General features: G+C 57.2%; 1 protein-coding gene across 3 annotated transcripts; it reads left to right on the top strand.

Moving 5' to 3' along the window:
- Positions 1-11,558: 11,558 nt before the first annotated feature.
- Positions 11,559-88,833, top strand: LMX1B (LIM homeobox transcription factor 1 beta; the record flags this gene model as incomplete). 3 transcript variants are annotated; one of them, XM_079791449.1, is made up of 8 exons in its annotated part: positions 11,559-11,697; positions 12,531-12,717; positions 85,038-85,270; positions 85,881-86,062; positions 86,209-86,286; positions 86,429-86,495; positions 87,973-88,116; positions 88,423-88,833. In XM_079791449.1, the coding sequence occupies 8 exons, from the start codon at positions 11,559-11,561 to the stop codon at positions 88,578-88,580; spliced, it is 1,188 nt and encodes a 395-aa protein (XP_079647575.1). In that variant the 3' UTR covers positions 88,581-88,833. The 3 variants fall into 3 exon arrangements, with proteins under 3 accessions (XP_079647575.1, XP_079647574.1, XP_079647573.1); XM_079791448.1 differs by having other exon boundaries at positions 87,973-88,137; XM_079791447.1 differs by having other exon boundaries at positions 86,429-86,528.
- Positions 88,834-131,397: the final 42,564 nt, after the last annotated feature.

Raw genomic sequence — 131,397 nt, 5'->3', positions numbered from 1 at the left:
GAGGCGGCTGACCGATGTTTCTAACTCTCTATCCCTCTCCCTTCCTCTCTGTAAAAAATCAATAAAATATATTTTTTTTTAAAAAAAAAGAAAAGAATCCCCAGAGAAGTGTCTACGTAGGTCCTTTGCCCATTTTTGAAATTGGATTGTTTGGGGGGGGTTTTTGGTGTTGAGTGGTTTGAGTTCTTTATCAATTTTGGATATTAACCCCTTATCAGATGTATCATTGGCAAATACGTTCTCCCATTCGGTGGGTCGTCTTTCCGTTTTGTTGATGGTTCCCTTTGCTGTGCAAAAACTTTTCAGTTTGAGTTAGTCCCATTTGTCTGTTTGTTTTTTCGTTTCCCTTGCCGGAGGAGATCTATCAGACCTGAAACTAATACAAAATAATATTGAATATAAGCTGCATTTGAAAAAAAAATTTTAATTTGTAAAAATAAAATAACATTTCTGGGGGGAAAAGTCTCCAGAGATCAGCCTCTCCTTTCCTCACCCACTCCCATCCCCACCCTTAAGCCTCAGAGCTCCTCTCCATCCCCAAGACCCAGCTGCCTCAGTTTCCCCAGACCGTGCCACCCTCCCTGAGAACCAGGCAGGCCTGTCCTCATGTGCATCTTCTCTGCCCAGTGCTCCTGGGAGGAGGAGGAGGAGGAGGAGGAGGAGGAGGAGGAGGAGGAGGAGGAGGAGGAGGAGGAGGAGGAGGAAAGGGGTGGCCACTCAGGACAGCATCAGACTCATCTCAGGGGAGAAGTCACGTCTTGCCTGAGTCTTCAGCTGGTCTCCGTGGGAGAGGTGGACCCCACACACACACACTGAGCCAGCACGCTGCGGGCCATGTTATATTCCAAGGGCACTGTCCCCTCCCCAACTTACAGAGCCCCTTCCATTGCCTTGACACTGAAGGCACTCTCCGCATCACTTCTTCCTGCTCCTTCCCGGGCTTTGCCCCGAGACTGCAGGAGGAAGAGGGAGGGGTGGGAAGAAAGATAATCCCATCTCCTGGGAGGCAGAAACACTCCTGGCTGAAAACATGGAAGAGGTGAACCTCAGCTGACCTGGGAGGTAAAGGAAGGCTTCTGGGAGGTGGTGACATTTACCTGGAGACAGAAAGGATGAGGAGGAGAAAGCCAGGAAAAGGGAGTGGGGGGAGCCGTCCAGGCAAAGGACACAGCCTGTTCAGAGGCTGCAGGCAAGAGAGGGTACGAGCTGCTTGAGGAGCTGGAATAAGGCCAACGTGCCGGGCGAGTCGCACAGAGAGCAAAGGCGAAGGCAGTGGAGGCGAGGCCAGGGATGGACACAGGCCCGGAGGCCTTAGAGGCCATTGGGAGAATTCTAGACTTGGAGCTTTTTCCCACGTTCGGAAAAGCCTGAATTACCAGCTCTCTCTGGGAGAATAACTCTGCTGGGCAGGCTGAGGTGCAGGTGGGAGCCAGGGTTCAGGGATGCGGGCTGAGGTGCAGGTGGGAGCCAGGGTGCAGGGATGCAGGCTGAGGTGCAGGTGGGAGCCAGGGTGCAGGGATGCGGGCTGAGGTGCAGGTGGGAGCCAGGGTGCAGGGATGCGGGCTGAGGTGTAGGAGGGAGCCAGGGTGCAGGGATGCGGGCTGAGGTGTAGGTGGGAGTCAGGGTGCAGGGATGCAGGCTGAGGTATAGGAGGGAGCCAGGGTGCAGGGATGCAGGCTGAGGTGTAGGTGGGAGACAGGGTGCAGGGATGCAGGCTGAGGTGCAGGTGGGAGCCAGAGTGCAGGGATGCAGGCTGAGGTGTAGGAGGGAGCCAGGGTGCAGGGATGAAGGCTGAGGTGCAGGTGGGAGCCAGGGTGCAGGGATGAAGGCTGAGGTGCAGGTGGGAGCCAGGGTGCAGGGATGCGGTCTGAGGTGCAGGTGGGAGCCAGGGTGCAGGGATGTGGGCTGAGTTGTAGGTGGGAACCAGGGTGCAGGGATGCAGACTGAGGTTCAGGTGGGAGCCAGGGTGCAGTGATGAGGGCTGAGGTGTAGGTGGGAGCCAGGGTGCGGGGATGCGGGCTGAGGTGCAGGTGGGAGCCAGGGTGCAGGGATGCGGGCTGAGGTGCAGGTGGGAGCCAGGGTGCAGGGATGCGGGCTGAGGTGCAGGTGGGAGCCAGGGTGCAGGGATGCGGGCTGAGGTGCAGGTGGGAGCCAGGGTGCAGGGATGGAATTTTCTGGCTTTTCTGTGCACCGGGAACAGTTGATCCCACAGAGCTCCAACACGCCAGCTCACCGCCCCTTGAAGGCCGCCTCGCACCCACGGGTGGTGGTGCGAGGCGGTGGCTACGGGCCTGGTCTGACACTCAGGAACTCAGAGCGAGCGCGGCACTCCCCCCGCTCGGAGCCTCACTTTCCTCATCTGCGCCACAGGAGCCCACGCAGCAGCGACTTCACAGGCTGGTTTGGGGATTCCCGGAGATCACAGATGTTGGAGGCTTTACAAAGGGCCTGGCAGAGTAAGTCGTCAATAAAGGTTAATTATTAGCATCATTACTATTATTGCTGTTATTGATGTTTGCAGCCTGCCCCGCCTCTTCAGTGCTGCTCCATCTGCGGGTTGCTGGGCGGTTTCGGGGACAGACCCTGCCGAGCCCCAGGGCTGGGATGCTCCGCTTTCGGGCATAAATGTGCATCTCACATTCAGAGGAGCCCCTCCTTCCAAGGAGAGACCAGTGGGGTTGCTCGGGGGACACATTCCAGAAAGAATAACTCTGTGTAACATGAAACCCTGAATCTGGAAACACAACCTCTCTGGGAAATTGGAGGGTAAGGTCTGCTCCCAGGACCGCCCAACCCCTTTCCATACAAAAGGGATATTGAAACCCAGTGGCCTCATCACTTGGCCTCCTGCTCTGGTCTCGCCCCTCGCCACAGCCAGAGAGATGTTCCTAAAAAACTAACTTGACTGTGGCACTACACTGTTTAAATGCTCCCGTGGCCCCCCACTGCCCTCGGGTTCAAGTCCACGCCCCTTATCCAGTCCCACAATGCCCTGTGGTCAGACTCCTTCTCACACCTGTGGCCATGCCCTTGCTCTGACCCAGCCATACATGCCTCAGGACCTTTGCATATCCAGTGACCCTCGCACCCCCTCTAATCGGTCACTACCAATTTCAGCTTCAAAAGCCCACAGACCTAGTTGAACCCCCACGTAGTAATGGAAAGTAGTAATATCATCCCCATATTCCAGATGAAGAAACTGAGACCCTGAGAACCACCCTGTGGCTTCTGAAACTAAGCCACAAGCCAGACTCCAGAATCTCTCAGCACCCAAGCGGAAGCCCCTGGCTGCACCGCTGTCACAGCAGGAGGGTGCCGGTGGCTCAGACAAAAGGGCAAACCCAGGGAAGAAAGGGGCCACTGTGGCACAGAGCACAGGCTCTGGAGTCACACTGAGTGTATTCAAAGCCCAGCATGGCCACTCAGACCCTGGTGGGCTCAGGCGATACATTTGGCCTATCGGAACCTCGGTTTTCTCATCTGTAAAGTGGAGCTCGGTCATAATGCCTCCTTCAAAGGCGCATTGGGAGCATTCAGGAATACCCCATAGGAGCAGCTGCACATGTGGTGCAGACTCAGTGAATGGCATATGCCACCCTCCCCCGGTGCATCTGGGAGGTCACACCAGCCCAGACCAGCGCATCCCAGACTAGACTTGCAACACCCTAGGTTAGGCTTTGGGGCCTCGGAGCCATCCCTGCCCTGTCTTCTGTTTTGGGTTTTGTCTCCCAGCCTTTGCTTTGGAAAAAGTCCAGCTTCCTCCCTGCTGGAAGAAGGCGTTGTGTGTGTGTGGGGGGGGGGCGGGGATTGTTCATGCCTTGGCCTGGTTGCCTGGAGAAGCCATGTGGGGAGGAGCCTGGGGTTTGGAGTCTGGCTGATCTAGGTTTGAACTCGGGATCTGACACATGCTGCTGTGTGACCCTGGGTGAGTGGCTTCACCTCTCTGAGGTACTGATTTCCTCGCCTGTTAAAAAGTCTCAGGATTTGGTTACCCGAGGCAGATGGAGGGACCGGGATGAGAGAAGATTCTGGATGTGCTTCCCCAGGACCTACAGTGATTCCTCTTGGGGAGGGACTGAGGCGGGGGAGAGGCGCAGGTTTACAACAGGAGTTACCAACACAAACAGCCCCTGGCAAGTTGAAGAGGGCAAGTGCCTGGTCTGGGGTGGGGGCATGGGGGTAAATTGGGGGTGGGGGGGAGAGGGCACAATTTAGCCCGAGATTATCAACACCCTGCTTGACGAGGGTCTAAGAATATCAGGCCTATAATTTTTCAGGAGAAAAAAGCCATATTTTCATGCAAAATCTCATGAATAACTTATGGTAAGGAGTATATACTGCACGACTCCACTGATATAAAATTCAAAACCAGGCAAAACTCCTGGCGGGCGACAGAAACCAGGTCCGTGGTTTCCTGGAGGAAGGCTGGGCAGTTAGTGCCGGGAGAGCAGGAGGAGAGACTCTGGGAGCCAGAAACATGCTCTCTCTCTTTTTTAAAAAAAAAAAATATTTTATTATTGATTTCAGAGAGTAAGGGAGAGGGAGAGAGAGAGAGAGAAACATCAATGATGAGAGAGAATCATGGATCGGCTGCCTCCTGCACGCCCCACAATGGGGATCAAGCCTGCAACCCAGGCACGTGCCCTGACCAGGAATCGAACCATGACCTCCTGGTTCATAGGTCAACACTCAACCACTGAGCCATACCAGCCGGGCAAACATGATCTCTTTTGATCCAGGTGTGGGGGGCATGAGAGTAACTATGCTTTGTGCACTTCTCTCTATATATATTATACTTCAATAAAAATGCTAAGATAATTTTAGGATAAACAAATCGAGACTGCAGTGCTAGGGGAAGAGACGGCGAGCATGCGCCAAACCAAACCGTCCTGCAGGCAGCGGCCCAGGCACAGGAGGGTACCTGAGACAGGGGCGGGGCGCTCCCGGCCCGACACCCTGGACCGGCTCTTCACCCTGACAGAGCACCCCTGCTTCCCAGACCACACAGAAGGAACACCCTTCCCGCCCACCCCGCGGCCCTGTTGGAGAGGGTTGGGAGCCACATCTCTGGCACCCATCTCCCAGCCAGCTACTTCTGAGCTCCAATTCGAGAGAAGCAGGCACACCCTGCCACTTACATGATGGAGTGATGCCCCCAAACCTCACCCTTACCAATTATTCCTTTCACTTCACCAAGAATGCCCAGAGGACAGCAATCAAAGGCAGCAGAGTTCTGGCCCTCGCTGGTTTGGCTCAGTGGATAGAGCGTCAGTTTGTGGACTGAAGGGTCCCAGGTTCGATTCCAGTCAAGGGCACATGCCTGGGTTTGTGGACTCCATCCTCAGCAGGGGGCGTGCAGGAGGCAGCCTATCAATGATTCTCTCTCATCATGGATGTTTCTCCCCACCTCCCTTCTTCTCTGAAATCAATAAAAATATATATTTTTTTTAAAGGCAGAAGGGTTTTGTTTCCAAAAAGCCTTCCTAGAACCTGGAATTCACTGAGCCCGCCTCCCAGCCCACAATTCCACGCAGCAAACTTCAAGGCTGCAAACCCAACAGGCACCGTCAGAGGGCTGGTGGTCCGAAGTGGAACGGCCCGGCTCTGCCCGTCTGCCGGGTCCCGATAGCGTGGTTTTATTTTTATTTTCACTCTCACCCTTTCCTTTCTGAGGGCCAACACACGGCACGCACGCCTCCTATGGAAAGCGGCACCAGCCAAAACAAACGCACATCGAATGCATTTATTTGCGCAGACACTCATAAAACCTTTACTAGACACCAAATAATTACAGGAAGGGGCGAACCCCAACTCCGCTGGAACCCAGCGTTTTGAAGTGGATTGAAGATAAAGATCAAATAGGATGGGGGCTGGGCCCGCATCACACCCAGGCCCCTCCCGCCCATCCCAGCCTGGACCCTTCCCAATGAACTTTCCTGCGTTTGTGAATTTGTGTCCAAGTCATAGAAAATGTCTTGCTGTAAGTTATTCTTCGTGTCCTAATGGGGCTTTTTTTTTTTTTTTTGGTTCCAAATACTGTCCTCGGTCGTCTCTTTGTTCTGGCTCAAGTCCTCCCCCAGGGAAGCCCCTGGTGTTAGATGGGCTGCTGAAATAACCCAGCCCGTCCATTTGGTAAGAAATGCAACGACTCTTGAGGAAAGTGCCTTTGAAAAAATAAATAGTAACAGCACCTGGAGAGTCCCAATGCAATGGCTGACCCCTTCCGGCTTGGGTAGCCCTGGCCCTGGGCTCCACCGCTGTCCATGCTGGAAGTCTGGGCACTGCCTGGGAGAGGGGTGCCCAGCCCACAGATGCCAGGATCTGAGTCTCAACTGCCCTAAGGAGAGAGATGGCTAAGCTCCGTGTGGTCTGCTCTCCCTGGGCTCTGGTTGGAGGAGGCACTGTGAGTTCCCCAGTCCTGGGGACTCTCTTTCATCCAATAACTTACCAAATGCTTATACACCCCACTCTGTGCCAGGCACTTTGGAGAGCACTCACATTCTGTCCTCTCCACAGCCTTCTAGGATAATAGGATAAATGCTGTCCTTACGCCCATTTTACAGATGAGGAAGCTGAGGCGCACAGAGAGAGAGCAGGCCTTTCCTGAGGTCCCACAGCCAGGTCCGGAACCAGATCTGGGTGACGCCTAGCGGCCTGCTCTTGACCACTCCTAACCCCTGCTAGGCCCGTGGGAGACCTCAGCCCTGAGCCACCTGGCCAGGGCCCTGTCGCTCCCTAAGCACCAGTCCGGGGCTGCCAGACCCTTTCGAGCTAAGGGAGCCTGGTCTCCTGACCCACCAGGGAGGGGAACCTCCTGGCTCATGACCCAGACCTTGTGCTGCAAAGTCATGGTCTGTGGCCAGAGACCCCACCCGCTGGCTGGGGGTGGGGCTGAGCTGCAGGGAGCAGAGGGACTTGGCTGGGGCTGGACAGTCCGCCACACTGCACAGAGCCGCAGTCACAGGACACACAGTCGCACACACTGCCCCGCACCAGCAAACTCCACCTAACCTCCTACCCCCGCCCCCACCTCTGCCATCAGCCTAGTGAACCCCAGGAGGGAGAGAACCTGCTCCCAGCCCTGAGTCAGAGGGCCCGCAGCTTGGGCCTCCCCCAGTCACCCCTCTCTTTGGACCTCCACCCAACTCAGTGCCCGCGTTCTCCTCAAGCAGGAGACTGTAGACACTTTCCTCTGGGCTGCGGGAGGTGACGGTTCCTTACCACACACATCCCTCTCTCTGCTGGCTGAGGAGGAGGCTGAGCCTCTGACCCACCTGTCCTGGGCTGAGCACCCTTGGGTCTGGGGAGGGGAGCATGGGGACCTTTGTCGGTGCCATCAGCTCAACTTGCAGAGTTCCCAGGTCTCCTGCCTCCAGGGGCTGCCTCCCGGAATAGCAACTCCCCACCAGCCCCTGGCTGGGGGCGGCTCAGGTCCAGTCTGGCTGACTCCCAGGGATCCGAGTGGCTCCCCAGCAGGGTAGAACCCTGCATCGTGTAGCTCCTCCTCCGCACTTTCATGCCTCTAGGCCCCGGCCCTGCCCAGGATCCTGCCTCCAGCTGGGGTTGTAAACTGGGAGGGTGCCCAGCGGTCAGTCAGCTCGGGGGAGAGGGGGTAGGGGGCGGGGGAGGGGATGCACCGGGCTGTAGCTCTGCCTCGGGCCGGAGGGGGCGGGCAGTGCGGGGCCCTGAGGAGAGGAGCCATGGGGATGGGGAGGGCTCAGTGAGGACGGGGCATCCACAGGCTTTGGGAAGCCCGGACACCCAACCTAGAGCTTCCCTCTCCGGTTTTGCTTCTCCCCACAGCCAACAGGTGTTTCCTTAGGTGGAGAAAACGAAGCTTTTGCTGCTGCTGCGTCCGAGCCAGTGAGAATCCCGGATCCACCAGAGCGCCCGCGTCGAGGGCCCAGGATCGCGCGGGCCAATCCGCGGCACCGGATCACCGGGCTGCTGTCGGGCAGAACAAGGCACCGGCTCGCTGCCCACCGGCTGGGCTGTGTCCGACTTGGGCCCAGGCCCCGTTCTACCGTCCGGTCAGTCACTTCAGCGGGGCGAGGGGTTTGGAAGTGCAGGAGTTGCAATTGTGCATGAAAGCGACCGGGGCCTCCGCGCGTCTGCGTGCGAAGGATCCGGGACCGCAGACTCGGCTGGGGGGATGCGTGACGCGGTGCAGGGACAAAGGGCAGGAACAGCACCTATAGGGTGACCGGGGAAGAGAGGCAGACGAGTGGGCAGTGTGCAGGGAGGACGTAGAGCGGGGACTCAGGTTTCGGGGTGCACTACGCAGCCCTCACCCAAGTCGCACCGCCGAGCCCCCGCCCTTGGCCCTCCCAGTGTCTGCTCTGGTGGAGTGGGCTGTGATGCGGGCAAAGGCACGGGGACCTGCCAAAAATCTGTGCGCCTCAGGACAGACCAGCCACCGGCACCCAATCGGGGCAGCCCAAGCCAACTGGTGCCCTGGGATTGTGGCGGTGGACACAGCTGGCAGCCCCCACCCAGCGCTGGACGCATGGCCCCGAGGGTCAGCGAAGTCTAAGAGGCCTGGCCACAGGGGCCCCCCATTCTGCAGAAAGAGAGAAATGTGGAGAGGAAGAGGCCGGGCACAGGGAAGGGGGAATGGGAGACAGGTGGAGGAAGATGGAACGCTGCCCCCGATGCTGGGGTCTGGGGTGGTCACCAGGGCCTGTGACGGGAAAGGATGCCCACGTGCGCTCTGAAGAAGGTAAGGTTCTGGGCCTGGAACCGGACCCCCATTCCCCCCACCACCACCCGCCTCGGCAACCGACAGCAGGTGCAGGGACGCGGCGCTGCCAGCAGAGGGCAGAGTATGCCCGATCGGTCCGCGAGCCCTGCGCCCGGCTGTGCGCCGCCCGGCCGCCCGCTCCTCCCGGCAGCGGCCGCCCCCGCCCCAAACGCCCGGAGAAGGCAGACACGGCCCAAGCTCCGGAGCCCAAGGTCTGGGGTTTTCTGTTTCAAGGGCCGAGGATCAAGGGCGTGTGAGCAAAACTCTGCATCCACCCACCCACCGTCTTGGGTACAGACACACACAAAAAGGAGAACCCCACCGAGACAGAGAGCCATACACACACACCCCAAACTCTGGGACACGGAGCCCACAGAATCACTCAGGAACTCGGAGACACGCAGAGACACACGACGGTGACACGACGACCCTCATACCGAAAAGGCCCCCAGACACAATGCTGAGGCTGAGAGGACACACAAAGACATACGTGCCCGCACAGCGACACAGACACAGGCACACACGACGACCCACCAAACCACGGATGGTACGAGGCACGGAAGGGCCCGAAGACACACACACACACACACACACACACACACGGGAGTCGGACACACATTCACAGAATCACACTCTCGAGGCCCACTAAGTCGCAGGAGCACAGAAACACGGTGCACACGTACGCCAGAGCCTCCGAGGCGGGAGCATGGACACACACACACACACACACACACATGCCCACCGACACACACGCAGGTACCGGGGTGGGGCTGGAGGCCCTAATCCCACAAAGCCGGGCCCCTCCGCGGGGCCCCACGGCACAGGGGGCCACTTCTGACCAAGCCTCCCCTGAGCTCCAAAGCCGATCCGCCCTCTCGCCTCCAGCGGGGTCAGGGGACCCGCCCCCCGTGCCCTCCGCCTTCACCCCGCTCCGCGCCGCTGCTCCGCTCCGGGAGGGGCCGGGGCCGGCCCGCCCCAGCTCGCGGGGTCAGCCCGCGCCCGCCCCGGGGCCGCATCGCCCCCAACCCCCGCCCCCGCGCGAGCCGCGCCTCCGTGGGGACCCGGGGGCCGAAGACGCAGCGGGGCCCGGCGCGGCGCCCTGAGCCCGAGCAGCGGCCTGCGCACCTCGCGCGGTGCAGGTCCTGCGGGGCCAGGCCGCCCGGGCGCCGGACGGAGTGGGCCGCTCGGTCTCGGAGCCTTTCGCTCCCGGGGCCGCGGTCCACTTTCCCCGGCCCCTCCACGCGCCGTCCCTGCCGCGCGCGGCCTACGGACTCCCGCCGGGTGCCTCGCCGCCAAAGGTCGCCTCGCCCAGCGCCAGTCGGGTTTCCTCCCCGCGGCGACATGCACACCGCGTCGGACTTTCAGTCCCCGACCTGGGGCCACCACCCCCACCCTGCTCCTCACTCCAGATCCTGCGAGGCCAGGTTCTCATCCATTGCCCCCCTCACCTACCTGGGGACCCCCTTTCCCAGACCGAATCGTCCTCTAAACTTTCCGTCGCCTGAACCCCGGCCTCGCCTTCCTCGCCTGTCCAATGTCCCCCATTCTTGATCCTGGGGCCCCTCCGCGATCTTCGCTCACCCCTCCGCCCGATCTCTGCCACGTCGGAAGGCTCCCCGGACCCTCATCCCAGATTCGGGGCCCACCCTGGGCCAGGGTCCCCTTTCCTCCCGCCGGTCCCCTCCCTCAATCCCGGCAGCCAGCCCTCTCTGCGGATCAAACCGGCCCCGGGAAGGCGCCGCCGCCTGGGGACGCGAACTCAGCCCGGTGCGACCTACCTCGGCCGGCAGTCGGGGGCCCCGGACGGCGCCGTCCCCTGGAGCTGCAGCGCTCCCCGCCGTCCGCGCAGTCTGGCCTCGTTCGGGGCCACTCCTCTTAGCGCTGGAGCTTTACAAAATATTAATAATGAAGAAGGCATGGAAGAAAGAGAAAGCCTTCCTTCCCCAACTCCCAAATCAATTTTTCAAGGGGGTGGGGCAGAAGGATTTGTTTCCAGGACAAGCCAAACTTCTGAGAGGGACCCACGGGGCGTTTGGCCGGGCCAGGGCCCCCGAGCCCGCGCTCGGGGCCGGGCGCCACGCGGGGCGCAAGCTGGGGGCGCGGGGAGCCCTCCCGCAGGGGGCGGGGGAGCGGCGGCGGCACTATTTGACGTGGAGTCGCCGGCTCATCCCGGCGCAGGGATACGAGGCGCGCCAATGAGTTCAAATGTCAGGAAGTTTGAGGAGGGGTGAGGCGGCTCCCGGCCGGAATATCCCTCCGCCGCCAGCCCCAGCTCTAAACCGAGCGGCTCCTCGGGCGCACCATGGCACTGGAGTAGTGCGGGGAGCGCGCCGGGAGCCCCGCGGCCCGCTGCGCCCCGCCCGGGACCCCGCTGCGCAGCCCGCGCGCGCCCCCCCCCCCCGCCCGCGGGGCCGCCCCTACGCCCCCGCCCCCTCCCCCGCCCGCCGCCGCCACCGCCGCCGCCGCCGCCGCCTCCTCCCCGCGGCTCCGTCTGCAGCCGCGGCCGCAGCCCAGCTCCGGGGCTGACAAGCAGGTGACAGAAGAGCCGGCGCGCGTGGCTGCGAGTGCCCGGGAGAGCGCGGCGCGGACTGCAGCCGCCCCGGCCCGCCAGCACGACGCCGGGGCCCGGGGCCAGCGCGTCGCCGCTGCACGCTCGCCGGGGGCAACCGGCGGCCCCAGCCGCAGCCCCAACCCCGCGGGAGCCGCGCCTCCCCGGCTCCGGGGACGCGGCGGCGGCGGCGGCGGCGGCGGCGAGCGGGCGGGCGGGCGGGCGGGCGAGCACCCTGGCCGGCGGGGCCCGCAGCGCGCCCTGCGTCCCATGGATATAGCAACAGGTCCCGAGTCGCTGGAAAGGTGCTTCCCCCGCGGGCAGACGGACTGCGCCAAGATGTTGGACGGCATCAAGATGGAGGAGCACGCCCTGCGCCCGGGACCCGCCACTCTGGGGGTGCTGCTGGGTGAGTGCGGGGTCGGGACGCCCCAGTGGTCACGGCAGGAGACAGGGGCCTCGTCCCGAGGTGGAAGCAGGCGTCTAGGCCAACTGCTAAAGGCGATGGTTTGCAGGACGTGGGAGTGTGGGGGACACAGGACACTCCTGAGTGGTACTAGAGGGGCCGCAGGCTAGACAGGCGTCCTGCGGGGACAGGGATGCAGGGACATCACCTGGGAGGAGGGCGGGCAGGCAGCTCCAGCCCCCACCCACCCCACCTCCATCTTCTTCGGGCCTCGAATCTGGAGATGCCACTCTGGACGGGAGGTAGGAGGTGGGTGGCAGGGGTGATGGAGGACACAAGTAGTCGCCTTGGCAAGCTCGAAAGTAGTGCCAGGTCATTTGGGGAGCGGAGCTTCTCTAGGAACAGTGTCTCCCGAGCCCCCCAAATCTTGTGATTTGGGGAAAATTGGGGACAGAAGACCACGAATGCCACTGTAGGGCGTATAAGCCAGCGAGCCCCCAGCCTCACGTCGCCCGTGCGGGTCCCACCCGGCTACCCCGCGCCGCGCTCGTTCTCGTACGTGTTAATCCCAAGCGCTGGATCTCCGGAGAAGGGTAGAGCGCAGCGCCCGGCCGAGCCTCGAGGCCTGCGGACACCCCGCGCCCGAGTCTGCGGATCGGGAGGAATAGCTGAGGCTGCCGCCGGCCCTTGCGCGGCGGCCCGGGGAGCGCGGGCGGCGGGCGGCGCTCCGGGGCTGCGCTCGCCCTTGGCGCCGGGGCTGCGGGGACCCAGCGGCCGGGACGCCGGGGTCGGGCTGGCCGGCGCTGACGGCCCGGCTCTCGTCCTGTGCGCTGCAGGCTCCGACTGCCCGCATCCCGCCGTCTGCGAGGGCTGCCAGCGGCCCATCTCCGACCGCTTCCTGATGCGAGTCAACGAGTCGTCCTGGCACGAGGAGTGTTTGCAGTGCGCGGCGTGTCAGCAAGCCCTCACCACCAGCTGCTACTTCCGGGATCGGAAACTGTACTGCAAACAAGACTACCAACAGTAAGCGCCTCTCGTCCTCCTCCTTCCCCGCCGCCCGGCACCCGAGCCCGGCCGCCCCCACCGCCAGGCCGGGCCCGCTTCCCCCCTGCCGCCGGCTGGGCTCTGTGCGCCGCTGGGCCCATCAACTCCGAGGGCTCCGCGGGCTGCGCGTCTCCCGCAGGGGCGAACCATCCCAGCCGGGCCAACAATGGTGGGGTGGCCCGGAGCCTCAGGCAGCCTCCCGGCAACTCCTAGTTGCCCGTCCTTTGTCCGGAAAACCAGCGCTGGACCGCTGAGTTGGGGTGCAGGACAAGGCCCTGGGCCGACTGGGGGATCGATGCCACAGTCCTGGGAGGCCTGAGGTGGGGACCAAGAACTGATTTCTAAACGAAAGCAGTGCTTTAGGGAGGGAGGCCCGAGTGGTGTGCTTCTCCAGCTCACAGGCAGGGTGTGTGGAGGTTTGGGACTCCTGGAGCAAGGAGGTGGGGTGCAGGGGTGCTGAGCTGCCTGAGCAGCCCCCCCATACCCGCTTCCTGCCATGAGCCCTGCTGCATTTTTAGTCCCCGGTGGAGAGAAAAGGATGTGCACCGTCCCCAGAACCGTTCCATGGGGGAATTTTGCACTTATAATTTTTTGTTGGTTGGAGAAGGTGTCTAGGAAGAGGACCTCAAGAGGTGGCAAACCGCAATCTGGGGCTCCCCATGGGGGTGGGGAACGGCCCGAATCAGCCTGCTCTGCCCTGGTGTAGCTCCAGGGGTTGAGGCCAGAGGCTGAGGGTTGAGCTCTACCTGCTGACTTTTGTTTTTAGCTGAGACTGTGGATCTGTCTGGCATGGGGCTTGGGGCAGATAAGAGACGTGGCTTTTCCCCCGCTTCCCTTTGGGTTTTGTGCCTGGCAGTATGATTGAGAGGGAGGCAGAGAGGCGCAACAGCCAAAAGAGGGGTGTGGGGATCCCCAGGGCAGCATTGCAGAGGCAAGTGGGTGCCTGCGACAACTTTCTAGTGAGGCCTGGAAAACTCTTTCCAATGGGGCTGCAGGGTGGGCAGGCTGCTCGGGTGGTGTGGGGCTCAGAGGGGCTGCTGGGGCTGCAGGGTGGGCAGGCTGCTCGGGTGGTGTGGGGCTCAGAGGGGCTGCTGGGGCTGCAGGGTGGGCAGGCTGCTCGGGTGGTGTGGGGCTCAGAGGGGCTGCTGGGGCTGCAGGGTGGGCAGGCTGCTCGGGTGGTGTGGGGCTCAGAGGGGCTGCTGGGGCTGCAGGGTGGGCAGGCTGCTCGGGTGGTGTGGCGCTCAGAGGGGCTGCGTGTGCTCTGGGAAACACCTACCTGCTCTGCCCAGAGACTGTCTCTAAACCCAGGCCCTGATGAACCCCCGAGCGGCTGGCCTGCTCCTCCAACTACTTGGCTGAAGTCAAAGCCCTCCAGAGGGCATCGGCTTCGACTCTGAAAGGCTCTGGCTGAGCCCCATCCTAGGGCCTGCTCTGGCTCTGCTCCCCGGGTCTGGGGGCCTAGCAAGAGCTGGCTTTTGTGCCCTGCTCTTCTTGTGGGCTGGGGGCTCTCGGGCAGGAGCTGGAGCCAGATTCAGAGAGCCAGCTCTCCCCAGAGCCCAGCCGAGGCCTCCCCCTCTGTCTGGAACACCCCCCGATGAGGCACAATGCCGAGGACCCCTTTTGCGCCGTGCCCTGGACTGATGGGATTCTAGCCCCAGCAGAAGGTGAGGCCGCCAGGCAGCTCAGCCACAGGCAGGCATAGGGCAGCACAAATAAAACGGGGAAAGTGGTTTGGGGTAAATGCGGTTGGCGGCTTTGGGCCGGCCTGGGAGCAGCCCCTCGGCGAGGCTCGCCCGTCTCCAGCCCACCCACGGGCCTGCCTCCCTGCAGCCCTCCCTTGGTCTGCCTGCCCAACCCCAGCTAGACTCGGGCAGTGCCACTTCCCACTCAGCTCCGCCACCGGCCTGGACCACTCCACACCTGGGGGCAGGAGGCTCGCGAAGCTGCAAATGGGCCTCCGAGGCATTTGAGCAGGTTTTTGAAAATTTTTTATATATTGGAACATGTGTAAAACCTCTCCAACCTCTCGTGCAAAGCTGCTCATTCTACCCCCACTCTTACCCTCCTCCTCCCCACCCCCCCCCCCATCGTTTAGGGAGCTGCTTCTTAAAACAAGGAGAGGGTACCCCTCGTTCTTCAGAGCACGGGACTGTAAAGTCACAAAATCTCTGATCTGGATGCTCCCCCTTCGAGCGGAGTGACCCACCCCCTCGTTTTACAAAACAATTGAACATTTGCGCCGGCTTTGTCAAACGTGTATTTGTCTTAAAAAGGAAAGGGGCGCCTGAGAGCTTTCTTCTCCGGTGCCGTCGGGGTGTGTTTGCAAGTCCGTTTTGGAATGGGGCGAATCTCAGTCTGGGTTCAGCAGGGCAGCAGCCTCCAGGTGGGCACCACCCATCCCCTCCAGGTGCCCCCTCCTCTCTCGCCCCCTCTTTCTTCCAGCACCGCCGATTAGGTATCCGCTCCAGGTGGGCTGTTTGGGGGCTGAGCAAGGCTTGTTAGCAAGACACTCCTGGGGACGGATTCCCGGGCGCCGGTCTCGCTTCGGCGTTTCTCAGGAGAGAGCCAGCGCAGCCAGGCAAGCAGGGGCTCACTGGGAAGCAATGTTCTTTTCACAATAAAAACACATTTCACGATTTACTTATTTTTTTTCTTTGAGGATCGCAGAGGCATATTTATTGCATCTGTGCGTAAATGCTTTCAGACACGAGAATCCGGGCAAGTGGGCACACAAACGTGCCTTCCCGGGTTTGTCTGGTCTGTGCGTCAGCGGCGTTGGGAAATGAGCAACCCCCCACCACTGCAACTTCAGGGAAACGTGCGGGGCTCGGTGCTTGGAATGAAGTGGCTATTTTTTCTTAAGCTCTTTCCCTCCACTCGACTTGTCTTCAAAGCTCCTGCACGCCCAGAAGAGCAGCATTATTTTACGCACCACGGGGGTAATTGATCGACACTCGGGCGAATTTAATAGCATTTGATAAAAATCCGCCGGCACGCCCAGCGCGGGCAGAAAGAGCGGGGCCCCGCGGCATTTGGCATTTTCATGCATAACTCGAAAGTCTCCTTTTTCTCCTGTGTGTGTTTTTTTGGGGGGGAGAGGTCCTGCTTATTTAAGGGAAAAAACAAAAGCATCGGATTGTTCTCCTGTGCCTGAGGCTCTGGCCGCTGGGCAGCCCGAGCCCTGCGGACAGAAAATCCAGCTAGAAACCGGGAGGAGATGTGCCTCCAAACCCCAAATCAGGAACCCCCTCTCCTTCCTCCACCCGAGGACACATGAGAAAGTGACAGCATAGCGCCCCCCCCCCCATTTTTTTCCTTGGCGGCTTGGCCACACAGAATTATGTAACTCTTTTCTTGCCTTCTGTCGCTCGTCTGGAAAGGGTTTCTATCCTGAGGAGGTGGCGAATTCCTGGAGGAGGCCCCGGGACGGGGGAGGGTTGGCGGGAGAGTCCAAAAATCTGTCACAAAATGGAGTCTAATCGCTTGTAAGACAGCTCCCAGGTCTGGGGACCCCGAGATCCGTCGGTGCCAGCGGGAGCCTGCGTGCGCAGAAAGACGCGGGGCTCCCGCCCGCCGCGCGCCCACCGCGGCCTCCGGGGCTGGGCGCCCTTCCGCCAGCGGGGCCTGCCCGGGCGCCCTCGCCTCCCCGCCGCAGTTACGGGGCCCTGCTGAGCCGGGGCGGGTCCCTTCGGGCTCGCTGGCCCAGGTAGGATGCGCCAACCTCGGCAGGAGGGGGGCAGCGAGGTTTTGATTGAGTTTCACAAAAGCCGTCCGAGTCCCGGGGTGATTTTTTTTTTAAATTTACCCCAGCTGGCTGCGTGAAGCTCCCGCGGCCCAGCCCCACTCTTCCCAGCACATTCCTTTCCTGGGAAGTGTTTACACCGGGCAGGGCCTTCCTGGGAGCTCACCTCCCCTCGGAGCCCCGGCCGCGACCGAGCCGGGTGCGGTGCAGGGGAGAGCAGAGCCGGCCCGGTCCTTTCTGGCTGCTGCTGCGTCTCCCAGCGTGCAAGGCCTCCCGCAGGCCCTCCTGCAGGGTGCCAGTTCCCAGCAGGACCCCTCCGCCGGTGGGCACTCCCGCTGGCAGAGTCCCCCACTCATTCGGGGCTGCAGACACCCTGCCCCCAGCCGGGGGCGAGGGCCTGTCCTGGAAATGGATCTCCTTGGAAGGAAGGCCAGCGCTTTGCCTTATAAAACGGCCTCCGTAGTGCTCTCCTTGGGGATCTGAGGGCTGCAGGGCTCGCCCCGCCAGCCCAAAGCCTGGGGACCGGCCCCTGTGGCCCCTGGGAGGGCACCTCTCCATTTAACCCCAGCACCTTGGCTGCAGGCGGAAAGGGAGGCTGCAGTCGTCTGCTGCTGAACGGAGGCATTATTCACAGCTGACTCCTGGCTCACCCTGTATTCCCCAGGCTCTGGGCCCGCGGAGCCTAATTTGTTTGCCGCTTTTTTTTTCTCTCTCTCTTCTCGAGTGGGGGAAGCGGGCTGTGAGGCTCTCCTCTGGGGTATGTGATTGGTGACCCTCTGCTCCCTCTCTCCCTCCCGCCCTGCCCACTAGAGCCAGGCTAAGGGCCACACTGCCCTGGCACCTCCCTGAGCCTCCTCTGTAAAATGGGGACATGCCCACCTGGGGGAAAGGATTCTTATAAGGATTCGAGATAATGTGCCCCAGAGGACCTGGCATCTTGTTGCCTGGAAATTATTGTTGTTACTATTCCCACCATCAGCGTGGCGGGGGGAATGCCTCGTCTTCAAGGACACACACCGGACTGCCCACGGGAAAAAGTCAGCTGGAATCCGAGGCTTGCAGGGAAGATTGGGGTGCGGGGGGGGGGGGGTACCGCTGGGGGAACCGGTCCCTTTGCCTGGGACAGTGTGGGGTTCTGATGAAAAGAGCTGTACACTCTGAGGCAGACCTGGCTTCACCCCCAGCCCCAGCTCTCGGTGGCAGCTGTGTGATCTGAGCCAGGGGGCTGCCCACCTCTGAGCCCTGGGTTCTGCACCCGCAAACTAGGGGTGATGATGTCATTTCCTAGGGAGGTGTGAGGGTTACACAGGGCACCTGGGGGGGGGGGCTTCAGTGATTGCTCTGTATTTCATGGGATCCTGTATCCGCTCCCGCACCTCCAGGGCGACAGCAAAACTTCTGATAGTCTCAGAGTGAGAACAGATGCCAACTGGGCACCATCAGGAAGGGCAGGCAGCAGGGTGGGGCTGGCTGGCGTGCTGGCCAGTTTCTTCCTGGGCGCTGTGGTGGGTGGACGCTGGACCAGAGCAAAGCCCTTTCCACTGGGGGACAATGGGAATCTCCAGGGTCTAGCTTGGAAAAGCAGATTCATTATTACCTCCTATTTAGAAAAAAATGGTCATGCTTGCTGTTTTTGTGATTCACGTGACAGAAAATAAAGCTCAACCAACATTTCTGAGGCTGGGGGGTGGGATTCAGAAGAGGGGGTGTACGGAGGAGAGATCCAGGGGTCTGTGCGATCTTCAGAAAGAAGAGGGGGTTTAAAAGGTGAGACGCCAGGCCAGGGAGGTTTTGTGGTCCATGATGGGAAGGCAGTACCTCCGAAGAGACCTTCCTCCCTCCTGTGGCTGTGAGGTTTTTTAAAACAAGAAGGGGGAGGGGGAGAGCCACCAGGTCCTACTTTGGCATTCGTTAGGCCGAGGACTGGAGGATCCTCTCAACGACATGAGTTATAACTCCCAATTTGTTGGACACCACAGTCAGGCTTCAGCTTCGGGGGAGGGAGGGAGAGAGGGATGGCGGAGCCTGGGCGAGCTGTCAGTCAACGGGGGGTGCAGGAGGACCCGAGGCCCTTGGCTCTCTAACTGACCCAGCCCTCTCCAACCCCTAGATTCTGTGCTGATGGCAGCTAAGAGCAGAACCAAAATTATATGTATTTATTGCCCCCGCAGCCAGGGTGAGGAGGCGGTGGCAGCGAGCGGAGGGCCAGGCTGAAAACCATATTTGAAAAAGTTGATTCACAAGGCAGAGGAAGCAAAGTGGCAGACGTTTGCCATTTCATCGGCCGGCTGGTGTTCTCCATTCATGTCATAAAATGTCTCCTGTCATTTGAAGCCAAAAGCAACATGATTTGGTTCCCCGGTGGCCTATAGGGTTTTTCTCCTTTTTTTTTTTTTTTGCAGTAAATGTTTATTTGTTAATAATATACTTTAAACAGCCTAGCCTTGACCTCAAGTCTCCTGAAGCATCCATCTTCTCTCCAAAAAATCTTTCAAAGTTTGTGTAATTTTGGGGGGAAGGTGTAACTGACGGGGCAGTGAAGTGCCTGTGTTTGCTTTAACTACTGCTGCGTGGTGGAGTGGTGGGTATAAGGGGCCACTGTGCTCGGAATGGCAACTTTCTTGGGTTTCAGGCCTGGCTGACAGCACTCCCTCACTGCCCTGTGCCTCTGCGTCTCCTGACCAGTACAAATAAATGTCTCCCCGGCCCTTCCTTTGTTACTCCCGGGGCGGGCGGGATTCTATCCGTCTCTGTTCAGCTTCTTGACTGGCAGCTGCTGGACCTGCCCGGGGGACCCTGGGGCCCTGAAGGGGGTCCGGGGCAGTGTGGGGTCCGGAGGAGGATGTGTGAGTGCAGGGGGGGCTTTGTCTCCATCGGGAGCCGGGCTCAGACAGGCCTGGACCCGGAGTGCTGGCTGATGGCAGAGCACCTGGCTGGCCCCCGCGCGCTCGGTGAACTGGGGGAAGTGTCGCTGGAGGAAAAACCCGGTTCCTGGAGTCCAGTTCCAGGAGAAACAAAGACGTTGGCTTCCTGGCCGGCCTGTGCTGTAGGAGGTTTCCCTGGGAACTGCGGGGCGGGTCGCCAGCCAGGGAGGGTTTTGAGGGCTTCCCAGAGCAACAGAGGTGCCCCCCCCCAGGGCTGGTGGAAGTGGGGAGCACACAGAGCTGCGGGGTAGATGCAGAAAGCCGAGCGAGCACGCAAGCAAGGACACAGCGCAGCCAGCCGCCTCCCCGCCCCCAGGTGCCTCTGCCCCGCTGCAGCGGCAGCGATGGGAGAGGAGGAGCGGCACTGGGCCGGGCAAGCTGGAGCGGGTGTGACTGCAGCTCCCCTGCTCCTGCCTCCTACTTTCCTCGGGGACTCGGCGACCTGTCATGTGACTCCTGAATTGCCATAGTTACGGGGCTGTCAGGGTGTGGGAGCCCGCCCCGGCCTGGAGCTGCCGGAGCCTGCGGGGATGGAGAGGACTACAGTGCCCTGCGGACACCTCCTGGGAATGGAGGTCCCCCTCCGCGGGGCACACTTTTCTCAAAGGAAAGAGCAAGATCGCAGTGACAGGTCGGGGATGGAGACGCGCGCTGGCCCCAGGGACACGGTCCAGTGGCCTTTAGGGAAGGGCAGACGGCTATCCTGGAGCCTCAGTTTTCTCCTCTGTGAAACAGGGGTGACCGTGTCCATCTCACAGGATCAAGTGAGCACGTCTCTGCGGATAAAGTGAAACGCAAAGGTGCCAGCCTGCATTGGGCATTCAGTCAATGTATGTTTCCTTCCTGCCCGGCCGGCCTGCCTGCCAGGGAAGTGAGCCGGAGACGCCCTGCCTGGCAGGAATGCATTGTCTACCTTGCGTGGGAGGCCTAGCGAGTGGGGCCTCCAAGACAGGCTGCCCCGCGGGACCTCGCCCACCCTCCTGCTCCCCAGCCAGGCCTGGGGCCTGTGTTGTGAAAGGTTCCTTTGGAAAGGGAATGGGGAGAGGCTGGCGGTCACAAACTGGTCCTTGGAGGCAGGCAGTGCGTGGACTGCCCTCCAGGACGACGGAGGCACCGTAGGTCTCGTTTTTTCTCCAACAGACTCTTGAACGCGGCCAGTGTAGATGTGACCCCGGGGAGGGGAGCGGAGCCTTCCTGGCCCCCACAGGAGCAGCCCTCAGCAGTGCGACCCGAAGGAAAAGGACCTGGCCTTTGTTGAGTGCCTGTGATGCGTATTGGCCTTTATCGCTCTAGCTCCACGTGGAGGAGAGGAAACCGAGGCTAAGGAGTTAATGACTCCCCCCAGGTCCACAGTTACTCTGTAGCAGATCCCTCCCCCCCCCCCCCCAGGAAAGTCCAACTCTCAGAGCTGGTCGCACCCCTAAATCCTCCTGTCCTGGCCTTCCCCAAGCAAGGCCCAGATTTCCGCTCTGGACGGTTGGGATGCTCCCTAGAGTGCCCAACCCGGAGGGTGTGGGGGCATAGCTGTCCGAGGGCTGGGAGGGTTGGGGTAGGGGTCACCGCCCTCTTTGCGCCAGAATGCCCTGTAGGGGTAGCCTTTGCGAGAGTAGGGAAAAGGTTAGAATAACTGCCTTTCTCCCGGCGGGAGAGCTTCCTTCCAGGCCCTGGCGTGCGTGCGGGCAGAGGCGGCTCCCAGCGGTCTCCACCCGTGCCCTCCTCCAGGCCCACCTCTCCGAGGGGTCCTGCCCCCTGGTCTCCTTCCCCCCACCCCCACCCCAGGGGACAGTGTGGTGCAAGGGCTCCGAGGCTCCCGGGCCCCTCCGCCAAGCCGCGGGCGCCTGCGGCGGTTGATGAATTTGGGTGTCACCAGGGGTTTAGCCCGGATTTGGGAACCGCGCGCTCTAATACGCGCACACGGTCCTGCCCTTTCTAAAGCGCAGCCCTTTCACCCAGCCGCTGATTTATGAAGGAACCCGATCCCGGGACGGGACGGGCTGGGCTGGGCTGGAGCCGGGGTCCGGGGCCCCGCGGCAGCCTTCGTGCTCCTCCGCGTTGCGGGGGCCCTTGGCGGCTCCGGGGGGTTCCCCTGGGCTGGACTTGGGGCGTCCTGCGGGCGGGGCCTCCCACGGCGCAGGAGGAGCGGGTCCCCTCGGAGCCACTTACACCCCCTGAGCGGGAGTGAGGCCGGCGGAAGGGGTTCGAGCTTTCGTTGGGAATGGAGCAAAGCCGTCGCCCCTCCCCAAGCCCTCCCGCCGACCCCCTCGGGCAGGCCCAAAAGCGGGCGAGTTCGGGAGGTTTGTTTATTGAGGGAACAGAAAATTGAAAAAAAAAAAAAAAAAGAGTCTAAGACCTTTTTCCCCGCCTGAGAAATGTGCAAAGTCCCCCGGCTCCCGGAGGCGGCCAAGCGGCCGGAAAGCCGAGTTCTCGGGGCGGAGGCTCGCGCCCCCGGCCCCCACCCCCTGCGCCCCGGCCGAGCCCCGGCCCCCGGCGCGGGCGGCGGGGAGGGCGGAATTTTTCCAGCTTTGGTTTGCAGGGGGAGAACGTGGTTGTATCAATCCACAAATATTTACTCTTAACAGACTTGTATCTGTGGAGATTTCGAACAAAGACAGTTTAGGGGGATTACAAAAACCTAAACCCCGTTTTTTTTCCTCCCGGACTTGGCGCTTTAAATGCCAATTACAGGCCAGCCATATCCAACAGCAACGGGGGGGAAGGCGGGCAGGGTCGGGGTGGGGTGGGGGGCGAGTCCGGCCATTAAATGTAACTTTTCATTATGAAAGGGATTGCACCGGTTTTATCTTCTAATAAGATTATGTCACGAACACAAGTACCTAGGAGGGTGCTGAGTGACAGGGCTCTGTCGTTTAATCAGAGGCTGCGCCGCTCCAACCGCGGGGCCTTTGTCCCGCCGAGCGAGCGACGGAAACTTGCCGTCCTAATCCCCTTATTCATGTCAAGCAGAGAAAAGAAGGCGAGCACCTTACAACCGTGTCCCCTCCACCCCTTCCGAGGGCAGGGGGAGGGGGCCCCGGCCCTTGCGCCCCGGCGCAGGGGTCTCCCGAGCCGGTCAAGCATGGCAGCAGGGGTGGGAGAAGGGGTTGCTCTGCGGGGGCCTCAATGGTCAGCTTCTGGGAAATGGGGGCAACGGCCCCACCAACAGAGGATTCTGATTGGGGGGGGGGGATTTATTTTAATGGATTAATGCATTTAAATGTTGCGTCCAGTGAGGGAGAGCACAGCCTGCTCTGTTCCCTCTTCCCAGGAAAGGAAGGACTTGGGGGTGCACACCCCCAATCCCATCCCCTTTGGAGCGGGATTGACAGAAATCAAGAGGCTCCCTGGAGATGCCCGGCTGGGGTCGTCCGCGGGGCAGATGTTGCTGGGTCGCCGGGACCAAGGTTCCTACGCGGGTGCTCCTGCGAGTCTGGGAGGCTGACCCGTCCGCTGCTCGCTCGGCCCGTTTCTTCTGAGGGCGAATTCCTTTGTTCCACCCCCACCCCCACCCCCACCCCCAGGAAACCCGCTTCTCCGCTGGCGGCCGGGGCGCCTTTATTCTCGCCACCGCCACCGCCTTCGCTACCCCGGTCCCACCGAGTCAGACCTTCCCTGCTGCGCCCAGGCCGCGCGGACCCAGCCGGTGCGCTGCCCGGCCCCTCGACGTGGCCGCCCGGCCCGAGCCTCCAGGCAGCGGAGCGGGCGCTGCGGGCGCGGGCTTCAGCCGCGGGCGTCCGCCTCCAGGCGCAGCGGGGAACCCGGGGCTTCGGAGAAGCCGCCGCGCGCGGTTCCGGGTCGCTGCGCCCTGCGCCGGCCGAAAGAACCAAAAGCAAAACCAGCAGTCCGCAAAGGCCTCCCCGCACCTCCGCCGTGCGCCCCTCCGAAGGGCCGGGCTGGCCACGTCGGGGCTGGCTCCGAGGGTCTTGGGCGGAAGGCCCGGAATGAGCGGGGCCGGAGCGGGTACGTCTGGGGAATTCGCCTCGGATACACCCGGCTCCTGGGCCGGCTGGGAAAGCTCTTGGGCTCGGGGCTGTGCTGGGGGCAGCCGCCGGGGACCCCGGGGCGCCCGGGGAGTGCCCTGGAGACGCCTGGCTGCGCGCAGTCTCCTCCCTCCCGAGCCCCAGCCCCAGCGCGGGGAGAATCGGGCCGAGAGCTGGGTGTCACCTCGTAAAAGCGACAGGCAAGGGCTGTTTTATGGGGAGGGAGAAGGGGCCGGAAGTGATGCTTCCATCTCTGGCCGCGCCGGGACCCAGAGCCCCTGCGGAGAGAGCCCGTCTGGGGCGGAGGACAGCTCGGGGGAAAGGGTAGAGTCCGGGACCCTGGGCAGGGACAGGCCGGCGCTGGGAAGGGGCCGGCCCAGGGGCCGGATCTGGAGCTCACCTCCCGCCCGTCCTGTCCTCTCCTCTCCCGGAGCCCCCTCTGCCATCCCGGGCTCGGCCCACAGCCCCGGCCCTGCCTCCCAGGCCAGGGGCGGGGGAGAGACTTTCTCCCTCGAAACACTTGATACCAACTTTGTTTTTTGGGGCAAGAAAAATAAGCCTTGTTTGGAAAGGGGTGGGGGTGGGGGGGCAGTGAGCAAGGGAAGGGGCGAGCCTGCGGCGGAGCAAACTTTGCGGATTAGGTTTCAGCGCCTCCGCCCCACCCCCAGCCCCGCGGCGGTGATTTGTGTGCGGGGGTCTGTGACCCTGCGAGGCATCAAACGGCCCGCGGGAACCGGCCGAGTTCAGAGGGACAGTGGGCAGAGGGGCGGCCTAAGACAACGCAGATGGTTCATATCAGCCCTGCCGGCCAGGGCTCGCAGCGTCTGCCCGCCAGCCCGGGCTCCTGGGCAGGGAGAGAGCTGGGGTCTTCAGGGGAGACCGAGGCCTGAGTAGCAGGGGCCGGGCCGCAGCAGTCCATGCCCAGTGGGCCGCAGCTGAAGGGGGAGGCCAGGAGGCCAGGCACCGAGTTCCTCCACTGAGGTCTGCGCCCCTCCAGCTCAGGAGGAGCCTGACCCTCTGGTCTGCCCTGGCCAGGAGCCCGACTGGTGGGCCGGAGACCCTCCAGCCCCTGCCAAGTGGCCTTGTGTTCCCCACCCCTGCCCAGGAGGCAGCTGGGCTCATCCTGGTCATAGCGCCCCTCCCCCAGGGGCCCTCCATAGCCTTGTTCTTCTCAGGAGGCTCCAGCCTTCAGCCTGCCTGCTCTGCTGGGTTAGGGGAGCCCCCATGCCCTCTCACATTCATTCATTCATTCATTCATTCATTCATTCTACCACTTGGTGGGAGCCTTCCCCTCCCTGCCTACCGGAGCCCTGCTGCCTGGCCTGGGCTAACTGAGGGGCTCTTCTCCTTTCTTGCTCCTCGCCCGAGGGAATGATAAGCAGGAGGCTCACTCGTACCTTTGGCCTCGATGCCTGCACTGGCCTCTGAGCCCGCTGCCCCCTCTTCCTAGAGCTGGAGCCTGCTGGCTGCTGATACCAACAGGCCCAGGCCTCTCGGGCCTCATCCTCAGGTCCCGGCTTTCTCCATGGCGCCCAGGAACCCCCTTCAGGGACCCCAGCGAGGGGCCAGCAGGGCCGCACCCGCCAGCGCACCAGCCGCTGCTTTAGAATGGCCCAGCTGAAGGCTCCTCAAGATCCTTGTCGAAATGGGAAAACGAGGCCCAGGTACGGCCAGGACTTGCCCCAAAGCACAGCAGCAGAATGGAGGCAGGAAGCCCAGTCTGCCCACTGCCCGATGAGGGGTTTTCTCTCTGGCAACTCCACAATTCTTTCTCGAACCCTCTGCCACTCTGGCCTATTCTGTCCTCCCTGGACTGAGGTCACGGAGAAGAGAATTCTTGGTCCTTCGATTGTGGTTCCTGAGAGGGGGTAATAGGTAAGCCTCCATGATGAAATATTTCGGGAGCTTTTCTGATGGGACATGCGGGTTTGGGAATTTTCTCTTCTAAATTAGGACACTGAGGGACAACAGCCAGGTGAGCACAGGGCCACATCCCATCATCCCTTCATCCTTCTGATGTCTGACTGACTCCCAAGCACCCTGGGCTTGGACCTTCCTCTCTGCAGCGAGAGGGGGTGAGGGGGCCGTGGGTGGGGGGGACCTCTTGGGGCTCCACCTTCCAGAGTCGTCCCTACCTCGGGGGAGCAGCCGGCTGGGTCATCTGTACATGGAAGACACATCTGTCCTCCACATGTTGGAGGCCAAGCTGAGGACATGTGGTTTGGGATGTGTTATCTTAATCATATTTATTAGCCAATCCTGAAATTAAAAAAAAAAGTTTGATAGTGTTACGATTTGGAAAAGATCCCCCAAGTCTACAGCTGCCCGCAGCGGCCAGGTTCCTTTCAGCCCGGATCAGGCCGCGGCTTGGGAAGTTCTTGGGTCGTTCTGTGCGGCGGAATCCCTACGCTGTGAAACAACACTTGCCGCTTTCATTTTCTCAAGCAGAGATCTGAAGCAGAATTAATTACCTTGCCTTGACTGATAGTTGTTCTGTTGGAGTATGGTTCTAATCCTTATTAACATTCTCTAAAGTCAGGCATGAAATATGACTTTTACAACACACTCCTTGGCATATGTTTTTCTTTCCCGGGATATTTTTCAGGCTATCTCCCGAGCGCACTGCTGTTCATTATTTTTGCCACGGGTCTAAAGTCGCCAACCCCAAAGCCGATCCCGCGCACGGAGCACAGCCAAGGGGGTGGAGGGTGGGAATGACACATCTCTGCTCACGACGCAAATTGCTTCTGATTATTGCGCTTTGAATGTTTTCCTCCATCATGTTTTTATTAAAAACTCCAGCAGCACATTTACCCTTGATGGTGTCTTCATTTAGGTTTTTTAAAAAAAAAGGGAGCAGGGACTTCCCTTTTCTGTAGCAGTATGTAAAGAAAATAATTCTGACGACCGCAGAATTACCGTCCGAACCTGGTTCTAGTCAAGCTGGCCCGGCTTTGACAAGCCCAGCAGGCTGGGAGCTTTCTTCCAAGGGCTCCAGCTGCTGGGGAAACAGCCCGGGAGGGAGCCCACAGGAGCCTCTGTTCTGCAGGGAACTCGGGGTGCCTCTCAGGAGCTGACACTTCCCAAGTTTGTGAGCTGCAGAAGGGGGCCTGGCTGCAGGGGGCTTGCTGACAGGCAGGCCCGGCCCGGCCCGGAGAGCACAGGACTGCAGCAGCGAAGATAACCATCCCTGCCAGTGCTCAGTGAGTGCACGTGGTTGTCACGCCTGCTGCTCCCAGCGCTGCCGCCCTTTACCTGTGCCGTGACCTTGGTGCCATTGTTGTTTTCACTTTCGGAGAAGACAGCTGAGGCACAGAGAAGTTGAGTGATTTGCCCAAGGTCACACAGCTAGGACGCGGAACTGGGATTGGAGGACAGGCGTTCTGTTCGGAGAAAACTTTCAGCGGTTCTGGCCCCGTGCTGAGTTCCGTGCCCCGGTGGAGGCTGGGCACCGGAGCCCAATGTTATCTGTGGAATGAATGCCTCCTAATTTATGGCCAGTATTCCCTGCTTGCTGCCTGTGGTTAAGGTTTGATGGGACTAGCTCCCTGGTCGGCAAACGGCGGCTCGCGAGCCACATGCGGCTCTTTGGCCCCTTGAGTGTGGCTCTTCCACAAAATACCACGGCCTGGGCAAGTCCGTTTTGAAGAAGTGGCGTTAGAAGAAGTTTAAGTTTAAAAATTTTGGCTCTCAAAAGAAATTTCAATCGTTGTACCGTTGATATTTGGCTCTGTTGACTAATGAGTTTGCCGACCACTGGACTAGCTCATTGAATCTTCTCACTGTCGCGGGGCAGGCATGATCATTATTTCCCATGTTGCCTACCCTGAAGTTTGGCCTGAGAGGTGCACTTATTTCCCCGAGGTGACGCCGCTTCAGAGGGCACTGGTAAGAGTTACCGCCGACTGGGCACTTGTTACGTCTATCCTGGGCCCTCCAGATCTTGAATAGGGTTCCTAAAAGCTCTGTCCTTGACCCCGGTTCCCAGGCGGCAGAACTGGGGCTCAGAGAGGCGAAGCCACACACCCAGAGCCACACAGCCCATTGGGAGCTGCACCATCATGGAGCCAGCAGCCCCAGGTGCCAAGCCTTGTCCTCGGCCCTCCTCGGCCTTGAGGGGCTGGGCTTAGGGGAGCGCTGGGACCACGCCTTCTTGGTGGGCCTCACTTGGGCGGAACAAGTACCCTGGCATTGGACAGGGCAGATTTCGACATCGAGGGGGGGAGTGTGCCCGGGACCTACCTCAGCATCCCACCGTAGCCTCCCTTTACAGAGGGGGAACCAGGGCCCAGAGAACTTAAGTGACTTGCCCTGGGTCACCCAGCCAAGAGAAGCTGATGGGAATCACACTCAGGTGCTCTGGCTTTGGGGTGGTATTTCTCAGAGAGGGACTCATCACCAGCATTGTCGCCATCAGCATGACCATTGCTGGGCGCCTTCTGAGTGCTTTGCAAATACTCCACGACAGCAGGAAGGTTCGGAGAGGGGAGGGGACTTTCCCAGGATTGCACTGCAGCGTATAGTCGGCCTGCTCTGGGCAGGCGACAAGGGACAGGGGAGCAGGCCCAGCCCTCGGATGCGAGCCGGCCAGCCCTCACTGGGCTGCCTTTACTCCTGTCTTGCCTTGGGGGCTCAGGGCAGGCGCTGTCTGCCCTTTGAAGGGATAGCCGCCTGAGTGTGTCACTTTGAACTGCAAAGGGGCCTGTGGTGAGGGCTCGGCCCCCTCCCACGTGCCCCTCCGCCCACCCTCCAGGTCTGGTTCCAGTTGGCAGGCCTGGAGCCAGAAGGGCAGGCAGGGCAGCGGCCCCCTGTGGGATGTCAGCTTGATAAGTGAGCAGCGCAGACCCCTGGGGGCGGCTGGAGCTGGCCGCCCACTGGTCCAACCAGCCACAGGCGGGAGTTCAGGCCAGTCACCCAGGTGCCATCCTCCCACAGACATGCCCTTGTCTGCAGAGACACAGCTCCCTGGATGTCAAAGATTTAAATTAAACTAACAGTGATAATAGTGCTAATAGTACTAACTGGTCAAAAGAATACTACTAACTGGCGAGTGCTCATGGCCGGAGGTCAGGCGGCCGGGTATCAGGTAAGAGGCTGCTGTGGAGTCTGCGCAGCAAATCACCAGGAACCCAGCCTGGGGCCTTCAGTGGCTCAGCCAGGTCCTGGCTCAGCTGCCCTCAGAGAGCTCCCAGGTGAAGCTGGTATGGTGAGCGGGTCGGGGCAGAAATCTTGCCAGCACAGCCCCTGTGCCTGGAAATGTTGGCCTCTTCTGTGACTTTGTGACCCCAGAGCTGATTCCTTGGGAGGCCGAAACCTAACCAGATTCTTAGCCATGTAGACAGAGGAAAGATACCAGCGCTTTGGAGCCTCAGGGTTCAGAGTTTCATCTAGGCGCTGCCACTTACTAGCTGTGTGACTGTACGTTAGATGCTTGACCTCTCTGTGCCTCAGTTCCCTCAAAAGTCTGTTGAGGACCAAACACCTGCCTTCGGGCAATGATGAGCTTTGAAGGAGAAAGCAGTGCAGTGTCCTCATGTTAGGTGTGTGGTTCTTGCTGATACTGTTATTGGTGCTCCCATAATCCTTTGGGTTGGGCCTGAGCAGGCACCTGACTTGGGTTGTATGTGTCAGGCAGTCTCCTTGCTAGAGTTCTCTGTGTGCACCATGCCTTGGCTGGAACAGGGCATGATGCATAGTAGGTGCTCAGTTAGTATAAGCTTGGGGGCTAGACTGGCTGGGCTGATCTCCAGGCTCAGCCTCTTTCTACCCGTGTGACCCTTGGCAAGTTCCTTACCCTCTCCGAGCCTCTGTCCCCTTGTTGGTAACATGGGGATAATCAAAGACCCCAACTTCTAGGGTTGTTGTGGGTATTAAATGAGGTGATGAATGCAAAGAACTGTATCAGTAAACGTGAGTTATTTTTGTTTGTGGGAAGGCCCAGGCCAGGGCTCTGGTTATAACACAGCCAGAGTCTGGGTTCCCCTGGGCAGCTGCCTGTGATAGGGGAGGCTGGAACTGAGGAGGATTTGGGGAGGGCAGTGCACGTAGGGGCACTGGCAGCCAGAATACTGAGGGTTAAACTGGTGGCCTGCGAAAAGTGGGCTGGGACCGTGGGTCTGGCTGGAGGGGCTGCTGGGACATGGGCTGCAGAAGGGAGGGGGGATGGTAGCTATGCAACAGGGTTTGGATTTTATCCTGTGGGCAGGAGGGAGCCATCGAAGGTTATTGGACAGGGGGTGACAGGACTGGAGCGGCACTTTATGGAGATGACATTGGCAGCGGGCGCATGGGCTTGGAGACCGGAGACTGTCGCTTTGGAGGTGAGGGCAGTAGCGCGGACTGGAAAGGGGACAGATTCAAGCCAAACCTAGGAGGCACTTGGAGGACTGAGGGGAAGGGACGGGGCAGAGGGAGAGTGAAAGAGGCCTAGGGCTTGCCGCGGGGGTGATGGCACCCCAGGTCCTGAGCACTCTGGGCTGGTCCCAGCAAGGGTGACCTACTTGGCTGCACCCTTGCCGGGTCCTGCTTCAGGGGCATGTGATCTGTGCAGCCACACAGGCCCCGCACTCAGGACTCGGCTCGGCTTAATGCTCTGCGGTCGCCCTCTTGCAATTCTTAATACTTTCCAAACGCGTTCTCCGGGTTTTCCTTTCACACCGGGCCCTGCAAACTAGGTACCTGGTCCTAGTTCCCTGAGTCTCAGGCTCTGGCCTCTAGAAATGGAGGCCCGAGTGGCCCCAGCTGGCACCAGGCCCGTAGGAATAGAGCTCCTCCTGCTCCCTGGGCCTGAGCCTTGCTCTCCAAGGGCTTCTTCCTCCTGGCTATCAGCTTGGCCTTCCAGGCCTTCCTCAGTCAGGCCCCACCCCCTCTCATCCTCTGTGCTCAGCCACGAGCTCACCTTCTGTTCCCCACACATCTCTGACACTTGTCCACATCTATGTCTTGCTCAGGCTATCGTGGTTGTGCAGTATGTCCCCTCGCCTCCATCATCTTACCTGCTTCTGGAAAAGCCCTCCTCCTCTGAAAGCGCGGCACCAGTTTCAAGAAGTCTCCCTGGCCTCATACTCCACCCCCTTCCCCAAGGCTTGGGTCTGTCCTGCAGGGCTTGTTCAAGACGCAGGTGCCTCGGTCTGTGGACGGGCATGAACTGTTGGGGTAAAGCCTAGGAATCTGCACCCTTAGCAGGCCCTGGGGGTGCCTGTGTACATTGAGGCCTGAGAACCTCTGCCCAGGGTATCCGCAAGCCTGGCCCAGAGCGGTGGTAGTCTCCCTGTGGCCAGGCACATTGCCTGGCATGGCGTGGCATTGGTGGGTAGGTGGCTCTGGATGGACGGGTGGGATGGCAGCAAGCGTGGATCTGAGGATGGTTGGGAGGACACCTGGCCCGTCCTGGAGACTCTAGCTGGACCAAGGTCCTTCCCCTCTCCCTGAAACCCATGTGGTGGCCAGGCCGCCCACAGTGGGAGCCAGGATGGGGCATGGGAGAACAAAACCAGGCCCTCTCGGAGGCAGGAAGTGAGCAAAGGTCCTGGGGGTCCACTGGCGTCCTCTGCCCAGCACTCCACCTCCTCCCATGGCCACATCACAGCCGGTCTGACTCCAGCCCCTGCGTCTCCCTGGCCCACCCCCACTCTCCTCTTCCAGACACATGCTTGGCATCCACTTGCTCATTGCCCACGCACCCTCGTCACACAGGGAGCAGACAGAACACCCTGGGGCTCTCTCAAAGGCACAGGGGGTGGACTTTAGGGATTGGGGAGACCTGGGACATGTCCACGGGGGAAGTAGATGTCAGAAGTTTTTGAAAAACCATTTGCAGTCGAAGGAGAGGCTGTGGCAGGGGCACTCCAGGCTGAGGGCACTGCTTGGGCAAAGGCATAGCGGCTACAAGCCCAGACCATACTCATATCCCCCATGCATACCCAATGCCACCACACAGTCATCCGTGACCTTGCACATTCAAAGGAAAAATGTGCATTTCAGAGCCTGGTGGTTCTGGTCTTGGTTCCATCACTCTGTGCCATTCAACCCGGTTTATTCACCCATAAATTGGGCAGTCCAAACACCCACATCAAGATTTCCCACAAGTGAAGAAATGGCCGTTGCTGTTTGTCATCATCGTTGCTGTCATCTCACAACTGGCAGCTGAGGAAACTGGAGCCCAGAGCGGTTAAGCGGCTGCTCCGGGGTCACCCAGCTGGGAAGTGGGTGGTTTGCACTCAGGCCTGACTGCTAATAACGCCAAGGGGGGGCACTTTCTGGTGTCAAGGGTGCTGCCTCCGTAGGAAAGGAGGTGAGAGCCTGAGACCTGATTTGAAGCCAGGCAGTCCGAGCCAGAGCCTGCCCTGTGGGCGGCCGGCCCTGCAGGGGTGGCCAGTGGGAGGCTTCCACTCCCACGGCCCAGGAGGGGGTACGGGGGACGACGAGGGACAGAGCAGCAGCTGCTTCTTGCGGAAGGGCAGCCCGACAGCCCCCGGGGTTCTCCGCATCCTTCATGCCAGCACCCTCCTGCGATGACCCTTCTGCAGACCTCGGTCTCGCACAGGAGCTAGGACCCCACTGAGTTCTCTTCCTGGTGCTTACAGGGAGGCCACTGTGTGCCTCGTCCCAGGGACTGAGGACACAAGGCAGACACGGCCCTGTCCCTAAAGAGCCGTCCGGAGCGGGGAGAGGCACGTCCCTGGCAGCTGCTTGCTAAAGACTCTGATGGAGGAAGCCTGGGGCACTGAGGGCTCTGGGGACCGGGCTCTTCTCCCTGACTGGGGGGTGTGAAGGAGGGCTTCCCGGAGGAAGAGCTGTCCACGCTGATGGCAGAGGGATGATCTAGGTAAAGGAGAAGGGAGCCCCTTGGGGGCAGAGGGCACAGCATGTGTAAGGTCCTGGAAGTGGGCTGTGCGGGGCGGGTGCAGGGAGAGGTCAGATCACACAAGGTCTTGAAGGCTGTGCTGGGGAGTCTGGCCTTCACTCCAGGGGCTACTGGAAGCCATAGAGGGGTTCTCAGTAGGGGAGGGGCATGGTCGGATGTGAGCATGAAATTCACTCTGACTACTGAGTGGATTGCAGGGCGAGCAGGGCAAGGCAGGGAGGCAGCGTCAAGGTGGGGAAGGTACATGGCACAGCATTGCTCAGCGTGCCCATGGCTCTGGTTCAGGTGGGCACGCGCGTCTCTGCAGGTGTCCACCAACCTGGGCTTCGCGAGGGCCTGGCCTGTGGTGGATGCTCCGTGAATGTGCGTGGGACACGTCAGTGGGCACCGGGCATCTATCCAGGCCTGTGTGTGCATGCATCTGGGCACAGGTCTGTGTAAGCTGTCCTCCCGTGTTAACCAGGGTTCGTTAGTGCGTGTTAACACGGGTATTGGTGTATGTGTGCACGTGGCAGGTTGGGAGATGGCAGCCTCTCTCCAGCCGTGCTGCCCGGGAGCAGCCCAGGGAGCCCTGAGCAGGAGGGCAGAGCACCGCTGGCCTCAGGTGGACCCCCCAGACCCAGGGTAGCTACCCGCGGGTCTCCATACCCTGTCCCCAGCCGGAAGCTTCCAGCCCCACCTCTGCTCAGCTTTGGTGTCATGCTGTCTGTAAGGGGTTATCACCGCTGCAAATCGTCCCAAAGTGTTTAGTCCCTACAGTACCTGCCTGCTTACTGCGGCTGAGCTGCCGGGTGGCGGGCGGTGGGCCTGGGCACCGCGAGCTGGCACAGGCGCACTGGGGAGGCAGCATCCGAAGAGGCGGCTCAGAGCCATCGCCAGACCCAAGGCTTATTCTCCCAGACGCTCAGGGCCAGCCGGCGGGGGGGCTGGGGGCAGAGGGCGGGACAGTGCCTGTGTCAGTGTGTGTGTAGCCCTGCATGTGCTCCTGTGCCTGGACGTGCTGCTGTGCGGTGCGTCCGTGTGCCCGTGACAGTGTGCACGCATCGCGTGGGTCGCCTGTGCCTGTGCCTGTGTCAGCAGGGAGGGCGTGCTGCCTGTACCTCAGCGTGTACGCGGACACGGGCAGTTCCATGGTGTGTGACGTGTGTGTGTCTGTCTTGGGGAGGCTGTGTGTGCGAAGGTCCCGGCCATGTGGGTTGAGATGGCAGGGCATGGGGAGGGTGCACACACGTGTGTCCGAGAGGCACCATGTGTGTGTGTTTGGACACAGGAGCAGCGGACGGCCCCTCCCGGCCTGTGACGTCTGAGGCGGGCTCCCGGGTTTAGGCTGGAATTTCCTCTCGCCTTCATCACCGTCAGAGGGTGGAGGGTGGGGTGTGATGATGGATGACAGAGGCAGCAGTAGGATGTGGGTGCCCTCTTCACTCCCGCTCCGAGGTGGGAGCAGTCAGCAGCTCCTCCCCTTCTCCCCCTCCCTCCCTCCTCCTCCTCCTCCTCCTCCTCCTCCTCCTCCTCCTCCTCCTCCTCTCTCTTCTCAGGCCCTGGGTCCAGGCTTAGCTTCAGAGCCAAAGGTGTAGATACCCAGGAAGCCTCCGCAGGGGGAGCCCAGACCCTGGGAGGGGACACACGGCCCCCCTTTTCTTCCATGGCCTCGGCTAGGGGATCTGCTTTGGGCCTGTCGTCAGTCCCAGGCTGAGGTCTCAGGGCCGGGCAGTGAGGAGGGGTCAGGCGGCACAGGGCCAGGCAGGGAAGGTTCCTGGAGCCCAAGGAGCCCCCGGCCCAGGTGAGCCCCTGCTGGAGCCCCTGGCAGGTGGGTCCTGACAGGTGTGCTCCAGTGGTTGGCCCCAGCTGGTAAGTCCTCACAGGTGTGCCCCAGCCCATGGCCCCCAACAGGTGTGCCCTGACAGGTGTACACTCCCGAGTGTCTCTGGGCAGAGGGGTGGAGCCCACCTGCTGGCCTCTGCAGCCACCCCCCCCCCCCCCCCCGCCCCGCAGCCTGGAGGCCACTGCCGCTGCCACCACCACTGCCTGGCCCCCGGCCCTGCCCCCCTGGGGAGCTGACCCTGACCCCACCAAGCCCCCATGTCCCAGCTCAGGGGCTCACAAAGGGAGAGGAGGGAAGAGGAAAATCGCAGAGATTTGTCTTGTCTGTGGCTGACAGCGGAGCGAGTGATTGCCAGGCCCGCTTGGCAGTTTTTAATCATTTTATCTCTGTTCTCGGCTCTCCGGGGAGACAGCCAGTGCTTAGCAGTCTGCTCAGAAAGACCTCGGGGCGCGTGGCGCAGCGGCGGCTCCGAGCTCCCATTATTAGCTGTGCTCTTCGGAGCGCGCTCCGATCTCTCCCGGGGGAGCCGGTGAAAAATTAACACGGGCCGGCAGCGCGGGCGCCCGATGTAACTGTAATTACTCCATTGATATTCCTCACACAATAGCGCTGTCATCAGTCATTTACATAAACTTTCTCTCCTCAAAGGCGGGCGGAGGTGCCTAATCCTATTGGGTGCTTCCACTGCATGCATTATACATGGCAGAGGGCTCCTAGGTGAGGCGGGAGGGGCCGGGAGGGCGGGAGCGAGGGGCGGGGAGGGGAGGGGAAAGAGAGTTAAGAGAAGGAAGGAGTGAGGAGAGGAAGGAACTGGGGGAGGCAGGGAGGAGAGGAGGGGAGGAGTGAGAATAACTGGAAGAGAAATGGAGAGAAGAGCTGGGGGAGGGGCGATGGCAGAGCCTCAGCCACCCCAAGGAGGGTCGGGTCCCCGGGGGCTGGAGCCCAGTGGGGCTGGGGTCCTGCTTTGCCTGATGAGGGTCCCATTGAATCCGGGGCCAGCCCTCCAGGGTGGGGTGAGGATGGTCCCTGGCCAGCCCGCCCCTCAGCATCTGTCTACTGTCCGGGGCCCGCAAACCTGATCCTCTAGGGACCGGCAACAAAGCCCGGCCCCTCTCCCAGGACCATCCCGCTGGACCCACGGGGGGGGGGGGGCGGGGGGGACCAGGCCTAACGCCCCCTGGGCCTCTGGACTCTGCCTGGAGACTCTTCAGCTGCTAAGGAGTTAAAACCTCCCTGGAAATGATCCCGTAATGACCTAATTAAAGACTTGGGGGCCACCTACTCCAGGGTGAAAGCTAATAACACCACCCAACAATAATAATCTCGATGGAGCCCCCCTGTTATTGCTGCAGCCTGCCCCTCCTTTCCCCCATCCCCCTCACCTGCCCCCTGGCCTGGTCCTGCCTGTGCAAGCTGCTGGGGACTGGGGAGAAGGCCCCCGGACTGAACCCTCCAGCTGGGCAGGGAAGGGCTCAGGAGGGGAGCAGCCCAGGATAGTCAAATTTCTGTTGCTGAATATTTAATGAAGCTTGTGTGGTTTATTTGGTTGGCCTGTCGATTTTTATTCTTCTGTCAATAGCTTCTCATATGTGGGGCTGTGATGATCTTTAGCAGGGCCTCTCCAGGGACGGCTGCCACTAAATGCAATTATGGATTTTATACCTCAATGTGTTTGATATTTCCACTGATCTAATTTGCAGCCTGGTAGTTTATTGTTTGGCATTTTAATGGCGTTCAAATGCTATGGGAAATTTGATTTCTTTTTATAATTCCTCCTTAACGCAGTTAATGCGGGTGGCGGGATGGCCCAGATTTTAGAGCCCAATGTATAGAAAGAAGGGGGAAGAGAAGAACACACCCTTGTATGTATTTAAGGAGGAGTTCATTGAAGGGAGAGCTCCCTTTGCACGGGGGGGGGGGGGGGGGGGGGCGGGGGGCGGGGAGGAGGAGAAGGGGGGCAGGTGCCTGCCTCCTCTGGGTTGGGGCGCTCTGCTGGCTGCCTAGGAGCTGGAGCTGAGGAGTGCGGGCTGATGGCAGCACCCAGAGCTCGGGCCGAGGGGCCACCAGGCAGCCCTTGACTCCCCGTGTCCTGAGCTCCATGGTCTGTCGGCCTTGTCACGGGACCTCTCCGAGCGGCTTTTAGGTTTCTGCCCTGTCTAGGTTTTTGGGTTTTTTTTTTTTTTTTTTTGCTGTTTTTTATTTTTACTTTTGGTTTGTTTTTCGATCCTCACCCGAGGATATTTTTCATTAATTTTTAGAGAGTGGAAGGGAGGAGGAGAGACAGAGAGAAACATCAATGTGAGAGAGACTCATCAATTGGTTGCCTCCTGCACCAACCCTGACCAGGGCTGGGGATCGAGCCTGCAGTCGAGGTACATGCCCTTGACTGGTAATTGAACCTGAGACCCTTCAGTCCTCGGGCTGATGCTCTGTCCATTGAGCCAAACCGGCTAGGGCAGTGGTCGGCAAACTCATTAGTCAACAGAGCCAAATATCAACAGTACAACGATTGAAATTTCTTTTGAGAGCCAAATTTTTTAAACTTAAACTTCTTCTAACGCCACTTCTTCAACATAGACTCGCCCAGGCCGTGGCATTTTGTGGAAGAGCCACACTCAAGGGGCCAAAGAGCCGCAGGTGGCTCACGAGCCGCAGTTTGCCGACCACGGGGCTAGGGCATGCCCTGTCTAGTTTTGAGCAGCTGTGGAGTCAGGGGGGCGAACCCTCTGTTGCCACCAGTTTTTGTGAGCTGTATCTCAGGGCAGGGGCTACCCCAGTCCTAGGCCTCTGAGACTGGGGGTGACTTTGCGACATGCCTGTCATCTCTAACGAGTCCTGTGGGGCTCAGCCACACTCACCCAATGTGTCCACTCCCAAGTCCCAGGTCAGGGACGTTTCCGCTTTTGCCTCTCCTTCCCTTCCTGGCCTCCTTGGGAAGGCGTGGCCAGACCTGGGTTCCGAGAGGCTGTGTGGGCCTCTTCGAGGCTGGACTAGAGCAGAGAGGACGCTCAAGTCCACAGAGCAAGTGGGGGTCCCTGCCTCCTTGGGGCAGCTCCCCGAGCTGAGCCTCCTTCCTTCCTGACAGTGAGTCCTCAGGCTGGGCAGGTGGCCAGGAATGACCGTCTGCCCTTGGTTAGCAGGGTGGGGCCGTGGAGGACACTCGGGGGTCTACTCCCAGGAGCTGCCTGCCATGGCGGGCTGCGTGGGCCGGACTCGCGGCCGTTGTCCTGGATTTTCTAAAACGTCTTCTCGGGAAAGAGACTCTGGGAAGGCTCAGGGGCCTCCGCCCAGTTGCCTGCCTGGGAGTGAGCAGGGAAGTGGGATAAGCCGGGTGGACGAGGCTTGTTGTCCTGGTTTCCAGGACTCCCTTGGGCAGGCCGGGCAGCTGCACGGGCCGATGAGGGAGCTCACCCTGAGGCCTTCCGGGGAGTGTCTGTCCAGGCTCCCTGTGGCCTGCGGACCCCAAGTTCTGGTTTGGGAGGTCCCCTCTCCTGGAGCACAATGGAGCCTGGATTCCAGGACTCAGGGGATGCAGAGATCACTCAAGTGCCCTTCCTGGACACTCCCATTCTCCCTCAGGAAGTGTAGGTACCATATTGTCCCCATTTCACAGAGGCACAGACTGAGGCTCTGAGAGTTTTACAACACCTGCCTGAGGCATAGCTAATCAGGCCCAGGGTGTAAACCCAGGGGAGTGTATCTTTAGAGGCTCTTCTCTTAGCCACGGCCTGTTCAGGGAGACAGTCACCCCCCAGCCTGTCGATTTTTAGTCTTCTGTCCTTTCCTTCCCTGTTCTTCCTCCTCCTCCCCCTTCGCCGCCTTTCCCTTCTCTCCACATCACTGGCCCTGAGCCAATCTCCCCCATAATCCACCGGGCTGCTGCTCGGCCACAGCAGGTAGGTTCTGTATTTGGGGCAATGTTGTAGCTTTTGCAAAGGAATGGCCGTCCTCTCCATCCTTCTGGGGGATCCAACCTTGCCCTTTGCCCCAGGTCTCTGCTCTGTCTACTCCATCTCCCACACGGCTGCTGTCCATAGCGTCCGCTTGAACAGCTCACGCTCACAGAGCCCCTGCTCCAGGCCAGGCCCTGGGCTGAGCGCTTCTCATACATTCTCTCACAACTCCACGAGGTAGGGACCGTGATCATCCCCATTTACAGATGCGGAAACTGAGGCTCAGAGAGGACGTTCCTGCTCGGGTCCTATGAGACTCAAAGCTGCACCCCAGCCGGAACAGTTGTATTACCCAACAGCTTTCTTGTGTGTCTCCTGCCACCTAATGTCACGGCGATTGTGTTCATGCGTGTGTCCTCAGCCAGCCTGGGACGCCTAGTAGGGCAGCGGCTGCGTTTGCCCTACTCGTCGTCTGTCTGCTGCCGCAGAAGGCCCAGCACACCCCAGGTTCCAGAGAGACGGTTGAGCAAATGGATGGATAAACAAGCGAAGCCCCAAAGCCCGTGCTCTTGCCCTGTCCTTCCAGCTCTTCTAAGACCTCCCGGAACCTTCCGGAGAAACTCCAGTCTGGACCCAGGTGCCAACGTTGTACACTGTTGTCCTTCCACACACACCCCTCAGGTCCCGTCGCCAGCCCCTCAGCCCCACCCCAGATGCCCAGTTCTCACCCCCGATTCTCACTCTCTCTGGACACTCAACCCGCTTTCGTGCCTCTGTTTGCCTGCCCACACCGTCTCCTCCCCCAAGAATAGCATTCCCTTCCCTTCTCCCGGCGCCTCCTGGAGGACCCCCACCCACTGCACTGCCCCCACAGCGCCCTGCAGGGCTGGCCCTGCCTCCTCTGGGCGCCCCAGCCTCAGCGCATGGCTTTGCCATTGTCCCCGCTGCCCTGGCATTACCTGGCGGGGAGGCTGTGCCATTCGAGCACAGACACTGAATGAATGGGAGCGTGAGAGAAGGAAACGGGGAAGAAACGCGGCTGTTGTCCCCTCAGAGGACGCCCTGCCCATCAGGAGGGCGGAGACAGCACTCAGAAACCCCCACCCTGGGCGGGAAGGGAAATGGATTGGAACTTTGTCGATCCCAAGTGTGGACAGGACACTGTCAGCGGGCGATGGGCGAGCAGTCCCCTGGTGGCCTCTCCCGCCCGTCCAGAGCGCTGTTGGTGTAAAGTGGCCTCCCACTCTCCTTCCCCCGGTCAGCAGTGAAATCAGACCGGAGCAATCTGATGTTCCACTTAGGAAAGAAAACAGAATTCCCGCCTGGGAGGAGGCTGGGGCTCCGTGGGCAGGGAGGGACAGCTGCTCGCACCAGCCTCAGCCGTCAGGGCCGATAAGATCTTCACAGCTTGTTGTCCTGGGTGTGTGTCATCCTGGGTCGGCTGGGCTGCTGGGCTGCGTGTGTGGTGCACGGCTGGGGCAGCTCCAGGTAGCTGGGTCTGTGCTGGGTGACCTGCCTGTGGAGGGGTGAGGGCTGTGTGTGCATATGGAGACGGCTGCGGGGGAACTGGGGTCCCAAGGTCTCTGTCTGCCCCCCAGAGCCCCCACTTTCGATCCTTGACTGCGATGGCACTCAGGAGAAGGATGAAGTGGGCGGTGCAGTGGGTGGGGCCGGCTCAGTGTGGGCCTAGCTCAGCCACCTCCCAGCCGCGTGCCCTTGGGCAAGTCACCTGCCCTCAGTTGCCTCCTGTAACTGCCCCTGCTACTCCTGGCTTGTTGACAAGATTTCATGACATCCGGTTTGTCCCTGACACAGTTGAGTCGCTCAGCACATTAGGAAACCATGTCGTTCCTGTTGTCCAATCCCAGACACTTTCAGAGTGAACAGGGAGGGTCTTACTACCTTGCTGGGACCACAGGTATAAGCTAGGACTATCCCAGGTCACCTATGGGATAAGGACAGGGCAGAGGCAGGTATGTCAGGGAGTGCTGGGTGCTCCCTCGTCTTTCCCCAGAGCTTGTTGGCAGGCAAGGTCTGCGAAAGGGATACGCTAAAACTATACTCGGTAACATTTATAGGACACTTACCCCATGCCAGGGACTGTGTTTCCTTATGGAATGGTCACAGTAACCCTGTGAGCTAGATACCATTTTTATGCCCACTTCACAGATGAGGAAACCGAGGCTCAGAGATTTGCGAAGGTCTCACAGACAGGAAGGGGCAGAAAGCAGATCTGATCGACTCCCAAGCAGGAGACACTTCACTGGACGGCACGCCCACTTCCCCACCAGGGCAGGCCAGCCCTCTGCCCCAGCCGCAGAGAGGAGAGGGGCCAGGCTGATAAAGGGCCATCTGGAGGCCAGGTGGGAGCCATCTCATCCTGCCAGGTAACGGCCGCACAAGCCTCCTGGGCCCCCACAAGGCTCCGGGGCCCTCTGGGTCCTCACCCCACCAGCGGGGCATCCGCAGAATTGGTTTCCCAGGCCGGAGGGTCCCCCGTCGGCTCAGCAGCTGTCAGCAATAAGAACGAGATGAGGAAAGAAATCCATAAACTGCGGTTTTGAAAAACCTGTTTGTTGGGTGAGCTATTGATTGACTGGAAGGCTCCTCCCAAGTCAGCATTTAAGCTTAATGGGGACAGAGGATGGTGGGTCAGGCACAGAAATGGGAGAGGGAAATGTTAACTCAACCCCCACTCCCACCCCAGCCCCCACCCCTGGGGGGTCTGCCCCTGCAGTCGCAGCACAGTTACCCCTGGGGATGGTTCGCTGCATCCAGAGCTGCCAGTGCCCGCCCCTTCGGTGCAGGGTTGTGGTGTGAAATGCGCAGAGCAGCCCCCATGGAGCCGGGCAGGGGAGAGTGGCTTTGCCTGCAGATGAGCTGACAGAATCCTGCCCTGCACTTCCTAGCCCCTCCCTGAGCCTCAGCTTCCTTTTCTGTAAAATGGGACCACTACCCCCTTTCAGGGCGCCAGGAGACTCCGACGCACACCCAGCCGGGCTCCAGGTGGGCGCAGAGGGAAGCTCCTGGTACACGCACCTTCCTGAGTCAGGCGCTGGTGGACATGCATGTTCCACTTGGGATTCTCCGGAGCGAGACAGGCCCTTTCAGCAATTATGTTGAGTTTCTCAGAATCCCTGCCAAGAGCTGACAGGGATGGGGCCTGGGGGCTTCTCCTGCCCTCCCAGCCCACCTGCTGTCTGTCTTCCCCCAGAGAGGCGTTCTGCTCCCTCCCCCCCCCCCCACCCCCGACCTGGCTGTAGTCTGCTGCGTTCTTCCAGCTCACTCCTGACCTGTGCTCAATGGCTGGGTCGCCCTGACCCTGGTGGAGGCCCCTGGTGGAGAGCCTCCCTCAGACCAGGGAGCCCACCTCCCAAAGAGACCCCCTCCCACACACCTAGGGGGCGCCTTTCTCCAGAACTCGGCACTTAGCCCTCGGCGGACCCTCACCAGCACCTCCTGTTGGCCCCATCTGCCCTGGGGAGGGCCCAGGGCGGACTCAGACCTGGACCCGTCCTCTGGGAGCACCCGGTCTGATAAGGGAGACAGATCTGGACTCCCTGGTGATACCAAACCGTGCTTGAGGGGTGTCCCAGGGCCTGGCAGGGTTCGGCCTCCCCACAGGGCACGTGGCTTGGCCAGCTGAGCATGGACTGAATTTACCCATCCAGCCACCCATCTGTCCATCCACCCGTGCATCCAGCGGTCACTGAGGGCCCACTCCATACCGGGCCTCCTGTTGGCCAGATGAAGACCCAGCAGCGGAACCTGCAGGTATAGGTTTCACTACAGCCCAGCAGGGGAGACCGACGAGCGACAGGCCCCTGGGCCCCGGGTCCTATTTCGGGGGGCTGAGCAGACTTCAGCTCTTAGTGACAGTGGGCCCCAGATCAAACTCCCTTTGAGGGGGCACACTTCCTTAGAGGTGGGATATTCCTCCAGACCTTTTTCTGCACATTTACCTTCCGTTCTACACGCTGCTGCCGTCGGGACAAAATGGAGCCGTGCCGCGCGCACAGTGTGGCAGCCTGCATTTCTCACTCGGGAGGCAGGTCCCTTCGTGCAGATGCCTTCAGCTCGTCCTCGCTGTCCGCCGGCCCAGCGCTCCCTTCGCCAGCCCCAACCACGGCCAGGGGTCTGCACTCCATGTTCCCCGTTACATGTAATGCTGCGGTGAACGTTCTTGCCCAGGAGCTTTGTGCAGGTGCACAAGAACTGGGGTCGCTGTGCGTTGGGCACGGAGAGTCGGGGGCCACCAGGTGGGCCTGGGGAAGGGCGCTGTGGCAGGTGGAAAACGCACGCAAACACCCAGAGACGCGGAGCAGCTCTGGCTCGTCTGGAAATGGCCCGTGGCTCCCGGGGCTGAGGTGTTGGGTGCGTGAGGGGGGAGCGCAGCCTGGAGGATCCCTTCCGGGAGCCACCCTGGAGGAGGCTCGGAGCTGGTAGCTGCCCAGGGCTCTGCAGCTCTGGCCTGTGCGTGGGGGTGCCAGCCCGTCCCAGAAACCCAGAAGTCTTCGCACAGCCCCAGGCCCAGCTCCACGGGCCAGCCTGTGTCCTTGAGGGCAATGCCCCTTAGGAGCAGGCAGCCCAGGGTGGTCCCGGGCGTGGACTGGGAGAGTCCATGGGGACACAGACTTCTCTCCCCGGAGAGCTGATGTCTGCCCCCAGCCCTCTGTCCTGCCTCTCCGGGGAGCTGCCAGATCTGCCCTCCCCCTGCCCTCCTGACCCTGGTGGCTCCTTGGGCGACCGAAGGGCAGCTTTCCCGCACGTGGCCTGACTCTGTGCGGTATGCATTTTTATTTCTTCAGCACGTTGTGAAATTCATAACACCCGGTAATGACTTCCTCACTGGACTGGGTAAAGGGAGGGAAAGGGGGGGAAAAAAGGCCCTTGAAGAAAAATGAACCGTGGCAGGCGTGGACTCCATTTGTAACAATATGGAAATTGATTGTTGAGTCGGAGGAATATTTTGTAGTTTGCTTAGCTGTGCCCGGCACTAATCGCCGGGAACATTAGTGAACCCAGGGAGTGAGTAATGGGCACATTAAGGAGGCCCCGAGGCTCCCGGGCCTCCCTCACAGGCAGGTCCCAGCCCCCCGGGTCTGCCCGCTGTAGGCACCGGCTCCTTCCCACCCTGGGCGAACCAGGCCTGCCTGGGGCTCTGCAGCCACAGGAAAACACAGGTGCCATCCTGGTGGAGGGCGGGGGCCGGACGTGGGTTCAAATCTCAGCTGCTCTCAGTTGTTCGCTGTGCTCCCTGAGGCGGTGACCTGGCCTCGCAGGCTTAGTTTTCTGATCTGTCATCTGTAAAAAGGTGCTCTTCCCCCCCTCGCTCAGGGCGTGTCGGAGTGCCGGGGAAATCATGACGGTACAGCTGGGAGACAGGCCTGGGCAGGGAGCCGCATGGGTCGATGGCTGGGCGGACGAATGGGTGGATGACCCTCCCGCTGAAGATGGTGGCTGGAGGCAGGCGGACAGGTGCTGGGCTGCCAGTTGGAGGCACGAGAGTGAGTGACGGGACCGCCCAGGACCATGCAGCTTCTGGACGCCGGACACCGAGGAGGCTGCAATGCAGGGACTGCAAGTGGGTGGAGGGAGGCAGTGACTCCCAGCCTCCTCTGCCCCCCAACCACTTCCAGGCCCCAAGCCCCACCAGGATGGGGCACCGCTGACGTTTGACTTGTTCATGTGAGGCCTCTGCAGGGCCCGGAGACCCCCTGGTCTGAAGTCCTGGTCCCCACCCCCACTCATCCAGAGCACTGCTTCCCGTCTCAGCGAGAGCCCCCCCACCCTGCACCCCCCACCTCCGTCATCTTCAAAGTGCTTACTAGCTTACTAGTAGGTCAGATTCCTTGATGCCGCCCCTCACTCTCACCTCCTGCATCCTGGCTGTTGGACCCCTTGACTGTCACTCAGCTCTGTCGTCTTGTCCCTGTCCCCTTGGCCACCCCCCAATCCAGGCCTCCCCATCCTTCCCCTGAACAACTACACGGGTGTCTTCCTGGCCTTCCTACCTGGCCTCCCTCCTGCCCTCTCTTCATGTCCCCATTGGACCTCCCTACCCAGAACCACGTCCCTCCACCCTGAGTCAGTGTACTTGAAAAATGTCCATCCGAACTTGATTCCCTTGCTCCCAAGCCTTCCGCGCTCTCCATCCAGTACGCTTCCAGGAAGTCAGGACCTCCTGGAACCGGCCGAGGCTGCTCTCTGCTGTCCTCCCAGCCCCTCCTGTAAGCACTGGCACCAGGGTTCTCAAACCTGAGCTGCCCTCAGAAGCCCCCAGAGGGCTGGGACATTGCAAGCTGTCGTTCGTACACACTACAGATTAGTTTGTCCAACTGAACACTTTCCAGTTTCTGATTCCGTACCCGTGGGCCTGAGAATGTGCATTTCTCATACGATTCCAGGCGACACAGAAGCCTCTGCTCTGGGGAACCTCACTTTGAGGACCACTGTTTCAGGTGCATGACATGTTTTACTGTTCAGTTTCACTCTTTAAAAAAAAAAAAAGTTCTTTATTGTTGAAAGTATTGCATATGTCTCCTTTTTCTCCCGTTGACCTCTCCCCGTCCACCCCCCCCCCCAACCCCGCCCCGGCACATGTCCCTGCCCCGCTACTGTCTGTGTCCTTTGGTTATGCTTATAGGCATGTATACAAGTCCTTTGGTTGATCCTTACCCCCCACCCTCCCACCCACACACACACACACACACCCTCCCCTGCCTTCCCTCTGAGGCTCGACTGGTCTGTTCAATGCTTCTCTGTCTCTGGATCTATTTTTGTTCATCAGTTTATGTTGTTCATTACTAGTGTATTCCACGGATGAGTGAGATCATATGATATTTATCTTTCTCCGACTGGCTTATTTCGCTTAGCATATTGCTCTCCAGCTCCATCCATGCTGTTGCAGATGGTAAGAGTTCTTTCTTTTTTACAGCAGCGTAGTGTTCCATTGTGTAGATGTACCACAGTTTTTTAATCCGCTCATCTGATGGGCACTTAGGCTGTTTCCAAATCTTAGCTATTGTAAATTGTGCTGCTATGAACATAGGGGTGCATGTATCCTTTCTGATTGGTGTTTCTGATTTCTTGGGATATATTCCTAGAAGTGGGATTACTGGGTCAAATGGGAGTTGCATTTTTAATTTTTTGAGGAAACTCCATACTGTTTTCCACAGTGGCTGCACCAGTCTGCACTCCCACCAGCAGTGTACAGCGTTCCTTTTTCTTTTTCTTTAAAAAAAGAAAATGTTTTTTTAATTGATTTCAGAGAGGAAGGAAGAGGGAGAGAGAGATAGAAACATCAATGATGACTGCGAATCATTCATTGGCTGCCTCCTGCACACCCCCTACCGGGGATCGAGCCCTCAACTGGGGCATGTGCCCTTGACCGGAATCGAACCCGGGGCCCTTCAGTCTGCAGGCCGATGCTCTAGCCACTGAGCCAGACCAGCTGGGGCGAGGGTACCTTTTTCTCCGCATCCTCGCCAGCACTTGTCATTTGTTCATTTGTTGATGATAGCCATTCTGACAGGTGTGAGATGGTACCTCATTGTCATTTTGATTTGCAACTCTCGGATGATTAGTGACTTTGAGCATGTTTTCATATATGTCTTTTGACCTTCTGTATGTCCACTTTCGAAAAGTGTTTATTTAAGTTCTTTGCCCATTTTTTTAATGGATTGTTTATCAGTTTCACTCTTGCCACCAAAGCTTTGTGCCTGCCGATAAGAATGTTCTTTCTTCCTCTCCCCTCCTCTCCCTAAGCAGAGACTAACCCAGAGCCCCTCTGTTGCAGCCCCTCGCCCTGCTGGTCCACACAGCTGGGAACGCTTGTCTGACCACTGAGTCTCCATGGGGGCAGGCACAGGAGGCCTCAGATAAAGGGTGTCGGGGCCCCGTGTGTTGGCATTTCAAACACGGGATCCAGTTGCCGGGGGTCTGGACGGACCATTCGTGAGGACAGACCAGGCCAGCCCTCCTGGAGGCCAGAGGGAGCAGAGGCCTCTGGGACGACAAGCCCAGAGCTGCGTCTCTGACCGGTCAGCTGAAGGGCGGGCAGGGCGGCCCGGTGTTTTGTTTTAATCACGAGTGAGATGCTGACGTGGGCCTCCCCGGGGGCAGCGAGGGGGAGACCAGCCCCAAGGGTGGTGGAGGCGCTTCTGCAAACAGTGAAGAAAACCCCAGTCAGCAGCCGCGGGGGAGAGCGGGCCGGCGGGCCTGGAGAGAGGACGTTATTACCCGGGAGGGTGGCAAGACGGCCCCTCCGTGCCCTGCGGCCTGCTCGCTGGCTGCTTGGCCTGCCCCTCGCCCTGCGCATCCCGAGGACAGCGCGGCCCGGCCCCAGCGCGGCCCCTCTAGGAGCCGCCGTGCAGCTGGAAGTTGTCGGCCACAGCAAAACTTCCAGCGCATCCTCTTCGTGGGTGCCCTGGGCGGCCCTCCACGGCCGGGAAACTGCTCGCCATACCTATTTTAAACACCAGTGTAATAGTTTATGGCCCATAGAGGGATAATTACGGAGTGCAGAACCCGGCTTTTATGGCCCCTCCTCCCCAGGGTGCACTTAGAGAACAGTATGTGTCATGTAGCCAATTTAGATAATGATTCTGATAAAGATAAACGGAATTGTTTATTATAAGTAATTGGGTCTGCTACGGCCCAGATGAGGCGGCGATGGGGCAGGATGCAGTGGATGTGGGGATGTGGGGACAGGGGCCTGGATGGGGCTCCGGGGTGAGACAGGCTTGTTTCCTGCTCTCTCTCTCTCTCTCTCTCTCTCTCTCTTTCTTTCTCTCTCCCCCCCCTTTCTCCCTCCCTCCCTCCTCTCTCCCTTCCCTCTTCCCATCTCCCTCTTCTCTCCGGGTTGAATGGATCCTCCTCCATCTGCATCCTGGGCAGTGGCTGCTCCTGGGCATAAATAAATCATGGGGTTTTCTGTTGAGTCAGCTGAGCGGGGGAGGCACCTGGAAGGAGGGCCTGGAGGAGTAGGAGGGTTCGGACCATCCTGAGCTCCAGGGCAGCCTGGCCTGTGGGCCGTGGACCCCAAGCAGGTCCCCGGAGCCCCTGAGGGCTGCTGTCCTCCTGGCAGCTGCTGGCAGGTGTGTGTGTGTGTGTGTGTGTGTGGGAGGGAGGGGGATGCGGGGAATTAGGGGCAGCCGGAGCTGAGACACAGAGCTGTCTCAAGGGGGCTGGTGGCCCCCTGTTGGGGGGTCTTTGTGAAGGATAAACAAAGTGAAGGGCCTTTGAGCCCACCCCCCCCCCCCCCACAACACACACACCTGAGACCTCTAATTACGCCGCAGCCCCAGGCAGGGCCGTGGGAAGGCTGCCCCTGTAACCTGCCCGCCTGACCCCATCCCCCAACGCTCTCCTAAGGTCTCCTGGGTGTCAGCGCCTGGAGAGCCGGGCTCTGAAATGCGGGGGTGCTCAGAGAGCAGAACCCACGCCCCCAGCATCTCTGAGGCGGGGATCCCCAGAAGCCAGGCCCTGAGCTGGGGGTTCGACGAGCCAGCGTCTACGGAAGGGTCCTGCAGAGCTGCACCCTTGCAGGGGACCTGGGGGCCTACAAGTCAGGCGCTTAGATGCGGGATCCCGCAATCTAGCTTGAATAGGAGACCCCACAAGCCAAGATTTGGGGGATCCACAAAATGAGGGAATCCTGTAAGTCGGGGTCCTTGAGGTGGGGACCCTGAGCCATCGAGACAAAAAACAAAAGCGCACACCAGAGCGCCTGGGCAGGAGGCTGGGCCCTTCGGTGGGATGCCTCCTGAGCTTGGGGGTCCCAGGGTCCCCATAACAGAGGCCCCATTGGCCCCTCAGACCCAGGTGGAGGGGCCCCAGCTTGTCTGCCCGAGGCTGCAGCTCCCCCGGATTGAAATCCAAACCGGAGGAGCCGGCTGTCACGGTGCCTGTGATCCGCGGCGTGATTGAGAGGGGCTTGGCGGGGAGGGGGGCTCCAGGCCTCCGGGCAGCCCCTCTGCGGAGCGGCAGCGCAGCGGGAGTCTGAGCAGCAGAAAAGGCAGGGATTTTCTCTTTCTTCTCTGCCCGCTTATCTGATCACAGCGAGGGCAGGGCCCTGTTCAAAGGCGGAGTCCTTATCAGCTGCGGTTTGTTTGGGGCGTGATAGCTGCACCTGGCCGGGAAGCCGGCCTGCAGGTGGAGGGCGGGTCTGGCTGCCGGGTGCGTGCGGCGTCCCGGGTCTGAGCACACACACATCTTGAGAGCACCCATGGTCTCCGTGCACCGGTCTGTGTGCTGCGTGTGTCTGTCCGAGTGTGCACGTCCCTCACCTGTGCATCACTGTGTGCATGTGGTGGACGCAGGACAGACGTGCTCTGGGCGGGGGACAAAGGAAGGGGCTCAGATCTCGGCCTGGGACTGAGCCGCCCTGGTGATGCTGTCACTGCCGCCCGGTACCTTCTGCGGGGTAAAGGCGACGGGCACACCGGGGACACGGGGAGGAGGAGGAGGAACACGATGCTGAGGCTGTGGATGGGATGTTGGTGGAGAAGAAAGGACCTTTAGGAGAGGCCCAGTCCCATGAGGGGGCTGGCCCAAGAGTGCCTGGGGCCTGGGACGTTTTGTGCCAGGCGTTGACTTAGCTTGAGACCCAACCCCTCTCCCCTGTCTCCCCCCCCCCCCCACACACACACACCCCCACACACACAAGTACATGTTTTTTAATTAAACTTTTTATTTTGAGATAATTGTAGATTCCAGGGCAATTGTAAGAAATAATACAGAGAGATTCCCACTCCCCTTCCCCCGCTTTCTCTCAATATAATTAACATCTTGCACAATGAAAGTACATCACAACTAGGATATGGACATCAATACAATGCACCCGTCTTACTCAGATTTCTCCAGTGCCCCATGCATGTGTGTGTGTGTGTGTGTGTGTGCGCGCGCGCGCATGTACGTGATGCAGTTCTATGCAGTTCTATAACGTGTCAGTTCCATGTCCACCACTGCAGGGAAGATGGGGAGCAGTTCCATCACAGGGGTCCCTCCTGTTGCCCATTTATAGCCACACCCACCCCCCTGGGAGCCCCATCCCTAAGCCCCTGGGGTTTGGGGTTTTGGGTTTTGTTTAGTAAAGGGCACCTCTACCTACCAGGCTCCCACGCTGGAACTCCCGGCATTGACGTGGTACCTCTCATCTCGCTCCCCACCCCATGCATCCAGTCATCCAAGCCTGGGTATTCACCTAATCCTAATCATTTCCGGAACTGTCCCCTCTCTCTGCCCCCCCCCACCCCCCATTGCCCTGGCTCATCCCTCCATTGTACCTAGGCTCTCCCCCTACCCTGCTAACCTCCCTCTGGGCTGTAGCCCGCCCTCCTCAGAGGCCACACCTCTGCCTACAGACCTCCCGCAGCTGCACTCTTAGATCCGAACACAGAACCCGCAGCCAGTTCTGCCCTGCCCCTCTGCAGCCTCTGCTCCCTCTCGCTCTGCATTCCAGCCTCTCGGAGCTACTTGCAGCCCGCCCCCCTCGGATGCCACGCTACCAAACCATCCGCTCTGCTTGCCCTCTTGGGTAACCCCTGCGCCTCTTTCAGCTGCAGTGCACTAGCCAGGGTGCCTTCCCAAATTCCTGTCGGTTTGCTGCCCCTCCCCAGGGCCCCCCAAGCCCACTCTGCTCCCCCCCCCCCCCGCCCAGACCCATCCGTGTATTGTCACGGTCTGTTTACTCGCCAGGCTTCCCCCAGAGACAGCAAATAACTCGAAGGCAGAGACTGTGTCTGGTTCAGCGCTGTGAGCCTGGTATCTGTGTGGTGGGAGCAGATGCCCAAGTCTGGTTGGCGTGGACAGTGAACGATGGGCGGGCAGGTGGTGGGCACCCAAGTTGGCCTGGTGTCCCCGCTCCAGGTGGGGACAGACAGCCAGGGGCTGGAGCCGATGGAGGGAGACTATTTGCGTCGCTCTTCCTGACCTGGAGCCACACGTCCCGGAACAGGGCCTCCCCCTGTGACCTCTGCCTTCTTCCCTGTGACCCAGTAGCCAAGGCCCGCGCAGCTGGCTCTGGGGAAGAGAACAGAGGAACAGCTATTGAGTGCCCTCTGGATGCCAGGCTCGGAGCCTGCCACAGGGAACAGAGTGGGCCCGGGCAAGGGGGCGGGGGGGGAGTAGGAAGCGGGGAGAGTGGTGACAGAAACCCTGGGTCTAGTTTTACCCTGTGTGGCCTTGGGCAAGTCCCTTCACCCTGGGAAATGGGGGTGATGATAATATCTTCCGAATGCACTTCCTAGGAGGAGCCAGGGGAGCAGGGGGTATGAGGGTGATAACACTGGGTGTTCATTGTGGGCTAATTAACTTTCTGGAAGCCCCCGAAAGTGCCCTGGCCCGGAGCTGGAGCTAAGAGGATGTCCCCATCGCCCTGCCCTTTAGCCCTCCTGCGGTGGCCCCCTTAGGTAGCGCGATCTAAGTGTCTTCGCTGCCCCGGCCCCCAGCTGGTTGTCTGGAAGGGAAAAGCAAGATGGGGGCAGGGGGCGGGGGGGGGGGGGGGGGGGGGAGGCACGGGAGCTGGCCAGGGTGCTAGAAGTTGGGGGCTGCCTGCCCAGCACAGGGGAATTCTGTCCTAAGCGGACGGACAGACAGGCAGGCGGGAAGGGGAGCCCCGGATGACCAGATGGCCATCATCATGGCTGGAATCCTGGCTTTGGCGTCCACCTGCTGAGAAGCGCTCGGGAGCAGCCGCCTGGAGGGAGGGGCTTTTGCTGCTCGGCTCACCAGCGCATCCCTAGCGCCCAGAACAGTGCTTGGTGCCTAGCAGCTGCTCCAAGAATATGGGTGGAATGAGTGAATCCACCTTGGGCAAGTCACTTCACTTCTCTGAGCCTCAGATAAAAATGGGAATATAATGCTGCCGGGCCTTTTTGTTGCAGCTGTATTTCACATAACGTGAAATCTCACGTAACGTAAAAGTCACCGTCTCCGAGTTTTTGGTGACTTTGCAAGGTCAAAGGCTGCTGTTTTGGTCACTGAAAGCGATCGCATGGGGCGCGTGGCCCGCCGCGTGCTGGCTCGCCCTGTCCGCTGGATGGTGGTGAGTTCCCAGCTCAGGGTCCACACCCGCTAGTTCCCAAGAGTGCGTGAGGCGGCTGCCACGCTTCCCAAAGTAAAGCGGTGAGTCAAACCCTTGCAAGCATGTCAAACTCGCGACCGGCGGGCCGCACGCCTCGTTTACCTAGTTTGACATGCTTGCTAGAGGTTTGCAGGGGAAGTAAATGGAGCACCTGACCAGTATCTCACCAAGATGAGGATTCAGTTGAGCTCTGAGCATCCTAGCAGCCAAGACAGAGGGGAAATAGGACGGAGGAGAGCATTCCCATGGTCTGGATCACAGGAGACTGACGAGCTCATCAGCAAAGACCTTTTCCCCGTTACCGAATCCATTCTTTCGCAGTTGTCTTATATGAAGGGTGAAATACAGGCGGGTGTCCAAGCCCAGCCGTTGAGGAAGTGAAATAGTAAGTGAGGTCTTCCGCAGAGGCTATCTCACGCCGCTCCTGGCTTCAAACAGACAACGCAGGCCTCAGGAGCCACGCGGAGAAGGCATCTCCGGGGGTCGCACCCGAGGGAGGAGGGGGTGTGATGCTCCAGGGAACTAGAGGGACACGGGGACAGTGGGCCCCAGGATCCCAGGAGGGCGGTGGCATGGTGCTCCTGTCCACCCTCGGCCTTCGTGGCCGTGGTGGGTAGAGCTGAGCGCTGACCCGCGTCGAAACCGCAGCTGGACCTGCAGCGCTCTCCACCCCGGCTCCATTGACATGTGGGCGGGATCCTTCTCTGTCGTGGGGCGCTGTCCTGTGCCTGGGAGGATGGTCAGAGACACCACCTCCACCCCCACAGTGCCACTAGCACCATGCCCCCGTCAACAATGCCTCTGGCCCTAGCCGGTTTGGCTCAGTGGATAGAGCGTCAGCTTACGGACTGAAGGGTCCCAGGTTCAATTCTGGCCAATTCACATGCCTAGGTTGCGAGCTCGATCCCCAGTGTGGGGCGTGCAGGAGGCAGCCCATCAATGATTCTCTCTCATCATTGATGTTTCTATCTCTCTCTCCCTCTCCCTTCCTCTCTAAAAATCAATAAAATATATATTTTTTTAAATAATGCCTCCGGGCGCTGCTGGAGTCCCCTGGCCCTGCTGGGGACGCCTGAGCTGGAGAGACCCAGGCGGTCTGACCTCACACTTGGGTGTGGCCACGTTGCAGACGTCATGCGCCGATGCCCCAAACTGTCCTCCGTCCCGGCTTTTGCGCGTCACCTGATGCACACACTCTTCTGACATAGCACCGGTCACCCCCAGCCACTCACCTGGCCCCGTTGCCACCTTTTTAAGCAACACGTGTGTGCATTTTTTGAATATTTCATTACATCGTGTCCTGAGCGTTTACAACAACAGAACAAGTGGGAAATAAACGCACTCCCCCTGGTAGGAAGAGAGTGCTCCCCACAGACGTGGACCCCGCCAGCTGACACAGGGGGCACCAGCCTGTCTGACTGTGAAGGGAAATGGCAAAGCTAAAGAACACGGCACGGTCGTGCGTGGAGACGCCGGAGAGCGTTTCTGAGGACTGAGCCGGTGGTGACCTGACGGATGCCTGCGCAGAGCAGGCACAGCGCACGTGGGCATCTGGCCGAGCTGTTCCCTGCAGACAGGACTCTGTGTAAGTCTGCTCCCCAAGGTGCCGCATTTCCGGGACCACCTTAGGCGTAGAATCGTGTGGGGGGGGGGGGCGTCTAGGAGTGGGAGAGATGCGTGGGCTTTGGACCCCAGAAGCCTCAGGAGGGAGGCTGGCAGGGCATCCTGATGGCAGAGCCCTGGCCACTTCCACAGGGTCCCGATCCCCTGGCCCCGCAGCTCCTGGGCCAGAGCTTGGGGAGCTCAGGCAGGCAGCCAGCAGGCAACTAGTGAGGACGCGCTGCGTGCCAGCCACCGTGTTAGGCATGAAACATCCAAAAACAAGTGCGAGAACCCCGGGGGGCTCCCCTATTGTGAGAGCCCCCACGGCTGTCCGGGAGCTGGTGTGCAGGTTGTTCGTTGCACAAGCGAAGGGAGGGAACAGGAGACTGAAATCCCTTTGCACGTTGTCCACCCGGCACGGGGCTGTGTCTGGCCAGAGGGAGGGGTGCCGCCTTCATTTAGCATCAAGGTCCCGTGTCGGGGATGACAAGGGGCCTCAGGGCCTTCGTGGGTTGGGAGACATCTTCTCAGAAAAGGGGCTTAAAGGACCCAGTAGCGGGGTTAGGATTCCTAGGGGGCAGAGAGGGAGTTCTCAGCGGGGGGCATGAATACATTCTGTGTTTGGGGAGAGGGATGGCCGGCTTGTAAGTGTTGGGCGAAGGGCGAGAGAGGAGGCCAAGGGGGCAGAAAGGGTGAGCCTGCAAAGGGCACCAAATGCCCGGTGTGGAGTTTGGGGGGAAGGGAGTCAGGAGGCGTCTAAGCCAGGGAGGAACTTGTCCGCTCTGGGTCCCTTTGGCCGGGGCACAGGGAGTGGGTGGGAAGCAAGGCAGCCTCCATTTCGGCCTGCCCCTCCTCCAGGCCTCCAAGGACCCGGGGGCACCCTGCCCGCTGACCCTCTGCCCTCCCTGCCGCCTGCCAGCCCCCTCCCTCCGGTCCAAATTCCCACCTCCTGATTCGATTTGGGAAGGACTAATTAGATATAATTCATTATCCTCAAAAATGAGATCAGAAATCAGGAGCTCTCCTCAGAAGAAGGTGGCCTCGCCCCTCATCCATCATGCCTCTAAGTAACCAATTTAAAGTCAGGCGGACGCACGCGGCAGCGTTATTACCTTGTCATAAATAGTTAGGGGAAGGCCCCCGAACGAGGCAGCTTTATAAATGGTTTTTATCACATTAGTTTGCAGTTATTTGTCATCCACTTTGCTTAAGATAAATGCCAAACAAATAATCAAATTATCAAGCCAAAACCTTGGAAAATCATTTGCATTAATTGCAGCAGGAGAGGCCCGGCGTCCCGACCCAGAGAGGCCCTGCCCCTCCCGGCCTCTTCGGTGAGTGGGAAGGGAGGTCCTAGAAGGGCAGGGAGTCCTCACTGGGGCCAGAGGCACCCAGAGGCCCCACCAGGGGACAGGGGGGGCCAGACCCGGGCTGGGATGCAGGATGGGGAAGGCCTGCAGGGGGCTGGGGTGGGGCGTTTGAGAGTATGTATGCTGGGCCCCCTCTCCCTCATATACACGCAGATCTACTCAGACATGCACAGAGATACACAGGCTCAGAGACACACAGACACACGCACAGAGATGCACAGAGACATGCACAGAGATACACAGGCTCAGAGACATGCAGACACACAGACACACGCACAGATGCATGTGAACATGTCCGCTCACACACGCACGCACACAGGCACACTCACTCTGTCTTGCTGGGAGCTGGTGCCTTTTGTCTGCGCCCAGAAGGGCCCTGTCACAGGCCTGAATGGACCCCCTGCCCCGACAGAGCATGACAGCTTCAGGCAAATCATGCCCCAGGCCTGTCTGGTTCCTGTCCTGGCCACCAGTGCTGGGCAGGTGGTGAGGAGGGTCCCGGCCTGGGCAGAGCATGTCCCGGGGCGCCTGCCGACGCCCTCCCAGCTGGGCCCGGAAGGCTCCCTGCCCCTCAGTAGAGAATGGCGATTTCACGCTGCTGCCCCAGGAGGCAGGCCCTCCTGTGCCCCAGCTGGGCCAGGGATGGGCCAGGCCTGCAGGCACCCACCCCCCCTCACCCCAGCAGGACCCACCCTTGCCCATCCATCCCTTCCACGTGCAGGCAGGGCAGGGACCCTGTTAGATCTGACTGTGTGTGGGGGGAGGCTGTCTACCCTGACCTCAGAGGGTGGTCTACACTTGGAGGCGGTCCTGGTGAGGCCAAGGCAATATGAGCTCTGGTGTCAGGGAAGACCCTCTCGGAGCTGCCCAAGACCGGACTTCAGAAGCCAGAGTCATGGTGTAGCGATCAGCGCCCAGTGGCCTGGGTGAAACCCAGCTCAGCCACTCTGAGACTTCGGGCGAGTTACCTACCTCTCTGTGCCTCCGCTTTCTCAGCTGAAACCGGGGTGGTAACATACCCGCCTCCAGCTCGCTGTGAGGGTTCACTGAGTTAACGTTTGCCAAGTGCGTGCACGAGAGCCTGGAACACAGTGAGTGCGGGAGCAGCCTCCACGTACTGTGGCTCCGGGGGATGGCGAGGCTCGTGTGCACGCTGGGCCGTCTTCCTCAGCTCTCTGTGCGTCCCTGCCTCCTTCCCCGAACACACGAGCACCGGGGGAGGCCAGGGCTGCACTGGAGCCCAGCCCGCGGTGATCCAGGCCCACCCGCGGCGGCTCTTGGCTTGCACTGGGGGCAAAAATGACAACAGGCAGTGCTGGGGTCTACGGTAGCCGTCGCAGTGAAGGACAGGAGCGCTTAACCGGCCGGGGACCCCATGGAAAACATCCCCGAAGTAGCAAGGACTAAGATCTGGGATGGGAAAGAGAGAGCCTGTGGAAGAATTTCCCCACGTAGGACAACCTCTGTGGCCAGTGTAGGTCCCACACTGCGGCCAGTGGGGACGCCCGGATGCAGGGTGATTCTGAGGTCCTGTTGCTTCTCTCCAGGAGCGCCCGCAGGCCGGGTGGGTCCTGAGCAGGCCCGGATGGGCAGCCCAGGATGGAGCAGGCAGCCGTCTCCGGGGCAGCTGCTCCGGGTGGTGGGCGGAGGGCTGGCGCGTGGGGGACACTGAAGCTGAGCCGCAGCACATGGTTGCTGTCTGTTTATTGGGCAGCAAGCAGGTTTAATGGGCCAGCCCGAGGCCATGGAGAGGCGGCCCTCCGAGGAGCTGTAGAGGGGTGGGGGGTGGTTGGGGCCCTCCCTCCTGCCCCAACTGCTCCAGCTCAGCTGGGCCCCGGAGCCTGAGGCTCTGTGGGGCCCAGTGGGGTCCCTGCCCGCCCCCTCCCCGCCCACTAGCCTGCGGTGGGGCTGAGGCCTGAGGCCCGCATTGAGCAGGCACCTGGAAATGCCAGGCCCTGGTGGGAGGGGCTGGGCCTGCCCCTTACTGTCCTCAGAGCCCCAGGGCTCCCTGCAAGGTGTGGCCAGAGCGGAGGGAGAGAGGACACCTGGCCAGGCATGACCTTTGCCCCAGCCGGGCAGGCTGCAGCCCCCAGCCCAGTGGCCCCCCCAAAGCCCCCAGCCACCTCAATCACTCATTTCCCCACCCTCCGAACAGCTGGTGCTTCCAGGGAAATTACCTAATGAATCAACAATGCCGGGATTGTGGAGGCGGAATGGCCCAGAACGGGACTTTCTCCCAGCGCGGCCCACCAGGCACGGGGGCACCTGTGGGGCAGCAGAGCGCTCGGCACCCCTCCCCATCCACCCCAGCACCCTGGAGATCTGGAGTCAGACGGACCTGGTGCCTTTGCCAATCCCTGCTTTGCCTCTTGCCATCGGTGCCCTCACACAAGTGACTACCTCCCAGCGTTCGTTTTCCTCCCCTGTGCAAATGGGGCTAATACCGTACCTTGTGCTCAGAGGCCGTGCTGATTGAGAGACGGTCACGTGCGGGGCTTGGCATAGGAGCCTAAGAATAATTATCATTACTTTGCCTGCCCAGGAAGTTCCCTTAAGCCTCAGTTTCCCTGTCTGTAAAGTGGGGCCAGGACCCTCTTTGCGTCAGGGCGGTGGCGGGGACTGAAGTGTCACCGCCCGTGGGAGGCCTCCAGCCTGGTTTCTGCCCCCGAGACCTCCTGGCTCCCAGCCTGGGAGCACAGCCCTGGGAATTCTGCAGAACCTGTTCCCTGGTCTGGCCACGTGGGACTCCCACGCCCTGCCCCAGGGGGAGGACGCCTGCTCCCAGGGTGGGCACGGGGTCTGGGGAGGAACAGCGGAAGTGTGTGGAGCTGGGGCTGGGCTGGGAGCCGGTGGGCAGCCTGTTGAAGCTGGCCCCGCGCTGGGCACAGAGGGCCCATTGTTGGTGGGTCCAGCCAGGCCGGGCCCTCCAGAGCCACCATCCCTGCGGAGTTTCGAGAAGTGTCTAGACAGGGCAGCCCCAGGCCCTGGCCTGGCCTTCCTGGGGGTGGGGTTGTGCCACAGACACAGGCAGGGAGGCTGGTACCCTGGGTTCAGACAGGGGAGGCTGGGGTGGGGGCAGGGCTGCCGAGCAGGAAGAACAAACAGGCGCAACCCAGACACTGCTGGCGAGGACAGCATCGGCCATGATGACTCACGCGGGACCTGGGGAGGGCCCTGGACCCGGGAGTCAGAAAACCCCGGGGTTGCAATCTTGACTCTGTTGCTGCTGTGTGACCTGGGGCAGGTGGCTGCCCCTCTCTGAGCCTCAGTGGCTTCCATGGAACAACCTACCGTTTGAGAACTCTGGGGTCAGAGAGACAGGTTCAACTCCCAGCTCTTCCTGCAGCTGTGTGGCTTTGGCAAGGGACCTCTGTGAGCCTTCGTTTCCTCATCTATAAAGTGGGGTTAATAATAACCCTCTCCTCCTTTCTAAAACGAGATGAGACTTAAGATGCGTAGAATGGTGCCTGGCAGATAATGAGTGTGCCGTGAGCCTTAACGACTATAGCCATTGTTACTGTCATCCCGATTTGTTTTGGATGAAACCAGACCTGCCTGGCACAGAGCGGTGATCATACCTGAAAGTGCCTTTTCGGAGAGCGTGTGCTAGGGCTCCTCCCCTGTCTCAGCCTCAGTTGCCCTGCCAGGGAAATGGACTCGTCCCAGACCAGGCCACCCACGAGGCAGGGCAGCAGGCCAGGCTGTCAGTGGGGAACCCCCCTCCCCAGCCTCTGCCACCCAGCACCAGCTATTTTTAGCAGCGTGAGTAGGAGTAGTTGCTCTTATCTCCGCCTGGTATTTTTGGCACGTCCTGACTGACAGGGTTCTCTGCCCTCCTGTGCCAGCAGCGCCCACGGGGCCTGGCCTGCTGCCTGTGCCAGGGTCTCCAGGTGGAAGGGACACCTGTCCGGCCACCCCTCCTTTGCCTCCAGTGGCTTCCAGGCCACCCACAGGCGGCCCCAGGTCTGAGGCTGTGGGGGTCTTACATCTGCAAAGGGGAGCAGGGCAGCAGCCTCCCCTCCCCCCACACTCTGTGTGGTTTCCATGGCAATGAGCACAAATCCCCCAGCCCTTCACAGAGGAGCCTTGTTTGTTTTGCCCACAGAGCTCTGGAGACCAAGTCACAGGCCTAGCACCCCCCCCCCCCAATATCCCCTACTCAGCCCTTCCTACTCCCCAGCCTGATCAGATGGACAGGCCCAGGGTGACCTGCTGAGCAGCTGTCAACAGGGAGCCCGGGGGTGTCACCTCCCTGGCCCTGCCCACTTGGAGCCTCACTTGCCTGGTTCGGAGAATGGGGCCGTGTCAGGAGACAGAACGTGTACTAGGTGCTTACTAAATGCACAAGCTGTGCAGTCTTTCCTGGTCCTGCCCAAAGTAATTCAGCTTCCTGAGCCTCGGTTTCCTCCCCTGCGAAATGGGAAGACAGGTCTCGGCGTCATTAGAGGGGGTGAAGCATTAAATCAAATGATGCGTATACAGTACTCAGCGCAGTGCTCGGCCCCCAGCAAGTGCCGCTCCGTGGGGATGGTTTCTTCTTCCCGACAGTGTTTCTGTTGATGTGATCACGCCCAGGTCGGGGTAGGGTGTTCCCACCATGCCCTCCTGCCTCTCTGCTTTCCTCCAGCTCCGGGAGCTGCTGCTGAGCCCAGTTCCCCTCCGGGTCCCCCACCCCATGGTAACCTGATTTGGGGGGAGGGGCAGCTCAGCCTGGCACGGCCCATTGTTTGCCCCCCCCCCCCTTCAGCCCGGCCAGGAGGCAGGGGGCGGGGCTACCAGCTGTGCGGTGACATTCCGCAGCCCTGCTAACCGCTGCTCCTGACTCTGGTGGCTAAATTGAGTCTCGGTTTCCTTAAAATGACTATTTATTGCTTTAATGCAGTACTGAGTATTTACTGAGTGTTGGCAAAAAGGCTGGCCCAGCGCGGGCTCCACAGGGCTGCTCGCCAGCACGGCTGCTCTGCTCGGGGAGGGCTGGTCTGGGCGAGGGGGGGGGCGGCCCCTCTTTTCCAGGGGAACAAAGGCCCCTCGGGTGCCCCCGGTGCTGGGCTGCAGGGGCGGGGCACAAAGTCTCTGATCTGGACCACCCCCTCCCCTGGGTAGCGTGTGCTCCAGAGGACAGGGCTGGCCTGACCCCCCCACCTGCCCCTCGCCAGCCGTGGAGAATCGCTGGCCTTTGAACAGAGCAGGCGGCAGCTGCCCCCCACCAGCCCCCGGGTGGCCCACCTCTTCTTTGGGGCCGGCCCATGCCAGCCCGGGGCATCTCAGCTGTGTCTCCCTGCACAGAGGACCCGCTGCCACCACACACAGCCAGCAAGGGGCGGGGGAGGGGGGCGCGAGCACCATTGTCTCCAGGGTTGATGCAAACACCAACCAAAAGCCAGAGGAAACAGCGCAGTGCGGGGTGAAGGCGAGGCGCCATTTCATCATAGCCAGAGTGTGTCGGGGCCTCTGCTCCGGGGCCAGGCCGCGGGACCCAGTAATCCTCGTAACCTGGGAGGAGGGAACGACGATGTTTGCCCTATTTTACAGATGGGAAAACGGAGATTTGGGAGACTTGACCTGAACCCAGGTCTGGCTGCTTGCCTCCCCACCTTCCAGGAGCCCGGGGTGATTTGGGGGGCCCGCCAGAGGAGGTGGGGCTCAGGCAGGCTCCCTGGAGGAAGCGCCCGTTGATTCTAGCCCTGAAAGATGGAAAGCCTTCCACCCACAGCCTGGAGGGGCAGGGGCAGGCCAGGAGGAGGGACGGACGCTGGGAGCAGAGGAGCAGAGTGGGCCAGCGAGGACTCCTGAGCGCAGAGCCGCTGAGGGAGGCCGACCAGTGAGCGGGGCCAGAGCAGGGAGAGCTGGCCTTTGTGTGGCTGGGACCCCACAGCCATTTCCAGAAAGAGGACCAGTTCCTCTAGCAAGAGGGCCAGGGGGGTTGAGGGTAGAGAAGGAAAGGGCAAAAGGAAGAAGGGAGTGGGACAGAAGTGGGTAAGAGCCGGCTGCTGACAATGGCAGCTCACGTGTGCGGCCTTCCATGTGCTGGCACCGCTCCGCGTGCTCCGCTCGTATGAAACATGTGGGCGCGATCGCGGCGGCCGGGGACTTGGGGCCCCACGAAGAAGCAGGGGCCGCTCCGTCCCCTTGCTGAGGGGAGGGACTCGGGAGACTTCTGAGCAGGCGACAGTTTGACTTTCGCTCCCAGAGAGTCAGGAGGCAGCCGAGGGGCCAGGAGGCCACGTCCCGCCTGGCGGGGGGGGGGGGGGAGGGGGTACAGGGACGAGGGTCCGCAGAGGTGCCACCTGGCAGGAGCGGAGCGGGCCCTGGGCGAACGGCGGTGTCACCTCCAGAGGGGCTGGTCAGAGGAGCTGAGCTTCGGAGGAAATGACAAACGGGCATTTTCTTTCCTTTTTCTGTTGTAAAAGTCATTCCCGCTTGTTGAAAAATGAATCCAGACAAAGCAGAGGAAAGTCAGAATGGGACCGTCCTCCCCTCACCCCGCCCCCTTCCCAGAGGCAGTCGGTTGACTGACAGGTAACATTCCAGGCCTTTCCTACGTGTGTGTGTGTGTGTGTGTGTGTGTGTGTGTGTGTGAGAGAGAGAGAGAGAGAGAGAGAGAGAGAGAGAGGGAGAGAAAGCATGTTCTGTACACGTGCAGTTGCTATTCCTTCCTGCGGGACTGCGTTTGCTCTGCACTTGCCCACTTGCCCACTCCACTGAGCAACATGCTAAGGACATGGCAGTGCACGTGGACTTACCTGTCTTTGCAGCACGGCATAGCAGTCCAGGGAATGAGCAGAGCGGTGATTTATGAACCCATTTCCCCTCTGACAGCCCTTTGGGCCGCGGCCAGCGCCTCGTTGTCACACACACAATACATCAGCAGTGTCCTGGTCCATACATCTTCCCGCACATGTGCCCCACGGCGGGGAACGGGTGTAAACATCGGCCGTGCTGCCCGGGGGCTCCTGAGCGGCCCAGGAAGCAGGCGGGTGAAGGGGTTGGGGCCCGGGGGAGGAGGGGCTGGAAGGAGGGGCTATAGAACAAGCAGTGGTGGCTCCAGGGCTTTGGCACAGAAGTGACAGTTGAGGCCACGAGAGGAGGAGCCCCGGGTGGGGTGCTGGCCTGTAAGAGCAGGTGGAGAACCAGGAACCAGCAAGGACGTGGAGAGAGACCAAGACCGCGTGCTGTCTGCTCCCAGAGAAAGGGGTGGCTAATGCAGCCAATGGCGGAGGAGGGCGTGGGCTTAGCTGTCCAGCCCTTTGCGCGTCCTGGCACATAGTAGCTGCTCGGCAAACACTGGCTGATGGATGAATGAATGAATGAATGAATGAATGAATGAATGAGGCCCTTGGGTCTGTGGGGGGGAGGTGTTCAGCGGAATGGTAGCTTTGGGAAAGGGGAAGAAGCTGAGACCAGTGGGCCGGGAAGGAAGCCCAGGTGAAGGCGTGGTAGCGGCCCGTGGACAGACGCTCCCCGCGCGGAGCTGGCGGCCAGGGAAGGGGTGAGGTGGGCAGGTTGAGGCGTGTCCTGCCAGGTTAAGAGGGAGGACGAGGAAGAGACCCTGAGCGAAGCACTTTGGAGTTTGGGGCTCAGGGTTAGAGACTGATTGGGGCCAAGGACCTGCAGGGACCTCGGGATGGTGGGATGGTCACCATCTCATCGCACCTTCGCCAGAGCCACAAAGGCAGGTCCCAGCCTCCCATTCCACACGCGAGGAAACTGAGGCTCTGGGGTGAGTCTTGGGCCCAAGGTCAGCCCACATCTTCCAGACTCGAAGAAGCCTGCACCCCTCCCCTCCACCCCTCCCCTCCACCCTTCCAACCCTCCACCTCTACCCTTCACCCCTCTACCCCTCCCCTCCACCTCTACCCCTCCCCTCCACCCCTCCCCCCTCCCCCCTCCACCCCTCTACCTTTCCCCTTCACCCCTCTACCTCTCCCCTCCACCCCTTCCCCTCCACCCTTCACCCCTCCACCTCTCCCTTCCACCTCTCCCCTCTACCCCTCTCCCCTCCCCTCTACCCCTCCATCCTCCTCTCTACCCCTCCACTCTCCCCTCCACCCCTCCCCTCCATTTCACCCTTCCACCTCCACCCCTCCACCTCCACCCCTCCCCTCCACCTCACCCCTCCACCCCTCCACCCCTCCCCTCCACTTCACCCCTCCACCTCCACCTCCACCTCTTCCTTCCACCTCTCCCCTCTACCCCTCTCCCCTCCCCTCTACCCCTCCACCCTCCTCTCTACCCCTCCACTCTCCCCTATACCTCTCCCCTCCACCCTTCCCCTCTACCCCTCCCCTCCACCTTTCCCCTCCCCTCCACCTCACCCCTCTACCTCTTCCCTCCACCCAGGGATGTCCCTGTGCCCACGTGTGGGGAAAGCCTCTCTGCTTTCCTCCTTTGAGAGGCCACCGCGATGCCTTCCTCGGAAGGAAACCAGATGCCGTCAGATGTGTTTGCCGTTTACAGAGGGACATGCAGACTGTGATGGGCCTGGTGCAGCCCAGCCAGGGACTCTTTGGGTGGGTGGGTGGGGGGCGGCGGCGGGGGATGAGGAGGGGGAAGAGTGGGGCAGGCACAGCGGGGAAGATGGGAGGCATTCCAGGCCGCAGACTGCAGGGGCGCCGGTGAGACCAGGAAGCAGAGGAGCAGGACTCCCGGTGCCTGAGACAGGATGGCCAGGGAGCCGGAGGCCCGGCTGGCAGAGGCGGACCAGGGCAGCAGGCTCCCCTGGATGCCAGGACGGAGGGAATATTGGGCGTGGCCAGGAGAGGACCCCCCCCCCCCCAGCAGGACCTCTGCCTGTGGACCAGTCACTGTCTCGGCCTGGCTGCCCCGCTCCACCGGCAGTGACCCAGGAGCCACTTCAGGACAGCGGAACCTCCCAGACAAACACTCTCCAAAAACAGAGCTTCCCCGGGCCTACAGTTCGTACCTGTGTGTATGGGTGTGTATCTGTGGGTGTGCATGTGTGCTGTGTACACGTATGTCCCTGGTGTGGGCCTGTGGGTCTTTGTTTTCATGTGTCTATTTGTGTCCGTGTTTGTCCTGCATCTCTTGTGTTCTGGTGTGTTAGTGTGTACCCGGGCTTTTGTGCACACACTGTGTCTGCAGGTCCCTGTGTGTACCTTTGTAGGTCCCTGTGCAAGCAGATGGCACTCCAGTCACCTTGTGTGTGTGTGACCACATGGGTGTGTCCACAGGTACACATATGTGTTACGTACTTGTCCCCTGCATGTCTATGTACGTGTGAGGCCAGGTGGCTCTGCAGTTGTAACGAGGGCAGGGAGAGAGGTCATAGGAGCCCCAAGTCCCTCGGAACTAGGGCGCCCGCTCCCACGCCCCGGCCCGCAGGATGACCCCCGGTACTTGAGGCCACAGTGGCCACGGGAGAGGTGGGAGGCAGGAAAGGGGGATGCAGCCCTCAGGGAGGCTGGGGCAGGGTCCTGGCGGTAGACATTGGTGACAACTATGGGCGGGACCTGCCCGACTGACCGGGGCCAGGCCCCCAGCCCTGCCCTGGACCCCAACCTGACCTCCTTCCTGAAACCTGGCACTGGGACAGCTCCCAAATCTGACTGCCAGCATACTGTCTCTGTCCTGTGCCTCAACCTCCCAGAACGTAGGCCCGCAGGACGGGGTCCCCCAGACCAGTCATCTGACCCTGGGTCAGGGTGACACCCTCCTAGGGGGCGACCCCTGCACTGAGGGCCCCACTACCTCCATGGATAGACACATGACTACCTGGGCAGAGGCCACGGCTGTCCCACAGGTGAACACATGTGCACACGGCTCCACCCGCAGTCATGCGTGGGTATGAATGTGTGAACTTGCTCAGAGGTCAGCCTGGAAACATGGGTGCACTCAGGTGCAGCCCTAGAAGGTAGCTCGTGTCAGTGTGCCCGTGAGTACGTGTGGGCAGTATCTGTGTGCACGTGGGCACGGACACTCCTGTTTGCATATGTCTGGACAGCAGAGGTAGGTGTGAGTGGCTATACATGTGTGTACAGTTATGTGCATGTATAGCACCAGCATACACATAAGCGTGGTACACATATGTACAGGGAGATGCGTGTACCGTGATGGAAGCCGTGTTAACGGGTGAGCTCACATGGGTGTGTGGGCCGGAGGGTCAGGAGGCGTGTGCACGCACAGACCTCTTCCCCCTGACCACGCCAGCCGCTCCCACTGTGGTTACCTGGAGGAGACTGCAGGGCGGACATGCACACAGCCAGTGGGCATCCGAGGTGGCAGAGTGGGCACCTTCCCACCTCTCCCAGAGCTCGGCCCGCACCTGGCTCATCAGCGCTGTGGGCAGAACTCAGTCCCACTACAGTGGCTCTGCCCGCCACCACCGCCGCCGCCACCGCCAAGCAGGAGCCGGGGGAGGGGACCACGCTCTCAGAACTCGACCATAAATTTCTCAAGATGCTTTAATTTTTTAAAAGCCCCACGTAGAAGCTTTGCATCGTGAAAATCCACAAATATCGGCTAAACGAGGTGTGCCAGCAGCTGGCCCCGCCAGGCCGCGGTCTCCCCTCCAGCAGCTGGGCCGGCGCAGCCGGGGCCCCTGGCCTGGCCCGCGGGGCCGAGGGGCCCATCTTTGTTCCGAGCAGGGCTCAGACTGCAGAGTGGCTGGGTAAACAGTCGCCGCAGTAATCGCAGGCTGATTCCAACTAATTAAATCCTGCGCCAAGAGCCCACTCCAGCTAGCATCCCGAGAGGCCACGAAAACACAGACACCCCAGACAGGGCTTTGCTCCAGGTCGGGTCTGGCTCTCTAATCCCGTATCTTTTGAAAGATAGGCGCGTCCTGGGACGAGGGGTCAGCGGGCCTGCCCCGCTCCGAGCGGTGGAATTTTTCAATAACCAGCAGCTGGGTCACCAGCACACAAAGGCAGTGCAATATCCTGTGGGCTTACCGGAGAGCCCGAGCCACGCCGAGCCAGCGCCCTCCAGGCCGGGGCAGCACCCCCCTCCGCCCGGGCCCCCAGCGGAGAGACCACTTGGCCAGACCGCCACTCCCTGCCACAAGTACAGAGAGTCCTGGTCCGCAGCCTCGCAGTCTCCTCCTCCCACACGGGGCTTTCAGATTCATCCTCCTTATTACAAACCCGTTTTGATGCTTTTAGGCCTCAGCTGGGGCTCGGGGCGGGGGGGGGGGGGGGACCTCCCTGGGGTAGGGCTGCTGGACCAGGCCCCTTCCAAGGGACAGTGGATGCTCCTCACTCCGGGAGGCCACACTGCACTGGGCCAGGGTCTCCAGCTCTGGAGAGAAAGACCAGGGTTCAAATCCCAGGGGCCGGTCTGCCCGCGGAGATCCTGGCTCGGCCACGCACTGGCTGGTGACCTTGAACAGGGGCTCACTTGTCCCAGCTGTGAAATGGGATCATCCGTCGGTGTGAGGGTATCTGGGGGTTACATGAGCCCGGGCGACCAGCACATGGTAGCTCTCTATTCGCTCCCCCAGCCTCAGTTTCTTGCACTGTATAATGGGGACCCCGCTCTGGGGAGAAGCAGGGTTTGTGCCCTCGGGGCGCACACACTGCCGAGGGCCGTCCTTGGCGGGAACCGCACGGCACATGTGAGAGTGATTAGAAGCTGCAGAGCGCCGGTTGATTTTATTTTATTTTTTCCCAGAGAAACAATAGTTGCCCCTCTCCCGAGTCTGGAATGCTTTCCGCCCAGGGTCTGGGACCCCTCATTTAAATTGGCTGCGAAGGGACAGGCGCTGTGAGCTGGGGAGGAGGTTGTTAGGGATGGAAAGCCGGGGCCCAGGAATTTACAATCCGTTACTTGAGAGGTGTCCTGCCTCCCCCTCGCCCCTCCAGGCCTACGCAGGCCCAGAATGTGCCGTAAAGATGTCACGTTGGGTGGAGGGTGCCGAGGAGGGATCCAGGGCCCGGCCTGCTTGGGGGTGGTACGCTGCCAGTGACGAGTCCCAGCGGCACTGTCCCAGCTGATGGGTCTGGATGAGAGCTTCGCTCGCTGAGCCCCAGTGCCCCTCGTAAGCAGGACACAGACGTGCTGGGGACGCGGGAGTGTTCGCGTTATCATGCACCCCCTCGCCCCAGCGACGCCAGCTCTGAGGCAGGTGAGAGCCGCGTCATGGGGAGGTCCCCAGGCCAGGGAATGCCTTGCACAGGCTCTTGGTCAAAATCGTGCACCGCTCACTGCCCAGGCACAGGGCTCCGAACGCTGCCCTCATACCACGCAAGAGGCTCTTTGGTCCTTTGCCAAATCACTCCCTGGCCCTCTCTTATTGGGGCTCTGACACTTCGTAGGCTTGAGGCTTGGCACTCTGTCTTTCTGAGCCTCTGTTTTCTCATCTGTGAAATGGATAGATTTGAGGGGGGATGGGATAAATAATGCTTGAGTGGGCCCAGAACCAGGCACCGCTGGTGCTGTCAGTGCTGGGGCAGCAGGAGAAAGGGCGTTTGAAGGGATCTGGGGGAGTGAGTGGGGCCACTGACAGGAAGGGGGAGGGCATGGCATGCACCATGGGCATTGTGGGTCCCTAAGCTACTGGGTCCCACAAGCAACTCACCTCCAGGGGGAGGGTCAGATCTGAGCGCCGCGTAGACTGATGATGGGTCCAATGTGGGGACAGCTCAGGGAGAAGGAGGCTCTAGGGGTCACTCAGGCAGTGGTGAGGGTGGCTGTTGGTGGCCTCGGGGAGATGGGGACAGGAGAGGAGACGCAGGTCTGGAGGTCAGCGTCTCCTGAGGCAGCTCTGTCCCGGGAGGTGTGGGGAGGGGGCGAGGGCAGGGCTGGCTCGGGGCCTGGGGAGCCCTGAGAGTCCCCATCGGGTGCCACGTCTGCCCTGAGCGGACACATTCCCAGGAGGTGGTCTGAGATGGGATTCCCCAGGCACCCCAGTTTCCCCGGGGCCCCAGCCTGGGTCCCCTGCTCTGAGACACCCCGTTTCTGCTCTGGGCAGAGTGTGCGCGGGCGGCGTTGCCTGGAGCTCTTGGCGACTGTGGCCCAGCTGGGCCGGTCAGCATTTCTGTCACCATCTCTTTGGAGACCCCAGCCCAGAGCCCTGAGCAAGGACATTCCTGGTCTGTCACATGAGCATTCGGGGCGGGGGGGGGGGGAGCGGGAAGAGCGGCGGGGGCACAGCCCGAGGGAGACCATGGAAAGGTCCTGCCAGTGTGACCACGGGGGGGGGGGGGCGGGGGAGGCGAGTAAACAGCCACTGCCCTGTCCTCGGGCTGTGGCCAGGTACACAGGCCTGTTTGGACAGCTGCCTCGCCCGCCCCGTCCCTCTGTTTGGGAGATGCTGGCTGATAGATGGGGGTGGGCAGGCTCTTAACCCCTCGCTGCCCGCAGTGCCGCACACTGGCTGCCTCCCTCTCAGGGTGCGACGGAGTCCAGCCCGAGGCTGGTCCTGGCTGTCCCCGCCAGCTTCTCTCCAGGGGACACCTCTCGCTCTGAGTCGGGGACAGTGAGTGGCTGAGGAACAAGGTGAGGAGGGCCCGGGGACATGGACAGTCTGCCCCCCTCTACCAGGGAGCCCAGCGCTGAGGAGAAGGGTGGCCCTCCCGGTGGCCAGCAGGGGCAGAAGCTGGCCCTCTGTCTGTCCAGAGCCTCCTCACCCGCACCCCAGGCCCTGAGCCCCCGCTCCCTCAGTGTGTTAGAAAGCCAGCTGCCAGGCTTTCCCAGGGCGCCCCTCTTCACAGACGCCAGCGCAGCCTGGAGTGGAGGAAGGGGGGGGGGTTCGGGGCAGCAGCCCCCTCTGAAGTGTGAGCAGAGATGGGCTTGCACTGGCGGGGGGGGGGGGGGCGGCGGGGAGGAGGGCGGGAGCGGGGAGAGCTGGGCTCAGATCCAGAGAGCCTGACTTAGGGGATCCCCGACCCGATGCTGCTGCTGCTGCTGCTGTGGGTGACTGCGCACCTGGTGTCTCCCCGGGGCCCCCACCCACCACCATGCACCCCATCTCAGCCGCTGCTCTTCCATCCGCCAGGCACCAGGAAGGGTCGAGGGAGTCCCCACCCGGGCTCCCCACCCTCTCCTCCCACTCCCGCAGCCTGAGCCGCCTTGGCCTCTCACCTGCCGCCGGGCACAACGGGGACCCCCTCGGCTGGTCACCTACTCCCCTGCTCCCCCACCCTCGGTCCCTGCTCTGCAGCCAAAATGATCGTTTAAAAATGTAAATCGCCCAAGCCACTCCCCACTTACAACGTTCCACTGGCTTCCCGCCCGCTCTTGAGAGGCAGACAACAGTCCTCGAAGTGGCCCACAGGCCGTCCACAGCACATGGGTTAAGTAAACCGGGGTTCGCCCACGTGGCGGAGTTGGGCAGTGAGGTGCTCCAGGCGAGAGGGGAGTCCTCTCCAGCACTCCCGCAGGGGGGAGCGGGCAGGGGTGATGCAGAACAGTGTGTAGAGTCCATTGGCATTCGAGTAAAACCAACAAAAATGGGCAGAAACCCCAACCAGTTCCCATTTACAAAAAAGAAAAGAAAAGAAAAAAGAAAAACAAACAGGTCGGGAGGGGAGACTAGTAGACACCCACCAGCTCCGTATCGCTTGTGCTGTGGACGGAGGCTCAGGTGCAAGGCCGGTTGCTCGGCGGAGGGGACCTGCATGGCTAGGGAAGCGAGCACCTCTGTATGTCTGAGTATTAAACCATCACCTATTCAAAAAGAAATTCAGCTCTTATGAAAATACCAAGTTTTTGAAGTCCGTAAGACTCTGCACACTCACGCTGGCCCAGCGACTCTCCGATTCCCCAGCCTCCTCCCCCTCCCCCGCACGCCCTCTGCACCTTTAATTTCTGGCTAATGGCTGTTCCGTCTTTGAGTTTTGCGTTCACTATTTCCCCTGCTGCCTGGCCTGCCCATCGCGTCCGCCCTCCCCTGGCTCTGATCTTCCTCGTTTCTCAGTCTCAGCCCCAACTTCTGTCTCCAGGAAAGTCGTCTTTCCGACACCCCCCACCCCCATACACACACACCTGGGCTGGAGCAGGAGCAATTGCACCTATCATAGATAGATAGATAGATAGATAGATAGATAGATAGATAGATAGATAGATATTGATTTCAGAGAGGAAGGGACAGGGAGAGGTAGAAACATAAAGATGAGAGAGACCCATTCATTGGCTGCCTCCTGCACGCCCCCTACTGGGGATCAAGCTCGCAACCACGGCTTGTGCCCTGACTGGGAATCAAACCCGGGACGTCTTGGTCCCTAGGACGACGCTCAATCCACGGAGCCACCACAGCCCGCATCGCGCCTTTCTGTTCACCCGTCTCCCTCCTCGGCCTGTCGGCCCCTGGTTTGCTCGCAGCCTTTCCCAGCGCCCAGCACCATGCCTGGCACACATTAAGCACCCCATCAGTATTTGGGGACTAGATTAATAACAGGGAGAGGATGCCCTGGGGATTCTGAGGAGGTGCCCACCTGAGCCTTGGAACCCAAAGATTTTGCCAGATTCACAGGTGGTGGTGCTCCAAGCAGAGGGCAGTGCAGGGCGCAAAGCCCAGGCTGCTGGATTTCGCTAGCAGCCTGCCTGCCAATCCCAGCTCCTCCCCGCCAAGCGGTGTGTCTTGGGCACGTTACCTTCCCTCTCTGCGCCTCAGTTTGCTCCTCAGCAAAATGGAGGCGTTGGTGGAGACCTCTCCGAGTTGCTTGGGGTAGGGTCCACAGATCCCACCCGGAAGGCCTGTACACAGTTGGCGCAGGATAAATGCTAGGGGTGCTGCTGCAGGCGAGGGGAAAGGGTTAAAGCCAGGCGCTTTTTAATTGTCAAATGACTGCGGGCGATTAGCGCTGGCAGCTTCCTCAATAATCGCTCTTCTCTGTACCTGCTGGGAGCTTAATTAAAAAACAAAGAGGCTCAATTTAAAGGCCATTACTATGCTAATGCAGCCGGGCGGGCGGTGATTAAGCGGCTCTGGCGGGCTGCGGGCGGCTGGGGCGGGGCTCGGGGTGATCAGTTACCCACTAAACAGACCGGCGGGCGGCCGTGTGCCCGAGATGCCGAGCCCGGGCACCCAGCCCCGACCCGCCCGGATCACCCCTTGCCCGCCCCCACCCTGCTGGAGCCTGATTGCACAGACCCAAGGAGGTGGTCTCCCAGGGCCTCTTCTTACTCACTAGCAAATGCCACCCCCACTTCCAGGGACTCCTCCTCCGGAATGTCCCTCCCGCCTCCCACCAGCATTGAATCCAGCTCCTCTGCTGCACCCACTTCTCAGGTTCATCTCAGGCCCCTCAGCGGGGGGACGTGTTGCGCCCACACGCTATGGCTGTGTCCCCGCAAACAGTCAGCCAGGCACTGACAGGGACTCCTGTCTCCCAGGGTGCTCCTGAGGCATTGGGAGGCCCCGACGTGTGACGCTCTGAGCACAGGGCTGGGCTGGTTCCTGTGAGTTTGACATTTGGGAATGCATGCCAGGGTGGGGTTCAAAAACTTGACAGCAGGAGCACAGGTGTGTGTGTGTCGGGGGTGGGGGGGGGGGTGTTGTCCAGATCTCATGAGAGAGACTGGGCAGTGTCACCCTCCTTGACTTGGCTAACAAAATTAATGTTCTGTCGTGGCATTAAGAGGAGTCTAGTGTGGGGAATAAGGGAGGAGGTGGATCTTGCCACTGAAGGATTGGGTTGCTGCGTGCTATGCTTCAAGGGCTATTTGGACAAACTCAGACTTGGGATCTGAGTTTGGAGAAACAGCTACCAGAATCTAGGGGGTTTAACCAGGAGAGGGGGGTGTCAGGGGAGGGGCTGTTGTCTTTGAGTCTCCGCAGAGCAAGGAGCATGTATGGCTTTGACCCTGTGCATGTTTTCATTGGCTGCCTGGTAAAATTTGTGATCATAAACTGTAGTGATTTTATTGGTAACATTGAAAACTGCCCTACCTGCGCCTGGGGGACATTTAACTTGGTAAATTAACCAGTACAAGATACAAGTGACAAGGATGAAGCTATCCATTGTAAAATGTGTCGCTGGCTACAAATTAACCAGAGTCAACTCTTGATCATCAGTGAGCTGCAATTCGAGCACAGACCGGATGATAGAGCCAACCTTTATTAAAAATTTTCATGGAAAATAATTTCTCAATGAAAATCATTTTACTAAAATACAAATGAAAATGGGAAAAGTTGTACATTATAGTTATCTGCACTAGAAAGGAAGTTGATCACAAAATTAAATTGCCCTAATGGAGTTTGTTCCAGAAAAGACTTGCTCAGAGGAAGTGGATCGATGTTGTTAGAACCCTGATTAACATGCTGTGGTCTGTGTACAGGGAGCCCAGGATCCTCGGGGTCAGAATGATGGGGCCGGATGTCAGCTGGGTCGGCTGTTAGTCTCTCCAATGGTGCTCCGGATTTCTCCCTCTGAGACCTCCTTGTTCCTGACACCCGGAGTGCACGGAGGGGAAGTGACCCTGTGTCTTGTTCCCCACCGGTCTCCGAGCACAGCACTTGCTCATAGTGGGTGTTTGGTAAATGCTTTCAGAATCAGCTAGTCTTACAGTGAAAACCTTCAAAGGCGGTTTCTCTTTCAAGAGGAGGAATCATGGCATAAGACAGAGCGAGGGCCTAAGTATGTGTTGAATACATAGATGGATGCATGGGTGCATGGATGTATGGCTGGCTGCTGAGAGGGGTGGATGGATAGCTGGGTAAGTGGATGGATGGATGGATGGATGGATGGATGGATGGATGGATGGATGGATGGATATGTGGCTGAGTGGCTGTGTGAGTGGGTGAATAGGTGGATGGATAGAGGGATGGATGGATGGATGGGTGAGTGGATGGATGGATATGTGGCTGAGTGGCTGTGTGAGTGGATGGGAATGTGGATGGATGGATGGATGGATGGAGTGGCTGTGTGAGTGGGTGGATAGGTGGATGGATAGAGGGATGGATAGATGGGTAGATGGGAACAACAGAATCCTGATCTATCTTCTTTAGCCCAACATTCAAGACCTCCGGCTTGACCCTCCTCCTTTCTCACCTATGCTCTGGCCTGAGGACCCACTGCCTCCCTAATCCTGCATGTGGCCTCCATCTCTTCATGCCATGGCTGTTTTCAGCCTCTCCCTCCCAGAATGGTCTCTCTGCTTCTCTGCCCCCGCGCAGAGCCCGGACTCGGAACCAGACACACCCCTGCTCCCATCCCACCCCGACCACTTCCCCCATTCAGTCCTTTGCACTCTACAGCCCTTTTCTCCAGGGCGTCTTCCCTGATCCCAGGCCTGCCCACCCCCTGGCCAAGTTTGTACCCATCAGGCCCTACCCTGGGTCCCTCAGCCCTTCCTGGGCACATGGCTCTGAGCCAGACCTATTCTGCCCACTCAGGACCCTGGAGAGAAATTCAAAGGTCTCTACCCCTGGTGGTGTGGGGTTCTTATCTTCCCCATGTCATCAGTCTCTCCCTCTGTAACCTTGGTTCCAGGGCAGGGGCCCAGCAGCTCTGAGCTGAGCAAGCGAGAGCAGAGCCATTCCAGTGGTGGGAGGGAGGGAAGCTAGGGCAGGAGAGGGCTCCACACACAGGGAGGTCCAGGAGACCGGCAACCAGGCAGGAAGAAGGCGCAGGAGCCCTGAGCCCCAGGTCCCACCTTCAGCCTCAGGCCTGATGCTGAGCAGCGGTTACCCTCTGGAGCATCACTTTCTGACAATGCCTACCTCTCAGGGGCCTCAAGGGGGAGGGGTCCGAGTGCAAATGAGGCACAGGGTGTGGTATGTAGGAAACACTCAATAAACTTAGTAAGTAACAGTAGCGATAATCATGGCTGCTGGATTTGGCATCTAAGAGCTGGTGACTCAGTGACAATGAGAGAAGGGAACTTGGGGTCAGTTCAAAGGGGTTTGATGAGTGGGAGAGAGGAGAAGGCTCCTACAGGGAGCCCAGCACAGGGCCTGGCTCGTAGTAGGCAATGAATGAATGAATGAATACGTGAATCAGCGCATGAATTGAATTCGCCCGTGAAGGGCAGAAAAGAGAGGGGCGAGCACCAACCCCAGGGTTAATGAAATGGTGCCGGTGGAGCCCTTAGCGGTGCCTGCCAGGACCTCGCAGGTCCTCCATGCCTCTTGGCCCAGCTTCTCCTGCAGCTCTTCCTGCCTGAGGGCAGGTGGGGGACCATCAGCGTGAAGTGATGCTCCACCTTCCACCTGCTCCAGACCAGTGACTCTCCCTGGGGTCACCGGAGAAACCCCAATGTCTCCAAATGGAAAAGAGACTCCTGGGCCTTGCCCAGCACCCACAAGGATCAGAGTCCCAAAGGTGCCAAGCCGTGTGTCCACAGCAACTCCCTCTACAGGCGTATATATTTGTGAGGGTGTGTGTGTGTGTGTGTATGAGAGAGTGCATGTCTGTATGTATGTGTCTGCATGCGTGCTTGCGTGTGTGCGTGTGTGTGCGTGCGTGTATGTATCTATTCTGGCAGCTCCTGACAGTATCTCTAGCTTGGGCCTCTTAGAACTCATATATGCAGCAGCCCCCAGCTGCACCCACATGGCTGCTAGAAGGCAGCTCATAAGTAACATGCCCAGGCCTGCACTCCCAGCTTTCCCCCTCCCCCACCTGCCTCAGTCTCCATTTCATGTCATCCCTCTGGTTGCTCAGGCCCTCGGATCTTGGGCTCACCCATGCCTCTATCCTTGCACCTCCTCCCGGGCCCCTGTCTTCAAAATGCGTCCGGGTCTGACCTCTGAGCACCTCCCCTGCTCTCAGCTGGTCTAAAGGGACATCATCTTTTGCTTGGATTATTGAGATAACCTCCCAACCCACCTCCCTGCTCCCCCACCTCACCCACCCCCACACGGCTGCTGAGGAACCCAGGTTTTATTTTTTTTTTTTTTTTTTTTTTATTTGATTTTATTGACTTTTTACAGAGAGGAAGGGAGAGAGAGAGAAACATCGATGAGAGAGAAACACGATCAGCTGCCTCCTGCATACCCCCTACTGGGGATGTGCCCGCAACCAAGGTACATGCCCTTGACCGGAATCGAACCTGGGACCCTTGAGTCCGCAGGCCGAAGCTCTATCCAGTGAGCTAAACCGATTTCGGCGGAACCCAGGTTTTAAATGTCAGTCGGATCAGACCCCTCTTTGCTCAGAGCCTACACGATCTGTCCCCTCCCCTGTCGCTCCCCTGTCGCCTCCTCTCCAGCTACAGAGGCCTCCTTGTCATTTCTCCAGCTCCCCAGACATACTCATGCCTCAGGGCCTTTGCGCTTGCTGTTCCCTCTGTGGGGGAGGGGATGCCCCCTTTTCCAGATGATAGCAAGCCTCTGACTGCCCCTTGCTCTGTCCTGCCTCGTTTTTCTTCATCACATTGTCACTGGCTATTACACTCTGCATGCGACCTGCATGCTGATGTATCTATTTGCTGCCTGTCCCCTGGTCCAGAGGAACAGAAGGAAGTGGGGGTGGGGGGCGTCCAGTTGACTCACTGCTCTATCCCCAGCCTCCAGACAGCGCCTGGCACCGCAGTAGGCGCTAAATAAATGTGTGGAATCAGGGAATGTGTGTACCCCGGGGTCCCGTCTGTGTCCGTCCCGCCCTGACCCTGGCCCTGGCCCGTGACCTCCAGCCCTGGCTGGGGGCTCCCGACAGCGCCCCGGCCCGGATCAAAGGGCCGAGGAGCCGGCGGCCCGCACAGCTGGGTCTGCGCCCCGCAGGAAGCGCCGGGGCAGCCCTCGCGGCAGGACCGGCTCTGCCGCGGCGAGGCTGCCGGAGGCCCTGCGAGGCCCGCGCGCTGGCGGCCGCCGGTCCGAGGGCCCGGCCCCGCCGCGCATTCCAGCCGCGTGATTGACGCGCGCACCGGGCCCCGCCTGCGGCTCCCGCCGCCGCCCGCCTGGCCCGCCGCCGCAGCCGCCGCATCAAAGCAGATGTTTGCAGCTGGTTTGAGTTGGATCCCCATCAACAGGCCCCTTTTTGTCTCAAAATAAAAAACAGCTACGCCCGGAATGATAAGGACGCGACAGGCACGTGGGGGAGATGTCAGCGAGCAGGGAGGGAGGAGGTCAGGCAGCGCCCTCTGCCTGCTCCTCCCCCCCCCCCATCAGGTTCCCCAAGTGACAGGCAAACTCCAGCAGCAGCAGCTGGGCCCCCAAGAGTGTCCAGGGCCCTGTCCCCTCAGCTCCTGTGAACTCCAGCTCCTCCCTCACCAGGCGTCATCACAGACATCCCAGTCCCCTGAGCAGTAATGTCCTTAGCCACCGCGCTGAGCGCTGACTATGGAGGGGCCTCCTCCGAGGCTTGGCACAGGGGGTGAACACATTATCGTGAGCACCTGGAAGGTGGGGGCTGTGGTCCCCAGTTTTCAGATGGGAAAACAAGTTCAGAAAAGGTAGTTGGCTTGCCCCGAGGCCAGACAGCTCGTAGGTGACGGAGCTGGGATTCAGACCCCCTGGGCCACTCCTCCTGCCTCCAGAGCAGGTTCTTAACTGTGTGGCATGCCCCTTTATCCAAGAGGTGCCCAGCTCTCCCGCAGAGACCAGCACGCCTTTCCCTGCCTCCCAGCTCGCCTTGCAGACCCCAGGGAGCGAGCTCTGGTCTGCCTCTGCTCCCCAGGCATCTTGTAATGTAGGGGCTTGGCTCCCAGCCAGCCTCCATGGGTGTTGGCTGGGTGAATGCGAGAAGGTGCAGCCAGTGGGGCCCTGGCCGGTGTGGCTCAGTTCGTTGAACATCGTCCTGTGCATCTAAAGGTTGCAGGTTCGATTCCCAGTCAGGGCACATGCTTGAGTTTCAGGCTTGATCCCCGGCAAGGGGCGTGCAGAAGGCAGCTGCTCTCACATCCGTGTTTTTCTCTCTCTCCCCTCCTCTCTCTAAAAATTAATTTAAAATCTTTAAAAAAGAAGAAGAAGAAGTAGAAGAAGAAGAAGAAGTAGAAGAAGAAGGAGGAGGAGGAGGTGTAGCCAGTGAGGACAGAGGCGGGGCTGGGTTCCAGGCACCAAGCCTGGTGGACCCCATGGAGGGAGTGATTCCAGGGACTGTGGACTTGGGCCTGGAGCGGCCCTCAGGTACCCCAGGCCCAGAATCTGCCTGTTCCCCAGTGTGGCCCCAGGGAGGCTCTGACGGAAGTCCACACCTCAAAGGGGCAGACAGACTGACAGGCAGGGAGAGCACAGGCCCAAGGAACAATGTGACCAGGGGCTGCAGACTGACGTTAGAGATGAGGAAGGGAAGGTTCCAGAGCTTATACCAGGCCACATGGTGAGAGACTGAGGAGGGGAGGGAGCACACACCTGCAAGATGCCCCCTGTGTGCCAGGCACTGGGCTAGGCTGTCTCACATAGGTTAAAACTCACCAGATCCTCAACCACCAGCTGAGGGAGGGATCAGCATCCCCATTTTACAGAAGAGGAAACTGAGGCTCAAAGAAGGGATGTGAATGAGCCAAGACCACACCGCTGGTGTGGGAGCTGTGAGAAAGCACACGTCTGAGGATGGAGGGGCGGACGGAGAGCCCTTGAATGAGCAGGGGAAGGAAGGGACACAGGACAGGGGGTCTGATCGGCCCGCCTTGAGTCAAGTATCCAGCCTGGCCCATTCTCCAGTGGTCAGGGAGGTCATTTAATAGCACATGGCACCCGGGGCTTTCCTGTGTAGTCGGGGTGAGGGGCCGTTGGGGTTTGCTGCAGGACTCCCAGCCCAGCAAGAGCCGTGTATACAACTTCATTGAGAAGACAGTTAGGACACTGGGCTCCAGGTTGTATAGTTGTGAAGGGGCCGGGACAGGGGAGGGCAAGTTCGTTTCTCTTGTCACCTGGTGGCGTTCTCAGACGCCCCCAAAGCAGAGTATCCAGTATCCTCTTGTCCTCCCTGGCTGCCCATTCTATTTCCCACAAGGTCGTTCGCTCATTCAACAGGCACTCATGACCCCCTCCTCAGTGCCAGAGCCCAAGGACGTGCGGGTGAACTACACCCAGTTCCTGAGGTCTAGGGCAGTGGGGCTTCAGACACACAAATATCTGTGTCTGTGGGCATCAGGGAAGGCTTCCCGGAGGTGGTGGGTCTTGAAGGATGAAAAAGGGTTTAAACAAGAAGCAAAGGAAAGGAAGAAAGAAGACAGGCCTTGGAGGCAGGTGGGATTTTGAGTGTTAAGGAGGCAGGAAGGAACTGCTGTGTTCCAGGAGCCGTGAGGAGCGTGGCAGCCTAGCAGGGGATCTGGGGCCAGGTGCGACAGGCAGAGTGGGGCCTCGAGTGCCACAAGTGGGTGCTGGGACTGATCCTGAAATTGTCGCATGCTCCTAGACTGAGAACCCAGCAAGGGGCTACGTAAACTGTGCAATCCGGTGACGGGGGGGGGGGTGGGGGGGGTGGGAAGGGCAGTGCCGTGAGGAGGAGGTAGAGCAAGGACGGTGAGCGGGGTGCTGGAGGTCCTGGAGAGATGATGTCAGAGTCCCTGAGCCCCACTCATCTAACCTATCGCATGTGCCCAGCCATTATCCCCATTGGACAAATGGAGACACTGAGGCTCAGAGAGAGGGAACTTGTGTGAGGTTCCAATGCCAGGAGTGACAGAGCCAGGTCTCCAGGCCCGATACATGCCGTATGGGTTCCAAGATGCGGGTCTGAAGACCCCTGAGGAGAGGTTAGAGTCCCCCTAGGACGTTAGGAGCCCAATTTTACCAGAGGTAACCATACTGTGCGCATCTCTGCAGCCATACTGTGCGCGTCTCTGCAGTCGTCAGTGGCTGCAGAGAAATTCATGGATCAGGTTTGTAATCTATGTTCAGATGCTCCAGAAAACATTGGTTTTTGGAGTTTTGCTTATTAGCTCGAGGACTTTAATAAATTGAGCATTAAATAAATAAACCAACAGAAACTCAGAGGAGATAGAGATAGGTTATAGCCTGGGACTCTTTCAGGGAAGCGACGTCTCCAGAAAGGGAATTTTTGCTCCACAATCACACATGATCCTGGGTGGGGGGCTGCTTGTGAGGGGAGCTGTTCAGTTTGGCTTAAGAAAAATCCACTCAGCAGCACCTCCTGGGCACCGGGCTTATGCTGAGTAGTGGGATCTCGGGGTGAATCAGGCTCCTGCCCCACGATGTTCAGAGCCTTGAGGCAGACAGACGTGGGTGTGATACTCAGATCACAGGGCAAGGTGGTTGACAAGCAGAGAAACACTTGGATGCCCAGAGGAGGGAGGGAGTATACAATGATGCTGCCATGTGACCTTGAATGAGTAACCTGCCCTCAGCACCTTGGTGTGCTCATCTGTAAAATGGGGAGGGAAGCAGTCTTCCTTGGAGGGTTCTGGGTTTACTGTGGTGATGCAGGCAGAGGACAATGGAGCTTTGTCAGTGCTCAGAAACGTTAATGAGACAGACGAGGAATGGAGCGAGGAGAGCTCTGTCCAGCTCAGGCCACACAGAAGCGAGAAGGCCCGATCTAGAACCCAGGTGGTCATGGGAGGGAGGGAGGTGGGGTTGGGACAGGTGTCAGGGATGCTTCTCTCCAGAATCTCAGAGACTCCAGCGACGGGGATGGACACAGGCATGTTGGACCCAGGCGGGACAAGAGAAGGGCAGACACCAGCTCTTGTAGCATCTCCTTGGTACTGTGCTGGCCCCCCTCCCCCCCCCAGCAACGCCATAGGTAGATGCCATCATTCCCATTTCACAGATGAAGAAGTTGAGGCTCAGAGGTGTTAAATGTCTTGGCCAAAGTTGTGGAGCCAGGATGGAACCCCAGGCTGCCTGCTCCGGCCCCACCCCTCCCAGAGCCCCTCCCAGGTGGCTCTGCCTCCCCAGGGCAGGTGGCCAGGGCCCCCGCCAGACCAGGCTGGGGGTGGGGACTGCCTCGCCCTGCTGCACAGGCTGAACAGGACTGTCTTGGTTGGTTCAGTATTCGTTCAGCAAACACTTATTGCTCACCTTCTTGTATTCAGGGCCTGGTGCTCAGAGGTGACCAAGGGGCAGGTGGGCCTGGAAATATTCAGAGTCCCTAGTATCTGTGCTGCAACTGGGGGGCAGGTGTGAGGATAGGGAACCCAGAGGGACGCATCTGTCTAAGACTGGAGAGGAGAGGGGGGCTTCCTGGAAGAAGGGACACCTAAGCCAAGTCGTTCCAAACCAGCAGGTGTCTGGGGGCAGACGGGGAGCAGAGGGCATGGTGACCCAGCAGTGGGGAAGCGGGAGGAAAGGCGTGGCAGTTTACATGAGAAATGGGGAGGAGGGCGGTGTGGGTGACCTGTGATGTGGTCACAAAGCTGCCCTCCAGATTTGGTGTCTGGAAGGGGGGGCCTTGGGGGGAGCGGGATGAGGGTCCCTGAGAGGACAGGCAGCGGGCGGGGGAAGAGCATCTGAGCCTCCCGGGCACCCAGCATGCCCTGACCCCAGGGCCTCCCCAGCCCTGCCTCCCAGCCCCAGCGTGGGCAGGAGGGACACACCCATCTGGAGTCCCTAGCACAGTTTTGAGGAGTAGGGACTATTGTCCCCATCTCACAGATGAGGAAACCGAGGCTCTGACTTGCCCAAGGTCACAGAGTCACAGACCGGTGAGGGGTTGAGTCGGGATTGAGGTCAGGGCCTTTCACACCAGGCTCCAGAGCCCCTGGGGGCGGAGGTAGAGAGGCACGAGGCCCTCCACGCTGACCCGCTCTGCCTCCCTGGTCAGCATCTGGAACATCCCGGGAGAGGCTGGCTCCCGGCCTCACACAGCCGCCCAGCCCCTGACCACTCGGCCTGTGCTCGCCGCTTTGTGCTGACAATTTACCGCACCTTCACACTGAGAAGCAGGCAGTGTGTGGAGCCCATTACACAGGTGAGTCAACTGAGGCTCAGAGCGAGGACAGGACTTGCCCGGTCACTAGCCAGAAGTGGTGGAACCAGGCATTGAGCCTGAGTCCATCGGATGCCAGCGCCACCCTCCTGGGGCCGGGTCTGCTTCCACCAACCCCTCCGCGGTGGGAGGGACTGAGGGAAGGAGTGGGGGCTCATGCAGAGGAGGGGACCCCTCCGGCGCCCCAGCCCCTCCCACGCAGCTCTCACCCCTGCACGATAGACAAAGGCACCCCGTAATTGGGAGCGAGTATTTCATGTGTCCCCCCTGATGTTTTATGGGGAGGAGGGATGCTCAGAGACCTAACGGATGGCACATTCCGTTTATAAAGTGCGCGCTGTTTGTTTTATTTCCCGAGTTTTTGCAATCTAGATAACAGATGATGCCCCGAGTGGCTGGCGCTGCCGCTGTAATGGCGGCGCTGAGCCTTTGGAGAAGTATTAATAATAGATTGTGTTGATGAGTTTGGAGAAAGTAGCAATCGACCCCCTGCTGCCAAGGCATTAGCAGGGCTGTTCTGGATGCGCCTGCACGGTGGCAGTGCCTGGTGGCAGTGCCTGCAAATGCGGGTCACCGCCCCAGCCCCTCTCCCAGCCTAAGCAGGCCTCCTGGGGAGCCCCGAGGTGCTGGCCGCCGCCTGAGCCCCTGGCCCTGCCATGCTGGCACCGAGGTGGCCGCTGCCTGTCCCCTCGTGGGCCACAGAGGCGGCTGCAGACATTACTGGGGGCCCTAGGACACCAGATCGAGTGTGGGTACCGGACAGAGGGACAGTGAGGGGGCAGGACAGACGTGTCCTCTGTGTCAGAGCAGCGAGTTCTGCCAACCTGGCTCCCTCACCCGCCGGCAGAGCTGGGCGGGGCGTCTGCCTGAGGCTGCCGTGGACAGCTGGGTGGTGGTGCCCTGAACAAAGCTCTCCAGCCAAAGGCCCAGTGGGAGCCCACCTCCAGGCCAGGTTCTTCCTGCAGAGTCACCCACTGCGTGCGCTGGGGGCCCCGTCTGCCGGGAGCACACAGCCGGGCCTGAGCCTCCGCCCACCCCAAACCTTCACTCGCCTGCGTCATAAACCCTCCCGGCCGCCCTGAGGCCCTGATGGAGTGAGGGCCGCCCGGAGGCCCCGGTGGAGTGAGGGCCGCCCGGAGGCCCCGGTGGAGTGAGGGCCGCCCTGAGGCCCCGGTGGAGTGAGGGCCGCCCGGAGGAGCCGGTGGAGTGAGGGCCGCCCTGAGGCCCCGGTGGAGTGAGGGCCGCCCTGAGGAGCCGGTGGAGTGAGGGCCGCCCTGAGGCCCCGGTGGAGTGAGGGCCGCCCTGAGGCCCCGGTGGAGTGAGGGCCGCCCTGAGGAGCCGGTGGAGTGAGGGCCGCCCTGAGGAGCCGGTGGAGTGAGGGCCGCCCGGAGGAGCCGGTGGAGTGAGGGCCGCCCGGAGGCCCCGGTGGAGTGAGGGCCGCCCTGAGGAGCCGGTGGAGTGAGGGCCGCCCTGAGGAGCCGGTGGAGTGAGGGCCGCCCGGAGGCCCCGGTGGAGTGAGGGCCGCCCTGAGGCCCCGGTGGAGTGAGGGCCGCCCTGAGGCCCCGGTGGAGTGAGGGCCGCCCTGAGGAGCCGGTGGAGTGAGGGCCGCCCGGAGGAGCCGGTGGCGTGAGGGCCGCCCTGAGGAGCCGGTGGAGTGAGGGCCGCCCTGAGGCCCCGGTGGAGTGAGGGCCGCCCTGAGGCCCCGGTGGAGTGAGGGCCGCCCGGAGGCCCCGGTGGAGTGAGGGCCGCCCTGAGGAGCCGGTGGAGTGAGGGCCGCCCTGAGGAGCCGGTGGAGTGAGGGCCGCCCTGAGGAGCCGGTGGAGTGAGGGCCGCCCTGAGGAGCCGGTGGAGTGAGGGCCGCCTGGAGGTCCCGGTGGAGTGAGGGCCGCCCTGAGGCCCCGGTGGAGTGAGGGCCGCCCTGAGGCCCCGGTGGAGTGAGGGCCGCCTGGAGGTCCCGGTGGAGTGAGGGCCGCCCTGAGGCCCCGGTGGAGTGAGGGCCGCCCTGAGGAGCCGGTGGAGTGAGGGCCGCCCGGAGGCCCCGGTGGAGTGAGGGCCGCCCTGAGGAGCCGGTGGAGTGAGGGCCGCCTGGAGGCCCCGGTGGAGTGAGGGCCGCCCTGAGGCCCCGGTGGAGTGAGGGCCGCCCTGAGGAGCCGGTGGAGTGAGGGCCGCCCGGAGGCCCCGGTGGAGTGAGGGCCGCCCGGAGGCCCCGGTGGAGTGAGGGCCGCCCTGAGGAGCCGGTGGAGTGAGGGCCGCCCGGAGGCCCCGGTGGAGTGAGGGCCGCCCTGAGGAGCCGGTGGAGTGAGGGCCGCCCTGAGGAGCCGGTGGAGTGAGGGCCGCCCTGAGGAGCCGGTGGAGTGAGGGCCGCCCTGAGGAGCCGGTGGAGTGAGGGCCGCCTGGAGGTCCCGGTGGAGTGAGGGCCGCCCTGAGGCCCCGGTGGAGTGAGGGCCGCCCTGAGGAGCCGGTGGAGTGAGGGCCGCCCTGAGGCCCCGGTGGAGTGAGGGCCGCCTGGAGGTCCCGGTGGAGTGAGGGCCGCCCTGAGGCCCCGGTGGAGTGAGGGCCGCCCTGAGGAGCCGGTGGAGTGAGGGCCGCCCGGAGGTCCCGGTGGAGTGAGGGCCGCCCTGAGGCCCCGGTGGAGTGAGGGCCGCCCTGAGGAGCCGGTGGAGTGAGGGCCGCCCGGAGGTCCCGGTGGAGTGAGGGCCGCCCTGAGGCCCCGGTGGAGTGAGGGCCGCCCTGAGGAGCCGGTGGAGTGAGGGCCGCCCGGAGGCCCCGGTGGAGTGAGGGCCGCCCTGAGGAGCCGGTGGAGTGAGGGCCGCCCGGAGGCCCCGGTGGAGTGAGGGCCGCCCGGAGGCCCCGGTGGAGTGAGGGCCGCCCTGAGGCCCCGGTGGAGTGAGGGCCGCCCTGAGGAGCCGGTGGAGTGAGGGCCGCCCTGAGGAGCCGGTGGAGTGAGGGCCGCCCGGAGGCCCCGGTGGAGTGAGGGCCGCCCTGAGGAGCCGGTGGAGTGAGGGCCGCCCGGAGGTCCCGGTGGAGTGAGGGCCGCCCGGAGGCCCCGGTGGAGTGAGGGCCGCCCTGAGGAGCCGGTGGAGTGAGGGCCGCCCGGAGGCCCCGGTGGAGTGAGGGCCGCCCTGAGGAGCCGGTGGAGTGAGGGCCGCCCGGAGGCCCCGGTGGAGTGAGGGCCGCCCGGAGGCCCCGGTGGAGTGAGGGCCGCCCTGAGGCCCCGGTGGAGTGAGGGCCGCCCTGAGGAGCCGGTGGAGTGAGGGCCGCCCTGAGGAGCCGGTGGAGTGAGGGCCGCCCTGAGGCCCCGGTGGAGTGAGGGCCGCCCTGAGGAGCCGGTGGAGTGAGGGCCGCCCTGAGGAGCCGGTGGAGTGAGGGCCGCCCGGAGGCCCCGGAGGAGTGAGGGCCGCCCTGAGGAGCCGGTGGAGTGAGGGCCGCCCTGAGGAGCCGGCGCAGAGCTGATGGCAGTGCTGTCCCGCCACGTGACCCTCATTCACCGGGTTACATGCCCAGTGTCACTGAATTCTGACGACAGCCCTGAGGGATGTTCTGTCACTCCCTGTTTTATGGGAGAGGGGACTGAGGCCCGAGAAGCTCAGGGGAGCCTTGAGGCCACCTTCCCAAGACCGGGCCAGCAAGGAAGGCTTCCCGGAGGAAGTGGCATTGGAGTTGGGCATCGCAGGATGAATAGGAGCCTGCAGGGTGGGCTGGAGGGGGTGGCCGGGTTGCTGGGGATGCCCCCAGTGTGAGTGGCCCTGGCCGGGGCCAGGGGCAGCCGGCAGACGGGGCCTGGCCCTGTCCCCGCACCTCAGCAGCTCACTGTGGGCGGTGCTGACGGCAGCCCGGGGAAGGGAGGCAGGCCAGGCCTCGCGTTTATGGCTGTTCCAGAACCGATTAGTAGAGAATTGCAGCTGTAATCTGCGCCTGCGATGGCGGGCCATAAAGAGGGATGGGATGTGCACAGCGCTCCCAAGGTGGCGCCCACAGACGTGGCCCGGGGACACGGAAAATGAAAAATGGTTTTAATTCCCTCCCAGCAGCAATAATTTGATTCTTCATAAATTTTTCCATCAAAGTGTTGTTGGGGCCGCGTTCCCACAGAGCAGAGCACGTGATAGGGCTGGGCGGCCGGAGGAGCGGTCAGTAGGTGCGGGCAGAGGAGGGGCCGGGCTGCTCAGACCCTTCGGCGCACGCGGGGCCGGCGCCGGAGCCCCCGCCGGCTCTGCATCCCGAGAGGGGAGACGGATCCCCGCTGTCATGGAGGGACCCAAGGAGGTCCAGGCTCAGAGTCGGCTCCCTCGTTGACTATCATGTGACTCGGAGCAAGTGACTCCCGCGCTGAGCACCTCGATTTCCTAATCTCTAAAATGGGATGAGCGTTCCTCCCTGCCTCGGAGGGGTGCTGCGAGATTTAAACGTGTTTCTGCAGGCAAAGTGCTCAGAGCAGCAGCTGGCATGCTGTGCGCGCTCAGTAAATACATCACCTCACGGTAGCAATGCTTACGCTGAACAGAGGGATAAGCGGGTGCTAGCCAAGCCCAGGGCCAGAGAGAGAGAAGGGCAGTGTTAGGGTGCTCTGGAGAAACGGCAGGCTGTTCCATGGAGCACAGCCTGGGGGCGCAGGGGTCGGGGGAGAAGAGGCAGGATCGTGAAGGGCCGTGAGGGCCAGACTCAGGAACCTGATGTTCTCCCCATCCCCCAAGGGCACTAGGGAGCCTGGAAGAGTGTAGAGCAGGGAAGCAGCAGGACCGGGTGTGTTTTAGGCAGATCTTTCTGGCGCTTATCCTGGAGAGTAAAGGGTTGGAGGGGCCGGGAGCCCTGGGCGGGGCCTGGGACAGTCGCTCAGAAAGGAGAGGAGGGGGCCATGCTGGCGGTAGGTTGGCCAGGGTGGGAACTGCGTGGATGCGAGGGTGGTGGAGGGGCAGGGAGGAGGCAGAGCGGATCCTGGGGTGCGGGTGAATGGATCTGTGGGTCGCCTGCCCTTCCCCTCAGGCTGGGGCCAACCGGGGAGAGGCTAAGGCTAACCTTGTCCTCTGCCCTCTAGTGGCCACTGTGTCTGAGTGGAAAAGGCCCTGAGCTGACATGCTACACGAGAGGGCACCTCTGGGCAGGGTGCCCAGGGCCCACCCTGAGGTCACGGGCCCTCCCCATGTGGCTCTGTGCCCAGGGAGGGCTTCTCCCAATTGGGCTGGAGGGTCAGGGGGTGGGGGGAGAGGCTCTCAATAGGCAGTGGCCTCTGGGAGGGACCCCGAGCCCCGCTGACGTGCCCCCTCTGTGCCCCCGCAGGCTCTTCGCGGCCAAGTGCAGCGGCTGCATGGAGAAGATCGCCCCCACCGAGTTCGTGATGCGGGCGCTGGAGTGCGTGTACCACCTGGGCTGCTTCTGCTGCTGCGTGTGCGAGCGGCAGCTCCGCAAGGGCGACGAGTTCGTGCTCAAGGAGGGCCAGCTGCTGTGCAAGGGCGACTACGAGAAGGAGAAGGACCTGCTCAGCTCCGTGAGCCCCGACGAGTCCGACTCCGGTGAGCCCCGCGGGAGCCGGGGGCAGGCGGCAGGGGGCGGGGCGGGGCAGGGCGCCGTGGGAGGGCTGGCATCTGAGACCCGCGACTCGGGGGCCTGGAGTGGCCAGCTGGACATGGTATTGCGCGTGTGTCTCTGGGTGAATACACATGCTCTGCATGCATGTGTGTGTGTGCCTGGTCGTCCTGCCTGTGAGCATGCGCCTGTGTGTGCGTGTGTGTGTGTGTGTGTGTGTGTGTGTGTAGATGTCTGTGAGCTGCATTGCTCGAGCCTTGGTGGGCCCACGTGCCAGTCTATATGTGTGCGTGCTGGTGTGTGTGTGTGTGTCTGTCTGTCTGTCTGTCATGGTCATGAATACTCCTGTGTGAGAACATCTGGAGCGTGGTCCTTGCCTGTCAATTCTTAGTCCCTGGAAGCTTCCAGAAGGTTCTCCTAGCCCTGGGGCCTGGCCGGCGCTGGGCTGGCGGGACTGGTTTTCTCCAGGTTAGCCTCTGGCCTGGGGTCTCCAGGCGCCAGAGGCCACGGCAGGTGTTGGCGGGAGGCGATGGGACCCCATCAGGCAGCAGATGGCCTGAGGGTACAGGCTGACGGGCCGGGTTGTGTCCCCCACAGTGAAGAGTGAGGACGAGGATGGGGACATGAAGCCTGCCAAGGGGCAGGGCAGCCAGAGCAAGGGCAGCGGGGATGACGGGAAGGACCCCCGGAGGCCCAAGCGACCCCGCACCATCCTCACCACGCAGCAGCGAAGAGCCTTCAAGGCCTCCTTCGAGGTCTCCTCCAAGCCCTGCCGGAAGGTGAGGGGCGACCGGGGTGGGGCGGGTGACACGCCTGCGGCCTTTCCAGACACCACCCTGCCCCTCCACCTCCCCGCTCACCCATCCACCCCCCAGCCCACCACCTCCCGGGGCTGACCTGCCTCCCTCTCTCCCTCTCCGGGCAGGTCCGAGAGACGCTGGCAGCAGAGACAGGCCTCAGCGTGCGCGTGGTCCAGGTCTGGTTTCAGAACCAAAGAGCAAAGGTGAGAGGCCACCGGCCCCTGTCCCCGCCGGGCAGAAGTGGAGGGGGGCTGCGGGCAGGAGGCAGAGGGCCTGGTGTGTGGGGGGGACTAATGGGGCCGGTGGGGGAGGGGCGGGGACTGGCACGAACCGTGTCTCCCGCAGATGAAGAAGTTGGCACGGCGGCACCAGCAGCAGCAGGAGCAGCAGAACTCCCAGCGGCTGGGCCAAGGTGAGCGGGGCCGGGGCCGGGGCGGGGGCCGGGGCGGGGACCAGGGGGTCTGGCGCTGTCACTTACACCAGGGCTCCCAAGGGGCCTCCACCCAGGCCGCCAGCTCAGGGAACTGCTGCCTTGGAACCAGCTGAGCCCAATGAAGCCAGAGGTGGCAGCGACCACAGGACACGGGAGAGGGGGCAGGGCGGGCCGCCGGAGGGGTGGCAGACTTCCTGATGTTACAACTGCAGTCCTCTGCTCACGGTCCCCGTGTGCCAGGCACTGAGCTCATCCCGTGACACGCTCCGGCCCAGTTCTCACAGGTCCCCGTGAGGAAGGGCGTTACCGTGTCCTATTTTACAGATGAGGAGGCTGGGCTCAGGGAGACGGAGGGCCTGCCGGGCTCCCTCAGCCAGTAAGAGGCAGAGCGGGCCTCGGCCTCCACGGGGCTCCGCAGCTGGTGCGCACCCTGACCACATGCCCCGCAGCCACAGCGGAGTCCCCGGAGAAAGGGCACGGTGTGGGGGAGTCAGGCTGGGCCCCTGCTGGACGGGGAGGGGCTAGTTAAAGGGGCAGGAGCCAGCCCCTCCAACACTGGGCTTTGCCAAAATGCCAGGGCTGGTCTCCCAGGCCTCAGGAGGCCATGGAGCCTTCAGGGCCTTGAAGGGAGGCACGGGGACTCTCCGGGGCACTGAAGTGGGTGGGGGCCCCGAGGTGCCTGCTCTGGAGTGAGGCAGGGGCTCCAGGCAGACGCCGGGCCCTTCGCTCAGAAGTTCGGGGCCAGTGTCCCAGGCTGACCCAGGGCTTCAAGGCCATGGCCGCGGGGCCCAGGTCTTCCCCTCTGCTCCCTCTGCCCCTCTCCCCGGACAGTGCGTTCCGGAGGCCGCAGCCACTGCCTGTCTCCCAGGCAGCTCAGGAGGTGTGCCCCTGGGGTTCCCAGCGGCCCCCCAGACTCAGCTGCCCCCTCTCGAGCCTGTTAAACCCTTGTTGGTTCTTTAAGTCACACGGGGGTGGGGGCCCCTTCGTCCAGGAAGCCTTTTCTGGGCCTCCTTGGCCTGGGTTCATGCCCCACCTGGATACTCCCAGATGTAGGGCACTCACGCACCCACGCGTTGACTCATCACCGCCTGCCTAGGTGTCTCCCCAGAGGCGTGAGCTCCTGGAGAGCAGGGCCTCTGGGGGATGGGGGCAGGGGGCGCCCCTGGCTTCTGAGAACCTGGTTCTGGAAGAGGAGCTGGAGTGTGTGTCTGGGGAAGGGGGCGGGGGCTCAGAGAACTGGGCTCTGTGTCCTGGGGGCCCAGGAAGACCATAGGCAACCTCAGCTGCAGGGTGTGGGGTGTCCCTGGGGAGGCCTGGAGAAGGTCAGAGGGACGCCGGGGGTGGCCGGGGGGATGTGGGAGGTCTGTGGGGACTCTGGGGGTGCACCTGTAGCGGCTCCTGGGGCTACGGAACAGGGCGGGCAGGGCCTGGCGGTGACGGCGTGCTCTGCCCCCAGAGGTCCTGTCGAGCCGCATGGAGGGCATGATGGCCTCCTACACGCCGCTGGCCCCGCCGCAGCAGCAGATCGTGGCCATGGAGCAGAGCCCCTATGGCAGCAGCGACCCCTTCCAGCAGGGCCTCACGCCACCCCAAATGCCAGGTGACCACATGAACCCCTATGGTAAGCTGCCCCACCCCCTCCCGCCCCAGCACCACCCCTGCCCCCTGCCTGGCCTGGCGGGCCTGAGGCCGTGGCAGCCACCCCCACCCCAGGGCCTACAGCCCCTGCGCCTCCTCCTGACAGGAAGGGGGCCCGCGAGACCCTTCCCACGGCCCAGCCCCTCTGCTCAGGAGCTGCTGGCAGGTCATCCTGCCGCTCCCTCACCTCCAGCCACAGCCTGTAGGCCGACAGGGTCCCCGGGAGCCTCAGCCCTCACCCCCCTCCTGACGCCCCTCTGCCCCCCAGGGAACGACTCCATCTTCCACGACATCGACAGCGATACCTCCTTAACCAGCCTCAGCGACTGCTTCCTCGGCTCCTCCGACGTGGGTTCCCTGCAGGCCCGCGTGGGGAACCCCATCGACCGGCTCTACTCCATGCAGAGTTCCTACTTCGCCTCCTGAGAGCCAGCTGGCCGCACGGACACGTGGGCTAGGGTCCTGGGGTGGGACCGCGGACCACAGCGGCCAGCCAGCCCCGCCCTCCTGGCCCCGCCACCCGCACAGACTCTACAGACAGCCATATGGTGCCCTCCCCTCGGCCAGCCGGGCCTGGCTACAGTGCCCGCTGGGCACAGCCGGACAGGCAGTTGAGCACAGCCTGCGCGGGGCTGTGTCCTGCCCACAGAGACCGCGTCACCCCCAGGGACCCAGAGCTCTCGGACAGCCACTCGCCCCCCAGCCCCACCTCGGCCTCCATCGCCTCCTCTGTCCCCATCTTTTTTGGGAAGCTTAAATTCTCTCTATTTTTTTAAACATCCTCTCTGTGTCCAGCCAACCTCCGTGGCCCAGGCTTAGGCCAAGGCAGGGCCCCCGTGCAGACCCCAGGATGATGTGTGCGAGGCCTGTTACCTGTGAGAAGCTGCCTGTACCCTGTGCTGGCGCCCACCCCCCACCGCCGCCTCTGTCGGCAGGCAGACCTGGGGCGGAGGCTCACCCCTCCCAGCCAGAGCGGGCAGAGGTGGGGAAGAGCCAGCCAGGTGCCAGGCCCACCGTGGCTCTGCCGTGGGGGGGAGTCACTGGGGAGGGAAGACGGAGCCAGGCAGACCTGAGGGCCAGAGACACACGTGCAGATGCACACACTAAAGGCACACATGCAGATATGCACAGAGACGCAGAGACACTGAAGGAGACGGAGGCGTCTGCAGAGCAGCCCTGCGGGTCAGGAAGGGGAAAGAGGCCAGACTGGGAGGGAGCCGGTCCTCATAGAGTGAAAGGAGAGGAAGCAGGGAGGGGAGGGGCGGAGGGGAGAAGATGGGGTGAGCTTGAAGCAGGTGGACTGGGATGTACCCCAGCCTCAGCCCAGAAGGAGGCTGGGCTGCCTGAGCAGACAGGGCAGCCGCCAGCCAGCTCCAAGGGCAGAGACAGAGCTCGGAACCAGGCAGAGTTGGGCAAAATGGCAGAACCTCCAGGCGGGAAGGACCTCACAAGTCGCACACGTGGCACGCCATCCCCTCCTGTGACGAGGAGCCCAGGCCCCACGCCAGCTGCCCTTTCCCGCTGATCGTACCGCTGCCTTTTTCAGCCCTGAGTCCTTGCTTCTCCAAGCCAGGCTTTTCCAGTTTCCTCAGCTCTTCCTCTTCGAACTGTACCCACAGCTGGGCCCCAGCTTTCCTCCTAAAGGCGTGGAGTGCATAGAACCCAGTCTTCCCACTGACATCAGCCAGCCAAAGTGAGCAGGCCCATCACCTCCCCAGCGTTAGGTGCCCTACCTTTGTTAATGTGGCCTGAGATCCAGTTAATGGTTTAGGCCACACAACCTTGGGAACTCACCCTGCCCTTCTCTAAGAGAACCCAGTGGCCATCACACACAGGACAGCTAAGTCACATCTCTCTTCTGGGTGTGTGTGTTGGGGGACGGGGTGCACATGTGGACCCTAAGGGCCTCTCCCTGTCTGGCGTTGGCCCATTAACCAGCCCTTCTTGGGTGATGCATTCCCAGCCCTGTTTGCGAGCTGCTGGAAGCCAAATACACTGTCAACCCCCACCCTCCGTTCACTCAACTCTAACCCTGCCAAAGGGGAAGTGAGGTCAGGCTGCTGGTCCCTGCTCTCAGTGACCCCTGGACGGCACTGTGTCCTCAGCCAGGTGCTCTCAGCCCTGCCCTTAATTCTGGCTCAGAGCCCTAGGCTGCCACCCAGCGGCCTGCTTGTCCAGCCTTGGAGCGAATGGACGATGGTTGACTCTGTCTTTGGGCTCCTCCGCCCGGCCCTCATGGGGATCCTCATTTCCCCAAGCTGCTCTGTGGTTTTGCTCCTCTGTCCGCAGGGGAAGCTCGGCCTCTCCGGAGAGACCTGGGCCCATCTCCCACCCCTCCTGGCTCCTGTGCGCAAACCTCACCCTGCTCTCTCCAGGGCAGCTGGCAGAGGGGGACCAGGCGCAGCCTCCGCCCGCCCTCGGGCTAAGCAGCCAGCCTGGCCCTTCTGGGCTCGTGCTCCACACAGACCTTCCCTGGGGGCCTCAGCCGATGGCCTCGGTCCATCTGCAGCCTCAGCCTTCCTCTGTTCTGTCCTGGTCCCGGCGGCCATGCCGGTTTCTGGAGGGATGCTGCCCTTTCTCCTTTTGCATCCACACAGACCATGGCAGGGGCGCCCCAGAACACCTGCCCTTCTCTCCCAGGCTCTAAGTTGGAAGGAACCTCAGGAACGGGTCACCACCCCCTCTCCCCCTTATTTTGCAGCTGAAACATCTGGGCTGGGACGGGGGAGGGGACCCACCAGCCCCCTGACAGCCAGTCAGTGACAGAGCCAGAGCTGAGCCCAGGGCCTCCTCCAGGCTCAGACCCGGATGCCCACTCTGCCCAGCCCTGGGCCAGAGGTGGGGACACAGATGAGCAAGATGTAGGGCCCGCCCTTGGGGTCTCTCTCCTGAAGAGACATACACACTCTGTCCCAGACCTTGTTGAGGACCCATTTCTCAGATGGGGAACCTGAGGCCCGAAGAAGGGAGGCAAGTGCCCAGGGTCACCCAGCAGAAGCACACAGGCTGGGGCCTGGGGCAGGCCGAGGGGAGCAGGCTCTTCCCACTTCATGGGTGGGACTGCAGCCTTGGCGTGGGGGGCAGTGAGTAGTCAGGATCCCCCTCCCCTCCAGGGTGAGGGACCATCATCACTGTGGGGATGGAGGGGGAAGCCCGAGGGAAGAGAGAAGTAAGAGTCTGGTCTCTGGAGGAAGAGGCAGAAAGTGAGTGGCGGGCAGGCAGGAGACTGCTGGGGAAGCTGAGACTCGGAGAGAAGGAGGAATCTATTCCAGGTGACATAGTGAGTGAGGTCAGAGGAGGGACAAGAAGGTGGGCTAGTGCCACCAGCCAGAGCCTCGTCTGCCTTCTCCATGGACAGAGGGACCCAGTGGTTCCCAGGGTCAGACCAGGGGTGCAGCAGAGCCTGTAAGAGAAGGGGTCAGTGCAAGTGGGCTAGGCATCTCGGAAGGCTTCCTGGAGGAGGAGGAGGTGGGGGGCTCCAGATCAGCAGGGTCAGGCCCCTAGCATGGAGCTGGGGCAGCCTCTTCTCCTTTAGGGGCTCACCCGTCTTGTCCACTCACCTGGAGCTGACGGCCCTCACTTCACACACAGGGAACCTTGGAGGAGGGAGAGCTGGCCGACCCCTGCCTGGCCCACCTGAGCTCTGGGCACCACCTGGGGCGAGGATCTCACCTCCCATCGGGGAGAACCCACAGCTCTGGGGCTCACGGTGCCCTGCGGGGAAGGGGGTCCACGCTCACACGCACGCACATGGACACGCACACTCACACCCGGACGCACACGGAGGCTCACAGGCCCACACTCCCGGGCACACATGGCCTGGGGGCTGGGGCGCAGGAGGACCGACCCTCCAGCCTTTGGCCCTTGGGAGGGGCCATTTCCAATGAGCCTCTTTGCTGGTGCCCCCCCACCCCACTGGGGTTCCCCCAGGAGCCCAGCCTAGCTGGGTGTGGGAACCGGGCCACTGGCCATTCCTCTGTTTTCCTTGTACAGACTCTCACTACCCACCCACCATCCCCAGACACGTTTTATTTAATAACTTGTCATTGTTAAATTATTTATTAGCGTTTACCACATCACCACCCCCACCCTGCCCTCCACTCTCACCTTCCGCTCCTCCCACAAAAGCAGAAAATGGAAACAACAACAAAGATGAGACATCAGTATATTTGTAAATAAACCAACCTGTACACGCCTGTGGTGATGGTGACTCTCCTTGGGGCGAGGGGCTGTGCTGGGCTGAGACGATACCAGGTTTCTTGATGGCTGCCAGGGACAGCAGGTCCAGGAGGAGGGCTTGGGGTCCCTAGTCTTGCCCAACCCATTCGCTTGTCCTATTTCATACTCCTCATCTCTCCATCCTTGTCCTACCCCAGTCTTAAACCATCTCCACCCTTAAACACATCCATCTCACTCCCCAACCCTCGCTCATTCATTCATTCATTCATTCATCCATCCAACCCATATGAAGAGCCCCTCACGTGCCAGCTGTCAGGCTAAAAACCAGGGATTGCTGGTCCCTGACTCCAGAAAGTAGTGTTATATGAGCTCCGTTGCGGTACAGTAAGGCCTTGTTACAGGGTTCCTAACCTCATCTGGAGGGGTGGGACATCATGGGGGGCTTCCTGGAAGAAGCTACATGTCAAGCCGAAATCCAAAGTTATCCAGCATGGCAGGACTGGATGAGAAGGAGAAATGTCTGGGAATGCTCAGGCTTGTACAAAACCTCACAGGCAGGCAAACTAGTGAATTTCCTAAACCCCAAGAACAGCTAAGTTGGGGGGGACAGGGGGGGTGCGGAGGAGAAGTAATGAGGCTGGAGGCAAGGCTAGGCCATCCCATTAGGTCAGGTGGACCTGATGGGGGCAGGGAGGCCAATTGAGGCACCTTTCTCACCTAGGGGAGAGGTGACAATGGCTTTGACTAGGGCAGTGACAATGGGGAGAAAGATGGGGGGCAGATCCCCAAGATGTGGGTGAGCTAGGGAAGTCAAAGCAACACCTAGGCACCTGGGTTACTGAGATGGGGTTCCTGGAGCCCCCTGGTCTGGGGTGTGCGGAGCTGGGGGCCTCTGGGGGCATCCAAGTGGACATGTCCTGGAGCAGGGCTGGGCCCCAAAGGGAACAGAGGCAGAGCACCCAGGTGTTCGACAACCGGGTGGGTGAGCTCGCCCAAGGCAACGCGACACAGGACAGTGAAGACGCAGAGGCCAAGCCCTGAGTATCGTGAGGCCTTGGGGCTGGGTCCGGGGGGGTGTGGCAGGGAGGGGAACGGCTGCAGATGCAGCGCCTCTCAAAGTGTGTTCCTTACAGTCCCCAGGCGCCTGGTGTCCGTGTGTGTTCGTGTGTGTGTCCGTGTGTGTGTGTGTGTGTCCGTGTGTGTGTGTGTGTGTGTGTGTGTAAATAGCTCTGTGGGTCAGTCAGCCCAGGTAGACTGTGCATGGAGCTGGGTGTCTGCAGGTATCGGTGCATTGTGTGCAGCTGGGTCTACCCGCCAGGCTAGATCTGCATGTGGCGGTGTCTGTGCTGGTGGGGGTGTCTGTATGTCCACGCATGGGTCTGTCACTGTGCATCTGCCTGTCTGTGCCTCCTGGAGGCTCCTGATGTCCTAAGGTTCTCTCCCGGCCCCGCCCCCTAATGCTCCTCTCCGGCTTCCCTTCCTCTGCCCGTGGGCACCAGCGCCCTCTGGAGGCACACGCTGCCCTGCACCCTTTTCTGCAGCCTCTGGGTGATTCACAGCCACATGGCTTCTGGGAATCCAGTCATGCTGAGTTCGTTTCCTCCTGTGCACCCCACAACACCCTGAGAGGCAGGCACGAAGTGTCACGTTTCAGGAGGGAAACTCGGGGCTCAGAAAGAGGCGGCAACGGGTCCATATGACAAAGCTAACAAGGGGCAGGAGAACCAGGGTTCAAACTCAGGTTTGGCTGCACATGCAGGGCCTTGCCGCCACCCCCCCCCCCCCCCGCCTGCCCCCCTAAGCCCAACTCTGGCCCTGTCCTCCAAGGTCAGGCCCAGGGACCCGGAAACTCTCTCCTGCCTTCAAAGTGGCTTCACTGAGGCCCAGAGAAGTGAAGTCACTTGACCCAAGACTGCACAGCACAGAGGCAGGACTAAACTGGGTCTTCTTCATGTCCAAGCCCCAGGCCCGGGCTTGTGAGAGTGGCCTCCAAGCCTCACGCCCCCTCACCCCCCTCACCCCACGCAGCCCCTCAGCAGCAGGCTGCCACTCTCTTGCCTATAGCAACCGCTTAAAATCCTGTCACTAAAAAATGTGGTGGTGGGGGGATTAGAAGGGAGGGGCTGTGCTAATCCTTCGCTCTCTGCCTCCTGCCCCAGCCTAGAAAGTGAAGTCATGGGAAGGGGAGGAAATGCAGGCTGAGTCTCAGGAGACAGAGGGCGTGGGCTGCCTCAAGCAGGACAAACACTAGCCAAACTCCGGCCACCGCCAGTCACAGACTGCCCTGGGCTCAGTGATGCAGCGGCCTGCTGTCCAATGGCCGGCCTGCCCGACAGCTGGACAGGCGGAGAGGCGAGGCGAGGAGGCTGCAGGGGTCGCTCATGGCCTCTGTAAGCGGGGAGACTGGCCGCGCCCCACGTGCTGTGCTGAGCCTCACACATCTTGTTCCACTTTCTCCTCACAGCCCGTGGGGCGGGGACAATTGCAATGTCCACTTGACGGATGAAGACACTGCTCTCCCCAGTTCCTCCCAGGAGCCCCCATCCTGCAGCCAGCGCTGCAGTCAGATGCCCCCTTAGGCCTCCGAGTGTCCCAGACCTTATGCCAGGCAGACCTGGACTCTGGGCAATGACAGACAGACAGGAGGACTCTGTTATGGCTTTGACTTCAGAGCAAGCCCTGGGGCTTGACTGGAAAATGGAGACAGCCCAGATCTGCCGACACACACACACCCGCCTCTCCCCAGCCCCAAATGCTCATCCTCTTGATCTTCGTCCCCTTCATGGCAGACCCCCAGCCCCAGGCCTGCCTGGACAGCGCATAAGAATAAGTGACAAGAGAGGCATAAAGGACTCAGAGTAGGTGGGTGACGGGGTTCTTCAGCTGGGCCTGGGAAATCAAGGAAAGCTTCCTGGAGGAAGGAACAGCCAGAACAAATGCTCACAGGTGAGACCTGCAGGGGACCAGTGCGGTGGGGCACACCCAGGTTGCACTGAGGGTCCAAAAGCCAGAGATGGCAGGAGGTGACATCCCGGTGCATGCCAGGGGTCAGTCAGGCCCTTGGCAGTGGGAGGACGCCTGGCACACCCTCTGATTTAGCTGAGAATAAAGTCAACACACTAAGATTTTGAATACTACAGATGAGTATATGTAATGTACTTACTTGTGTCCTAAAGAATAATAATAATGTTTAAAACTCCTGTGCCCGCTCCTTAGATAAAGAGAATGTACATTTTCAATTTCTTGGGGCCCTGATGTCCCAGGAGCATCTATTTCTTCACTTGGAAACTCTGGTCCAAATCAGACAGGAGTGAGGTACAGAAAGTTCTTAGCACAGAACCTGTGGGAATGTGCCCCGGGGGGCAGGTGGCCCGGCCTGCACCTCCCGCCTGCGGCAGAACACCCAGGCGCCTTTCCAGGGCAGCACCCCACTTTCACTCCTCGCCTCCCTTATCAAAGCTTGGAGTACTTGGCTACCAAATCCCCAGGACAGACCAGAAGCTACTTCGAATTTCCCTACTAAACCTGCAGTTACCCGTGTCAGACCACGAGGTGGCGATCGAGAGTCGGGCAGGTGAACGCCCAAGTGGCGGCTGGGCTGGGAGCTGATGGATGTATCACGGAGCCTTCGGATTACGGCCAGAAGGGGACGGAGGGAAGGAAGCTCCTGGGAGGCTTCTGTGTGCCAGGTACTGTGTGGGCGCTTTGTGGGGACGATAACCCTGAGAAGGAGGTGTGAGCATCTCATTTTACAGAAGGACAGGAAAGTAGGCTCAGAGATCTTAAGTAACCCGCGGCCACACGGCTAGGAAATGGCAGAGCTGGGCAGCAGCAGGCACACCGGAGGAGGAAAAGCAGGGAGGTGGGAGGGGGCGGGAGAAAGAGCCGCCTCTTCTTGAGCACTTGTTTCCGCCACTCCCAGCCTGTGTGGCTCATCCCACTGACTTCTCACCCTGACCTGGGAGACCAGCCCCATTTTGTTGATAGGGAAACTGAGGCTGAGGGAAGCTAAAAGCCGTGGGAGGCTGCTTATCCTCAGTGCCCTGGCTCCTGGGGAATCACCCTCCCTGGAGGACCACAGGGTGAGCAGAGAAACACTGAGTACCCCCACCCCCAGCCCTGCCCAGCCCCTTCTCCTCCAACCCTCCTCAAGGAAGGACAGCAGGCTCAGGCCCTGCCCAGGCACAGGAGGGGGCTCCCTCACCTGAGCAAGATCCCCATCCACCTTCGCAGTGTGCTGGCCCCCGTGGATGCTTCCAGAACAGGGGATGCGGGTCACAGCAGGGAGCCCCTGACCAGGGGTCAGTGTTTCATTCTGATCATTGCAGTCGTGGGGGACCTCTCAATGGGGGCAACTGATCTGGTGGGGCCTGGGGCTCTGGAGTTTGGGGGTTCCCCACCACACCCAGCTTCAGGGGGCGGGTAGTGAGTGTTGTCAAGCTCGAATCCTAGCTCTGCCACTCAGCAGCCGTGACCTTGGACAAGTCTCTGTTTCTTTATAAAGTGAAGGGCGAGCACAGGGCCACCATGAGGACCACCTGAGTAAGAGCCAGGCACAGGTTCATCGACCCCAGGCCCTCAAACAATGGGGTTAACATTACCCACAGGTGCCCTCCCTCCTGCCCACACAGGAGGCTCGGCCTCAGCCAGCACGCGGACCCAAAGGGGCCTAAGAGCCCGCAGCCACGGCATCAGTGAGCCTCCCCACTCCTTTCGGCCAAGAAAGCCTCCAGAATCTATGGTCCCTGCGACACCAGCCCCCCCAGGCCCCGGGATCTCTGGCTGACAGACACCTGGGGCTCCCACGCCCTCAGGGGCCAGGCCAGAGGAGGCACGGAGGCAGGGCCAGTGGGAGCGTGTCCCTGCCAGTCAGCTGACCCGAGTCCACCGGCCCCGGCCGCCTGGCCAGAGCACATCCTTCCCGGGGAGTGGTACAACCGAGAAGTTGGAACACCTTCTTGGATCCCAAGGTACAGGGCTGCTGGCCGCTATATTCCTTACCACAGGGGGAGCCTTAGAGACCGCAGCCAAGGCGCACAGAGAGGTAAGAAGAAAGACGAGGAAAGAGGCAGCCCCAAGCTTCCAGTTTATGGAGGCATTAAAAGGCTAACAAACAAATGACGAATAGAGTATTTTATTGCTTACGCTAGTCTGAGTCTCTGTCACCTGCCACCAGAGCCCTGACTAAAAGCCACACCATCTGACAGGGTTATTGGGTGAATGAGATAATGTTTCCACGTTTCTGGCATAAAAATCAGTACTGAAAAAAATAAAAAAATAAAAAAAGGAGCTAGGATGATTCTCAACAGAGCACAATAATGACCTCGGCATCCCTCCCACCCCCCCGGTTTGCAACATTGCCCCTTTGTTTATAGCAATGTGGTTTGTGAAACTCTACCTCGCAGGCACAGACTTTGAGCTGGTATTTAAAAGGAGACATTGTTTGGGGCATTTTTTTTTTTCCCCCTGCAGATTCCATTCAACTGGATATTGTCAGAGATTCCTGAGGACAAATGAAAATAATGATCGTTGCCGTAAAACACACAATGAACACCACACATCGCCCCTGCGAGGGCAGTTCCTGCCCTCTGAGCTCTGGTGGCCGCGAGCCCCCGCCTGGTGTGGGGTCCCCTCTGGTCCCACACACCCCTCCAGTCCCCCCACAGCTGGAACTGGGAGGCTGTGCCACAGGCCCAGGCAGTGGGGTACTTCACAAGCAACAGAGTTCAGTTGAAAAAGTGAATTACTGGTGCTGAGTTGCTGATAAGCCAATAATCAGGTCATACCCATCACAGAAATGTCCACAGACCGAGCGATTGTGGCGAGGGCAGAATATGGGAGTCGCGCTCTGCAGAGCATAAGGAAGCTGAAAGAAGGCAACATAGGGCAATTGTTCTTTCTGCTTGTGAAACGCCCTGCCTGGACACTTAGTAAGAACGACGATGACCAGGACCATGCTGACAGCTGCTGTGTGTGTGCTGAGTCCTTATCACAGGCCAGGGCCTTCAGGCACTACCTCGTTTCATTCTTACTCAAAGTAGCATTCTCCCCATTCTACAGACGAAGACACTGAGGCTCTGAGGCCTGGAGGAGCTTGTTCAAGGTCACAGAGCTAAGCGAGTGAGATCCTGCGAGCAGGTTACCAGTGTAAACAGGGCAGAGGGAGAAAAGCCCCAATTTTTTTGCAATTCTGCCCTTCTGAAGGGTGGGGCGGGCTTCACCAGACCAGGCTCCAAGCCAAGGGATGGAGGAGGAGGCCTCTTCCCAGGAGAGGACTTAGCAGGGCTGAGCGGTGTGGCCCGTCCTCAGCTGCTACCCAGGCCCTGGCCAGCACGTTGGCTCAGACACGCCAGGACAAGAGAAGCAGGGAGGAAGGGAGACGCCCGGCAGAAAGCCACCCTCCCTCTCGGGGGCCAGCCCGGCCCTAGCACATCTATGCCTCTCGCATCAGGGCCTGGTGCTGACAGGGGATCTGTAGAGCTCAGAGTGGTCAGTCACATGCTAAGGTCACACGGCCAGTCGCACGGATGGGGAGATGGGGAAGGGAGGGGAGGAGAGGGGGTTCATTTTCAAGGTTAAAGCTCCATTCCCCACCCCAGGAGTTCAGGAAGGAATTTTGTAGGTTTGGAACCTAGAAAGTTGATGACTATCAGGCTGGTGAGGAGAAGAAGCAGGAAGAAGTGGGGGCCATGAGGGGGAGACCAGATGTAGGAACCGGTGCAGGAGCTGGGACCCCCGGGATCCCTTTCCAAATCACTGGAGAAGCTGGGGACCTCTCAGTGATGAATCCTCAGCGCCGGGCGCTGCCCAGGCCAGAGGACTCTCCTGCCACTGAGCAGGAAGATCCGTAAATCAAACTACTGTGATTTTCTCCCCTCTGCATTTGGGCTAATTCCTGACCCCCTAACATTATATGTCATTCCTTGTGGGTTGTTATTGAGCTTTATGCAATGGTATCGCACTGCATAGTCCTCTGCTAGTTCGTTTTTTTATTCATGTTTTATGTTTGCCCCCATTCGGCCACCTTGTTGCATGTAGCCATCATTTATTGCTCTGTAACACTCCATCTACTTATTAATTCTCCAAGAGCAGACGTTGGGCTTTTCCGGTTTTTCACCAGAATGAGCGAGGCTGCAGTGCGTGTCCATCTGCTTTTATGGTGTGCTGTTTCTTCGGTCTTACTTCCAGAATCCTTCCCTATCCTCTTATATTTTCTTCGTAAATTTTAAAGTTTTGACTTTCACATTTAAATTTCAGATTCTTGCCCTAGCCGGTTTGGCTCACTGGATAGAGCGTCAGCCTGTGGACCAAAGGGTCCCAGGTTCAATTCCAGTCAAGGGCATATATCTTGGTTGCAGGCTCCTCCCCAGCCCAGGCCCTGGTCAGGGCTCGTGCAGGAGGCAACCAATCAATGTGTTTCTCTCACATCGATGTTTCTCTCTGTCTTTCCCTCTCTCTCCCACTCTCCCTAAAAATCAATGGAAAAATATCTTTAGGTGAGGATTAGCTAAAAAATAAAAATAAATTTCAGCCCACCCAGAGTGGCTCAGTGGTTGAGCATCAACCTATGAACCAGGAGGTCACGGTTCGATTCCCATTCAGGACACATGCCTGGGTTGCGGGCTCAATCCCCAGTAGGGGGCGTGCAGGAGGCAGCTGATCAGTGATTCTCTCTCATCATTGATGTTTCTATCTCTCTTTCCCTCTCCCTTCCTCTCTAAATATATCTATATTAATAATCAGTATATAAATCAATAAAAATATATATATTAAAAAATAATAATAAATTTCAGATTTCTTTCTGTCACTATCCTACTAAATGTTATCTTTTTCTGAGTTGTTTTAAAAGCGAGTATAGAGAAGAAAAATTTAGTTTTGAATATTATCTTATATCCTGCCACCTTGATAAAATCTTACTAATTTTAATAGCATCTCAGTACATTATTTTGGATTTTTAATGTAGGTAAAAATATATCATATCACCTGGAAATGATATGTCTTTTCTGAACATTATAACTTGCCTTCTTTCCTTCCTTCCATCTTCCCTTCCTTTATTTTGTCCTTTTGTATTAAACACATTGGCTGGGACTTCCATTAAAATATTGATTAGGAGGATATTAATTAGGGTCCTTGTCATGTTTTGTTAAGAAGAATGCTTTTTAATTTTAGCACTATGATTTTACTACATTTTGCTAGTTAAGAAAATTCTCTAATATTCCTAGTAAGAATTTTAATCATGAAAGGATGTTGATTTTGATTAAATGCTTTTTAAGCATCTAACCTTTCTCCCTTAACCTGTTACTGTTACTGCATATATTTACATTTTTTATATATAAATAACATTATATAACATGTAATAGGTGATATGTAATATGTAATATAATATATAATTATTATACTCATGTACTATACATATTGATTATATTAACATATAATATATGTTGGTAAACCACCCTTATATCCATGGTATAAACCAGCGATTTTCAACCTTTTTCATCTCATGGTACACATAAATTAATTACTAAAATGCTGTGGCACACCAAAAAATACGGTATATTTTCTGACAATCTACAAAAAAAAATAGGTAGAATTTTTATTCATTCACACTGGATTCACACTGGATGACTATTGTTATGTAGGCTGTTGTCATTTTCTATTTGACAATCCAAGGGAAAAGAGGTCAGTGCCCCTGACTAAAGAGTCGGATATTGCATGTTTTAAAAATTCTTGTGGCACACCGGGGTGCCTGCCACGGCTCACTGGTTGAAAATTGCTGGTATAAACCCATTCGGTCATGATTTTTCAATATTTTATTGGATTCATTTTTCTACTAATTTTTATCTAGGCATATAGGTGAGGTTGTCTGGGTCTGGGTATAAACTATACTGATTTCTCAAAGTGTTCCCTATTTTCCATACTCTGGAAGAGTATGTATAAAATTATAATATCTGTTCTTTTAATGTTTGAAATCATCTGGATTTGATGTTTTCTATGTAGAAATATTTTACCTATCTAGTCAATTATGTTTGGTGGCTATGGAACTATTGAGGATTTTTATTTCTTCTTGAGTCAGTTTTGATAAGTCATGTTTCAAGGAATTTGGGCCTTTTGCCTGCTTTAAAATTTATTAATATAAAGTTGTATAATATACTAGCGTTCCCGTTGCAGGAAAAATCCTGCAATAGGGTTTCCTGCTGCACTCTACCCCGCCCCGCCTCCGCTCTTCCCTTGTCCCCCGGCCCGCCTTCTCCGCCAGCCCGCCCCGCTCTCCTTCCTTCTCCCCCGGCCCCGCCTCCGCTCCTCCCTTCTCCTCCCTCCGGCTTGCTTGCTTCTCCACAGCTTTGCTCCCTTCAGCATCTCTTGGCTTCTTTCTACGCTGTCTTGATATGCAAATTAACCACCATCTTTGTTGGGGTAATTTGCATACTCGTCCTGATTGGTTGGTGGGCGTGGCTTGGCTGGTGGGCGTGGCTTGGGCATAGCGAAGGTGCGGTCAATTTGCATATTTGTCTATTATTAGGTAGGATTCTTTTTAATCTTTTTAATCTCTGCTCTTTCTGTAATACTATTGCCTTTCTGATTCTTAATATTATTTTTAAGCCTGTATCTTTAAAATTTTTGCCAGTTTTTTATCTGTTTTACTAATCTTTCAAAGAACCAGTTTGTCCTTGTTAATTCCCTCTACTGTGTCTTTATTTTTCATTTTATTATGTGGTATCCTTTCTTCTACTTTCTTGAGTTCTGTTGTACTTTCTCTAATTTTGTAAGTTGGATACTAGTTCATTAATCGTCAGCTTTTCTTTTTAAAAAATATAAGCATTAAAGGCTCTAAATTTCCCTCAAACTACCATTTTTGCTGCCTTACACAAATTTTGATATGTAATATTTTCATTCAGTTCTAAGTACTTTAAAAACTTTGCAGTGTGATTTTTTTCTAATTTTAAAACATGAAATTTTTTTTACTCATCATTTTATCATTGACTTTTAACCTAGTTGTATTGTAGGTTATAGAAATATGACCTTTATGATACCAGTTGTTATAATTTGGTGAGAATTACATTATGTTCTAGTATGTGGTCACTATTTATAAATTTTCTATGTGCATGAAAGCACGTGTACTCTCAAATTGTTAGTTTTAGGATTTTATCAACACCCATTTGTTCAAGTACATAAATTGTGTAGTTTCAATCTTCTATATCTGAATTTTTTCTTTGCTCAAGATATTAATAACTGCAAGAGATATTGAAGTCTTCTATAATAATCATGGATTTTTCAAATTTTCTCTCTAGTTCTATTGGTTTTGGCTTTGGATATTTTGAGGCTATTTTATTAGTTGAATAATTTTGTCTTTCAGGCACACTAAAACTTTTATCATTACTAGGAACTTCCTTTATCTCTTACAATAATATTTAACTTAATGACTTTTTTTATACTAATAAACCACCCCAATTTTCCTTCAGTTGGTATTTTTCTGACATATCAATTGAATACCCTTATTTTCAGCCTTTTAATGTCCTTGTGTTTTAGAGGTGGCTCTTAATAGATCACAGATAGCTCAATTTTTAAAATAGTATATCTGATCATCTCTGACTTTTAGCTACAGAGTTTAGCACATTAACTTGTTTTTAAGGTTAGTGATACATTTTCACTTGTATCTGCCATCTAACTTTGTGCTTCTTTTTAAAACACCTATCTTTTCCATGGTTCTTGTTTCTTCTTTCTTATTTTTAAAAAAGTTGAAGAATCCTTCCCTTTTATTTCTTTTCCTCTACACATTTGGTAGTTATATACTCCTTTTTCATTATTTTAGTAATTACCCTTACATTTTTATCTTTCAAACTTAAAAAAAAAGTCTAAAGTTAATAATTCCTTAACCCCCACCCTGAATAATTCAAGGACCCTAAATCACATAACTCCAATCACCCCTTCCAACTTGAATACCAGTATTTGATTTCTACCCTTTTTTTTTTTACCACAAGTAGACATTATTATTGCTATTAATACTATTGTATAAGATAATTTTTGTTTAGATTTACCTACGTGTTCAGCACTCTTTACTCATCATTTCTTCTTGTGTATCAGACTTTCCTTTTGAGAGCATTTGCCTTTATTTTCCTTTAGTAAAAGACTGACAGGGGTGAATTCCCTGTTTTTATTCATGTGAAGATGACTAGTTCTCATTCTCAAAAGGTAGTTATACTAAATATACAAGTCTAGGTGGATAATTATTTTGTCGCGGTACAAGATAGTTTTCCCATTTCTTATGAATTTCTATGGTGGCTATTGATAAGTCTGCTGTTAGTTTAAAGGCAGTTTTCTTTTGTAATTAGCTTGTTTCTTTTCTCTGGTTGTGTGAAAGATCTTTTTCTCTTTGGTCTTCTGAAAGATTGTTACTTTGTGTCTAGGTGAGGATTCTAAAAAGTTCTGAAAAGCTCTCAGCCATTATCTCTTCAAATATGACCTCACATTGGCTGTCTCTCTTCTTTCCTTGCGGGTCTCAGTTGCATAGTAGACCTCATTTTCCCTTCCATCTTTTAACCAACTCTTCATATTTTACATCTCCTTTGCTCTCTGTGCCGCATTCTGGGTAATTCCTTCAGGGCTATTTTCTAGTTCATAATTTATTTCTTCAGCTGTATCTAATCTATTTAATCTATCTGATGAGATATTTATACCATTGATGGTAATTTTCATTTATAAAAATTCTATTTAGTTTCTTTTCAAAATTTTGAACATCTTTATTTTATTTTAAACTTTATTGTTGAGATTGTTACAGATGTCCCTCTATTTTCCCCCCATTGTCCCTCTCCACCCGGTTCCTGCCCCCTCTCCTCCCTGTCCCACCCTAGGCCTTCGCCATCCTATTGTCTGTGTCTATAGGTAATGCATATATGTATATAAGATCTTTGTGTAATCTCTTCCTGCCCGCCACCCCCCTTCCCTCGGAGAATTGTCAGTCTGTTTCATTTCCATGCCTCTGATTCTATTTTATTCACCAATTTATTCTGTTCATTAGATCTCTTATTAATTTATTTTGACTTTTAGATTTAATTGTTGATAGGTATGTATTTGTTGCCATTTTGTTGTTCATATTTCTTCTTCTTCTTCTTCTTCTTCTTCTTCTTCTTCTTCTTCTTCTTCTTCTTCTTCTTCTTCTCCTCCTCCTCCTCCTCCTCCTCCTCCTTCTCCTCCTCCTCTTCCTTCTTCAAGAATACCCTTCAACATTTTATATAATACTGGTTTGGTGGTGATGAACTCCTTTAGCTTTTTCTTGTCTGTGAACTCTTTATCTGACCTTCAATCCTAAATGATAGCTTTGCTGGGTAGAGTAATCTTGTTGTAGGTCCTTGCTATTCATCACTTTGAATATTTCTTGTCATTCCCTTCTGGTCTGCATAGTTTCTGCTGAAAAATCAGCTGATGGTTGTATGGGCATTCCCCTATAGATAACTAACTGCTTTCCTCTTGCTGCTTTTAAGATTCTCTCTTTGTCTTTAGCCCTTGGCATCTTAATTATGATGTGTCTTGGTGTGGGCTTCTTTGGGATCCTCTTGTTTGGGACTCTCTGTGCTTCCTGGACTTGTAAGTCTATTTCTTTCACCAGAGAGGGGAAGTTTTATGTCATTATTTCTTCAAATAGGTTTTCAATATTTTGCTCTCTCTTCTTCTTCTGGCACCCCCATAATGCGAATGTTGGTATGCTTGAAGTTGTCCCAGAGGCTCCTTACACTATCTTCATATTTTTGGATTTTTTTTGCTTTTTTGGTTGGGTGTATTTTGCTTCCTCATATTTCAAATCGTTGATTTGATTCTCAGAATTCTCTACTGTTGAATCCCTGTATATTATTCTTTATTTCAGTCAGTGTATGCTTAATTTCTTACTGGTCCTTTTCCATTTTTTTTTTTTTTGAGGTTTCTAGAAGATTCTTGAGTAACCTTATAACCATGATTTTGAACTCTATATCCAGTAGTTTGCTTTCTCCCATTTCTTTCATTTGTGACATGTTTCTTTGTCTCCACATTTTGGCAGCTTCCCTGTGTTTGTTTCTATGTATTGGGTAGCTGCTATGTCTCCTTGAGTTGATAGAGTGGCCTTGTGTAGTAGGTGTCCTATAGAGCCCAGTGGCTCAGCCTCTCCATTCACCTGAGCCGGGAGCTCTAGGTGCACCCCTTTGTGGGCTGTGAGCACAGTCTTGTTGTAGTTGAGACTTGATTGCCGTTGGTGTCCCTGGGAGGAATTGACCTCCAGGCCAATTGGTTGCGAGGACCAGCTGTGACTACAGTGGGAGAGCTGCTATGCAGGAGACACCCCTATGGAGTAGGACTTGCTTCAGTGGGGCTTTGGTGCTCACTGAGTCTCCCCCTGAGTGTGTTGCTTATGGATGTGTAGAGTTGTAATCTGGTATGGTCTGACACTGACCACTGGGTAACACTGGCTCTTGGGTCTCCACGGAGGTGCAAAGTCAGCCACTGCCTGGGGCCACCCAGAGGGAGCTACAGAGAGATCTGCAGATTCCTCCTCTTTGTATCGGATTTGGAAGTGCCCAGATGAGGCCCAGCTGTGAAGCAAGGCAGGCTGGTGCTGGTGCTGGGTCTTGGGCCTTTTATTGATATGTTTGGGGCTCCCTGACCCGGCTGCAGCTTGTTTGATATTTTAGCCTGAACAAGGACAGGCCATTCATATGCAAAAGTGGCTGCACACAGCTTGGGTGGGGTTGTAAATTGGATGAGGCAGGGTCTTGGGGAATCACCAGGGCAGAGAAAACAGAAATGGCTGCCAGTCAGCCCTGTGACCAGGGAGCTCCCAGCATAGGAACAATGATCCCTGCAAGCACCTCTCTCTGGGAGAAAGCCACCCCCGAGTTCCTGCCCCAATGCCAGACAATCCAGTTCCTCCTCGTTTGTGTCTGTGTCCCCCAAAGCATCGCCCTGGTGCTGGAGCTTAGAGGAAGCAGGACCTTGTAAGTTCAGTTCATGTCTTTTAAGAGGAACAGCTGGGTCAGTGAGCCCCAATCTGCACTGGTTTTTACAGCCCGTAGTTCTTACTGCCTGTAGGGACTTCTTTTCCCTGGGACCCTGGGCTGGGGGTCTGGTGTGGGGCTGGGACCCCTTGCTCCTCCAGTGGCCTCACAGAGACGATCTCCCTCCCGATTAAAAAAGTGGCACATGTGGATGCTGGACCAGCCCGTTTCACACCTCTGCACCTCCTACCAGCCTCAGTGTGCTTTCTTCTTTACCTCTCTAGTTGTAGGACTTCCATTCAGCCAGCTTTCCAGTGGTTCTGGATGATGGTTGTTCTGTATTTTAGTTATAATTTTGATGTGGTTGTGGGAGGCGGCGAGTACAGGCGTTTACCTATGCCACCATCTTCCTCTTATCTGGGCATTTTTGATAGGCTTTTATTCTACATGCATGCGCGTGTGTGTGTGTGGTGTGGCCCTGTGATTTTACATTGTATTTCTTTAAACGTGTGTATGTGATTGCTGTATATCCTGAATTTGGTAATTCCAATACCCAAATTATGTGTCTAAGGTATCTAAATATATGTTTTATTATATTGCTGACTCTCACTCATAGTGGCTCATTTCCTTGTAGTTTGGTGATCACTGATTGTGAGCTCATTTGTTGTTGTTGAATTTCATCTGTGGGAATCTTAAGAGCCTAAGTGATGCATTCCTACTCAAGTGCCCTGGTTTCTGCCGGGATCAGGAACTGCTGGTAGCTGGAGCCACTTTACCCACCTTCAGGAGACCCTGGCTCACTGCAGGAATATCAGGTTAAGTTCGCTCGCCTTGCCTCTGCCCTAGGCCGGATTTGCCTATCGCAGTGCTTGTTTCAACACTTAGCCTAACTTTCCTGTTTACCTGTTAGTTACCACTCCGTGCTTTATTTTCAGTTTCCCAGTGTCTTGTTTGTTTTTCTTGGAGATTTCCCGCACTTTCTAACGAACCCAGCAATGCATGAAAAGTAACGGCTGGTTGGTTGGTTTTGTTTTGTTTTTGTAATTCAGGCAGAATCTATTTGAGTTTTAGTGGGAGGGCCTTTCGGGGCACAAGTCTGCTATCTCAACGAAGTGGGAATCCCAGGATGCTATTGTTAACCCCATTTTGCAGATGAGGAAAAACTGAGGCTCAGAAAATGAAATGCCTTGCTCAAGATTATACAGCAGGCAGTGGCAGAGTCAAGACGAGAGCCCATGTGTCTGACTGCAGAGCTTGAGGCTCAGTGTTTAATCAGAGGTTTGTGGGTCCCCAAGAAGAAATGTGCTTACAGGTGTGCAGCCTTGGAGCCTGTGGTGCAGGCCCAGGTCAGCGCTCTGGGGTGAACAGACAAGCTTCCGCTGGGGAAAGAATGAGCAGACCCAGTGGGGCCCAGAGTGGGCAGGCCCACAGCCATCCGGCACGAGCTGCCTTCTCAGCACCAGCTCAGCCGGAGCCTGTATGGGGGCACCCAGCCCACAGCTCCCACCCGGGAAGGGAGCCAGCAGGCTCTTCCTGCACTCAGGTTTCCATGACAACCGGTCACCCTCTATGATGAGAAGCAAAAGCCACAGGCAGTGAGTGGAACATTCCTGAATCTTTTGAGTCCTCATTATAGCGAGGTCTTCTGCAGCCTTGGGGGCAGTGCGAGGGGGGCTCAAAGGAAAGGGAATTTGTACGAAGGAGTCATGTTTAAACAAGTCCACCATGCCACTCACCAGCCCTTTTCTCCTTACCCACCCCCCAATGAAGATGGCCCCGGGGTCCCAGGTCCAAGGAAATCCAGAAGCACACTGGAGGCGGTGGGATGCTCGGTCCCAAACAATACCAGTTTCCCCAAATGGGGGTCCCTGCCTTCCAAGAGCAATCAAGGTTCTAATAGCCGGTTACCACCAGGGGACAAGGCACACAGAGGCTGTGTGAGCAAGGAAGGCGGATTCCTTTCGGGGAACTCCCCAAAGCAGGGACACTTGGGCTGCGCCCCAAAGGCTGATGGGAACTTAGCCCAGTAGAGAAGGCAGGAAGGGTATTCCGAGCAGAGGGAACCACACGCAATAGGCTCAGAAGCACGAAGGAGCAAGGTCACTTTAGTGCAACAAGGTGAGGGAAGCGAGAAAGGCAGCCACCGAGGGGAGCCGGGCCGGAGCTTGAAGGGCCTTGAATCTGATGCTGAGAACTTTGGCTTTTCCCTGGGAGCAGCAGGCAGATGGCATGGCCCAATGTCTTCACAGCATCGAGGATGGATAGGAGCCAGGGAACCCAGCCAGGAGCCTGTTGCAATGGTGCAGGGAGAGACCCAATGATGAGGGCAATGGCTGCAGTAGGAGGGATAAGAAGGGGGGAAGATTTGAGAGCTGTTTCGGAGGGCAAATCAACAGGACTTGGGGGACTGGATGTGAGGAGGGTGAAGAGGATGGGGCATTACCCGGAGACAGGAGCAGGAGCAGGGGTGGGAGCAGGGGAGGGCGGCCGTATCCAGCCCTTGCTAGGTCATGGGGAGGTGACAAGTTTTCCTCATAAAGATGCAGTGGCTGAGCTGAGTGTGAGACCCAGGACGTCCCCTCTCCAGGTCAATGGAGAGAAAGAAGGTTTCAGAGCCTTCTTCAGCCTGAGGCTTCAGCCGGCTTCCACTCCCAGGGGGCGGTTCCAGCTGCTGCCTGTCCCCGCCTCCCCCTCCCCCTCCCCCACGCACACAACCCCTGCTCTGAACCACACCAGCCCTTGTGTCCACAGCCCTGCAAGGGGCAATGGGGGGCAGCTGGCTGGGCCACTGGTCCCTCATTCCAGGCCGGTGAAGCCACATTTCTGCTTCCTACCCTGTTTCCTCTGGTTTTGTGCTTATCACAAAGCTATATCGAGGTGCATCCATACTGCTGGGTGTGTAGCCTGGGACTATAGTACAAGGAGGTAAATGGAGAGAAATCAAGGTGACAATGGCAAGTCTAAGAAAGGTGGCTCTGGAGTCAGACTTAGAACTGTGTGCAAATCCCTCCTCTCTACTAACCAGCTGTCTCCCGCCTGCCCCCCCTCCCCCATGGACAGGACCCTCACATACTCCTCCCCTTCTGCTCCCTCACACCCCCACCCCCTCCTGTGCACACTCATCTCCCTCAGCCCCTGGGACCACACCCCTCTCCTGCCCACACCTGCGACTGCCCCACCCAGACTGATCCTGGAAAGGAGCCAGAGGCTCCTGAGCCAACAGTATTGGGGTCCAATGCCCCCCCCACTCCCCTCCCTTTGTCTCCAGCCCCCAACCGATCTCCAGGCAGGTGCCAGGCCTGGCCATCAGGGACCAGAGCTGGTGCCTGGCTGGTCTGCACGGCTGCACTGGTCCATCTGACCCTGACTCAGGACTTGGGGGCACCGTTCTGCCCCCAGGGGAAGCTGGGGCGAGGTTGGCAACGCAACTGGGGTTCCAACGCGGGTATCCATTTCTGTTCCTCTTATTGCCTCTTCCAGCAGCACCTCCTCACTGCCCCTCACCGGAACAACCCTCCCTCCCCGCCCCCCAATATCTAGCTAAAAGGAGGAGGAGGTGGGTGTGGCCCGCGAAGGAGCCCAGAGAGGGGTGGGGCTAGACCTGGGAAGCTCTGAGCAAACCCCGCCCCCTGGACCCGCCGGCTCGGACCCCCTCGGGAAGGCGCGGGGGACCAGAAAGGGGTCGCAGGCTGGGCGCCTCGCAGAGTCGGGGCGCCCGGGCCTGATCCGCGCCCTGCCTGCAGGGGCCACCCCGGGCCGGGGAAGGCTCCCAGACCCAGCACCGCTTCCTCCCGGGGCGGGGCCGTCGGCCGCAAGCCAAGCGCCGTAAAATTTAAAGAGGTGAGAGAGACACTTCGCAGAAACCTCAGCAGCGCGGGGAAATGAAATAAGGCCTCCCTTCGGGGCGCCCCCCCCCCCCGCGGCCCGGGCTCGGGTCACCCCGGAGGGTCCAGGTGCGGGCCCCCGCGCTCAGCACCCCCTCCTCAGAGCTGGGGTGAAGCCCGCTCCTCTCCCTACTCTGCCCCCAATGAGCGAGGGCGGGACCAGGCACCCAGGGGTCTGCACCCCAGCACCTGCCGAGTGTCCCAGCGGGGCCGAGTCCCCGCCCAGTCCTTCGTCCCCTCCCCCCCCCCATAGAAAAGCGGCCCCAGAACCATCCCCCCATGCTTTTCCGGGTGTCCGACGGTGCTTCTGGCCCCTGGTGCACACCCTCCGCGCCATCTGCGAGCCCCCACACCCACCCGGTGCAGCGGGTGATGGATGGAGCCTTCAGGGAGCCGGCGCGGGCGGGCTCCGCTCGGGCGGAAATGAAGAGGATAAGATCTGCGAGCAGAGCCGCCCGGACACGGCGATATCCGCCTCGCTCCGCGCTCCCGGTGATGGATGGGACCGGGCGAGCCTCCTCCCTCCCCCCCGCCCCCAGCAGTGGGCCCCAGGGTCCCCGCCCCCCAGCCCGGAACCCCGCCCCCACCACACACACACACACACACACACACACACACACACACACACACACACACACAGCTACTCCCAGAAGCCCCGCACTGCGGCCACACACGCGGCAGACCGACGCCCCGCGCTTAGCGCCCCCAGCGCCTCTGGCTGTGCCCACGGCAGAGGGGCCTGTCCCTCGGCCCCCGACACGCTCCCCGCAGGCCCTTCCCCCGGCACTCACACGCACAGGACTGTCCTGAGCGCACACCACGCCTTACACACGTGCCCCTCCGACTGCCTCTGGCCTGTGCACACGCACACACGTCCAGGCAGGCTCGACCCTCCCGCCCCCAACACGATGTTGCTCGAGTCTCCTTGGACCCGCTCGGGGAAGAGGGCGTGGCGACCGTGAAACTCAGCCCCGGACCGGGCTCTTGGCCCGGGAGCCGGACAGCAGTTGCTTCTCGAGTTCATGATTCTGTTTGACCGCTGAGCAGGTCAGGCTTGGCAGGGACAGAGACAGAGAGCGGGCAGTGCCGGTGCTGTCCGAACAGGCGCCACCCCCCTCAGTGTTGCCATGGTTACCATCTTCCTAGCACCATCTCACAGCAACATCGTCGTTGCCATGGTTACAGACACCGCACATTCCGCCCCCCCCCCCCCAGCTCCTCTGCAGAGCGACCATTTGCTTGCCATCACCATTCACTCCTTCACCCCTTCGTGTTTTCACTCATCCCCTTGACACAGAGATGGCTTGGTAGAGACGGTTCACAGGGGACACCAGGCAGGGAGCGCGACAATAAAAAGACAGGCATGAAGCCATCGGCAGCCTCGCCGCGCCACGGGGTGCTGCGTGTGCTTGGAGAAGAGTACCTGCTCTGGCAGGGCAGGCAGTCAGGACACGCTGCGGCCACGCAGTGAAGGATCCTCAGTGACCAGCATTCCCTGTGGCGTGGCTCTCGGAGTCTGACGGGCCTGGACCCAATCCTGACTCTCCACCTCTGAGCGTAGGGACTTCGGGCGCGTCATTTCTGCACAGTGCCTGGCACTTGAGCAAGTGCTGTGCAAGCGGTTTTTACTCTCCTGTTTTCTCACCCCGCAGAGGCGCTTTGGAGAACCCCCAACATTAACACTTTTGGCCTCTAGGAGGCGCTCAAGTTCCTCTCTTCCCTGACCTACCTCCTAATGCCGACCCCCCAAAGGAACCGAGGCAGGTGGTTAAAGCCAAGGATATTACTGGAGGGTGAAATCGGGGGGTGGGGCTGTCCTGGAAATAAGGCCAGCTGTGTGCACCCTTCTCCTTTGTCCCCAGGCTGCCCCTGGAAGGAAAGGAGTCGACCCGTGGGGACATGCCAGCTGTGTAAAGGCTAGGGCTTCCTCACCAAGGCTCACTTGCATGGTTATGTGAACCCAAGGCTTTAGATGACTTCTCTTTATTTTATTTTATTAAATATATTTTATTGATTTTTTACAGAGAGGAAGATAGAGAGTTAGAGACATCGATCAGCTGCCTCTTGCACACCCCCTACTGGGGATGTGCCTGCAACCAAGGTACATGCCCTTGACCGGAATCGAACCTGGGACCCTTGAGTCCGCAGGCCGACGCTCTATCCACTGAGCCAAACCGGTTTCGGCTAGATGACTTCTCTTTAACTAGAATTTCCCATCAGAACCAAACAGAGGGCTTTCTGACATGTGAATGCCTGGAAAATCCCAAGTCAGCTGGTTTGGGTTTGAATAGTGGAAGAAGCTCCCAGAGGACTCTGATGCGCACCCTGGCTAATTTCCCAGGATATCTTGGCTGCTGAGGCGCCTCGGACCAGGACGTAGTGGGCGTCTTAGACTCTGTCTATGCTCTCTCCATCCCCACGGCTGTCCCGAGAGCCGCCGTGTTCTTCCATGACTCAGTGGATTGATCCAGAATTGGGCAGTTGACCCAGGAGAAAACAAGCAGAATCCTTCCCTGGGACTTTTAGAAACTATTTCATTAGCTTTAAATATAAAGTATTTAATGTATATGGAAGAATAGAAAGTGATATAAATGTGGGTCATCACCCACATTTAGCCATCATTAACATTTTGCCATATCACTTCTTTTCCTGACCCCCCTTTTTTAAAAAAAATATTTTTTTATTGATTTCAGAGAGAAAGGGAGAGGGAGAGGGAGAGACGGAAACATCAATGATGAGTGAGAATCATTGATCGGCTGCCTCCTGCACACCCCACATTGGGGATCAAGCCCACAACCCGGGCATGTGTCCTGACTAGGAATCAAACCATGACCTCCTGGGTCATAGGTCAACCACTGAGCCATGCCCAGCCAGGCTGTATATCTTCTTTGGTGAGATGTATACTAAGGTCTTTTACCCATTTTTTAATCAGGTTGTTAGTTTCCTTATTCAGTTTTAAGACTTCTTTGTATATTTTGGATAGCAGCCCTTTATCAGATGTGTCTTTTGCAAATATTTTCTCCCAGTCTGTGGCTTGTCTTCTAATTCTCTTGATATTGTCGTTTGCAGAGCAGAAGTTTTGTTTTAATGAAGTCCAGCCTGTGAATTATTTCTTTGATGAGTCATGTCTTTGACATTGCACTTTTTTTAGTACAAAATCAGAGGGATTGCTTCTAACATTTCACCACTTGCAATCTTTGTAGTAGGTTTTTAGTAGTTTAAAAAAAGCGTTTTTAATCTTCATAGCATTTTAAGAGATTAAATATTGGTTTGTCTCCTTCTACTGAGATTTATTTTTAATCAGTTCATGTGGTGAATGTCACCAATAGATTTACTAATATTAAACCATCCATGTTTTCCTGGGATAAATTTGATTTAGTGTTGGTGTATATTTAGTATAAAATTTAGGATTCATTTTGTCATCATTTTGAAAGGAATTTTGGCTCTATGATCCAAAGTGAGATTGGCCTACCGTTTTTCTTTCTCACCGTTTTTTACAACTCTGGTATCAAGGTTATCTCGGCCACATAAAAAGAGATGGAGGTGGGGGTTTATTCTCTTTCTACACATGAAACAGTTTAAGACAGGAGTTACTGTCTTAAAATTTTGGCAGAACTCACCTGAAAAATCTCCAGGTGATGTGTTTCCATTATAGGTTAAATTATCTTGTGGCGATAGGTCTATTTGAATTTTCTATTTTTTCTGAAGCTTGTATTGATCAGATGTCTGTTTTAGACAGGTTTCTAAATGTATCGACATAGAATGGTTAAGGTATTCCCTTATGAACCTTTTCATCTCTGCTGTGTTTATATTTACGTCTTTCTTAAAAGTTCTCTTTTTTTTTCTTTCATTAACCTTGCCAGAGGATGTCTACTTTATTAGTCTTTTGGAAGAGCTAACTTTTGATTTTGTTGATAATTTCTACTGCTTTGCCTGCTAGTTCATTTTCCTACTTTCTTGAGTTGAAAATTTGGTTCCACTGTTTTCAGTCAGGGGGGGCTTTTCTAATAACGGTGTTTTAAGGCTATAACTTTATCTCTAAGCTCCACTTTGGTGCCAACCCACAAGTTTTAATTGTTCACTTATAAATATTTGTAATTGATGTTATAATCTTCTTTAATTCGTTAGTTATTTAGAGACGTGTTTTCCACTCTGGCTAGTCTTTTATTATTCAATTCCAATTTCATGAGACCTGTAGAATAGTGTTTCTTTGTTATTTTTGAGTCTTTTATGTGCTACAATGGGCCTATCTTCATAAACATTCCACATATGCATGAAGACTGTATGTTTTCTTTATTTGCTATATTCAGAATTCTACATGGGTTCTTTATATTAAGCTTGTTAATTCTGTTGTCTAGTTTTGCAATATCTTCTTTATCCTTACTAGTTTTTTATTTTATCCCATCTGAAGTGTGTTAAAATCTCCCAATATAATTGGGAATTTGTCAATATTTTCTTACTGTACCCTAGGCTACATCAAGTTCAGTGTTATATTTTCCTGAGAAGTTGTCCTTTTTAGCATTAATTATCACCTACTTTTCTTAATATTGCTCTTTTCTCTAAAGTTTATTTTGTTTGGCATTAACATTGCTGTACTGGTTCCCTTTTGGTCAGTATATACTTATTACTGTGTATTTCTTTCTCTACTTTTACTAAGCCCATTTCATTCCTTTAGGTTTGTCTCATATAAATAGGATATACAGGATATTTTTAAACCAACCTGAAAAACTCTGTCTTTTGATGGGCACATTTATTTATACATACTGTGGTTATTATTTTATTTGGAATTATTTATAACATCTGTTTAGCATCTGTGTGATTTTTCACTATGTTTTCCTCTATTCTTTCCTTCTTTTCTGCCTTCAATTGAACTAGTCATTTCCCTCTTCCCTTTTATTGGTTCAGAAGTTGTATTTTCTATCTATTTTATGTGCGTGATTATCCTTACACATCTTAACATATATGAACCGTTGATGTAACAAAGGTGAGTTAATAATCAATATCTCCATCATTTTCCATAATAACATAAGGACTAATATTTTTAATTTATATATCAGTTCCATTATCTATGTTTTATTGCCTAGCATTTAGTGTCACCATTTTTAATTCTCCCATGAGCTAGCTAGTCGTTTTACAGCTCAGACGCACCATATTTTATCAAATCTAAGAGTCATCAATTGTAAGAAACACTATTATTTCATGTATCTCCAAGAAAAAAAAAAAAAGAGGATGACGTCAGCAAAAACGACAATGTAAGGACCCCTGAAATTTCCCTCCTCCATAAAAGCCATGAAAACACTGGCAAAAACGCCAGAAACAACTTTTTCAGAACTCTGGGAATTCACCAGTCTTACAGCTATATTATCTGGGAAGCATTCATTTAAGAAACAAAGAAACAACAACAACAACAACAAAAACCAGTGTCTGAGTCTCAATAAAAACAGCAAACTGTATAGCATTTTAACTTGTCCAGAGAACAAGGAGCTGTGGGCCAGGGCCTTTACAGGGGTCAAGGTGGGCTGTGCTGGAAAAGGTAAAAGGGGATTTCATTGGTGTGTTCATTATGTCCATTTCTTTCTTTCTTTTTTAGAGAGAGAGAGAGTAGAAGGGAGGAAGGGAGAGAGGGAGGGGGAGACAGAGAGAGAGAGAATCATCAATGTGAGAATGACACATCAATTGGTTGCTTCCCGCATGCCCCTTGACTAGGAATCGAACTAGTGAACCTTCAGAGCGTGGGCCGATGCTCTAACCCCCGAGCAACCCTGGCCAGGACATTATATTCATTTCATTTCTGCATATGAAGGTCGTGGTCAGGAGAGGGCAGGAAGGGGAACTTGTAACAGAAGCCGACTTACCACTCTAGTACGCCTGCCTGGTCCCCTGTGGCCACCTGAGCCGGGTGCCCACAGCCTGTTTGTTGAGGATGTTGAGGCAGCAGGTAGAAAAGGAGGAAAACTTCACATTTACAATAGAGTTGGAGAAAGGGTCGGGAGAAGGTGAAAGGGGGCGGCTGATCTTACTGCATAGTGGCGTGAGCTCAGTGAAATGCACCCGGGGTCTTTTTTCTTTCCTCTCCCCCTCCTTTCCTTACACTTTCTCTTCCCTCTCCTTCCTCCTTCCCTTCCTTCTTTCCTTCCTCTCTTCCTTCTTTCCTTCATGCTTTCCTTCTTTCTCCCCCACTTCCTCCCTCCCGGGGCCCCTCTCCAGGAGAGATGAGGAAGCTGAGCAGTCCGTGGCTCAGTGGTTAGCCATTATATATTACTGGTCACATATTTTACACTCAGCAACATGAAAAAGGGGCATAAAACTGCAATTAAATGTCTGAACTGTTGCTATTTTGGAAATTAAAACAGCCTACATTATCCTCGGTGCAACTCCGATTACTGACTCAGGGCTGAGGAGCAGTTATTCCCACCACTTTAACCGACTTCTTTCCCATAAAAGCCGGTGGTTAATGGGTCCCCGGGGACCTCTGAAAATAACAAGATCTGTAATAAAGAAATTAATAACATGCAGAGCAGGCCACAGCTAAAAAGCTTTTTAGAATATATTAATGGTTCTGTTCTGAATGAGGAATATTTGCACCCAAATACCTCCTGTCTTTGATTTCTAGTTGGTGCCAGGGGGGCAGGGTCGCCCCCAGTGGAGGGGAAGTCGGCCACCCCTGGAGTCAGCCCCCTGCAGAGCAATGGCAATCCCCAGTCTGCCTCCTTCTCGCCTCCCTCCTGTCTCTGTCTCCCTCGGTCCCCTTTCTTCTTACGGCCTTGTCCTCTCTCTCTCTGTCCACTTTGCCTTTATGCCACATTCCTTCTCTCCGTCGCTGTTTCTGTGCCTGCTTCTCACTGTCTCTCCTTCTCACTTTGTTTTTTCTCTTTTCAGTTCACACTCTATCCCTCCCTCAGTTTCCCTCCAATTCAATGCTTCTCTGTGACTGTTTATATTTCAATATATCTATCTATCTGTCTATCATCTCAGTATCATCTATCATCCATCTATCATCTGTCTATCACTTTATGAGCTGTGGGAACTTTTAGCAAATCACTGAAACTCTGAGTCCCTGTTTCTTCATCTGAAAAATGGGGGTAATGTGGGGTGGTAAATAAATTGTGCCCGTTTTGCAATCCACGTGGCATGGCAAATGGAAAACAGAGATCCTTTGCAAGTGGCTTTGCCGCTCCCCCCAATCAAGCAGCGCCCTATTTCTGCATCCTTTGACTCTGGCTGGCCTTACGACTTGCTCTCAGCAGGGGGACTCAGTGGGGTGGCAGTATGCCAGTCCTGAGCCTGGCCCTCGCTCTTGGGACCCCTGCCGTTGCCATAGAACAAGCCTGGGCTAGCCTGCTCTGGGGTGAGCGCTGCACGGACAGAGACAAGGGGTCCCAGCTGAGCCACTGGGGGCCAGCCAGCCCCCCACCAACAAGGCCACTGACCGCAGACCCATGAATGAACTGCCTCGCGGAGCCCAGCCGGAACCGCTGACCCCCAGGACCATGAGCTAAGCGAACGGACTTTGTTTTTTCACCATCTTCACACTTTGTAGCGTTAGGAAGTGGTGTGAGGTAGAGGCACACCGGTGGCATCTGGTCTCCGGAACTCTTTCACCTCGTGGAACTGAAACGCTCTCCCCGCTCCCCAGCTCCTCATTCCCCCCGCCCCAGCCCTTAAAAGCCGGCGTTCTACTTTCCGTTTCCACAGATGTAACTCCTGTGGGTGCCCCATCTAAGTGGAATCATCCAGTATTTGTCTCTTTGTGCCTGGATTATTTCGCTTAGCATAATGTCCTTGAGGTTCTCCGTGTTTTGATGTTTTAGGCCACGAAATTTTGGGCCGGCTGGGGACTCAGCAAAAGATAACGGCTAAGCATGCCTTCCTCTTTTTTTTCTTTATTTAAAAATTTTTAAATTTCTTTTATATATATTATTTCATTGTTGACAGTATTACAGACGTCTCCCATTTTCTCCTCCTCATCTCCTCTCCGCCCTGCCCCTGTCCGCGCCCCCCCACCCCCAGGTCTTCACCACCCTATGGTCCGTGTGCGCGGGCTCTGCGTGAAAGTGTATAAGTTCTTTGGTTTATCTCTCCCCGCCCCTCCGCCCCCACAACGAATAGCAAATCGGGATGGCAGTCTGTTCCCTGCCTCCATGCTTCAGATCTTACGTTGTTGGTCAATCCGTGTTGTTCATTAGATTCCATAAATACGTGAGATCACGTGATATTGGTCTTTCTCTGATTGGCTTATTTCACTTACCATAATTTTCCCCAGGTTCATCCAAGGCATGCTTTTCTCTTTATTCACGCATGCACACACACACACACACACACACACACACACACACAACCACGCACGCGTGCGAGCATGCAAGCACACACTTTTGCTTCTGTTGATTGATCAGAGTGTTTTTTTACTTTGTCCTCTACAAAGTAAAAGAGTTTGAAAGTCCCTCAGTGCCAGCCCTGCCCTGGAACAAGAACAATGACGCAGCCACCCCTGGCATTAGTGAAGGGATTGCCATGGGCAGGGCGCTGGCATTAGTGAAGGGATACGTCCCCTGGCAGGCGTTCGTCATCCATCCACACAAAACCCTGTGACATGGGAGCCTCGGTGTCTCCATTTCACAAGTGAGGGTGCCAGGGCACAGGGAGGTGAGGGACTGCCGAGCTGGCACGGACCTCTGCTCTCAGCCCAGCCTAGCACCTGCAGTCCTGCCCTGGAGAGGGAGACCCTTCCCTCCGCTGCTCCCACCCCCGGGCCTTTGCACATGCCGTGCCAGGCACCAAAGAAACACTTCCGGTGCCACACGTCCCTGAATCTTCCACGCACAGTCCTGTGCAGTGGGTGCTTTGGTTCTTCTTACTTTGCAGGTGAAGAAGCGGCATCTCACAGAGATCTGGGCCTCCCTCCGCCCCGGCCACCCAGGGTGTGGGCAGAGCCGGAAAGAGTTCGCTCCTCCTGTCCACCCCCTGCCCGGGCTCCTCTGTGAGACCTTCCGCCAGCCCGCACCTCATCGGGTATTTATGGTTTTGCCTGTAAAAGGACAAGCCATCCCGATAAGATAGAAACATTTTATGGGGCAACAAAAATATAGATAAAATTTTATAGTGCAAATCGGGAGGAGGAAAGTATTAAGTTCCACAAACACCTTTAAATTTTAAACAGCCCCATTGCAGGGTCCCTGGAGCCAAACTTAAATAATGGATCAGAAAGGGGATAAATCTCCCCGGTCCCCTGGGTGACAGTGGGAGAGACCTGATCGACAAACAGACAGGAAGGGGGGCCGGGCCGCCCGGCGCAGTGCGGGCCCTGGTGGGCCGCGGTGCGGGCAGAGAGCCTTGTCTTTATTGTACTTATAAAATATACATGGCCCTTTATTGAATTGCCTGCTGTCGAAATCTGCAAGAATGTTATTGCCTTTTACTGTCCTGGAGAGAAGCAGAGCAGCAACATCTGTGTAATTTCATAAGATGCAGGAGCCATAAATCTGATTGTGCCGGATATAAGATCGATCGTAAAAAATCACGCATTGAACAGAGATCGGGATGCCGGGAAGCAGCAGGGGCTGCAGCGGCTGGGGGGGGGGGGCGCTGATCCGAACCCCCACGTGCCGTCCCAGGTGGGGCTCTGACCAGCAGGTGCTTTGGGAAAGCAACACCCTCTCTGTGGGGTCAGAGCCTCACTGAGCACCCTACGTGGGGTCAAAACCCTCCAGGGCCCCTGGGAGACCTGCCCACTGGGGGGAAGCCAGAGCCGGAAGGGCCCCAGGATCCATAGAGGAGCAGAGGGATGTAGACCCACTCACAGTCACCCCAATATCAGAGACTTATTGACTCACCTAGGGACACGAAGCTCCAACTAAGCACCCCCTCTCCAGCCCCTGTCCCAACCCCCTCACTCGGCCAACCACAGTGACCCGGAACCCAGCCCTTCCCTGCTACCACTCGCTTTACCTCTTCACAAAAAGCACAGTTATCTTGGATAGAGAGGTAGATATTTGGGATGGAGACAACCAATAAAACCCCTCTTTCCCTCCGAGCTCGGAACCAATGGGAAATGAGAGGCGGAGTCAGATCAAACAGCAGCTGTGGAGGGCGGGGCCGAACGGGTGACTCAGTGGGCCTCCTCCTGCACCTTCCGAACTGAGTTGCCCCTCGGCTTGCAGGCCGTGCCCTGCAGGCTGCAGAGCCTTCCCAGGAAGCCTGCACCACCCGACCAGGGGCAGGCCAGCGTGCGACCTCCCTGCAGGCAGGACCATGGTGCACACAGCTCAGCTCCTGCCCCCAAGCGCAGCAATCAAGTCTCACCTCCCCTGGGGCAGAATCAGTGAGGGATGCAGACAGGAGCCAGCCGTGTTCCTCCCGGGAAATGAGAGTCCACACAGCAGTGAGTGTGTCTCCATCCCCGGCCTCTCCCCTGAGAGGCAGCTAAGAAACTCATCAGAAAGTGTGAAAGGATGGGAAAGGTTTGCACAGGACTTCTGGGCTCTCTGAATGCCTGCAAAGTCCCTTTTCCTGTCCATCACGGCTGCTCTTGCCCTGGAGTTGTGTGAGAAGGGCTGAGTTCCTGGAGAGCAAGAAAATGATACAGAGACAGGAGTTGGCTGCTCCCAAGGAGATGACCTGCCAACAGCGCTTGCTCTATCAGTTCTCTGCTGCTGCGTAACAAATTACCCCCACACACAGGGGCTTGAAGCAAAGACGCTTAACTCAGCTTCTGTAGGTCTGGACTCCTACGAGGCGTGGCTTCTCTGGTCTTCTGGCTCAAGGTCACTCATAGGCTACAGTCACCTCATGGCTCAACTTCATAGACACAGACAACAGCATGCTGATGACAGAAGGGAAGGGAGGCGGGGACAGGTAGAAAGGGGGGGGGGGTAAATGGTGATGGAAAGAGACTAGACGCTGGGTAGTGAGCACACAATAGAATATACAGATGATGCATTCTAGAATTGTACCCCAGAAACCTATATAATTTTATTAACCAATGTCACCCCAATAGATTCAATTTTTAAAAAAAGAGAGAGATAACAACCATGAGAGAGAAAGCCCGCCTGCCAAGAATATGGAACTAGAAAGACAGAGGGAACTTTAACGCCGTTGTCGATCATCGGGTCGCCACCGCACGCAGCCACCTTTCTCGAGACTTCGTTTTACATGAGAAAATAAAGTCTTTATTTGAGCCAGTGTTGGCCGACTTTTCCGTTACCCACGCAGCCAGACACAGCCTCTCTCTGGCTGAGAATGACAGCCAACGGAGACAATTGCGGCTTTGAAATGGGGTCCCCTCCTGTGAGGCGATGCCAGGCCCTGGTGCACAGATGCAAAGAGGCAGAGAGCGATGAGACCATTTTTAAAGGCACGCCATCCCATTTGGCAGGAGTGTGGGGAAAGGATCATTCTGATGGCCTGTCAGTGGAAGGCTGAACTGGTTTAGCCTGACGGAGAGTAATTTAGCTGTAGCTATCATCCTAGGACATACATAAAGTCTCTGACCTAGCAAGCTCGCGTCTATAAGTCTATCCCTCAGAAATAATCACTTGCGGGCATAATGGGAACAGCATAAGAATGTTCATCGCAGCATTGCTTATGAGAGCAAACACTGGAAGCAATCTCTATTCCCAGCAGCAGGTGCACAGCGACATAAGTTGTGGTTGCGGTCTGTGCCATCCGGCACGGTAGCCACTGGCCACGTGTGGGCCACGTGTGGCTACTCTGCATTCGGGAAGGTGGCCAGTCTGAACTAAGGTGTGCCGCGAGGGTAAAACACACGCTGGGCTTCAGACATTTCATATGTAAATGTAATGTAAACTATCTCCTTATTACGTGTTGTTTATGTGTTGAAATGGCCATATTTTGGACCTATTGGGTTAAGTCAAATATATTACTAAAATGCATGCCCCTTGTTTCCTGTTCTCTTTTTCAGTGTGGCTCCCAGAAAACGGATCATTCCAAGTGGGGCTCGCATTCCATTTCTGTTGGGCAGTGTTCTTTTAAGCACAGCTGGAAAGCTACCCAGCCTCCGAAGGCGTGAGGCGGGTCCGAACACTCCTCTGGGGAAGTGATCACAGTGCATGACTAAGTTATTAAAGAATCGGTACCACTGGAAAAGTAGGATGATCCCAAGTTTGGAAAAGAACCCCAGTGAGCATTGTGTGTGTCGACAGAATTCCTAAAGAACCTACTAAACCACCAGCAGTGTTTACCGGGGACTGAGCGTGGGGTCTTGCCTTTTACTTTTCACACTCCGTTACTATTTAATGTTGTTGCGTGTATGTCTTCTGTAAGCGATGCGATGTTTAATGGGAAAGACAGAGGAGTAGCAACAGCAAAGGAGCAGCGGCCCCAGTTTGGCCACGAGACCGTGTGCGTGTGAAACCGGGGTCCTGAAAAATGCAGAGGGGCGGCCAGGGGAGAAAACAAAAAGCAAAGTGGGACGAGGGGGCAACCGGGGACAGCGACTCACAGGAGACATCCAGCCATGACCCTGATGCCACTCCGGCTTCCTGGCCCCTCAGCCCCGCTGCTCCCGTCCCTGCCCTCCCGCCTGAGGGGGCCGGAAGCCACCACCAAACCCCCGAGGGGACATGAAGCTGAAGGCCCTGGGAACTGCTCTCCTAAACTGCATGCAGTCCGCCCGCTTCAATGGGCTCAGTTCAGACTTATGTGTAAGTAACAGGAGCCCACTTCCAACCAGCTTAGGAGAAAACGGAGTTATGGGGTCTTTACTCTCCGACGTCTCCAGAGCTTCTTCATTAAGCAGGAGGCTTAACCAGAACCGGCCTGCCTGCCTCGGCGAGACTTCCCAAGGCCATCCATCCGGTCTTGCAACCCGGTGCCTCCCCAGCTTCCCCATGTCCATCGAGAAGCCCTGGGCCATCACCTGGGCCGGGTAACTGTTGCCAGGGAGTCCTCAGTGCCCACGGCCTCTGGGGGCCTCCCCTATTTAGGTAGAGGGTGGGAAGGGCTCAGTAAGGGATCGAGGTGGGCTGGGCGACGCCGCGAAATGCTCATGCCTCGGTGTGGTTTCTGTTGTTGCTCACTTGCATTCATTCTTTGGTTTTCAAAGTGCCAAGTTCAAGAGCCTCGCTCCTGTGTTAAGGTGGAACCACTGGAGCCGAGGAAGTCCGCTGGCCACCTGCCCTCAAGGCCTTGTCTAGGACTCTGTGAGGCACTGCTGTCTTCCCAGATACGCAGGTGAGACCCGTCATGACGCCCGGTGATACCACCTGGATGTCTGCCTGTTCTTTAAATCTACTATGCCCAAAGCTCTCTCATGCCTCCTCCTCCTCCTCCTCCTCCTCCTCCTCCTCCTCCTCTTCTCCTTCTTCCTCCTCCTCCTCTTTCCCCTCCTCTTTTTTCTCCTCCTCCTTCTCCTCCTCCTCCTCCTGATCCTCCTCCTCCTCTTCCTCTTTCCCCTCCTCCTCCTTCTCCTCCTCCTCTCCTCCTCCTGATCCTCCTCCTCCTCTTCCTCTTTCCCCTCCTCTTTCTTCTCCTCCTCCTCCTCCTCCTCCTCCACCTCTTCCTTCTTCTTTTGCATTTTACTATATCTAAATTGTTTACAACTTTATTGAGATATACTTTACATACCCTAAAATTCACCCATTTAATCACTGAGGAATTGATTAGTTATGAATCTGAATCAGACATGTGGATAAGTACACTGAACATAAAAGAGCAAACACTGAAATAGGAGGCTTTCACAAAACCACAACCAGATTAGGAGATTTAAAAACATCTGTCTCGGAGTTTAACAGATCAAATATTTTAAAAACACCCCACAGTTCAATGTAATGCCTTTCCCTTGGGGCCATAACGTCAGGGCCTGCTTTCCAAGCTCTCCAGGTGGTTCTATGGAAAACTCTCCTGACAGCTTCAGGGAAGAGACAGGTACCCCCAGCCTCTCCCTGCTGAGAAGGGGGGGACCCACATCACCATCACACCAACGGCTCTCTCCAAAAGTCATTCCCCAAATCCTCTCTGAGTAGCTGCTATCCTGCTCCTTTCGTACGTTCAGTGTGGTGAGAGGTTAGGAAGTTGTCTGACGAGTGTCTCACTACCAATGCCACGCAGGTCCCACAAGGTCTCTGGTCTCCTAATTCCTTCCTATCGGTATCTGCTGTCTGTTGCTCAGGGTGTGGCCAAGACTTCCATTTCAACACTGTCCTCCTGGACCCGTGCTGCTGGAATAGCAACACGGGCGAGAACCAGAACTACAGCAGGGAAAACAGCTAAAAATGTCCAGAGAGATCCAATAAGTTACTGACAAGGGGAAGAATAGCAACTGGTCAGTGGACATCGTATTGACCACACGAGTGTGCAGTAGAAAACATTTAAGAGTTCTGAGGGGACAGGATTGTGATTCTAGAACCCACGCCCAGCAAAATAATATTCAGATGAGAAGACAAGAGGCAATCTCAGACCTGTACCACCAGTATACCCTTTCTGGAAAAGTGACCCAAAGAAGGATGTGGTCAGGAAAAAGACTTTGGAAAATGTGGTCTGCAGGAAACAGGGGCAGGAAATCAAACCTGGGAAGCTCTTTCTGTTTTGATGGCTCAGGTGCCTTTTACTGGTTTTCTTTAAGAAATGTAAGTTCACCATTAATTCTAACTAATGGTTGACCGTGCGAATTTTTTAAATATATATATATATATATATATATATATATATATATATATATATATATATATATATATTTTATTGATTTCAGAGAGGAAGGGGGAGGGAGAGAGATAGAAACATCAATGATGAGAGATAATCATTGATCGGCTGCCTCCTGCATGCCCCCCACTGGGGACCGAGCCGGCAACCTGGGCACGTGCCTTGACCAGGAATCAAACCCTGACCTCCTGGTCCATAGGTTGATGCTCAATCACTGAGCCACCGCGGTTGGGTGACAATGTGAATTTTTTTTTTTTGACAAGGTGAATTTTTAATGCAATCTCTCAAAAAGGATTTTTGAAATATAAGACAGACACACAGTAAAAAAAAAAAATCAATAGTAATGCATCATTTACCTTTTATGTTAATTTAATCATGTTTCTCAAGTCTGGGTGGTAAGGAAAGGGACATTAAAACATTCCAAAGGCCAAATCCTGTTTGGAGATTATAGGGACTTTAAAATTTTGACATTGTTATTAGCAATACAATTTTAAATGCTTGTTAATTTTTATGTTAAAAATACTAGTAGAAAAGCATCTAGAATTGCCCAAAATAGAAGGCAAAAAAAGAAAGATCAAGCCAGTAAAAGTCAATTAAAGATAAAGCAAAAAATGAACAAAACGCCAAGTGTAACACAAAATGTCAAAAATAAGACCAATTATTAACAGCTTTAAATTTTTTATTGTTTCTTTTAAATATATTTTATTGATTTCAGAGAGGGAGAGAAACATCAATGATGAAGGAGAATCATTATCAGCTGCCTCCTGAACGCCCCCTACTGGGGATCGAGCCTGTAACCCTGGCATGTGCCCTGACTGGGAATCGAGCCACGACCTCCTGGTTCGTAGGTCAACACTCCCATTAAAATTTTAATGGCTAAATTCTAGTAAAAGACAAAGAGTCTCAGGTTGAGTGAAAAAGGAAAACCTCGCTCTGTTCTTGGTTCAGTTATCTCCTGCTGAGGGACAAACCACCCCAAGACTCAGAGGGGCGTGGCGGGGTCACTCACTCTGCTGCATCCTGCAGGGGGCTGGGCGGGGCACACCGTCCAAGGCGACGTCACTCAGGGGGGTAAACCTCACAGCTTCCCCACTTGGCCTCTCTGTCGCCAAGCATGTTGTATCATTTACTAGGACAGCCTGAACATCTGCATGTCAGGCGGCTGGCTTCCTCGAACTGAAGTGGAGGTACCTGGCCTCTTCGGAAAGGCTAAAGCTGTCAGTTCCTCTGCTTCCTATTGGTCAAAGCCAGATCCAAAGTCACCCACCCATTCAATAAGAGAGGAAATAGCCCCCACGTCCCGGTGGGCGGGGCCCCCTGTGCTTAGAAGGATGGAAGGAATTTATGGCCATGGCTTTGGAGACTGCCTACCTCCATGCGCTTTGCAAGAGATCCATCTAACGTTACATAAATATGAAATATTTAAAGTAGATAAATGTATTTCGGGGGAAATTCAAATAGCATAACAAGAGTGAGGTAATCATATTTTTAAGGGCATAATGCAAGGGGGAAAGCATTAAATGGAACAGCGGGATATTTTTTAACGGATGAAATGTGTATTCATGGAGAAAATGTTCTGATCCTCATGTACTGAACACGCACACAGATCATTCTATTTAATCTCACAGCAGTTCTGTGAGGTAAGCGCGATTCTTCGCCCCATTTCACAGATAAAGAATCTGAGACTTAGAGAGATCGAGTAAACCCCACATCTACACATTTTGTAAGGGAAAGAGCCACGATTTGAACTCGGGTAACTTAATACCAGCGTTCCTGCTCTTAACCACTGAGGAACTGAATAGTTATGAATCTGAATCAGACATGTGGATAAGCACACCGAAACCAATAGAGCACATACTGAATCAGGAGACTTTCACAAAACCACAAGCAGATTAGGGGATTTTTAAACATCTGTCTCAGATATTAACAGATCAAATATTTTAAAAATCATATAGACTACCTAATAAAATTAACAAGATTGTGTTAATATATCTAGGTAGCGTTTCTACGGGGAATACCCTTTTTTCAAATGCTCACAGAACATAAAGACAAATTGATTAAGTAATGAGTCTCAAAGTAAACCTCAATCAATCCCAAACAGTAGAAACGACAATTTCTACAAATCAATAATTAAAAGACAAACGACCAAGTAGAAAACTGGGAAAGGATAGGGAGGAACAAGGCACAAATGAGGACATATAAATGGCCCACAATATATAAAAAGATGTTCAAGCCTGACTAGGAAACATGGAACTTGAAATCCGATCAACAAGGTACCATTTTATTTTTGCACAACAGATTGGGAACATTTAAACTTTGTATCGGTTGTTGATAAGAGGATAGGGAAGGACTTTGTATAGTGCTGGCGGAATATAAACCGATATGGCCGTTTTAAAGGACCTTTTGGAAGTGTCCATTAATAATTTAAACATATGTGACTATGTTACACAGTGACTCCATTTGCAAAATCTAAGCTGGATGCTGGTGTTGGCCAGGATACAGTAGGTCACCGCAACCATCTCTCGCTGATTGCAACAAAACGCAAAAGGCAACTTGTCCACAGACTGATAATAGCAAGTGGGTTGCTAAGGAGGGCCAAAACTTGAAGACTCTTCTGGGGTAAGTTCTCAGGATTTTGTTTCTCTTTCATCATCCAGCTTTCAGCCCCAGTACAAAACCGGACAGCAATGCAGGTAGCAAACCCTCCAAAGGAAACCATTTTCCTGGACAGAGAACTGGAAAAAGAGGCCTCCGTGAGTCAGAGGGCGGCGTATCTCCTTTTCTCTTTTCTCTCTTTCCTGAGAACAGAAAAACAATAACCGATGAAATCAAAAGCTGGTTCTTTGAAAAGATAAATACTATTAGAGCCCACGAGTGATCCGAAGCCATACTCACTTTATGACCTCAAATGCTTTTATTAATCAAGAAAGAATACAAGTCAGTGAATCAAGCATCAAACTCAAAGGGTTAGAACAGTGGTCGGCAAACTGTGGCTCACAAGCCACATGCGGCTCTTTGGCCCCTTGAGTGTGGCTCTTCCACAAAATACCACGTGCGGGCGCGCACGTACAGTGCGATTGAAACTTCGTGGCCCATACGCAGAAATCAGTTTTCGGCTCTCAAAAGAAATTTCAATCGTTGTACTGTTGATATTTGGCTCTGTTGGCTAATGAGTTTGCCGACCACTGGGTTAGAAGAAGAAAAATAAAAGAAGTAGGAGGAAAGAATTAGTAGACATAAAAGTAGCCGATTGCCTACGTTTAAATCTCAGTTTCACCACTTGTTAGCTGTGTGTCCTTAGGCAAGTCACTGGCTAATTTTGTGATTTGGTTTCTCCATCTGTAAAATGAGAATATAGTCCATGACTCACAAGGTTGTTATGAAGATTAAATGAGCCAATATAACTTGGACTAGTACTCAGCACAGAGCAAACACTATATAAATGTTTGCTATTGTATTTCTTCTGCTACTGTTACTATTAAATTTCTGACAAGTCTTATGAAGAAAACAAAAGAAATAAAGAACAAAAATACATCATGACTAAGATGGAATTTTTAAAAGAGAGAAAACAATTTCAATTATAAGTGAATACTATGTATCACTTTATGCTAAAAAATCAACTTTTCTAGATAAATATGATACTTATTTCAGGAAAATATGTTTGGCTCAAACGGAAGAAATCAGAAAAACTAATACTGTAGCAAATAAATTTAAGGCAATTGTCAAAGGCCTTAGGTCCAGATGGTTTTACAGATGAATTAGTAAACATTTTAGGAATAGCTACTCCCTACATTCTTTCCAAAAACTTCAAACACTAAAATGCACTAAAATACATGGAAAATTTCCAGTTCGTTTTATGAGTTTGTATAATGCTGATACCAAAAGTACATAAAGCACAAAAATAAAAACTTTGTTGAAAAATCTCACCTAACTATATCAGCAAATAAAAAAATCTAAATAATATATTGGTAAATTTAAAAATCAATAAAAAGAGTAATAGATCATTGTCAGGTTTGTTCTTGGAAGGCAAGGTTCGTTTAGCTCAGGAGTGCGGGTTTTGGAGGCAAACTCTCAGGTTTTGAAGCTGGCTTCACCACGTACTAGAAAGCGGCTGAGTGACCCAGGTACGTGGTGGAATTTCTCTGTGGTTGTTTTCCAGTTTGTAAATGTAAATAATAATAACAACAATAATGTCCACTTCATAGGAATGCAAGGATTAAATTAAAGCAATTCATTTGAAGAACTTAGCCAAGTATTTGGTTACATAGTAAGCACTCAACAATGGCCAGAGAGAGTATTCACTTTAATATACTTTTTCAAAACCCCTCGATAATGCAACTGGCATGAGCTCTCCACTCAGCTCCAGTTTTTGAACAGGGTCAACTAAATGTTTTAATTTCTGCGTGGGGAGAGTGGAGAGGGAAGCAGGCCAGGACACTCAAGGAGCATGGGGCAGAGAGTACGTGTCTGTGTTCCCAGGATTCTTCCAGCCCACTCTCCCTAGATTGGTTTGAGATAATTATTTTTTTCATTTTTAAATATATTTTTTACTGTTGCTATAGTATTACAGATATCTCCCATTTTCCCACCTTTCCTCCCCTCCTTCCAGCCCCTACTCACCACCACCCCTCAGGACATAATTAGTAATTAATATCAAATAACCTAGGGATTCCTAGAATATCTGCTTCTATCCTAAAAGTCTTAGCCAGCCACAGAACTCAGGATGGTCCCCATGAATATAAGTCATAGCAGCAAACAACCACCAGGAGGCAGCAAACTGCAGCCAAAACAGGGGCACCTTGGATGATCAGGTCACTCCCCCTCCAAAACCTCCCACAAGACAACAAAGCTCTGCACTGTCTGACCACTGCCTCCCTCACCAGCCCATCCCTAGCTGCTTCTTTCCTTCTCCTCTGGACTCCTGACCCCCGGGCCTCCCTCCACCTGCTGTCCTGCCTCAGCATCTGGGCACATCATGTTCCCTCTTCCCCAGCGGCTCTGCCAGGGCCGCTGCATTGCACCAACCAGGAATACTGCAATGATGCCTATGGTAGTGCCGCCCCCTAGAGTTGTGCAGCAGAAGCAGCTCTTTCCACCCTGCCTTCTTCCAGTTCATGTTTACTCCCCTTTTAGAGCTCAGCTCAACATGAATTCACCAGGGAAGTCCCCCTGACCGGACCAGGCCAGCTGCCTGCTGCGTGCTTTCGTTGTTGCCAATTCTATGTGGCACTCACCACAATGCTAAACACCTCGCTTATTGGGTAACAATTTTAAGGCAGCGTTACTGAAGTGTAATATGTCAGTAGTAACATCGTGCCCCCTAGAGTCAATCCCCTCCCTGACCCAAGCCCCGGGACCCGCTGCGGTGTCTGCCACTGCAGTTCTGCCTCTCACAGAATGTCATATAAATGGAATCTACAGGGTTCGGCCCCTGAGTCTGGTTTCTTTCACTTGGTTGTTGTAAGATCATCTGACCCGTGTCTTCCCTGCCAGAGTGTGAAGCTGTGCACAGCGAGGAACCGCGTCTGACTCAGTAACTACTGTATCGCCGTAGCCTACCATGGTGTTTCCCAACCTTCCTTTTCATTACTGCTCCTCCAAGGAGAACATTTTAATTTAATTTAAATTCTCCCCGTTGAGAGAAATGAAATACTAAGGACTAAGGTGTTGTTGAGTAGGGTTGAGCTTTGGAGGGCCACAATACACTAGTAGCGAAGTATTTTTTAGAATGAATTTTCACCCCTGGAGGGTGATATCACCCCGACTGGCATGCATGGACTAGCACACAGTAGGTGCTCAGCCAATGTCTGCGAATCAATGAGAGAATACTCACAGCCATGGCCACAGGGTGGCACCCCCCAAGGGAGCCAGCGCATCTCATTGGAAGGCTCTGCTGGGTTTCCGGCGGGGCTGGGAGCGACTGTCCGCTCCGATGTGGACACTCCCTTCTTCTCCTGAAAAACACACCAGCGACTGCGAAGCGCCGTGCCGGTGGCTTCTGGAGCGAGGCCCAGCCTCCATGTACTTGGGACAGGATCAGATTTGTGTTTTGAAAGTCCACTCTGGCTCCAGAGAGGGAGAAGGATTAGAGGGAAAGAGTTGGATGCGGGGATGGACGATCAGGAGGAGAAACTAGTTTGGCATAACGGTAATGAGCTCAGGTTGGCTTCTTTGAGGTTGAGGTGGATCGTGTTTGCAGGTCTGATGCTCAGAAGAGAGACTTGGGTTCCAGAAGGAATGGGCTGCACTAGCAGTTCCTGATCGGGAAGTGGGGGGAACATTCGCTGCAGAGGGCACGTTGCAGGGAACCCCAGGACCCTGCATCCCACCCTCCCCGCTCAGCTCACCTCTGATTTCAGCTGCAGCTGACGGACAGACAGTTCCCTACAAGCTCAGACTCCCCTCCCGCCCACAGCGCCCCACCTCAGGAGCGCCACGCCGTTCCCCTTCTCCAGCGCCATGGCTGTGCCAGCCTGTGCTCAGCCTGGAAGTGCAGGGAGCTAGTGCCCCCGTGGACATCCTCCCCCCGTGGAGACAGGAGCCGAGGGACCAGTGCTCTGCCCC

Source organism: Cnephaeus nilssonii (genome assembly GCF_951640355.1).
Source record: "Cnephaeus nilssonii genome assembly, chromosome: 14".
NCBI lineage: Eukaryota > Metazoa > Chordata > Mammalia > Chiroptera > Vespertilionidae > Cnephaeus > Cnephaeus nilssonii.
The sequence above is the reverse complement of the archived record's forward strand: the minus strand, read 5'-3'. Positions and strand labels throughout refer to the sequence as shown.